This window comes from Capra hircus, chromosome 4 (genome assembly GCF_001704415.2).
Source record: "Capra hircus breed San Clemente chromosome 4, ASM170441v1, whole genome shotgun sequence".
NCBI classification, from domain to species: domain Eukaryota; kingdom Metazoa; phylum Chordata; class Mammalia; order Artiodactyla; family Bovidae; genus Capra; species Capra hircus.
The window spans coordinates 50,199,807-50,343,985 of record NC_030811.1 but is presented as its reverse complement, the minus strand read 5'-3'; the positions used below and the strand labels follow the sequence as shown (position 1 = coordinate 50,343,985).

The 144,179-nt window shown below is 42.0% G+C and overlaps 1 long non-coding RNA gene and 1 other non-coding gene across 3 annotated transcripts; both read left to right on the top strand.

Annotated features, from left to right (window-relative positions):
- On the top strand, positions 34,459–125,770 carry LOC108635844. Of its 2 annotated transcripts, none has more exons than XR_001917964.1 (3): positions 34,459–34,564; positions 54,250–54,378; positions 125,696–125,770. It is a non-coding gene; the product is annotated as an uncharacterized LOC108635844 (long non-coding RNA). The 2 variants fall into 2 exon arrangements; XR_001917965.1 differs by lacking the exon at positions 125,696–125,770 and adding an exon at positions 61,985–62,027.
- On the top strand, positions 74,193–74,277 carry MIR148A (microRNA 148a). Its single transcript, NR_129597.1, has one exon. It is a non-coding gene; the product is annotated as a microRNA 148a (primary transcript).

Genomic DNA, 144,179 nt, shown 5'->3' with positions numbered 1-144,179 from the left:
AATGCAAAGACACACACCAGCCGTTAACTTGGATTTTCTTTTGTGGTTGTTGTGGGAGCAGAGCTGAAAAGAAGTCTATTCATTTCCTTATAAACTACTTTTGTGTTGATTGATTTGCTTCCATGAGCATGTTATATAGCAAAAAATAATTATGGAAAGGCTTAATTTTAAATTATAATAGAAGCATAATATATGGATTGAGAGAAAAATGCGACATGAATCTTCTTGTTGCTTGTAAATTCTTGCTTACAAGTAGTTTTTATTCTAACAGCTTGTGGATGTCAAGTTCACAAGTATAAATCTAAAGTGCATACTTTGGCTGATAGGATAAGCCATGCAAATTTAGAAGGCTTTGATCTAAAGAGAGTGAGAAAAAACTGGGAAGGGTTATGATTTGGGGCAATTAAGGTGGGGCCATGTATTATTAAAGGGGTGAAGTGATATAGTAGCCTTGTGGGCTGTCAGTGCCTGCTAGGGCCAATCGTGTAGCTTTCATGTTGGGAGAAAGCTTGTCTGATTGGTTCCAAGGTCCAACAGATGAGCTGCACAATTTACAGACATAGTTTCTGAAACTACAGCACTTACTGTGAGAGACAAGGCAAGGAAAAAATGTGGAGAGGACTTGGGGGAGGGGCTGAATGAGTGTTTACACCCTGATATATACTGTGAGGAGACATGGAGAGTGTTTTATAGAAACGAAATCTTTATTCTGAAGTACAGCATTCAAGCTCCTCTTCTCACCTCACTACCTTACAATGCCGATTTTAAGGGTTATCTGCTGGCAACAAGCAGAATCCTGGGGCTTCCCTGGTAGATCAGCTGGTAAAGAATCCGCATGTAATGCAGGAGACCCTGGTTTGATTCCTGGGTTGGGGAGATTCCCTGGAGAAGGGATAAGCTACCCACTCCAGTATTCTTGGGCTTCCCTGGTGGCTCAATTGGTAAAGAATCCACCTGCAATGTAGGCGACCCGGGTTCGACCCCTGGGTTGGGAAGACCCCCTGGAGGAGGGCATAGCAACCCTCTCTAGTATTCTTGCCTGGAGAATCCCCATGGACAGAGGAGCCTGATGAGCTACAGTCCATGGGATTGCAGAGTTGAACATGACTGAGCAACTAAGCACAAACACACAAGCAGAAGCTCATTCAAATGGTCTCAGGTGAAAATGTTATGCCCGAGTCGCAAAATCTCCCAATGACCACCAGGGAGCCGATATCTGATGCAAAAGCAAGAGAGTTTTTATTACCAAGCTCGAGCTGGGGCTCCCACCGTTACCAACGCAGCGGCTAAGGAGAGGAGCCCCGAACTCTGGGTTACATTGCTTATATAGGGTATTCTCGTGCGAAAAATTCGAAAAACGGGAGTTTCCGGGTTGGGAGACGTCTAATTGGTTACCTTCTGTGGAAGGGTTAGGTGTTGGGTTCTGACTGGTTTTCTTATTTCCATGGTAAATCATTACTTCCAAGGTAAATCACAAGTTCTTGAACTTGAAGTCAGGAGGTTTAACCTAAGGGCCGATTGCCTCGCACACAGTGGGGTAAGTTTAAGCAACATCCAAAGTCTAAGTCTGTTTGCCCGGTACCTTTGCAAAATGGAGCTCTTTTACAAGATGGAGTAGCTTAGGCTCTTCAAAAAGAGGATCCATTATAAAAATATAGGGCAATCTCATCAAACCCAGTTGTAGGAAGTGCATGTGGGCCTCCTGCTGCTGCTGCTGCTAAGTTGATTCAGTCGTGGCCGACTCTGTGCAACCCCATAGACGGCAGCCCACCAGGCTCCTCTGTCCCTGGGATTCTCCAGGCAAGAACACTGGAGTGGGTTGCCATTTCTTTCTCCAATGCATAAAAGTGAAAAGTGAAAGTGAAGTCACTCAGTCATGTCCAACTCTTCGTGACTCCATGGACTGTAGCCTACCAGTCTCCTCCATCCATGGGATTTTCCAGGCAAGAGTACCTGGATGGGTTGTCATTGGCTTCTCCTGTGGGCCTCCTAGGCACTGAAAAATGGTCAGACAACTGCTCTTTCACTTGTCTGCATGTGGGCCAGCCTGGTATCTTTCATATCTGCTCTCAGACCTAGTTTAGATATAATCTCTGATATGTAACATATCCAGAGATCTCAATTAAAAATGAATTATTTCTTCCTTTGGGGCCTCCACAATTTGTATTTACACTTCATACACCCCACATGTGTGTCTCTGTGCATTTACTTCACTCACCTTCCCACAAATGGGGGCACACCCCACTTATCCCTGTACCCTCCCAAAACCTTCCCAGCAGTGGCAGGGGGGTTCATAGATATTTCCTGAATTCAGGCGCCCTATGGTTTATTGAATCATGAATGCTTGGATTTATTTCCTCATTAGCATCACCATAAAATGATGGAAAAGATTTTACCATTCTCTCTTACATTCAGAGAAGTCAACTCTTCCGTAATTTTTTCCTCATGGAAGCATGAAAAGATACAAGGACAACCATGTATTTGCACTTTTGTTTTCCAGAGAAAATGAGAAGTACCCCCCAAAAGGTAGTTTTCCCATGAGTTCTCAGTAAATCAAAATTATTTAAAAAATAGCATCCTTATGCCCAATCAGGTTTGTTAGGGTTAGGTCTAAAGTTGCCCAAAGCTTCACTTGGGCAGCATAAACAACAGTAATTACTTCTTCAGTGTCTATAGTCTATTTTTTGTTGGTTGGTTTGGTTTTTGGTACTACCTGAGTGATAAAAGTGCCATGTCAGCTCAGATGAGCTACTGTCCTTATTAGTCACCCTTGGCAAATATCTATAATCCCTGACTTTCTTTTTCTCTCACACCCCATGTTCAACCCATCAGGATATCCTACCTTTGAAATACCTGGGGAACCTGGCCATTTCTTGTTCCTTTCACTGTGAGCACACACCCTTTTACCAAGATCACTGCAATACCCTCTTCATGCGTCTCCTGGGACTACCCATTCTATTCTGGAAACAGTGGCAACACAGACCTCTGAAAACACAATTCAGATCTTGCTACTCCTTTGCCTACAATCCCATTTCACTAGAAGAAAACCCAAATCCTTCTCTAGACTGATGTGTGTCCTGAACAATCCCTCCACTTGTTTCCCTGACCAGAGGCCAGAGGTCGGAAATCAAGGTGTTAGTAGGACCATGACGGTGGCGCAGACATTCTTGGCTGTGGCAGCACCACTTTGGTCTCCACCTCCATTTTCATGCGGCTATCTTCCCTCTGTGTCTGTGTATCTCTGCATGGTGTGCTCCTGGAGTGTCTGTGTCCAGACTTCCCTCTTCTTGTGAACGCACCAGTCATTGCATCAGTGTGCTTCCTAGTGACCTCATCTTAACTTGATTACATAGCAAAGACCCTGTTTCCAAATAGGTCACAACAGATATTCTTTTTTGGTGGTGGTGGTGGTGGTGGGGCAGTTGCAGAAGAGAGGATGACACAATTCAACCTGTAACAAACATCAGGCGGCTTCCACTCCTATCAGTTATCTTCTTGGACCACTCCGTCAACTTCTTCAAGGCTTTGCTTAAACATCATCTTCTCCTAAGATTATCTTTCAGTGGAGCCTCTTCTGATGACCTCTTTTAATACTCCAATCTGCCCCAGCGCCCTGCACCAACTTCCAATATCTTTTAAGCTGTTCTTTTCTCCTCCCATCACGCATATTATCTTTTAACACACTAGGTCCTTTGCCTGTTGATGATGCCCACAGTCAGCTGTCTGTCCCAACACTACCACTCCCCTAACCTTGAGGAGTGGAGGAGGTCATCTCTGGCTATTATCCACTCATACATTTCATCTCCTATCACCATGCCTGGCACACAGACACTCAATATATATTTGTAGAACTAACTGATTGTTTCTGTATTTTTAGAAGGAAAATGTATATCTGTATTTCTGGAAATTCACTATCTTCTAACAGTTCAGTTCATTTCAGTAACTCAGTCATGTCTGACTCTTTGCAACCCCTTGTACTGTAACATGCCAGGCTTCCCTGTCCATCACCAACTTCCAGAACTTGCTCAAACTCATGTCCATCAAGTCAGATGGACAAGCAGAGATGTCATCCAACTATTTCATCCTCTGACGGTCCCCTTCTCTTCCTGTCTTCAATCTCTCCCAGCATCAGCTTTTTTCCCAATGAGTCAGTTCTTTACATCAGGTGGCAAAGTATTACATTTTCAGCTTCCGCATCAGTCCTTCCAATGAACATTCAGGACTGATTTCCTTTAGGATGGACTGGTTGGATCTCCTTGCAGTCCAAGGGATTCTTAAGAGTCTTCTCCAACACCACAGTTCAAAAGCATCAATTCTTCGGCACTCAACTTTCTTTATAGTCCAACTCTCACATTCATATATGACTACTGGTAAAACCATAGGTTTGATTAGATGGACCTTTGTTGGCAAAGTAATGTCTCTGCTTTTAAATATGCTGTCTAGATTTAATATGCTGTCACAACTTTTCTTCCAAGGAGCTAACGTCTTTTAATTTCATCCCTGCAGTCACTGTCCACAGTGATTTTGGAGCCCAAGAAAATACAGTCTCTCACTGTTTCCATTATTGCCATGAAGTGATGGGACCAGATGCCATGGTCTTAGTTTTCTGAATGTTGAGTTTTTCTAACAGTATTGTCTATTTTTTAAAAAAAGTTAAATTTTGGGTTGATGCCATACTGAAACACAGTATGTGATTAAGACTTATGTGAAACTTTTCTTAGGCCTCTTTTCCATACATATATTATTTGTTCTGGGTGCTTTAAGAAATGGCAATCCACATCCTTACATTTCTCAATCCCACACTTAGGACAAAATATATAACAGTTTTGGGTTGTGGTTTCAATTAGCATAGCAAACCCAGTACATATTTTCTCCCTGGCATCTAGATTGAAGAGGCTGTTTTCACTTTCTAGCCTAGTTTTTTATTTCTGCTTTCTCTTTTTCTCACTAAAAACATCTATGGTATCCGCAATGTATTGGTAGGTTAAAAAAGCAAGTCATCAACTTATCGGCAAAGCAGAAATAGAGTTACAGAGGTAGAGAACAAACTTATGGTTACAAATAGGAAAGTGGGGCACGGGATGAACTGGGAGATTGGGACTGAGATATATACCCCAGTATGTATAAAACAGATAATTGATGAGAACCTACTGTTTAGCACAGGGAACTCTACCCAGTGAGCTATGGTGGCCCAAGAGGGAAGAAAACCTAAGAAAGAGTGGAAGTATGTATGCAAATAACTGACTCACTTTACTGTACGTAGAAACAGAACACTGTAAAGCAACTATATTCCAATAAAACTTAAAAAAAAAAGCAAGCCATCAAGCAGAATCTACATCATTATTCTATTTTTGCAGGTTGAAAACAATATAGGTATAGATCACATATGTTTCATATGAAAAGGAAAGAGTTTGAAACAATGCACACCAAATCTAGGATAGGGAGAGGCTTTATACATTTTTATATTGTTTGGGTTTTTTAAAAAAATAAACAGGTATTGTTGTGGTAGTAAAAAGATTAAGAGACAAATAAAAATTGAAAAAGCCTTCCTCAACAGAGTGAATTTTTAAAGGCAGAAGGAACAAGGCTGCTGGATAGTGAACACAGCATATTCTTCCATGAGGAAACCTAAAGAAGAAACTTTGTGCTTTTCTATTTACTGCCCTGGACGCCAAACATGAATGTAAATACAGATCTCAGCCACGTTTTTAAAATGTGTACTGAAAGACCAGAAGGAGATATATTGGGTTGGCCACCCCAATAAATACAGCCCAATAAATGACCACTCCAATAAATGACCAACTGTGGTCATCCTGGTGTGGTGGGATTTCAGTTGATTTTTTATTGAATATTTTGCTTTTATTTTTTTTGCTCTATTAAAAACAGGTATCCAGGCAGATGATGTTGACCAGGGACAGGAATGTCTTGGTGTCTTTCCTCTCCTTGCTGAAGGAAACCCTCTCCATGTGGAGATGAGGGTCTGTGTTCATGAGCCCCTGCATATTGCATTCCCCCCTGCGCATTCCTTCCAAGAGGGGCAGCCTCTTTAAGGCTCAGGCTCAAGCCCCCACTTTAGAGGTATGGAAGTTCAGCAAATTCAGGGCTGGTGAGGGGCTTCAGAGCCCAGAGAGGATTTGGGAAAGGGACTACACTGAGGAATCCACCCCGCGTTGTGCTGGGTTTACAATCCCATCTCCCTACCCAAGGAGTCAAGTAGAAAGGGATCATGAGGGCTGGCTGGACCAAAGTGATTCTTGAAGTGGCAGGGCCCAAACTCTAGAAGTGTCCATTGTCCAGCTTCTCCGATTCCAGGTAGGCAGTACACTTGGCATGCTGGTTAACTGCCAGAGTCCAGAGCGTAGTGTCTCTGGCAGAATGAATGCTGGGTTTGATATGGAGGTTGCCAGAGCTGAATGTGAGATAGGGGTTCTCAAAAGCTGGCATGCCTTGTGACCACCTGAAGAACTTCCTCGGTTCCACCCACAGTCAGTTCACACTGATGAATTAAAATTCTTACTCTGAGGCAAGTCAAGGAAAATTTAAACATACAAAGTTCTCTCTGCTCTTTGGCTTCCTCTTCCTCCTCTATTGAGCATTGTGTACCTGCATTAAGCACCGAGCAAGCCTCCCACTGGCAAAAATGCCTGCTCAACTATGAAGAACATTCTTCTACCACCACCAAGACAACTCCTCAAAGACAACATTCCTTTTTATTCTAATAAGGGGTCACGCTGACCCATCACTTGGTACTTGCAGATCTGGATTGTGTGGACTAACATTTAAGGTACAGCCCTCTGCCTCAAAAATGTATGTAACTGTGCTTGGACCTCAAATGAGTGGAACAGTTCTTGGAGCTTTCTGAGAGGCTCTTCCTAGGTTATAATCCTCAATTTGACGGGAATAAAATTTCTCATTTCTGTCTGAGGTTGGTTAATTTTCACCGGCAGTATTCTGGGCCTGGGAAGTAGAATTTGAATAAATATTCCTATGATGTTTTTCAACACCAGCTCTCTGATAGGATCCTCCTATTCTGCACAAACTATGTGTCCTTTGCGTCAGGCTCCACAGGTTTAAGGAATCAGTCTCACAAGATGCTCTCACTTCAGATGTCAGTTGCCAGGCCAGGTCCCCAGGCGACCCATACTTTCCTATGAGTTGGCTTCAAATTCAATGGTTCCCATACCAACCCCCTCCCCTGGCCCCCATTTCAACTGAAATGACTCATCTAACTCAGGAAAGCTCTGTACTTACAATTATAGTCGTCCCTCAGCATCCTCAGGGGACTGGTTTTAGGAGACCCCATGGGTACCAAAATCCACCAACGAGCAGGCCCCAGATGTAAAATGGTGCCAGGCCTGTGAATACAGTAAATCTTCCAAACATGCGGGGGGTTTGCATCTGCAGATTCAACCAATCACTGACCCTCAGTTAGCAGCTACTCAAATCTCCTGATTTGAAACCTGTGGTTATAGAGGGTTGACTCCACTGCTTAATTATAAATGATACAACTCAGGATAAGACAAATGTATTATGAATGTTACAACTCTATAGGGTAAGTAGGAAGTTGGGGGCACAGAGAGTCTGTGGCATCTCTGGGTGTGCCACCCTGTCAGCCCATGAATGTGTTCACAAATTTGGAACCTCCCTGAACCTCATTATTCAAGAGTTGTTATCCAGGCATTGGTAGTGGGCACCATTGATTACATCCTTTGCTGTGATTGAACTTGATCTCCAACCCCTCTCTCCTCCAGGAGGTGGCACTGCAGGTTCCAGCCCTTTAAATACATATTTGGTTTTCCTGTTGTGGCCAGCCCCTCCCCGGAAACATAGGGCCCAGCGAGAGTCACCTTGCTCTCAGTGGGCCTTTGACTGTGTTGGAGGACACAGTCAGGAGGACACATATAAGTTAAATGTTGAAACAAAAGCTTTGACATTTTTGCCAGTGGGAGGCTTGCTCAGTGCTTAATGCAGGTACACAGTGCACAGTAGAGGAGGAAGAGGAAGCCGAAGAGCAGAGACCATACGCTCAAGAATGGTTCAAAAGGGGTCTGTTATGAATATCAAACGCGCTTCTATCACTCAGAAAATTCCAAGAGTTTTAGGATCTCTGTGCCAAGAACCAGGGACAAAAAGCAATGTATTTGTGATTCCTATGCAGGTGATTCTCACACACTGAGAACCACTGTGTAGGAAGATATTGATAACACTTGAAAAATCTAAGTATCAGCACCATATTTGGCAAGAAGAGAATTTTTTAGATGTAGGTGTCTCCCTGCCTTATTAGCATCCTTCCCTCCTCTTCACTGAAGTTGTAGCCCATATCTCAGTCCCCATCGAGCTCCCCCTTCTTGGTGCTCCACGGTGCAGTCCCGATTTGCAGAATTCTCTTTGGCCTGTTACACATTTGAAATGCTCCTTAATTCTTGTGTGTGTCTGCCTGTCTCATCTCCCCAGCTGTGTATGGACATTGCCTTACTCTTTATTGAGCCCTGATGTGAGATTTCTTATCCTTAGAGTATGTTGCTAACTCAAAGGAAGCTCTCAATAAATGCTTAATGGGAATAAGTGAAAGTATTTTCACTTATTTTTAATAGTAGGCCCTAATTTTTAATAGTAGGAAGGTGCAAGTGGCTTATGTACAATTTGGACAACATAAATTTTTGCCAATTACCTGAGTGACTCAAACATTATGATTAAATTTCTTACCTTGAAGCAGGTAATTAGTAATGAATGTCTAAGCAAAACTTGTACTTGGCAATGACCACAATGAAATACTAGGAAACCAACTTAAGGTACAGTAAGTATGATGACCAGTGGATTGATCACTAGACTTGAAATCAGAGAACATAGGGTCACAGTCTTCATCTGTTCATTGCCGACTGTGAGTCTTGGGGCAAGTTGCTTGCTTGAGAGTTTCATTCACTTATTCATTATTTCAGCCTTCCATCATTGAGAGCCTATCGTCTGATGGGCAATGTACTAATAGACAGGCATCTTCCCATTTTATAATTTTGTACTTGAAGAAAAATCACAGAAGTCTGTCCTCCTTGGCAATTGCATCTTTCAGCCTCCAGACCTCCTTCCCAGGGTTCCTGAGCTCTAAACCCTCATTGTCGTTCAGTCACAGTCATGTCTAACTCTTTGCGACCCCCAGGACTGCACCACGCCAGGGTTTCCTGTCCTTCACCATCTCCTGGAGTTAGCTCAAACTTATGTCCTTTGAGTCGGTGATACCATCCAACAATCTCTTCCTCTGTTTTCCCCTTCTCCTCCTTCCTTCAATCTTTCCTAGCAGCAGGGTCTTTTCTAATCAGTCGGCTCTTAGCATCAGGTGGCCAAAGTATTGGCGCTTCAGCTTCAGCATCAGTCCTTCCAATGAATATTCAGGACTGATTTCCTTTAGGATTGAAGTTTTGATCTCCTTGCAATCCAAGGGACTCTCAAGAGTCTTCTCCAACATCACAATTCAAAAAAGTGTCAATTCTTTGGTGCTCATGGTCCAGCTCTCACATCCATGCATGACTACTAGGAAAACAATAGCTTTGACTATATGGACATTTGTCGGCAAAGTAATGTCTCTGCTTTTTAATATATTGTCTAGGTTTGCCATAGCTTTTCTTCCAAGGAGCAAGTGTCTTTTAATTTCTGCCTGCAGTCACTGTCCACAGTGATTTTTGAGCACAAGAAAATAAAGTCTTTCACTGTTTCTGTTGTTTTTCCATCTATTTGCCATGAAGTGATGGGACCAGACACCATGATCTTCGTTTTTTGAATGCTGAGTTTTAAGCCAGCTTTTTCACTCTCTTCTTTCACTTTCATCAAGAGGCTCTTTAGTTCCTCTTTACTTTGGGCTGTAAGGGTGGTGTCATCTGCCTATCTGAGATTGTTGATATTTCTTCCAGCAATCTTGATTCCAGCTTGCGTTTCATTCAGCCCAACACTTCTCATGATGTACTCTGCATATAAGTTAAATAAGCAGGGTGACAGTATACAGCCTTTCCCAATTTTGAACCAGTCCATTGTTTCATGTCCAGTTTTGACTGCTGTTTCTTGACCTTCATACAGGTTTCTCAGGAGGCAGGTAAGATGGTATGGTATTCTCTTAAAGAATTTTCCACAGTTTGTTGTGATCCACACAGTCAAAGGCTTTAGCATAGACAGTGAAGCAGAAGTAGATGTTTTTCTGGAACTCTCTTGCCTTTTCTATGATCCAATGGATGTTGGCAATTTGATCTCTGGTTCCTCTGCCTTTTCTAAATCTAGCTTGTACATGTGGAAGTTCTCAGTTCACACAATGTTGAAGCCTAGCTTGAAGGATTTTGAGCGTGACCTTGCTAGCATGCGGAATGAGTGTAACTGTGTGGTAGGTAGTTTGAACATCCTTTGGCATTGCCCTTCTTTGGGACTGGAATGAAAACTGACCTTTTCCAGTCCTGCGACCACTGCTGAGTTTTCCACATTTGCTGGCATATTGAGTGCAGCACTTTCGCAGCATCATCTTTTAGGATTTGAAATAGCTCAGCTGGAATTCCATCACCTCCACTAGCTTTGTTCATAGAGATGCTTCCTAAGGTCTGCTTGACTTCATCTCCAGGATGTCTGGCTCTAGATGAGTGATAACACCATTGTGGTTATCCTGGTCTTTAAGATATTTTTTGTATAGTTCTTCTGTGTATTGTTGCCACCTCTTCTTAATCTCTTCTGCTTCTGTTAGGTCCATTTTTGAACCCTGAAACACAGTTATTATTATCCTCCATGGCCTCTGAGGCCTTAGATTCTATAAAAAAAGACTCAAAGTTGAATAAGATTTTAGCATCAGAAAGAACATGAGAGATGGTCTAATTCACTTGAATTCAAATGAGGACGGCGGCCAGGATCCCAAATCAGTAATGGGAGGAGAGATGTCCAGGAAAGTTTCCAGTGCTGTGGGTCTCTCTAATGCTGGCTTCTCCTCACTGCTTTTGTGTAGACGGTGTGGAAGGCAGGGCCACAGGGAGCAGTGTCAGATCCAGGATGTTTGCAGAGGCTAGCAGCTCTGAAGTTCCCATCCAGACACTGAGGATTCCAGTGGAATCGAACATGGTCCCTGCTTGCGCACGGTCCAAAATCAGAATTCCCATTTTTCCATCGGGCTAACCAATGTCAACCAATCAAACTCTGGGCCCTTGTGGGGGAGGGAAGGGACCAAGAAAGCAGGGGAGGAAGATGTGTTTGTCAGGAAAAAACCCTTGAATGTTCTTGAACCGGATGTAAGTTCTGAGATTCCCAGCAAAAACAAAGGGTTTCTCTTCAACTCTGACCACTGGTAAGGTTAGAAGACCAGAGATGAAAAAAACTCAGAGTTAAACTACAGCCTGGTGAAATGAAATAAAGACACAGTGTTTAACTCACTTCTAAATGTATGAGCATTTGTTGTTATGTTAAAAAAACAGATCCTGTGGGAACTGTAGTTACGTGGGGCTGGTTTGGATGGACTGTACCACTTCCCCCAACCTCAGGACAAAACCAGCCAACAACAACAAGAATCCTACAGCTGGAATGCATTCTGGATTTCTAATCTGAATATTTACCCATGATTGCACTTTTTTTTTTTTCCTCACAGTGTTCCCATATCCATAAGCATACATTTGAAATCAGGATCCCAAATCCCTTAAGTAAAACATATTTCATGAGTCACACTTTTTATCCAATTCAAGCTTAGCGACTTGAAGGAAAACAACAACAACAACAACAACAAAACCACTGACTACAATCTGAATTCACAGGCAAAGCACTCAATTAGGGTTGACTTGTCAAAGTCTTATGAACAAGAAGGTGCTTTCTTTTGCGTATGGGCTGGCATAGCTCTGATGACGCCAGTGTGCTTTCTGTTGGACTTAGGAAGGAATCAAGCGACCTTTCTGTCATGTTGTTGTTAGCAGCAGATTTGCCCTCCAGGTTATGTTGGACATAAGCTGACACTAAAAGTAATTTTGCTTTCCCAGGGCCACCCAGGTCACCCAGGGGAGGGGACATATGGCACAACTTGAGGAAACACCACCGTCCAGTGGAGACCCACCACATCAGTCTCTGGATGGGCCTGACGCCTAGCAGAACTCTATAGCTTTTGGAAAAGCACATTTCCTGCTCGGAACTGAATTTTGCCTCGGGCTTGTCCTGTTGCTCAGAAATAAGACACTCTATCTGCAGCAGGCGCTGGAGAGATCTCTGCTGTGCATTTGCTTCAGGGCTTTCTCTCATCTATCTGTGCCTGGACAAACACAAAACTGCAGTTCTTGTCTTCCCGCCCATCTGGAGTGGGGACACATCCTGCTACATTGGCAAGACATCAACCAGAGTTTATAGGAGAGTGAACAACAAGAATGAGCTCTTCTCCAAGTCTGGAGAAAAATCCCTCCCAGCATTTGAGGTCTGCTGCAAACCAGAGAGCAAATGCCTTATCGGTAGGTAAGGGAGCCGTCCTACCATTCTTTTTAAAATGAATGAATGAATTAATTTGGCTGCACCCTGCGGCATGTGGGATCCTAGTTCCTTAACCAGGGATCGAGCCCCTGCTCCCTGCAGTGGAAGTGCAAAGTCTCAACCCCTGGACTTCCCACTATTCTTAGAGCATCGCCCTCTCAGTCCAAATGTCACCTACACTTTAGAATCCAGACAAAGCCATGGCAAAGAGATGAGAAGAAGGTAGGCGAGCAGGTCCTCCTTAGTGGCCAAAGTAGAGGGATTTTTTAAAATGCTTTATCTTATTGAAGCATTGTTGATTTACAGTGTTATGTTAGTTTCTGCTGTACAGCAGAGTGTTTCAGATATACATATATATATATATGGAAAACCATTTTCCATAATGGTTTGTCACAGACTATTGAATACAGTTCCCTGTGCCATACAGCAGGACCTTGTTGTTTATCCATTCTCTATGTAGCAGTATGCATCTGCTAATCCCAAACTCCCAATCCATCCCTCCCCCACACCACTTCTGACAACAAAATGGTAGGATTTTAAAGAATCCTGATGGTGTTACAATCTGGCATTTAGAGGTTGCCTGCCACTGAAAGGGCATATCTAGATATTCAGTGAAGTGAGGGTTACCAGACTTTGAAAATCTTCAGTGCAGGGTGGAAAGGTAATGTAGGAGCTGCAGGGGTGTGGGGCTTGGAGCGCACATGTGGGTCCTGCCTTATGACACTCCTGGTCAGTTCAAAGTAACAGCAGTAGCAACAGTGACATGCAAGCAGTTTCCTATGTGGCCCAGACTCTCAGTCCAGACATCTGTGCTTACATACCCCTGAAACTGGTACAGTTGGGGGTAGGCAGAGAAAATCTGTTCCTGGAGGATCTTGAAGGATTCATGTCTTAAAACACCACTATTCCTATGTTTTGCTATTTAGCAGCCATCAAGCAGCCACAGATGCTGCTCACTACCATGAGGTATAACTGAATGGGTAACCAATGTAACGAATGTCACCTGAGCATCTACTATGTGCCAGGCTGCAAACTAAGTGTGAGGATTCATTGACTCTTTCCAATGAGCTTGTGCAGTAGGCACTCTTACAAACCCAACCTTGCAGATGAGGAGACCAGTGCTCAGGGAGGTGAGGTGGCTTGCCCGAGGTCATGCAGCATTGCATGCTGGGCATTTCTGGCATGTAGGCAGCACTGTGGGAATGGGTCCACACGTCCACGGCCGCCCCATAACTCAGTTTGCAGAGAGAGGTTCTGATGGTCTGCCCAGTAGGGAAGGTTGATCAGCATTTCAGAGCTGCTGGATAGTGGATCTTCGAAGGCAGGGTCCAGGCATGTAGAGTATGCTTAATAAATATTGATCAAATGATGGACTGCTTTTCCATCATGTGAGACCTCACCTAAACTCCCTCCCTGGAAATGGGAGTTTATTGGCTGGCCTTTTGGGAGTCATAGGAAGCTCTCTGGAACCTGCATTGATAAGGTGATGTCCTTGACGATGGCTGGGCAGAGCCAGGTTAGCTTAGAAGGGTTGAGTTCCCAAACGCCTGCTCAATAGCCAGCTTCACCTGAGCAGGAAGTTGGGTCAAGAAATGGAGCAGAGATCCTGAGAAGATCCTGAAAAGCCAGGATTATCCCTCCTTCTCCACTAAAGCCAAGAAGAAGAGGACTATAGGCCCTTTAACTCCCGAGAAGTGGTCAAATCAAATCAGTTCTGACTAATCTAAGAGTGAGAAATCATTGAGCATGAAAACAGGTGGGAAATTTAAAGTGTTTCCCGTGTATTCTCCATGCTCAGCTTTGTAGGTTGTAGGTGATCTATGTAAGCAAGAACCAAGTGGACTTTTCTTTCAAAACTAATATGTTCCCATTACCAGGCAATGCCCCTTTTTAACAGTCAGTATTTTAACACAAGGGCACCCCAGTTTCACAAAAGAATTGAGCTTTGAAATTAATAAAATGTTCTGTAACTATAGTACAGCAAGAGGAAATTGCTTCAAGAAACAAGAAAATGCAAAGAAACACTTGCAGTGACTTCTTTGGCAAAAAATACAATACAAATGCAAAATACTTCCCATGTGGTTTAGTGAGATTATACTTTAGGCATGTAGTTACAGCAATCTGTTAGAACAAAGTGAATTTCTCCAGATTAACACAGTTTCCTGGGAACCAAGGCATGGTGTATGAGGGCAGGGATCATTTGGGGAAGGCTCAGACACAGCCCACATATCCCAGTGGGAAGATTCTAGGTCAGTGAATACAAAGCAGATTGCTTCCACAGTAGGGCGAAGGGACTGGGGTTTCAATAATGCAGGTGTTACAGCTTTACGCGCCACGTGGTCTGGGTGGTGGGGTGCTGTTTTTCATAACTGGGTGGTTCTGCGTGACTGATTCTTCATTTTGTTGCTATTTGTGCCATGCATGACAATGTGTTGGGTCTTCCCTAGCACTGGTTTTCCTGGTGCTGACTCATCATGAAGAATTTGCTTTGGTTGACTCTGACTGACCCCATCTATTATTTTTGGAACAACATTGGGCAGGCACTACACTAGGGGAGAAACGACCATTCTGCCTTTAGCTGCCATCCTTTCTCTCCTGGATAGTTGCAGTCACTTAGCCTGGTCTGCTATGGGCTATTCTTCTAAGAGAGATGCTCTGCCTCCTCTACTTTTGACCTGGCAGGGACTCCCTATGCCACTCAAAGGCCTGCAAAGTCCTGCATAACACACCTTCTCTAACTTTCCGTGCTCTGATTTGTCTCCAGTTATGCCCTGGGCCCCGAGCTCCTTCCACTCCGGCCACACTTGCCTCCTTGCTGGAGTGCCCCAGGCCCATTCCTTCTTCCTGCATATCCACGTGGCTTGCTTACTGTGATGATCCTGTTTAATACAAACTGCCCTACTCCTCCCACACTCCCTGATCTCCCTTCCGTTCCTTTACTGAAGACACTTATGACCCTCCAAGACATGATATAATTTGTTAATTGTTTGTCTTGCACTGAAGATGCCAGCTCTATGGACAGCAGGGATCTTTGTTTTATTCATGATGTGTCCCAGTCATCTAAAACAGTACTTGGAACATAGCAGGTACTCAATAAATATTTGCCATCTGAATAAATAAGTACATAAATAAGTAAATAACACATACACACACACATCCTCCCGTCACCACTCATACATGAATTGTTTGTTTTCGCCAGCTGCAATGCTGATTGCATTTCTAAGAACCGGAATCATTGCTGGATCCACATTTTACAGTCAGTGATTGCACAGTTCCATCATCAGGATGCTCACCAAGAGCGGAGTCCAGCTGAGGTTGCAGATGAAAGGGAACAGTACAAGCATGGTCCCCAAACCCTTAACAGTGTTAAATCTAAGGTGAACATGCAAAAGAGATATGGATAACCCAGGAATAGCATTCACTATCTAATTGCCAGGGAAGTAATGGCATCTTACACACACCAGAGGTACCCATCTAGCAAATAGCTTTTAAGTCCTAGCTTCTGCTGTAATATATCCTGACTCTTCCTGCCACTGCCTAAACTCCATCCCAATTGAGTGAATGACTATTATCCAGATTAAGGACACAAAGGAGGGGCCTTGATGTGCTTTAGTGGCTAGTTTTGCCTTCATCACATCACGTGTTGGAAAGTGATGTAGCCTGGTGGCTAAGAGCGTGGGTTCTTAGGACATACAGCCTGGCTTCTCATCCTGCCCCATCACTTACAAATTATGGGGCTTGCGACCCCAAGGAGTGCTTGCCAAATTCCCGCAGGTTTTCTCAGGCAGGAAATCAGCCTTCCTTATATGAGGTAATAATCTCTATCAAGTGCTCAGAGCAGTGCCTTCCTGCAGTGACCATGCCCCCACTCCAGTCCAAGTTCATGGTCATTGCTATTGTTATGAAGGAATCCACTGTTACAACGTTTTTGCCTGAACTTCAAGTTCCCCATTAACTTGCCCTCCCTCACAACCTTATTTCCCAGTGTCAGCTCTTCATTTTGCCTGAATCATCTCTTTAACCCCTCTTGGCTTAGACTCTCCTTGTTTTACTCATGTGCACCTTTTCTTCTTTGCTCTTACTTCTTACACCAACTCAGCCCTAGATTTTTCTTCTTCTTTGTTCTCTTGATCCTTCCAAACTGAACCCATATCCCGATATAAGCTCCTGCCTGGTTCCTCCCACTCCCTCTCATCTCTCCTCTTTTAAAGTTTTTTTTTGTTTGTTTGTTTTTTATGTCGACCATTTTTAAAGACTTTATTGAATTTGTTACAATATTGTTTCTGTTTTATATTTTCATTTTTTGGTCCCAAGATACCTGGGTTCTTAGTTTCCTGACCAGGGATCAAACCTGCAACCCCTGCATTGGAAGGAGAAATCTTAACCACCGGACTTCTCGGGAAGTCCTGCATCTCTCCCTTTTCTGAGAGCTTGGGGAACTTATCTCTTGGCATACATGTCAGTGCTATTGACTGGAAGCCAGCCGTACATGTTCTTGCCTCTTTCAAGGACCTCCTGAGAAAGAACATTGGTCGTGCAATTGTCGACTTTTGCTGAGCCTTTATCTCCATTTTTGTTTTCCCAGGTGCAGCCTGGCCTTGGAAAATAAATAGCTCTATTTAGCTCAAGGGTGGAGGAGAGGGTTTCATTCATTCAGTCAACAAATATTTATGGAGCACAAACTAAATGCTTGCTATAGAATATATCATTCTTTCCCCACAGGAGTTCATGTCTTCTGGAGATGACACTGAAATGTATAAGTACTGAGAGGCTGTTGTGGCCTGGCTTATCTGCATGAATGTGGCCTTGGAGGCAGCCTCACTGGGGTTGCCTCTAACCTGTGCAGGTAACCTGCTCAGGTTAACCTTAGAGACTCAGTTTCCTCACCTGCAACAATGGAACAATAGTGCACACTTCCACAGTTATTACTTTCTCTTTTTCTGTATTTTTTATTGGCCTCCACTCTGCAGGGTAGCCCAGGGGTGGGTGGCTGGGGTGGGGTGGCTGGCTCCTTACACTTGCTGATGGCTGATGGCGGTACCTTAGTTTCCTCATGCTGTGGGGTCTCAGCATGAAACCACTGCCCCTGGGATGGATACTCAGTTTTAGGGTCTCTTCCCCTCCTCTTCCTCTCTAAGCCGATGCTTTGGTTTGGTGTAGCAGTTCTTAATCTGCAGTGATTTCTGCCTCCCAGGGGACATTTGACTATGTCTGCAGACACAGTTGATGATCACAACAACAGTGGGGGAGCTGCTGGCATCCAGAGGGTAGAGGCCAGGCAAGCTGCTGCATATCCTACAATGACAGGACAGCCTTCCTCAATAAGGAATCATCTGGCCCCAGTGTTCACAGTGTTGAGGTGAGGAAGCCTGTCCAGTGGGTAGTGTACAGGTTGGTGTGACATGGTCCCCATACTGCTTTTGTGGGTCAGTGGTCTGCCAGCCCCCTGCACTCCTGAGCTCTCTTCTCTGACTTTCTCTATCTGGCAGACTTCTCTAAATGTCAACTTTGACCTCTAATTGACCTCTCTGGTGGGGTCAACTCACCCCTCAGCACCTCAGCTTGTTGGCAGTCCTGTTCTCTCCACTCCGCACAGCACACAGGAACCAAGGCAGGGGCAGGAATACTGACTCAGGACACTTCTCTGCTTTGCGGGGCTCCCATTGGACTCTGCGGTGCTCCCCTCTGCTGGCACAGAGATGTCCAGTCCTGGGAGTCACTTCCTGAAGTCCTTCTGAAAAGCAGGGTTATGAAGGCTTCAAACTGCCACCATCCCACCCCTCCAGGGAAAGCCTGCTCCACCCAGGGCCAGAATTTCTGTTCCGAGTGGGAGGAGGGGCGGGACCCAGGACTATGGCTGTTTCGCTTCCCCTATTCTTTCAGAACTGGAAGCCTTTCTTTTACTTACCCATCCTTCCCGGCTAACCCACCCCTCTGGGCTGTATTCTTGTCTTTCCCAGAGGGCATTTTCTCTCCCTCTTTTCTGGAGCTTGGTAATGTCTGCAGGGAACATGACTGTGGGGTGGAATAAAAACCCACACCATCAATATGTTTGACATATTGTTCATGTTATATAGCATCCGTGGCCTATGTTCTTTCAAGCATCTAGTCCTAGACCATCCCTGGCCCTCCCTGAGTGTCAGCTTTCCTCTTGCCATGGGAACGGAGTCAAGAAAGTGAGTGACAGGACAGCGTCTCCTCGACACTCACCCAGGAACAAGTCATTCCTGAGTTTCTCCTGAAACTCATGCTTCATTTCCCTGACTTTGGAAGGTGCCCTCTGATGAGGTCGCTTGGCTTGTTTCTAGACTTTGAGCAGAGGTAGGGCAGGTCAACACCTGTGCTCTATTTGCCTGGTTTATCTTTCTTTTCTTTTCTTTTTTTATAATGGGAAAAGCTGCAGCTTTTCATTCTTAATAAAGAGTATTAACTGCGGTCACCTCATGACAGGTGTTGAGACTTTGATCATGTGTTTTATTTAACAACCCCCTCTGCTTTATGGATGCTGATCTATTGGGAAACACATTCTAATATCTCAATTTCACTAATCTTACTGTGAACTCCAGAAATATTAAAATAAGAAAAGATATGCATATACATACCTATCTTAAGAAAACACTGTTTCATTACATTATACATTCTTTTTTCAGGAATTATGACTTGGGAAAATTATTTTTAATCATATAAAAGGCAAAATGCAATTGAGTTGTCAAGTATAAAAGGAAAATATTTTCTTTCCATAAATCATTTTCAAAAAACCTTAGGACTTTATATTCTTTTAAATTGTTTTTTAATTTAAAACTCCCACTTATATCACTTTATCTTTATGGAGGTGATTTTAAAAATGCATAACAGTGTTCATTTTATTATAAATTATAATTGTATGAACATCAGAATTTCAAAGTTGCAAACTTGTGTTCATGTTTATATATCAACGTACTGAAGTGCCAGCAGATGTTCTGTGATCAATAAGGCACAATTTATGTACATTATCCTGACGTGTCCTTGGCTGGAAATGTTGGTTGGCAATATCCAAATTATGGCTGAATATGAATGATGATAATCAACAAGAAGGGTACCATCAATATGGCTATTGTGGCAAGTTGTATTTCAGCAGGCAAGTAAAGTAGGTATTGATTTGAGCTAAGTTGGTAAGCCTAACGATGATTTTAAATAGACTGGTGGGTCCAGTTTGAAGTGTAATGGTGCTAAAATTAGCCTTTGTGTTTCTCACACAAAGTTTGCTCCTAGAGTACACTTAGACCCAATAAAAGGTCTGAAATGTCTTGTCTGCATTTGCAGCTAGCAAGCAAAATATGCGAGACTTTTCTTCAGGTGCCTAGTAATCTCACCAAGGATAGAGATCAATGCAATGTATTAAATATCTTGAATTTGGGCTGCTATTTCATCTTAAGCCAATGGTTCTCAGCCTTGACTGGTATTAGAATCACCTGGAAAATTAACAAATTATACAACAAAAATTGGACAGGCCAATCAAATCATCTCTCTGGAGGTGTGTCCTGGGCATCAATATTAAAAAATATGTATGCTAAGTATTTTTAATATGCATCTCACTATTACAAATTATGCCCTAGGTGAAGTACACCTGACTTGCAGTGTTGTTAAGTAAAGCTTTAAGTAATGTGCAATCAAATTAGTTTCTGTTATAGTTTTATTTTAGCTAATATACAAGTAGCATTGATTATCCAAGTATACTAATACATGAGTCACATTTAAAAAAATGTGTAAGGTCAAAGGAGGTTGTAACTTAGCACTTCCTTGTGTTTCCAAAGCATTCATAACAACAGGTGAGTCTGACTATGGCCATCTGGAAATCTGCGAATTAATCAATCCATGGAGATGATGAGAATCTATCTGATTCTCAGCAGACACTTTTTTCTTTACTCCGTGTGAAAGTGAAAGTGAAGTCGCTCAGTCGTGTCCGACTCTTTGCGACCCCATGGACTGTAGACTACCAGGCTCCTCTGTCCGTGGGATTCTCCAGGCAAGAGTACTGGAGTGGGTTGCCATTTCTTTCTCCATACTCCGTGTGAGGGTGGAGTGATTTCTGAGAGATTCTCTGAAAAAGTTGAAAGAACTCTTGCTCATGAGTCTAACGAATCAGGTTCTGAGTCAGTCCTGCTGCTGCCTGGTTGCCACCCAGGGCTGTGGTCTGTCGACTCCCAGCATTGCTTAAAACAGCTAGAAATGCAGTCTTGGGGCCCATGCAGACCTATTGAGTCTGACTTCTGCACTGACACAAGATCCCTAGGGATCTTGAACAAGTCAGTGGATCCCTCTGAGCCTTAGTTCCCATATCTTAGTAATGGGGGATCCTAATATCTCCTCCCCACAGAGTATTTGAGAACAAATGCATGATGTATAAGCATTTTCATAAACTATTTATCGTGGTAAAATATACATGATGTAAAATAGATCACTTTAACCATTTGCAGTGTGTAGTTCAGTGGCATTAAGTGTATTCACATTGTTACCACTATTCACTTCTAGAACTTTTTCATCATCCCAAACTGAAACACAGTGGCAAAAACTCTGCAGACAATAATTCCCCATTTACTCTTTACTCTTCCTTGCAGTCCCTGGCAACCAATGTTTTTCTGTCTGTTTGAGATAGATTGAAGGGGACAACAGAGGATGAGATGGTTGGATGGCAACACCACCTCGATGGATATGAGTTTGAGCAAGCTCCGGGAGTTGCTGATGGACAGGGAAGCCTGGGGTGCCTCAGTCTGTGGGATCGCAAAGCGTTGGACATGACTGAGTGATTGAACTGACTGATGCAATAGATTGCTCTAGGTACTCATATAAGTAGAAGCATACAGTGTTTGTCCCTTTGTGACTGGTTTATTTCATTCAGTATAACATTCCTAACATTCATTTGTGTTGTAGCATGTGTAAGAATTTCATTCCTTTTCAAAGCTGAATAATATTCCATTATATATATATACACCACATTTTGTTTATCTATTTATCTGCTGATGGACATTTGAGTTCCTTCACCCTTTTGGCTATTATAAATAATACTGCTATGAACATGAGTACATAGTTATCTCTTTGAGTTCCTGCTTTCAGTTCTTTTGGGTATATGCTTGGAAGTGGAGGCTTCTCAGGTGGCTCAGTGGTAAAGAATATGCAGGAGATGCAGGTACGATTTCTGGGTTGGGGAGATCCTCTGGAGGAAGAAGTGGCAACCCACTCCAGTATTCTTGCCTGGAAAATCCCATGGACAGAGGAGGCTGAAGGGCTACGGTCCAGGGGGTCACAAAGAGTCGGACATGACTGAGCATGCATGCGATAGAAGTGGAATTGCTGGATCATTCTATGAATCTGTTTATTTCATTTCTATTTAATTTCATAGAAATTCTATGTTTATTTTGCGGGGAACTGCCATACTGTTTTCCAAAGTAGCTGTACTATTTTACATTCCCACCAGCAGAGTCCACAGGATTTCAATTTCTCCCTATTTTCACCAACACTGTTTTATTTTCTGTTAAAGTATAATAGCCACCCTAATGAGTGTGAAATGGTGTCTCATTGTGGTTTTTAGTTGCCTTTCCCTAATTAGTAGGTCTTCCTGGTGGCTCAGTGGTAAAGAATCTGTTTGCCAATGCAGAAGATGCAGGAGACATTGGCTCAATCCCTTCGTTGGGAAGATCCCCTGGAAAAGGAAATGGCAACCCACTCTGGTTTTCTTGCCTGAAGAATCCCATGGACAGCTGAGCCTGGCAGGCTACAGTCCATAGGGTCGCAGAGAGTTGGATACAACTGAACACGCACACACACACACACACACAATGATTAGTTATGTTGAGTATCTTTTCATGTGCTTATTGACTATGAAGTATCTTGTATTATATAGCTCTTGCAATTTTGAGATGATTACATTGAGATTTGAAAGTACTGACTACATTGTTCAAGAAACTTTACAGATTTTCTTCAACTGTTTTTGGACTAAATTAGCCAGGTTGTCTTTTGGAGCATGCATGACCTGTAAATACTATCTGAGAGTTAAATTGTGAAGTCTGAAAATACTACAGCATTTGTCCTGTTTCCTCATCCATTTGTTGTTGTTGCTCAGTTGCAAAGTTGTGTCTGACTTTTTGAGACCCCATGGACAGCAGCACGCCAGGCCTCCCTGTCTCTCACCATTTCCTGGAGTTTACCCAAGTTCACGTCCATTGAATCGGTGATGCCATCCAACCGTATTATTCTCTATTACCCTCTTCTCCTTCTGCCTCCAATCTTCTCCAGCATCAGGGTCTTTTCCAATGAGTCAGCTGTGAAGGAAATAACTCTACCTTGTAGAAATGTTTTGAGGATTAAGTGAAATGATACACGTAAAGTGATTAGTGAGGATACAAGAAGCTTCTTGTTATTTGCTCTTACCATATGGAGTAAGTGGATCATTACTCATGGTTCAGAGAAGACGAGGGACTGAAGTTGGGTGATGTAGAAGGCACAGGATGCCGAGAGACAGAGGAAGGAGAAGAGAGTATTTTGAGGCCATGAGTCCTGCAATGAACTGTGTATGGCTTAGTTGGTGAATTTGTTCACAGAAGTGGGGAGTAGAGGTAAGACTGGGAGGGTTAGTTGGAACTGGACAGCAGGGGTGTGTATGGAGGGTGAGTCCACCAAGAAGTGTGGGCTCTTGAAGGCAGTGGGGAACCACTGAAGGGTCTATGTTGGGAGTGACTGATCAAAGCTGCCTGTTTATTGTTCACTCAGGCAGGCATGACTCTCAAACCACAGTAGCAGCACCCATACCTGAGGCTTTGATCTTGAACATTACTGCTATTTACCTTTTGGGGAGTACCTTGGATGTTTACAATGTGCCATGTAATCAGTTGCATTGGTTAAGAGATAAGATTATCTTAAGGCAAGGGAGGACTGGACTTGGCTTTGGAAAGCTCAGGGACTAAAGGAAATGGCGCTGAAGGTTCAGCTGGTGTTTCCCTCTGCAAATCTATGAGGCATGGTCTCAACAATATTTTTAGTATGTAGAACATTATGCCAAGGTTTTCCCCAAAGGGATAAACTTGCCTTCAAGAAGGTTACAGTCTTACCCAGGATGGAGAAAGAAAGCTGCATTAATGCAGTATGGAATATTTTCAAATATACTATACAATACTCATGGAAAGCGTTGGGACTGTGAATGAGGGATGTGGTATGAGAGAGGCTGTTCTCAATTCCACTACAGTTTAGCAGAATCATTAAAGAATGACTGTGTTTCTAACTAATTGCCTGGCTTTCTTTTGTTTTCAATTAAAATAATATAAAAGTTACTAATGAAGTTCTGTTACTTCAAGTGCAGCATGTCAAAATAGGTGGGAGAACAATAAACAAGCATGTAAAGTATTTGTGTTTCCATCGACAGAACTAATCATTTCAAGTTTCTGCCTTAAAGAATGGGCTATTAGAGGTCCTTGGTAAACAAAAATTTCATCTGGTTTCTAAATATATGTTTGCATTTTATAAATTGTACTTTTCTTACCAAGAAAACTATTTTATTTTAAAATATGATATGATTTTATAACTAAGGTGTTAGAAATGGTTATATTAACCAAATAAATTAGTTTAATTAAAGTGCCAGCGGGATAATGAACAAATTCCTCCACCTTGCTCTGGAGAACTCTGAAGTCTTCAATTTTATAGGACATTCCACAAACAATTTATACATGCCAAAGGAAGTGATTTAACTCAAGGATCATTTATACAAAAGCCACTCTTTGGGTATGAAACTTAAACTCGAATAGATATCACTCAAGATTCAGAAAAACAGAAACCACGTTAGGTGTTTCAAGTAGGGAAGGATTTAATAGAAGGAATTAGAGCTTCTAAGAAGAGGTTGAAAGGCTGATGTTGCAAATGAAGTCAGAAGAGGTGAAGTGAAGTCGCTCAGTCGTGTCCGACTCTTTGTGACCCCATGGACTGTAGCCTACCAGGCTCTTGGTAAACAAAAATTTCGTTTGGTTTCTAAATTATATGTTTGAATTTTATAAATTGTACTTTTTTTTTTTACCAAGAAAAATAGTTTATTTTATTTTAAAATGTGGTATGATTTTATAACTAAGGTGTTAGAAATGGTTATATTAACCAAATAAATTAGTTTACTTAAAGTACCAGCAGGATAATGAACAAATCCCTCCACATTGCTGTGGAGAACTCTGAAGTCTTCAGTTTTATAGGACATTCCAGAAACAATTATATATATGCCAAAGGAAGTGATTTAATTCAAGGATCATTTATACAAAAGGCACTCTTTGGATATGAAACTTAAACTCGAATAGCTACAGCTTTGCCACTGCAGTCTTACCATGAGAAGCTGCTGTTACTACTCAGATCAGGAAACTACATGAACCTACTGCCTATGGTTACAGCTGGTCATAGCCATCCTGTGGCACCCAGGCTGATAACTAGAAGGGAAAACTTAGAAGTTGCTGCGAAACTTCACATCTGCTAATCCTTGAACTTCCATGTCTTACAGAATGTTATACATTTCATTGTCAGAATGTATTTCTTTTTGAGAACCATGAAAGAAATGAAGTCTGAGGCATCTGATTACCAGCCTTTCAGTCCTGGGATATGGGGGAGAGCATGTAAGCGGGAGGGTGAATGCTGGTTGTCAATAATAAAGCAAAGAGATGTGGATACTATTTATAGATGAGGAAATTGATGCATGGGAGTTCGTAACGTGCTGAAAGCCACCGAGTGTGAGATTCAAAACCAGGTCTATCTGATTTCAGAACCAGAGATTTTTGGCATTTATACTGGCAAATATCGTGTCACAGATAGCTCCAAAACCGAATCTGCTTCCTTGCTTTCTTGGCTTTAAATCCTCATCAGCTCACATTTTTTTAGGCTATAATTCAAAACAGGCCATTACAAAGGGATTATTTGGCAATTTACTTGGTGGTTTTCCAAATTTGCTAACCTTTTTAACTCCTTCCAGAAAATGTGATTTGGGTAGCTTTTGGAATTAGGGTAAGCTCCCTAGATATGAAGCGTTGATTTGGTTATAATTTAGGGAGTAGGGTAAAGAATTATTTGTGCCACAACTCTTAAATCCAGACTTAAAGCCAATTTATACCACAAACAATATGTATGAAATCCCTAAAGCATGTCCTGTTTAACTTATTCTTTAAGTTTCTTATCAGTCTTGGCTTAAGATGAAGTTATAAGCCAAGGAACAAAATTGGCATTTACTGATTATTACTCTCACCCCCAACAAAAGCTGAAATAGAAGGATGTACGTTTGGTATAACTCACGTATTCATTCCTTGCCACGCATTAATTACTGTGTACCTTGCTGGGCTCCTTTATTCACCAACAGACATTCATTGCGCTGTTTATTCCCCATTTGCCTACTGCACCCTTTTCTCCCCACGTCACACAGATCCACTGCATGAATACTGATTACATGCAGGTTTCCGGGGGTGGTTGTCTCAACTTGCATAGATCCAGATTTTTCTAGTTCTTATTGCTAGGTAATCATTTGTTACTCATTTGATGGGACAATGAACAGCAGTGGCGATTCTGGAGATTATACATGTAAACATTGCAACACAGACAAACACCAGGAGAAGGATTATGGTCAGAGTTTGTAGCACACTTCTGTGTCAGGATCCAGGAATGCCAAAATTCAACCAAGGGAATAGATTCTTCCCTTGACCAGAAGTCCTCAGAACCAGATATGGGGGTATTACCCAAATAACTTACTTTTACTTTTTGTTTGTTGATCTGTTTGCTTTCTGGGTCTTCTTGAGGAACAGCAAAGAGCTCAGAGGCTTCCATGGGAAAGTAAAGATAACACTTTCCTACTACACAGCTCCTTTTCCCCCTTGAGGGGATAGTATCATATCTAAAGTGCTGCTTGATGGATGAGAGGAGACAACCCAGTTGGAAAGAAATGTTTTGCTGGCTTGGGTGGGAAATAGAAGGGGCTGTAGTTTGGCCTGGAAACACAAGCTGGATTTGATTTAGAAACTCTTTTCATCATGGGTGGTTCAGAGGTTCTAAAGTAAGCTGAAAATTTTCTTTCCTTTCAGTTTAATATTTGCTCCTTTAGTCCTAATGCTTTTAATCTGCTGTATGGTTAGATGGTTCCTTTTTTTTAAGGCATCTTATACTTACCTTTAATATGGCCATCCCAATAGTAAGGTGATAACGTTTTATTATACTTATTTGCTTACTGGTCTGTCTTCTACCTGGACTGTGAGGTCTCAAGGGCAAAAAGTGTATCTTAGTCATTGGTTATCTGAAGTATTTAGCCTGAAATGTAATATGTCTTAGTAAGGCAGTGAGTTATGACCACTGGTGTTCTTCTATAAGGTAACCCAGGCATTAGCTGGGGCCCCAGGGCAGACTCAAGTTCTTGGCCTGTGTCCACCATGAAGAAACAATTCGGAATCTTTATTGATTCCCCAAAATAAAGCCATTAGGCAAAAGTAGGAAATGAATGTTTTCTTGAGGATGATTACTTTCACTGGTGGGGAGGATTCACCGCATACCTCTCACTCTCTTTAATAACTTTATATAGACAGAATCACAGAATATATACTCTTTATAAGGCCTTTCTTTCTATATATGCTTAGTTATTTTGAGATTTCTTTATGTCATTGCTTGACTTAAAGTTCATTCCTTTTCATCGCTGAGTAGTATTCCATTGCATGGATATAGCAGAATTTGTTTATGCAGGCTCTTGTTAATGACAGAAAGTTGTTTATAATATTCTTTATGGTCCTTTTAATATCTATAGACAGTATTGTGATGTTCACTTCTCACATTCTTGATATTGATAATCTTCTCTCTTTTGGTTCTGACCAGTATGGACAATAGGTTTATAAATTTTATTGATCTTCTCAAAGAACCTTTTGGTTTCATTGATTTTCTCTCTTGTCTCTCTGTTTTCTGTTGGGCAAAATAATTTTTTATAGGCAGAGATTAGGGAATGAGTGAAAAATATGCTAATGGTTTATGATAGATTCTGATCTTGATTCTAATTTTTCTCTTTTGCTTATTTTGTGCTTAATGCATAGTACATACTCAGTTAAGTGGTGGACCCCTTCTCATTTTTAAATTTTCCTCTTAATTTTTAAGGCATTGACTCAATATGTACAACACATCCCACTCTCCATTCTACGTTTAGTGTTTTGATTGAATAGAATCATGCCCTCATTAGCATATTTTATTTCTCACGATTATATGATTACTTGAACTAATCTCAATCAAGTTATTTGCCACAATATCCTCTGACTTTCCCATTTTTAAGATGAGGGCACTGGGATGTCTTTTAGTGTTTTCCAAACTGTATGTTATGATCCATTAATAGGTCATGAAACAAATAAGGTAGGTCACAGTCATTTTTAAATAATGAGATAGAATAGAATAAAAATATCAGACAGCTTCACCCATAGTAAGGGTAAGTACTGTCTTGTGAAAGTATTTATGGTGGGTCAGAAGAAACAAGTTTACAAAACACTGGATTAGATCATCTCTAAGGACCATTCCTTTGATTCTCTAATTCCTGTAATTGACGTGTTTCACTTTATCATTGTACAGCATAAATTTGTCTAAATAAAAACGTAACAATGACCTACATGTAAATAAAAAAGATAAATTGTCCTGTGGTTTGGAAGGTTCTGTTTGTGAAAAATTAAAGTGCTTCATCAAACTGGTTCTTCTAGCTTTTCACCACAGAACTTGGATTTTTAAATATTTGGTGTGTTAAAACCATAGAAACCTTTGTGAACATGAGTAATTTTCTTTAAAAAATTTGAAAATTTTAAACATGCTTACTTTCTTTTGAATTTTCTTCTCATTGTTCATGTGTATATATACATCTTATTTTTTTTGATTGCTGTTTTTAGCATTTAATGTACAGAACCTATAAAAAGGATCTGTATATTATAGTGAATATAAAATGTACTTAGTGCTCTCTATATTTTAAACTACAAGTTAGATAGTTTTGTCTTATTTTTTTCTTTTTCAACTTCTTTTCCATTATAGTTTATTACAAGATATTGAATATAGTTCCCTGTGCTACACAATAGGATCTTGTTATTTATGTTTTTTTAAAGCATATATTTATGTTCATGGTCACATTTTCTTATAAAGATTTCTACATAGCAAAAATCAACCCACTTTAGGATTGTTACAGCTATCTATATAGTATTGAACTGTATTAATATGTAAAAAGCTTAATTTAAAACAACATAGTAATTTACACCATTAGGAATTTCTGTATTGATTAACTGTGACAAAAAAGGTGAGCGTTTTCTTTGGTTAGGCACTGTGCTAATTTTAAAAACTGGCGATTTATGATGTTAGCTGAGCTCAGTGTTTAGAAGAGCAGGGATCGATGCCCCTACCCTCAGAGACAGTTGAATGGTTTCTGTCAAGCTAGGATACAGGCAGTGACAGGGCAAGGAGGGATGTTCAGGTGACGGCTGTGGCCAGAACTAGGTCTGGAGGGGACAAGTCTCTAAGAACCACAGAGTGTCAGAGATAGAATTCATCTTGAGTATCTCCTAACCAAATCCAACACCCAGTTTTCAGATAGGAAACAGGTTCAGGTGGTGACTTTCCCTGTTACCCTGTGCAGGTAACAAAACTTGAATCTTTTGATTACACAATCTTAGCTTGAAGCTTTAGGATAGGAAAACCGATCAGACCCTGGGAGTACAGAAGAGGCGGAGAATACAGAAAGGATGCAATTAAGAGAGTTCAGACATAGGTCAGGGACTGGACCATTTTTCATGGTCAGAGAGAGAGAGGAGGTTGGGAATACAGAGATCCCTCAACCCAGAAAGTAAGAATAGTAGATGTAAGATAACCATCAGTGAGCTCAGCGCTTAGGCGAAATATCTGGGGACTAGTAGCTCCTGCTGTACCGAAAGGAGTTGCGGTCATGGCATGAACATCCCCAAGTATGCAGGAAAAGGTGACTCCTTCTGCTGTATGATTCTGACACAGAGACAAAAGCAAAGAAAGTTCAAGGTGGGGAGCAGGGAGCACAGTTCTTTCAAAAAAATTAAACACCCTATTAAGTTGGAATTTCAGATAAACCACAGATAACTTTTTATGTGTATCCCATGTATTATCATAATATAATTTTATATAATATATATGGGATAAAGTAAAAATTATTTGTGGTTTATCTTAAATTCAAACTTAACTGGGTACGTTGTGTTTTTGTTTCCTAAATCTTGCAACTCTACTCTCACAGAGTAGCAAGAAATATGATCGCTCTCTGGGGTGATAAAGGCTCAAAAATCATGTTTTGGCACCGTGTAGCTCTCTCCAGTATTCTGATACCCTATATGCCTGCACATACCAAATATACAAACCTCTGCTGGGCTTTTATTTCCCTATTTGAACAAATAGCTGGTAGTTTTACAAAGGACGTCATTACTAACACGGTCTTGAGGCTGACTGTTCTGCGTTTTATACATCTCTGTTAGTTTCCAGAGGAGTGAAAGTTTACAAACCAGTTATAGAGCTTGCAGGTGGGGAAGCTTGTTCCTAGCGTGGAGAGGCCCGGCAATGATCAAAACTTTGCAGGACACTTCCTGCTCCAGCAAGGAGCAGCTGCTGCAGCAGTTCAAGATGGAAAGCTGGCTTGCAGTTGGTACTCAATCAGTATAAAAACATGCATTTTAAAAAGGAAGGAAAGTAGTTTGCTCCAAGATATTTCTAGGCTCTATTAAAGTTAGCTCTAATTATTTTAAGGAAAACTGATATGAAAAAATCTAAACTTGGAAAGGAAGCCCAAGAGTTGCTGGGCCTTCAGGAAATGCATACCAGAATGCTTCTTGCAACACTGTTTATGATGATAAAAAAAAAAAAGACAAGGGAAGAACAGAATGTCTATCTAAATGTGTCTATCTAAACTGCATGGTTGAGAAAATCATTAGATATTCACTCTGTGGACTATTTGGTAACTATGGCTGTTATTGGGCTTCCCCAGTTGGAGATGCAATGGCAACCCACTCCAGCACTCTTGCCTGGAAAATCCCATGGACGGAGGAGCCTGGTAGGCTGCAGTCCATGGGGTCGTTAAGAGTCGGACACGACTGTGTGACTTCACTTTCATGCATTGGAGAAAGAAATGGCAACCCACTCCAGTGTTCTTGCCTGGAGAATCCCAGGGACGGGGGCGCCTGGTGGGCTGCCGTCTATGGGGTCACACAGAGTTGGACACGACTGAAACGACTTAGCAGCAGCAGTGGCTCAGTGGTAAAGAATCGGCCTACAATGCAGGTGCTGTGGGAGGAGATGCAGTTCAATCCTGGGTTGGGAAAATCCCTGGAGGAGGGCATGGCAACCCACTTCAGTGTGCTTGCCTAGAGAATCCCATGGATAGAGGAGCCTGGCGGGCTATAGTTCATGGGGTCTCAAAGAGTTGGACGCAATTGAAGCCACTTAGCACACACATGGCTGTTATTAAACATAAGGAGATAGAATCATGAGTCCTAAACTGGAGGGATGATCTACTATATAGGTAAGTGAGAAAAAAAAATGTCTACAATAGAATTTGTTTCAATAAAAAAGAGTGAAAGCAAGGACTAAAACTCCACCAGGCCTCAGTAAGTATATATGTATATTTGTACATATTTTTATGAGTAGAGTGTGGAAATGTCCACATCAAACTGTATTAAATACTTGGGATGAAATGGGAGCTGAGGAGAAGATTATTAATCCTTTGGTTGAACCTCTCTGTATTCTCTGGCTTATTACAACACATACGTATTACCTCTGAAAGTTAAAAAAATAATATCAATAAAATACTAAAAATTATATGACAGGTAGATAAAAAAGATTTACTCATGGGCTCCTTTCGACAGTGGACTCTTCACCAAATTCCTTCTTTTTCATTTCTTCATACACATATAAAATATAGATCAATTCACAAAATTTCAGTTGACAAACAATTATTCTAGGAATGGACTTCTGTTTTGAGGTGTATCTATACTTTTATCTAAGGAATTTAACCAGAAGTAGATTTGGCCTTACTGGGGAAAATTCTAGATTTTATGAAAAAACTAAGATGAGTTAATGGTAACAAACTGAGATTTACCAAGAATCCTAGTACAAAAGCTCTGGCTCAGTTATCTGTGAAGCTGCCCAGATGCTCTGCATATCTTTATTGCAGTGAAGAACCAGCACATGTAAAGCCTTATTTTTAGGGCTATGTCCATTCCTTGTTTGTACCATCTTGCAAGCAGCCAGCCTCTGAAGGTCCCTTTTCTCAATATTGAATAATAATTTGGTATTTTGCAGGTTAACCTATCACATACCACTGTTCTAGAAAGTTCTACATACTCAGATCCAAAGCCAAAAAAGTATCAGATGCTTTTTTATATCTTTGTATATTTTATGTATTTACATTAAAAATTTTTTATTTTTTCCCTGTTCTTCAACTATCACAGATTTTTTTGGACTAAGATGCATAAGTACAAATAAATATGAAACATATAACAATGTTGTTAATGCGGAAAGGGCAGATGTTCAATAAGGCTGATAGGTAAATAAAATAAGGGTTATCACCTTTGTAGCTTCCTCAGTTCCCTACTCAGAGAAGGCAATGGCACCCCACTCCAGTACTCTTGCCTGGAAAATTCCATGGACGGAGGAGCCTGGTAGGCTGCAGTCCATGGGGTCGCTAAGAGTCGGACATGACTGAAGCAACTTAGCAGCAGTACCAGCAGTTCCCCACTGAACTGAAGTATTGAATTGGTTTTCAGCTAACAGATGATTATAGAGACTAGGAGAATTTTGCTTCTAACTTATTGAAGATCATTAAATTCGTCAGACACCTGCCCCATCCATACAATTGGATGGGGGGATGTGAATGCCAAAACCAAAAGTTACTGTGAAGACAATGAAATAACAGGTATGAATTGTTTTGAGGTTCTTGGAAACAGCTGCTTCCGCTGCTGCTGCTAAGTCACTTCAGTCGTGTCCGACTCTGTGCGACCCCACAGACAGCAGCCCACCAGGCCCTGCCATCCCTGGGATTCTCCAGGCAAGAACACTGGAGTGGGTTGCCATTTCCTTCTCCAATGCATGAAAGTGAAAAGCGAAAGTGAAGTCTTTCAGTCGTGTCCGACTCTTAGCAACCTCATGGACTCAAGCCTACCAGGCTCCTCCATCCATGGAATTTTCCAGGCAAGAGTACTGGAGTGGGGTGCCATTGCCTTCTCCGTGGAAACAGCTAGATTGGTCCAAAGAACATTTGTTAATCAGCTGCTCTCTTAGTCTCAAAACCCAGTCAAAACAAAACACCCAGAGGTATGTATTTAACAATATTCTATTTTGCATTAATTAAAGGTAGTTTTTGATTATATGAGATTTGTTAAGACACAATAGGACTCTGGGCTCCCTCCAGATGAAGCGCTTATGGCTTTAGGAATGAACTCAATGCAAGGCAGCCCTTTAAACAATACAAAGCACAGCATCTTACGCTTTGCTTTCCTTCAACACCTGAAGGGACTTGACCCAGGATTTGACCTGAAGGGACCTGTTGCAGGTGCAAAGATGTCTCCTGTTCATGGTGGCCCTTTTCAGCCGAGGGTCTTTCCACAACTTCCTGAAGGCCATGCTACTGGACCACTTTTCAGCAGATCTGTATTATGTCTAATATTTTGAAGCCATGAGAAACAAATTATTCTTTGGACTGGAACTTTTGGAGGAAATTAAAATATATGCAACTTTTAAATGACTTTACACATCTGAAATCATTTTATGAGCACAAGAGAATAATCCAGGAATCTGTATAATTTGGCTTCCCCATAAAGTTTGGTGAAGAAGGAAATGGCAACCCACTCCAGTGTTCTTGCCTGGAGAATCCCAGGGATGGTGGAGCCTGGCGGGCTGCCGTCTATGGGATTGCACAGAGTCGGACACGACTGAAGTGACTTAGCAGCAGCAGCAGCAGCAGCGGCAGCAGCAGCAGCAGCGGCAGCAGCATAAAGTTTGGTACTTTTGAGACTGAAAGAGCTGAAATATTTTTGTGAGAAATGTGAGCTTTTCTTCTAATCACAAAATTTAAGAAAACATTTAATTTATTGTTATTATTTCATTTTTACCAAAAAAAAAATCACCTTCAAGATTCCTTTCTTATGTGAGAAGAGAAAGGAGTCAAGCAAGGACTGCCCTCCTTTCACAGAGGGCCTGCTGGGGTCCCTGGGACAACGTGAAACAAGCCATGCCTGCCCATGGCTGTATCTGTTCCCTAACTGCTGCCTACTGCTATGCGTTCTGTTCTGCACCCTTCAGGATGGGAGGAACAGGTGGTGAATCCATTACCAAAACCATCCTGCTATTAGCCAAATAGTACACACACAAAGTCCAGAAGAAGGAACAAAACAAATCAGGTCTATTCTAACCCATAAAGGTCTACAAGGCAGAGATTTGAGAAGGTCTTCTTTGCTTTGTTCAGTTCACACAAGCTCCTCAGTGGGTCTGGCATAGGGCTGCCAGATATAATACAGGACACCCAGTTACATTTGAATTTCAGATAAACAAGGAATGCAGGGAGTATTTGAGACATATACAAACATAGTATTGCATACATTCCATGATTATCTGAAATTCAAGTGTAACTGTACGCTCTGTATTTGTACTTGCAAAATCTGGCCACCCTAATCTCAGGCCTTATTCCTGGATTCTTGAGGTCCCCCTGACCCCAGATTCCTTCATTCGCTCACTCATTCATTCCGCAAACACTTCTGGAGCATTTACTATGTGCCAGGCTCTGTTCTTGGCTCCAGAGAAAGAGTGCCAAATAAGATAGGCAGTCCTTGCCCTGTCCTAGAACATTTGGTCTTGTTGTAAAACAGACCAAAAAAAAAAAAAAAAAAAAAAGATTTTAAGCAAGGAAGAAAATAAAGAATCAACAAGATAACTTCAAATGGTGATAAGTGATATAAAATAATGAAGAAGAGTGAGGTTGGCCCTCGTGAGCAGAGAAGGCCACCTGGAAGTGCACTATCTGTGGCTTGAAGGATGAAGAGACAGCCACGGCTGGAGCTGAAGGGAGAGCAATCCACTCAGAGGGAACAGCAAGTGGAAAAGCCTGTAGGTGAGACATGATTGGATTTACAAATGACAGGAAGGAGGCGAATGTGGCTGGATTGAGCAAGTGGTAACAGAAAAGGCTGGGAAGGAACTGCAGTGGGGTGGGGGCAGAACACAGAGCACTGTTGGTGCTGGGGAAATGGGTGCTGATTTATGGTTTTCAAAGATCACTCCGGCTGCTCCATGGAAAATGTATTTTAAGGAGGAACGTGTAGGAGCTGGGAGACCATTTAGGAGACTGTCCCTACGGGGTGATGATGGTGCATTGGACTAGGGAGAAGAGGCTGATGGATTGGAATACGTTGAAGAATCAAGACGAGTTGCTGGGGTATAGTGTGGAGAGTGGGGCAACACAGAGGATCCAGGATGATTCCTGGAAGTTTCTTGAAGGGAAAACCATTTCTTTCTCCTCCTTTCCTCCTCCCCTTAATTCTTCCCATTCTTCCCTCGTTCACTGGCTTTGTTTGTCCCTGCCTGGCTCAGCCCTCCTGATCTTGCTCTTCTGCTGGCTTCCAGGCCAGATTCTCATTGCTTGAGGTCCATACCTGGCTTCTGTTGCTAGTTGGGTCTGGGGCAGGGGGACAAGGAGGTGTTGAATGCTGAGGTCAGGGAAGAAAAAGAGGGAAGGGTCTTTCACCACAGTTGACCTTCCTTTGGACTCATCCTTGGGTGTTGTAAATGTATTGGGTCTTTTTTCCCTTCAACTGTTGTAACTTCATTTATCAATCTAGGCTCCAGAAAGGGGCAAAAGATGCAAGGTTGTCCTGTTTCATATTTTTCCAAAGAATAACTTCCCCAGGTGGTGCTAGTGGTAAAGAACCTGCTTGCCAATGCAGGCAACTGAAGAGACATGAGTTCAATCCCTTGGTGGGAAAGATCCCCTGGAGGAGGGCATGGCAACCCACTTCAGTATTCTTGACTGGAGAATCCCATGGACAGCGGAGCTTGGTGGGCTCCAGTCCATAGGGTTGCCAAGAGATGGATACAACTAAAGCCACTTAAAGTGAAAATGTGAGTCCCTCAGTCAGATTGTAGCCCTCCAGATTCTTCTGTCCATGAGGTTTTCCAGGCAAGAATACTGGAGTGGGTTGCCATTCTCTTCTCCAGAGATCTTCACAACCCAGGAATTGAACCCAAGTCTCCTACATTGCAGGCAGATTCTTTATGATTTGAGCCACCAGGGAAACCTCTTAGCACACACACAAAGAATAGCTACATTTCAAGTAAAAATTTCAGGCAAGAGTGAGAAAAGGCTCTCATCTTTGATAGTGGCTGGCTCTCACCTTTGAGAGTGGCTGACTCTCACGCCTTGAACCCTAAGCTTGTTCTGCTTGAATTGTGACTCCAGCCAAGAAATTTCTTTGTCATTCCTAAGTTCAGGAAGAGTGGTAAATATGATAAAAAATGGTAAATATCTCAGAGAAATAATGTATGGAGGAAGGAAATGAGGGGGCAAGAAGGAAGGAAAGAAGAAGGAGAAAGGAAAGAAGGGAGGGACAGAGAAGGAGTGGAAAAAAAGAGCAAGAGCAAGTTTTCCCACAATAATATCTGAGCAAAAATTTACTGCTTTATTTTCTTAATCTAATGGTGACCAAACCTCACCAACACAGACATAAAGCAGAACTAGTCTGAGAGCCAGTACTGATTCATATCTGGGATAGAGGAGGCAATGACTTAGGAGGAAAAAAACCAGATGAGAGCAAAACCCAAACCACTCTAAGTTGGGTTTAATGGTGACTCTGTAGCAGCTGGTGTTGAGAGCCCCCAGAGGGTGGGGCTGCCTGTGTCTCCGACCTTTGCAGCCCTGTGTTTCACAGATGACAGACGCAGCCAGCGTTCACTCCTGTACAAGGGAAAAAGGAAGGAGCCAAGCCCTCCTCTCCGGGCCCCATTACCTCATGTTTAAGGGAAGGGGTTGGACCGAATAAGCTCAAAGGTCCCTTTCAGCTTCAATACCATGTTCCCTCACCTTTTCTGTTTTCTCACTCCTGCTTCACTCTCACACATTTCTCTGTAGCCAACACTGTTCTAAAAACTTTCTTTTCCTTACCTCTCTTACAAGCTTCAGGCATTGACCAGAGTTCCAGCAGTTTCTGACTTCTGATGTTGGCAGCTTATTATATTTAGACCTTGAGGGAGGATAGGTAAATAAAACAGTTGCTTGGTGGGTCAGAGTCATGTACACTAAAATCTTCATATTAGTATATAATCAAGTACCAGAGAAAAGATCTGTGAAATTTAGATTTGGAACACTAGTTCCAAAAATGCAGCAGACTGTGATTATCACATCAAGCCTCCTTCTCTGTGAAGCCACATAAAGCTGCTTTCAAAGACAATGGCTACCAAGTTGTGCATGGTTTGGAGACTGGCAGCTGGCCAGGGAATGGCTCCCTCCCCACAACTTATAGAACCCAGTGTAACTGCATATGTGTTACTACAGAAATGGGTCAATCTTCTATTGCTGGGCAAGGCCCACTTCTTATTTACATCTTGAAAAATAAAGAAAAAGAAAAGTAGAGTATCAATCAGGGAAACTAATATTTTACCAAGCCATTTCAGCCACTGAGGATTTTTGTTTTTCCAGAGACATGAAAGATGATAGTATTTGGAGATAGATCAGAAAAGAATTATCCAAATATTTCTCAAGTGTCCCCCTTATTTTTCAGATTATAAATGAAGTAGAGGGATGACATAAACAGGGATAACAGCCTTCTGATACTGTCATCAGTAGATGAACCAGTTAAAACGCTTTTGTCTACAGGGAATGGAAAATTCATTTATATTCGGCTTTAACAATTTATTTATTTAACACAAAAATAATTTTAATGTAAAAATTCTGTGGGTTCAGAAGCTCAATTGTGTCATCAGTGATATAGTTTTCTATCTTTCTACTCTTATTTTCTTAAGCCAACTATCCTCAAGGTCCCAAATGGCTGCCATTGTGCCAGGCAGTGCCCTGTGATGACAGTATTGATGCCAGAAAAAGGAATGTCTCTTTCTGTCTTAGCTTCCATCTGAAGAGAGAGGAAAAAACCCTCCAAGAAGCCTCACCACTGAGCCCTCCCCCACCATTTTCACTGGTCATAATGGTGTTATAGGCATACACCTTCCTGGATCCTTTACTAAGTAAGGGAATGAGAATACCATGATTGGCCTAGGCCTGTGCTGTCTAGTAGAGATATGTAAGCCACACATATAATTTTAAATTTTCTAGCATTCACATTAAAAAGGAAACAAGTGACATTAGTTCTAATAATATATTTTATTGACACCAATGTATCTAAAATATTATCTCAACATATAACTAATACAAGAAATGAATCGTGTTTCATTTTATACTCTTTTTTTAATATTGATTTTTTGTAATCTAGTGTATATTTTACACTCACTGCATATCTCAATTTGGATTGGCCGCATTTTGAGGGAGCAAGAGCCATATATGGACAGTGAGGGTCTAGATTGAACAAGATTAATTGTCAGCATTCTAGAAAGGAGTTTAACCTCCCCTGACATCATGGTCCCTCAGAGGAGGAGTTCTTTTCCTTCGTCGTCCTTGCTGTACCTCTTCCCATGATCCCTTGTTTGGAGAAAGTTGCTCCCACCTACTCAGTCACCAAGAGAAACATGGAATTCATTCGTCATTCTGGGCTCTTGTCCTTCCCTTATTCCTTTGACAAAACCACTCAGTAAATTCTGGCAATTCTGCCTCATACACATCTCTTGAGCATACCTTCTCTTCTCCATCTCCCCTGCTGTGGCCATGATTCAGAACCTGCTACCAGAATCCCGCCTGCATCAGATCGCGACATTGACTTCTGTAAGGCTCCTCAGTGGTCCTCCAAGCTTTTAGGACACAGTTCAGACCCTGTAGTGTAGCACATATCGGCACACGTGGCCCCATCCTCACAAGTTCTCTCCACTCTGGCCATGGAGTGCTGGGCTTCCTGGAATGTCTTTGATCTGTTGTGGTGCTTTCATCCTGTTTTTGCATGGGACTCCCTGTCTTTGGATCACCTTCACCCTCTCCCTTCTCCTTCCTCCCGTCCTCTTCCAGGGTCCTCTTCTTGGGAGCCCTCTCTACCTGGGTAGGATAAAGCACCATAAGGCCACGCTCATCCTCTGCTCTAGCACACATCAAACTGAACTGTGCTCTCTGTATCCTTTCTCCATTAGACAGCGAGCTCCTTGAGGGCAGTGGATGTGCTTTGATTTCTGCAACCCTACTGCACAGCACATGATTCAACAGGTGTGGAGGCAGGGAATGGCAAAGGAAAGCCTCTACACCTATTGAATGGCTGGATGGATGAATAGAAATTCTATTCTCCTCTCAGTCTTTCCTCACCCATGATTGGAGAGCAGCCCTTTCCAGCTTCCTCTTTGCCTTTGGGAATTGTATCAGTTTCCAAAGGATGCCATATTATTTGTTTATATAATTTTGTATTTTATTTGTTTATATAATATAAACAAGACAATATAAATGTATTGTCTTCCAGTACTAGAGGCTGGAAGTCAAACTGTCGGCATGGTTGGTTCTTCCTGTGGGCTGTGAGGAACAATGTGTTCCATGCCTCTTTCCTCACTTCTGGTAGCCTCAGGCACCACCGCTTGCTTGTAGATGGTGACCTTCTCCCAGTGTCTTCATATCATCTTCCCACTGTAGAGGTCTGTGGTTCCCAAACTTCCTTTCTTATAAGTTCAGTTCAGTTCAGTTGCTCAGTCGTGTCCAGCTCTTTGCGACCCCATGGACTGCAGCATGCCAGGTTTCCCTGTCCATCACCAGCTCCCATAACTTGCTCAAACTCATGTCCATAGAGTCAGTGATACCATCCAACTGTCTCACCCTCTGTCGTCCCCTTCTCCTTCTGCCTTCAATCTTTCCCAGCATCAGGGTCTTTTCCAATGAGTAAGTTCTTATAAGGACAGCAGGCAAATCGGATTAGGGCCTTGTATTAGCTTGATCATCTGCAAAGACCTTATTTGTAAATAAAGTCACATTCACAGGGACTGGAGGTTAGGATTTCAACATCTTTTGGCAGGACAAAATTTAACCTATAATGAGATTCACAGGTGAAGGCAAGTGTATTTATTTTCAATTGTTGTGCAACAGATTATCACAAATTTAGCGATTTAAAACCATTCATACTTATTATCTCTCAGGTTTCATTGGCCAGGAGTCCAGGCACAGTTTAGCTGGTCTCCCTGCTTGTTCTCAGAAGGCTCTACTGAAAGTGGTGGCAGAATGCATTCTCATTTGGATGACTCAGGGAAACAATCTGCTGCAAGCTCATTCAGGTTGTTGGCACAATTCACTTACTTGTGGCTGCAGGACTGAGGGCCCTGACTTCTTACTGGCTGTCAGCTGCAGGCTGCCTGCAGTTCCCAGTGGGGAAGTTTGCTGCTTCAAGGCTGGCAGGAGAGTCTCTCTTTGACTCCAGATGGAGTTACTAGCTTTCTTAGGCTCTCTTTCTTACTCTTTCTCCTTCTCTCTCCAATCATGAGAGGGACATTTCTATTGCCCTCTTCTGTTGGTCATAAGCAAGTCACAGGTTCCTCCCATTCTGAAGAGAAGGGGATTATACAGGGTAGTGACTAATTGGGGTCACGTTAACGTATGTCTGCCATAACTGGTATAATTGTTTCTTAGTCTCCCCAGCTTGCCCATAGCAGTTTTACTCTATTTCAGTCTTTCAGGTTCTAGAAAATCTAAGGAATCAGGAGAGGAAGAGGAGTCATGTTCAAGAGAATCTAGTGGCCCCAAAGGAGAACATAATGTAAAAAATTAAGCTTTTGTTGAATTGATTTTAATTTAATATTAAATGATATAAAATATTTAAATGCATTCAAATTATATTACTAAAGAGCATTATTTGATACTGAAATAACAATACAGACATATAGTTATATGGACAGCAAGGAGATCCAACCAGTCAATCCTAAAGGAACTCAACCCTGAATATTCATTGGAAGGACTGATACTGAAGCTGAAGCTCTAATACTTTGGCCACCTGATGTGGAGAGCTGACTCATTGGAAAAGACCCTGATGCTGGGAAAGATTGAAGGCAGGAGGAGAAGGGAGTGACAGAGGATGAGATGGTTGGATGGCATCACTGACTCAATGGACATGAGTTTGAGCATACTCTGGGAGATGGTGAAGGACAGGAAAGCCTGGTGTGCTGGAGTCCATGGGGGTCACAAAGAGTTGGACATGACTTAGCAACTGAACAACAACAAATACAGACATAATAATGATAACAGCTGATATTGAGGGCTGACCATGTGCCAAGCACCATTCCAACACAATTTAGCACATGATACTCAATTCATCCTCACAATTGACCTATTATTCCCATTTTACAGATGATGATACTGACATATAAAGGGGCCAATGAAAAGCCCTAAAGTCACGTTACAGTAACAACTAATAGATGTTAGGTTCAAATATCTGACCCCTAAAGTCTGCTTGATGGCACAGCCCACATTGCTATCTATTAAGCTTGACTTGGATGGTGTTTCTCAAAGCAGGTGATGTGAATCAGCCAATATTTGCCTTTGTGATTCCCATTCTCAGTCTTATGACTGATCTAGTCTTCATGAATGATTAACTCATTCAGTCAAACTATGGAAAAAAGTACAAACATCTTACAAGGCAAAAGGGCCTTGTTTGTACTGAGATATTTCTCCACTGGTCTTAGAGAGATTCAAATGTTTCTTCTACAGTGGGACATCTTTAGTTTTAACAATCCAACCTCAATTCTCCTGGCTTGTTTTGCCTCTGTCCACTCAAATTGGGAAATATTTAAGAGTATTGTCAGTCATACCACTTAGGAGTCTAAATGTTTGTGAACAGATAAGAATATTTTATTTCATTTATGAAAATGAAGATAAGCAAAAATTGGAAGGCATAATTTCCAGAAGAATGTTTGTGACACTGGAATTTTGGGGACCACTTTGTATTTGTGATGTGTATGTAATGATCACATAGGTGGCTGAAGATTCATTGATATCCAGAGGATAAACCACAAGAAAAGCAACCAGGAACAACACCATGCTGTCTGACTTTCCCCAGATCCTTGTATCTTACCTGGAAATTTGTGCTTTGACTCAGATCCTAGCTCTGAGTGTGAAATCTCACAACAAAAGGAATTAATCATTAAAGTTCTATGGGAAATTCTGGTCTTTTAAAAATCACTTGCATACCATTTCTTTGGGTGACATTTTCTTATTGACAAAGCTTAAGTCATGGGTCTGTTAACTTTTTACACATTGTGGCTACAGTGATATAATTCAGGATCTTCTTAAGGATGTGAAAATTTTTTTGCTATCTAGTGACTAAGGACTTTCTATTTTCAATCTGATGAGGTGTCATTTGGGGTGCTATGAACTTTACATACCCATTTATACATCCGCTGATGATTAAAATTAGGAGCTAGATAACTTATTTAACAAGAAGAAAAAATAAAATTATTATGGTGTTTATGCAACATCAAAAAACCTACTTCTTGATGCTGAAAGACACAAGTGTAATCATCAGGCATTTGGCAATGTCTAAAACTTAATTTCATTGTTGTCTTCATCTCCCAATCAAAATGGTATTACCTTTCCTTTCTCCTTCTCAGCCCATTCAGCATTTAGAAGAGAAAGGAAGTAGTTTTCAGCTTTTAGCTGCCATTTTCTTGGATAGTCCAAGTGCATGTGGTCCTGAGCATGCTCACCTAAAATCTGTTTGTCTCTACCCCTCACTTCCACTCCATATTTTTTTTTCTCTTTATGTACTTTAAGCAGTTTACCATAAACATAACTGAATCTTTGTAAATTTGGAGGATAAGACACAAGAAAAAATGTAGAGGAATTAATCAAAACACAAGGATGATTTTTTTTCCCTCTTCTGAATGTCAGCTTTGAAAAACTCTTACTGCTAAAGGCCAGAATAAATGTTAATGATTCAAAACAAAGAAGAAGGTTGCACCTGTAGCTGTACTGTGAAAAAACACTTGTTAGCTTGAGTGATATCCTTGAATTGTTACAGTTTTCTTCTCTAAAAATGCAAGTATCTTTTCTTTTTCTGTTAATTTTTTTACAATACATTTATCTCATTTATTTTTGGTTGTGCTGGGTCTTCGTTGCTGCACACGGGCTTTCTCTCTAGTTGTGGCTATCAGGGGCTGCTCCTCATTGCAGTGAACATGCTTCTCATTGCTGCGGCTTCTCTTGCGGAACACAGGCTCTAGGCACATGGGCTGCAGTAACTGCGGCACTCAGGCTCAACAGCTGTGGCTTGAGGGCTCTGGAGTACAGGGTCAGTAGTTACGAGGCGTGGGTTCAGTTGCTCCATGGCGTGTGGAATCTTCCCAGGCCAGGAACTGAATATGTGTCCCCTGCATAGGTTACTAGTCCCAGAACTTCTGATTTAGTAGGTCTGTAGAGGGACTTGAGACTCTGAATTTCTAATAATACAGAATGGTAAAGCTCCAGATGATACAAAAGAACATAAAGGAGAAGGTTATGAGTCACTTAGAATACTCCCTAGAGACAAACCTTGCTAGCTTCGGTTTGATATGTGCTCTTTGATATACTCCTGGGGCAGACACTGCCAGGTATACCTGGTCTGTCCCCTTTACCGCATTCAAAACCACAAAAACGTCCAACTGAAAATCAAACTGCATAGGCTCCCTTGCAGCTAGTCACGTCACAACAGTTATGAATACAATTTTGGCCACTAAAATCTAAGTAGAAGTGTACGTGGCAAGGGCCTTCTGGAAACACTATCATCTTCTTAATTAAAAAAAAAAAGGTTCATCTGGCCTGTGTCTTTTGTACTTTGCCTTTTCTTTCTTCATGTTGCCTGGAGCTTAGATGTGAAGTCTGGAAGGACAGCTGTCATCTTGTGACCTTACGTGGAAGGTGGTTTTCTGGGGAGATAGAAGGTGGTTGATTCTTTGAGCAGCTGCACCAGCTCTGTACGGCCTACTCTTTACACATGAGAAAAATACTTTCCATATCATTTCATCAATACCTTCTACATTTGTTTCATGTCTAAGTAGTTTTCCACTGTTTGGATTTACTATAATTGAATTTTTAAAAGCAATCCTTCACTGACAGACATTCAAGTCCTAATTTTTCCTTGTACCTATGAAAAAGAGCACAATTCCTGAGGTTTGTTCTCAGAAGAGGAAGACTTGGTCATCTTCTCCCCACTCTGCTCACAAGGATGGTCTCAGTTGTGTTCCCCTCCCTGTCCCAGGAAGATCAACTACAGAAGCAGGGAAATATGCGCCTGTTGTATATGGTCCTGCATTTCTGGCTTGAATGAGGAAATCCCAATGATTGATTATATCTAAAAATTGTTATATACCTGAGTTAGGGAGATGGGGGGGTAGGGAAAAATGATAAAATCTGGGTCATTTTAAGCAACAGTGTATATGGCCCTCATAAGTTCAGTCCAAACAAGTTTAGTCCCTTTTCACAATCTGGTACAAACTGGTGAGAAAGATAGGCCTTCTGGCAACATATGATCTTATCTCTCACAGGAGCAAATACTTGTACAATGAGACATACATCCATCCCCCAAACTAACTTTCAGAGATAATTTAGTCTAAACCAATATACAAAGGAATTGAAATTTTAAAACTCTCCAATAAAATATTAATTAAAATGAATCCAGTTTCCCTCAGTAAACACACTACTTAATCAAACTGCATTCAAAGGTAATGACAATCTCATGGACTGTTGTTTTAAAACAACAGGTGGGTTTTGCTTTCCGTTTGGATAAAGGGATCATTTTGGTAATTTTTGCCCAAACAAAGGAAGCAGGCTACAAAGGCAAATTGATATTTTCTTCAGAGAAAAGTTTTGTCAGCAATTAAATAGATAAAAAGAAATTTCTTCAGTTTCAAAACATTTTAAGCCCCACTGGACATCTCAGTAAATTTATAATCTTTCCTTTTTTGCTGAGGCTTCTATGAATTCAAAACAAACTTATATCCCACTATTGAATAATCATATGACTCTTTATGACAGAAGGTTCTGTAGACTAGCCTTTAGCTACATGTAAGAAAATAAGAATCACAAGCTGGAATCAAGATTGCCAGGAGAAATATCAATAACCTCAGATATGCAGATTACACCACCCTTATGGCAGAAAGTGAAGAGGAACTAAAAAGCCTCTTGATGAAAGTGAAGGAGGAGAGTGAAAAAGTTGGCTTAAAGCTCAACATTCAGAAAACTAAGATCATGGCATCTGGTCCCATCACTTCACGGCAAATAGATGGGGAAACAGTGGAAACAGTGTCAGACTTGATTTTTGGGGGCTCCAAAATCACTGCAGATGGTGATTGCAGCCATGAAATTAAAAGACGCTTACTCCTTGGAAGGAAAGTTATGACCAACCTAGATAGCATATTCAAAAGCAGAGATATTATTTTGCCAACAAAGGTCCGCCTAGTCAAGGCTATGGTTTTTCCAGTAGTCATGTATGGATGTGAGAGTTGGACTGTGAAGAAAGCTGAGCGCCGAAGAATTGCTGCTTTTGGTGGTGTTGGAGAAGACTCTTGAGAGTCCCTTAGACTGCAAGGAGATCCAACCAGTCCATTCTAAAGGAGATCAGCCCTGCGTGTTCTTTGGAAAGAAAGATGCTAAAGCTGAAACTCCAATACTTTGGCCACCTCATGCGAAGAGTTGACTCATTGGAAAAGACTCTGATGCTGGGAGGGATTAGGGGCAGGAGGAGAAGGGGACGACAGAGGATGAGATGGCTGGATGGCATCAGCGACTCGATGGACGTGAGTTTGAGTGAACTCTGGGAATTGGTGATGGACAGAGAGGCCTGGCTTGTGATTCATGGGGTCACAAAGAGTCGGACATAACTGAGCGACTGAACTGAACTAAACTGAAGGAAATATTTTGAAATTTTCAAATGGGCAAAAGCATGGCTGGATATCCTTTCAAAGGAACATTTAAATCTCTGGGATTATCTGATTTTATAGGAATGTATACCCCTGTTTATCTTTGACTAGGCTTATTTTATAACTCCTTAAAAATTTATAGAAAACTGATAGGAATGTAAATAATTCTTGTCCATAAAAATACAGATAGCTTGAAGAATGTATTTAATTGATTTTTGCTTTAAGGATAGATTAATTTTGAAAATTCATTTCAAATGTTTTTATTGCATTTATAATTTGTAGTTCTTTGATTTCTCCTTTGAACCAGCTGTAATATCTTACTGATTCCCTCGTAACTTATTTTTGACATGTGTTCATTTTATATTTTTATGAGCATTATGACTTTACCATTTTTGGAAAATAATTTTTTAAGCTCAAATGGAACCTTTATTTTTATTTCATTTCAAAAATAAAATGTACTTTCAAATTATAAAAGTAATACACCACTTACTTATAAAAAATTGAATACAGAAAAGAATATTGAAAGAAATTAGAATCATTTGGAATCATACTATCCACATATAACCATGATTAACAGTTGAATTGTTTTCCTCTATACTTCCTTTCTTTTTTTTTTTCCCCTTACGTGTCAGTTTTTTTTTTAATTTTAGTGATGAATTTATTTATTTTTATTTTTTTTTTAATTTTAAAATCTTTAATTCTTACATGCGTTGCCAAACATGAACCCCCCTCCCACCTCCCTCCCCATAACATCTCTCTGGGTCATCCCCATGCACCAGCCCCAAGCATGCTGTATCCTGCGTCAGACATAGACTGGCGATTCGATTCTTACATGATAGTATACATGTTAGAATGCCATTCCTATACTTCCTTTCTTAAAAGTGAAAGTGAAAGTTGCTCAGTCTTGTCCGATTCTTTGCAACCCCATGGACTGTATGTAGCTCACCAGGCTTCTCTGTCCGTGGAATTCTCCAGGCAAGAATACTGGAGTGGGTAGCCATTGCCTTCTCCAGGGGGTCTTCCCGACCCAGGGATTAAACGTGGGTCTTCTGCATTGCAGGCAGAATCTTTACCATCTGAGCCACCAGAGAAGCCCTCCTTTTTTTAAGGGCTTTTTAAAATTAACTTTTAAAAATTAGTTTTTTATCTATGTAACATAAATTAGAGGAGAAGGCAATGGCACCCCACTCCAGTACTCTTGCCTGGAAAATCCTATGGACGGAGGAGCCTGGTAGGCTGCAGTCCATGGGGTCGCTAAGAGCTGGACACGACTGAGCGACTTCACTTTCACCTTTCACTTTCATGCACTGGAGAAGGACATGGCAACCCACTCCAGTGTTCTTGCCTGGAGAATCCCAGGGACGGGGGAGCCTGGTGGGCTGCTGTCTCTGGGGTCGCGCAGAATCAGACACAACTAAAGTGACTTAGCAGCAGCAGCAACATAAATTAACTTAAAAAGTCAAATAGTGCTAAATGAAACACTACAAATTTCCTGTTCCATCTCTCCCCAGCCCACCAGTACCACTTCTCAGAGGAAATCACCTTCAGCTCTTTTGGCTGCATCCTCAGGTGTTTGTCTCCATTTTAAGAAATAATATCCTCTGCCCTCTGTCTCTTTAATTTTCAGTTTTATATATTAACTGTTGACTTTAACATCTTGGTCAATGAGACCTGAGTTCTCTTTCTCTCCACTCTATTTTTATCCCTTCCCTTCTCCCTATCTCCCTTAATCAGTTATATCACAATTTTTAGTTAAGAAAATAAAAAGTTGGCATTTATATAGTTTTACCTATACAAATCTTATTTGCTTCTATGACTACTACCCTGACCCCTTTCTTGTACATCCTTTGTTTGTACTGGAATTGGAAACTGCCTATTTTTTTAATCAGCCTGATTTTCTGTGTTTTTACATTCCACTCGCTCCCATCAATGTATAATTAATCAGTAGTCAATCTAAGAAAGAAATGGAAAACTTCATTTGCACCAACCTGAGGATTATAATCTGGGAGATAGTCTTTCAGAAATCTCTGAGGACTGTTCTGCCTGTTAGAGGTCAAGGCACAGTTATATAAGTTTTTGAGACAAATGATTATATATCAGCGTAACATATTGACAGTTTACATAGTCCAACAAAGCAGGTAGTGGGTTAGTGTGACCCATTACAGGACTGAGAAAGGAATGTTATCTGCTAAGGAGTTACGTTGCTGGCGCCAGGAGAAAATTTTGTGTGTGTGTGTGTGTGTGTGTGTGTGTGTGTGTGTGTGCATTCCTCTGACTTCTAAGGGGATCCAGTTAATGTGCAACACAAAAGAGGGTTAGAGGCTCAAATGGACAAAGAGAGAACTTTATGTTTAAAAACTTTCTTTTCCTGCCTAAAAATTTTTTATTTCATCAACTACACCCCCCAATGCTCTGTCTCTGCTGCATGCCTATCAATAATATTTTCTGTATACTCAATTATATCAATTAATCTTTCCCCCTGGGGTCTATCTTTTAGAGCTCATATATAAGGATTCTTTTTTAAAGCATTATCTCTTTTTTAGAGATGGAGAACAGAAGCAAAAGAGGTCGAGTAACTTACCCAAGGTCATATAACTAATAAGTTGGGTTACAAGCCCAGAGTTTATGCTCTTAACTACTCTCTGCTACACTATGTTACTATGTCATTCTCTTTCCAATACTTTCTATGTGGGTATTCTCTTTCCAATACTTTCTACTGTCTTTGTGGGAACATCTAGGTCTTCTCTTTTGTTCTCAGCTCTAGCAATGAAGAGCCTTGTTTGTATTACATTTGTCATGTTGGGTTTTCAGTGGGTCATTACTACGTGGAGACATGTTTCTTTCAGTTCCAGAAAAATTTCATTCATTATTATTAGCACTTTTCTTATTGCTATTTGATAATTTTCTTTCCCCCATCTCTCTTGCTACTATTTGGCAACTTCTATTATGCAGATGTTAGAATTCCCAAATTGATCTTTTATTTTTTTCATCTCTTTATTTTCTTATTTCTTCTTTCCCATTTTTAAACTCTTTTGTTTTACTTTATTTTGTTATCTTTATCTTCTAATGTTCTGAACGAGTTTTAATTTGCTACCATACTCTTAATTGCCAAGAGGCCTTCCTTATTCTCCAATTATTCTCTTTATATCAAATTCTGTCCTTCCATATCTCTCAAAGGATATTAATTACTGATTTTTAAAAATGTTTTTTTGGTTCCTTTTATGTTCCTCTGTTTCCTCTTTGTACCTTTGTTTGTTCATTTAATGTCCAGCTTTCATAGGCATTTCTGGACATTCCTTCTAGTATCCTATTGTCCTTTTGTATTTAAGACTGAGATGCTTAAAGCTCACTTAACATTCCATAAATGGGCAAGAATTGGTGACTGGTAGGCATCACTATAGGATAACCAGGTGTGGAAACAGTCTTTTGTTGGGGAACCTTAAATATCATTATCACAAGATATTCCCCTGATGCCATTTGGGTCTTCAAGTGTGGAATCTTCCAGCCTCCTGTTTTTGTATTTGTATTTCCAGTTGCAGGTTTTCTAAGATCTGGGTAGGGGATGAGGGCTGAGACCCTTCCACGGGGTCTATGGGCTCTCATTTAAGACCCCTGGTTTTAGCTCTTTGCCTTCTCCCTGTCCCAGCCCTTTTATAAGCCTGGTGTCCTCTGAATTGGGCTTTTCCATTTCCAATTCTCCAAAAATAAATCTCCTGGTACTTTTAGGAGACTATTTGGGAAACATGGTCATCTGGCTGTGTGGTCTGTCTGTGTCCAGACTGTAGACCAACATCTGTGTCGAGCTTCTTGCCTGACCTCTGCCTCCCCTGGCATCTGGAGTCTCCCAGTACAGGGTCTCTGGAATGCCACAGAGTGATAAAATGCCTCACATTTTATTGGCCTTGGGTGGTAACTTCATTCTTTTCTGCCAGGTCAGTTTCATCTCTTCTTTCTGCTATCTACTCTCTGTCTCCTATCGTCTTCCTGTCCTGTCGTCTTTCCTGGAGCTTCTTTCTGCACACGGATTACTAATTTTTTATTTTCACTTAATTAATTTAGCAAAGTTTTAGGAGGGTGAATAGATAACTGTATGTGTTCTGCCTGCTGGGAATTCCCTTGTGCTTTCCTCATTTCCCTTTTTTGTTAAGGGTTGAATTGTATCCCCTCAAAATTCATATGTTGAAGTCTTGACCCTCAGTACCTCAGAATGTGATCTTATTTTTAAATAAGGTCATTGCAGATATAATCAGTTACTGCTGCTGCTGCTAAGTAGCTTCAGTCGTGTCTGACTCTGTGCGACCCCATAGACAGCAGCCCACCAGGCTCCCCCGTCCCTGGGATTCTCCAGGCAAGAACACTGGAGTGGGTTGCCATTTCTTTCTCCAATGCATGAAAGTGAAAAGTGAAAGTGAAGTCTCTCAGTCATGTCCGACTCTTGGCGACCCCATGGACTGCAGCCCACCAGGGTCCTCTGTCCATGGGATTTTCCAGGCAAGAGTACTGGAGTGGGGTGCCATTGCCTTCTCCGATAATCAGTTAAGATGAGGTTATATTAGAGTAGGGTGGGTCCCCAATCCAATATAGTTGGTGTCCTTTATAAAAAAGGGGAAATGTGGAAACAGACACCAGCAGGATGCTGTGTGAAGATGGAGTTACACTGTTGAAAGCAAAGAGGCCACCAAAAATAAGGAGAGAAGCCTGAAACAGACACTTACCTGGCTCCTTCAGGAGAAGCTAACCTTGCCCAAACCTGATCTCACACTTCTAGCCTCCAGAACTGAGAGACAAGAAATTTCTGTTATTGAAGTTACCCAGCTGGTGGTGCTTTGTTATGGCAGTCCCCAGAAACTAAAACACTTTAAATATCCTATTTGATGTACCTTTGATGTATATTTGATGTATCTTCTTGGTCACCTCAAATCTTTTGTGGAAGGTGGGGAATAAATCAATAAAAGGAAGACTGAGGCTTTGATTATATCCAGCAGCAGCTTCTGTGACTGGCTGGGGAGCCTGCCGGGTAGGAGGTCAACTGTTCCTTAGCTTAGCACAGTTCCAGGAACTTAGTTTGTGTTCAATACATTTTAATTGTTGTTGTTGGTAGTATTGTTGTTTTAATTAGATGTATTTGGTACACTTCTAATTTTAATTCTTTCTTTCTTTCTAAATTTAATTTAGAAAATTGTTATAACTTCTCTGAAGGGATTATTTCATTCAATGAATCTCTGTGACAAACAGGCTCTGGGCTAGATTCCTGCCAATGGGAAAGGAAAGGCCACAAACATAAATCAGGTGTGGTTCTTTCTCTTAACGGCCTAATAAGTCACACTGACTTCTCATTGGTTTTGTTAAGGGCCTCTGCCTCATCCTGCGCCAAGTGAGAAGTTTTGGGGAGGTGATACAAGACAGAAAGCGATTGCATGTTGCCATTTTTTCTGCTAAAGCATCCCTCAAAAGGAAAGGGTCTGGGACGCTTAGACATAGTCACACTAAAAATCCCAACATTTAAGCTGCTGTACAGTACCTAAAACTACAGTAGTTGGGACATTTCTACAGGCAATAATAGAGGCACAGGCTTTTCGGGGCAAAGGTTAGGAGCCGCCTTATGCAGTTTGACTGCAATGGTAACCATCCTGGCCCGACTCTGTGGGTCTCCCCTGTGGGAGGCAGCTCCCACCCTTCTCCGAGCTGTAGAATTAGCCAGGCAGAATTTAGGTGGCAGGAACGTATCGTGTACCGGTTGCACTCCAGTCCTTTGCTGGGCAGCTGTGGCTACTTGCATAGGCCTGTGCTGTTTATGACTCAGCATATTTGCTTTAAAGAACCATCTCATTTTCTGACTCCAGCTGCCCACACTGGTCTGGCTGCCGCTGGGGTTTTCCAGCAGCCCAGCACGCTGCCACATCACTGCAGTGTCTGCCGTCATCCTCTGCGGTTCTTCTGTTCTCCCAGTGTACCCAGAGTGCACCTCGGCCCATTCATTCATTTAACCACTGTGCAGTGAGCACCTATTTTGTGCCAGACACTGTTCAGGGCCCTGGAACTATGAACACCAATGAGGTGCAGTTCCTTCAGGAGTAGCTTGCAGCCTGCGAGGGTGGGGAGGGAAAGGAGGTTTGTGGGCGGGGTGAGGGTGGCAAGAGTGAAGACTGGCAGATGATTTATTGTGCAGATTCTTACCCGTTGGTGTTGGTCTCTACTACCTCTTTCCTCCATTTAAAAACCAGATCCTTTGTGGACCCTGCCGCCTGAGAGCTTCTTTTTGTCTCTCCATTCACTGTCAGACTTTACTATGTGATGGCACCGAGTCAGTACACAATATGGCTTCTAGCCTAGACTAGGGCCATACTGGTAAGACCATGAGTCACTCACCTGCTCCTCTCCCCCACCAAGGAAGCCAGTTCCTTTCCCCGGGTTTCACTTACCTTTCCATTGCAGGTATGTGGTGTTTGACCAAACCTGTTTGACCAAACACCTGTTTGTCTCCATAGATGGTGCCTGCTCTGCCCTGGAAGTCTTGGTTTCATCCTGATTTTCCTTCTTTCTAAACAAGAACCCAACCACTTCCAGCCAGACCAGTATGGTCTCTTCCCTCTCATGATCATTCATTCGGCTCTCATGGTTTTTCTTGTAACATCCTCCATATTGGTGTTTGGTGGTGTAATTTTTGTTCTATCATAATTTGCCTTTTTATATAGATCATGCACGGTCCTTGTTCTCAGACCTAATAATATTCACCACTCCGTCTTGTGGAATCTGCTAAGACTGGGATTAGAGTTTTTCTTTTTCTTCTTAGTTAATTGGCTAATGTGCCAGCCCCGACGTGTGAGCCCACAGATCAACTCTTTGCCCATTCCTGCTCTGCATCACAGGAGGCTGAATTTCCCAGGATCCTGTGTCGGCTGGCTTCGGTCTGGGTTTGGTCAATGGGAACTGGATGGTGGGAGAAAGGGAAAAGCCATGGTATTTCTCCTGTCCTTCCCTGTATCCACAGGTTCTTCTCGGACGGCGCCTATGGCAGCGCCTTCATGGCTCCAGTCCCCAGTGGACAGGCCCATTGTAGTTCCAGCTTCCACAGGGTGATCTGGCTTCTGGATTCTGGCAATACCACCTTTTCTTTGTGACCCTCCATTCCAGGGATGGTAGTAACTTCCTGCTGATGCTAATTTCTGAATTACCTCAACACCTCCTAGTAGTTACCCTGTGTTTTCGTCTCTCAAGAAACCAAAATACTCAGAATGCTGTTTCTTGGTTGGCCCATAGCTGATAGAGCCATTCCTTCCTCTTTCTTTGCCACCCTTCCTTCCTTCCCTTTTGGAAGTGGTAGAAATCATTAGAAGATTTTTTTTGTTTAATCTTGTGCCACAGATTTTCTTTCCAAGGCCAACTACTACTCTTCAAATCCTCCATCCTTGTTTGTCTCTCCCAACACCATCAGCAAAACATGAAGGAAATAGATGTCTATGAGCTGTTCTGGGAACCTGTCATTTTTATATTGCCTAGATAAGCACTTATACTTGACACTCTATAATCCAAATATACAAGTGAAATTTTTGGACATGATCCATTTGTAAATGATCAACTTGCTGGGATAACAACAAGCCAAGTCTGCTTTTTGGAGAACTATTGATGATTAAAACTGGAAAGATTGTAGTCCTCTTCCTGGCTGGGTTCATTTCACCTGAGATTGACATTAAAGGAAGTATATTGTTCACAGTACGGATACAGGCTCTTCACTGCATCTGTCTGTTGGGGATGAACTAGAGCATGAAAGTCAATGCAAAGGCAATATTATTTCTTCAAAGGTAACTATCCTTTTGGAAATGGTACTTAATTTTTTTTAATGTCACTGAATTGCTACTGTTATCAGTAGCAAAGCCGACTTATAGAACCTCCTCTCTGTCATGATAGCATTCCTGCGAAATGCCACCTCCTTGATTATATTGAATTGTGGTGAGTTACATTGCATCACTCAAAGAAGAGGTAAGAAAAGAAACAAACATCGTATATACCATCCTTCTATTCAGGTACAAGAGTTGGTATTCTGTTTTCTTCTGAGTACTGATTATTCCCCATCTCATGGCAATTTCTATGCCTGTCTTTGTAAAGAAATAAAGCAACATAATGAGAAGGAAATGATAACTTGTAAATGTTGATCCCTTCATAGACATTAGGATGGATTATATTCTGACATATTTGTCATAAATACGGATATGGAAGACTGCCCATTGCAAAAGTCATCCATGTGTTTGCCAAAACAAATGTAAGCACTGTTTAACATTCTGTCCTTAGAAAGTACAGAAACATACCAATTTTTAAAAATTGAGTTTTAAAGATTATAATCAAACACTCTGATTTATTCTGCCTATCCTGCCAAAAGGGAATCATTTCTTACACAGTTGTCTAGCATTTAGGGCTTGGAAGAGACATGACATTTACTGTGCTGTGCTGAAGTAAGACCAAGGGGAGAGGATATAATGTTGGCTATGGGTTTTATAAAAGAAATTGCATAACTTGAAAAGTGAACCAGAAACCAGCACACCCAGGTAATTTCATAATGATCACAGTAGGAATTTGGGGATAATTTTGCATAGATAACTTTCATACCTAATTTTCAGTGCTTCTGCACATGTGGTCCATATGTTTACCCCAAAGCTTTTTTGCCTTCAGCTGGAACATGCTCAGAAGGGATTTGTGACATTTTCACATTCACAAGCTAAAAGGATCTATATCTCTTCCTCAGTGTCCCTTTACTTCTGTGTCATTTTCTGTTCTGTTGCCATTTCACAGGAGCAGGTTGAAAGGTGCCCTTAAGGTGATCTTCATGGCTCACAGTCAAGTGCAGAAAGCCAATGTAAAGACAGAGGCCAATTGTTGGAAAAGGTCACTGCTGCTTTCATCAGCTGAACCAGGGAACAGGTACCGTATCAATGAAAAAAAAAAAAAAAAAACCCATGGGCAAAACGAGCCCACTGCATCCTCAGTGCCATATTCTGGGCAGGCTGCAGACCAATCTTGCTTCTAATGAGAGATACTATTTGCTTTGGCTGGAGCAGGCTTTTTTTTTTTTTTTTTAAGAAAAACAGGATAAAAATAGGTGGAACAGGAAGGCACACATGCCTTATTGAAGGAAAGTATGCTGGTTGCTGAAATTTAGGGCTTCATTTTTAAAGACTAACATCTTAATGGAGATAATACTCTTAGAGAGGCAATGAAGTCAGAGTTAACTGCAGTTCCTATGCATGCCGCCCTTAAGGGTGGACCGTCCAGGAGTGATGGGCTGTGAGGTTGCTGAGCTTTGCTAAGGCTGTTCTAGACTTGTGCTGTTAGTAGATGGCTCTAGATCCTAGCTGCAGTGCCCACTCTTATTCATATCTGCATAGAGTGCCCTAGTGTAACTGAGATCACAAAGATGCCCACTGTTACTTTTTTGATCAAGCAATCTTCACTAAAGATCTCTGGAAGGACTTGTTGCTTAGGTTTTTTTCTGTTGGATTATAGATGTCACTGACAGGAAGTGTACATGAGCCAGAAAATTGGAGCCAAGCAGCAGATGTAATTTAAAACATTTGTAAAACAAACAGATCCACTGTATACATATATATATATGTATGTATGTGTGTGTGTGTGTGTTTAAATATGTAGAAAAACTTAGTCCTCTAGATAGCTGGAGTTTGCAACTGAAATGTTCTGTGTGTGAGATTGAGTGACTTGAATTTTCTAGTGTTAAAAAAGAAAACGTACATATTTTGTAACAGCACAGAGCCCTCACAGTATTAGCATAGCACTTGCTCATTGTTTTTTAAGAAAAGTGTTTATCATTAATAATTAGCTAGGTTAGATAATTTTAATTACTTAACCTTTCTTGACTTCCATTTCCTGTTCTACAACATGAGGGGATTAAAGTAGATCAGTGATTCTCAAATTGTTGGCCCCAGCCCACTAGTGAACCATGAAATCAACCTAGTGGGTTATGATGAGCATTTAAAAAAAATTGAAGAGCATAGAAAATATCAGGGTGCATTATATGTCACATGACTAAATTGTTTCCAGAAGCTTTTCATATAAATTTATGTTCATATAGTTATGTGTATACAGCATTGCAAGGAGAACCTTTTTCTTACTCTGAGGTGAAGTCAAAGAAGTTTGAAAACACTGAGATAGATTAGTGAAGTGAAGTGAAAGTCGCTCAGTCGTGTCTGACTCTTTGTGACCCCATGAACTTTACAGTCCATGGAATTCTCCACGCCAGAATACTGGAGTGGGTAGCCTTTCCCTTCTCCAAGGGGTCTTCCCAACCCAGGGATCGAACCCAGGTCTCCCACATTGCAGGCAGATTCTTTACCAGCTGAGCCACAAGGGAAGCCTAGATTATCTCTAGGATTAAAACCTAAAATTCCCCCAAAGAGGCATTCCTGGTCATACTAGGATGCATACCAGTATATGTCAAAGCACCTTGAGCTTGGCTGAGAAAATGGGACTGAAAGAGCTCTGTATCCCTCTCTTTGTTCAGAATGAGCCTTTAGCCTGCCTAGAAGAGGGCTCTCCAGAGAGACTACATATTGGTGGCATCACCATTATTGGACAAGATCAGGGAGAAAAACAACCATTGGTCTAATGCCTCCAGACTGTGTTGTGGGGATACTGTTGAGATCCCAGTAACAAATGCCTCTAGCCCTTCTCATGCCTCTTTTCCTTCCCTCTCCCCTTTTGGAAGAGTGTGCAGGAGGGAGAACAGATCAAGGGTATTTTTAGATGGTCTCAGGCACAAGAGGAAAGCACTGTTCCATTTTCCTCTCTCATTCTTATGGAATGCCCAAGATAGAAGACCAGCTCTAAAACAGTGAGAGGTCACTGAATAGCTGACAACCTGCAGAGCACACAGTTGAAAATCGTGTCTTTTCTCTAAAAAAATCTTTCTCACACAAAATGTTGACCAGGTTCTGTTTATTCTGGAAGAGATTCAGTCTTTACAGGAAAACTCTCACTATTGTTAACAAGATACATCTTGCAGTTGAACTAAGCAATGAAACATGCTGTTGTTGACAGATCACTCTCCTATTTCGTGGTAGAAGTATGGATCCAGGAGGAGGGAAGATGAGTGTCCTTTCTGCCCTAATTTGTCCCTGGAACTTTATAAAAATACATAGTTGGCGTTATCCTATCTTTCTCTGACTTCTCCAGAGACGGGGTGTCTTTTTCTAATTCATACGAGGGTGTGTTATGGGCTAGCAGTGATCCTGGATGTGAATTATTGATCTCAAAGCACTCTGATAGGTGCTCTAGGGAGATGTGTGAAAGTGTTACTGAAACATAAAGGAGAAAGCAACCGAGTGGTGCCTGGTAATTCAGAAGAAAGTTGGAATTCCAGGCAGGAGTAGCAGAACACTGGAACAGCTGCTCTGCATCGTGTGAAAGGCTTCCTCCACTGCTTGGAGTGTTGATGTCATTGAATCTCACAATCAAAATCCCATCAGTGGTTAGAAATAAGCCTGAGGATCAGTATCAGCTCCAATAGCAACTTATATTTAATAAGCAAAATTGAATCCAGAGCAGAGTTATCCCTGCTGTGTGTGTGTGTATGTGTGTGTGCTCAGTCGCATCCAACTCTGCAATCCCATGGACTGTAGCCCGCCAGGCTCCTGCCTGTGGAGTTTTCCAGGCAAGAATACTGGAGTGGGTTGTCATGGTCTCCTCCAGGGGATCTTCTCAACCTGCATTTCTTATGTTTCCTGCGTTGGAAGAGGGGATTCTTTACCACTGCGCCACCTGGGAAGCCTTGGTTATATAAGTTGGTAAATTTGAATGGAGCTGCATTTGTAATGCACTCAGCAACATTTGATTTAACAAGAGATTCCTTGATCCTGAGTGAATCAAACACTTTCCTGTGACATTGACAATAGATGGAGAAATAAAATGATAAGAGATGAACCATTCTGGAAGCTTAAATGAGGATGTAACATATTCTTCTCCCTTTCCCTTCTCTTTAATTTTTATTTAAAGAAACAAGCTTTCTGGCTAGTTCTGAACCTTTTATAAAGTACCATATGATGGCAGGCTACAGTTCATGCGATCAGAAAGACTCTGAGCAACTAACACATGCACCTATGATTCTGTAGCCAGTAGCTTAAAGAATATTGTTTTATAAGGCATATGTACTATTCATATGATCTTTGGTGAAGGTGCCTCTTCTCTAGAAAGATAATTAAATTACTTTAAGTGGTATATCAGATTGTTGGTGGTTGAAGCATTCAAAGAAAGAAAAGCTCAAAATTCATTGATGATAGGTCTCTGAAGTCTAGGTTCTAAATAAAAATGTTTCACATGTTTTTCTAAAAATTATTTCTTTAAAAAAAATCCTACAAAGAATGTCAGGTTGCAGTATATATCTGAAAGCAAAAGTCATTTTTCCCCCTACTGAAGGATTGGTCTAGAATGTCCTTGACAGTTTAAACATCCATTGAGTAATTCTATAACCATTTGCCAGATATTCATCACACTGTTAAATGAAAAAGTATTTAAAAAGTTATTTTATGTAAGTTTGTTCTTCACTCTCTTCGTTTACATCATCCAATCTAGGCACATTTATTCATTCATTCAACAAATATTTATAGATTGCCTTTAACATGTGTGTGTTGCCTCTGGGGATAGAGTGGTAAAAGACAAGTCCCCACCCTCAGGCCACTTACAGTTTTGGGAGAGTAGGGAGGAAAAACATTGAGTAAACATATATTAGATGGTAGAAGGAGGATAAGAGGGGTGAGGAGCCTGAGTGCAGAGGTGGGTGTGTTATTTCATAGAGTTCCAGGCATTCTTCCAAAAGGGTGGCTATATCATTATTTTATCACTAAAGAAGAAAAGCTCTTTGGAGCAGAGAGAAACAGGGGGAGGAAAGTTAGAAAGGCCAGGAAAAGGGCACTTGTCCAGACCTCTCCACCCCATTGGAAATCTGAACAGGAAATGAGGTGTCCAGTAGCCTGAAAATCAGGAGAGAGACTTCTAAAAGACCTTAGAATTGGCCTCTCTTTTATGAGTCTGTGCCCTGTGGCTTTCATGAGTCCTTAGGGTTTCTGATGTCTCCCAGAAAGAAGGGCTTGCAGATAAACAGTCTCTCTCTCATGTTAGAGCAAGATGAGCTGAATTTAGGGGAGAGAACAAAACGTGAGTAAGCAACTGGGGTGCCTGGTAGCGGCTGCCATGCTTTGTATGACTGCAAACAACTGCAGGCAAGACTCTGCAAGATACCCCAGCTCAGATAAATGATCCCCCAAATCTCTCTTCCCTTAAAAGAAAACTCCTGAGAACCTGGAGAAAAAGAACAATTGTACTAAGAATGTAATACTATGTCCATGGGACACAAAACTAACAGATTTAAAGAGAGGTTGAACGACTTCCCTGGTGGTCTAGTGGTTAAGAATCCACTTTCCAATGCAGGGCATGTGGTTCAATCCCTGGCTGAGGAACTAAGATCCCACATGCCCCAGGGCCAGCTAAGTCCTCCTCCCCAAGGAAGATCCCGTGGGTGCTCAGTCACTTCAGTCGCATCTGATTCTTTGCAGCCCCAAGGACTGTAGGCTGCCAGGCTCCTCTGTCCATGGAATTCTCCAGGCAAGAATACTAGAGTGGATTGCTATTTACCCCTCCAGGGGATCTTCCTGACCCAGTGATTGAACTCACTTTTCTTATGTCTCCCGCACTGGCAGGCAGGTTCTTTACCACTAGTGACCTATGTAGCCAAATAAACAAATACTAAAAAAATTAACAGAGGTTGAGGGCAATTGTATGTGTACATTGGTGGGGGACAATAGTGGGAGTTTGATCTTCATAAGTGAAGTCCGACTCTTTGTGACCCCATAGACTGTAGCCCTCCGTCCGTGGGATTCTCCAGGCAAGAACACTGGAGTGGGTTGCCATTTCCTTCTCCAGGAGATCTTCCCAATCTAGGGATCGAACTCGGGTCTCCCGCATTGCAGGCAAACGCTTTACCATCTTCATAAGGTGCTATTAAAGGGGCTTATATTAAGAAGCATATGATACATTCCACTTTATAAGATCACCATCTGAGGGGTAAAATCCATACTGATTTATGAAGTTTAAAGATTAGAAGCTGAGTTTTCAAGTGATGCTAGAAAAGTTAAATCGTTTGAGATTTGTAACAAAATTTCCCAGGGATTCATAAATGCAAGATGCCATTTGATCAAAATTGTTTGAATTTAGGGGGAACACTTGCCCTTCAATTTGGCTCTACCTTCAAACCTTGGGCAGGAATATTCTTTGTGTGCAAATCAAAAGTTAAGTGATTCACAATCTAGTCCAGACTTTCTACTTCCTCTAGCTTGGAAATAATTATCTCCATTGAGTAGTTAGTTCAGAGTATTTTGAAAGGACTCTTAAGGAAAATTCTTTCCCACACAGGTCTGCTTCAGGAGAGTCAGCAAGCAACAAGTAGGTCTGAGCTGCTTTCAGAAATAAATCGTCTCTTACAATGTTCTGTTCAATTAAACTAAGCAAACATATGGAATAAGACAGACTTGCTGGGCAGGATTTTGAGCTGGATTTCAATCTACTTTAAGTTCCCCCTGTCCTTGAATTGTGATTCTTGTGTGCATGTCAACTCCTGGCTGGAAGTTTGGGGTGACTGCAAAACCTGGGCTGCGTGCTGCACACTTTACTCATTCCGTCTGAGCCACTTGTTCACTGATGTTAGGTGAGCTGCACAGATAATGATGACCCTTGGGGGCTTAACTTTGATGCTTGACCCTCTGTGGTAGCAGCCACGGTCAGTGGGAGGGTTCCCAGCTGGGCGGATCTCTTTGGATTTATGAGGGACTCTGACATCAACTCATCTTTTTCCTTTATTGATGACATCATTTCTAATGTCACACATGCTGCTGCTTAGTCGCTTCAATCGCGTCTGACTATGTGACCCTGTGAACTGCAGCCTGACAGGCTCCTTTGTCCATGGGATCTTCTAGGCAAGAGCACTAGGGTGGGTTGCTATGCCCTCCTCCAGGGGATCTTCCCAATCCAGGGATCGAACCCAAGTCTCCTGCATTGCAGGCAGATTCTTTATCACTGAGCTACTAGGGAAGCCCAATGTGACATATGCTTAATTATAACCAAGAAGTTAGGAAATTTTAATAATGTGAAATATACCTAACTATTAAAATTTCCTAACTTCTTGGTTGAAGATAGCTAAAAATGACCTCTTCTTACACATAAAGAATCCTCTATGAAACACTATATCTGACATCAACTACTGGACAAAATTTATCCAATTTTCTTGTTTCTCTTTTTCCCCTTTCATTTCTGATCTACTGTATTGAGCTTTCTGTCAAGTTTATAAACCTGATTTGAATGAAATTTGTGCTTCTGATTTGGCCTCAGGATCAAATTGCCTGGATAATATTTCTTCTATAAATAACTATAGACAGGACTTTAAGTTTCTCTTTCTCTCTATATATACATATTCTACAATAGCTAACATATGTATATTACATATGCATATATATAATATTTATATATATATATTCAACAATAGTCCCTAAATATTTTCTAATACTTCCTTTAATTCCTTTAACAGCAGTGCCCTTGAATTTTAGCGTTAGTCAATCTCTGTATATAATAGAATGTGCCTTAAAATAGATTGAAACCATAATTAGTTGCCATTTTTTTAGGCCAAAAGGAGTCAAATAGCAAAAATTTGATATGGTAAAACCTGGTATAATATCCACACATCCCACAAATATCCAAGTGCCTATGGTGTGCCTTTGGCCAGTTGCCATGGGAGGTGGAAAGTGAGAATGAGTGGCTCCTCCTTGGAGCCTCTAGTCTATACAGCACAACTTGAGTACTAGGTAGAAAGCAATTCATTCTTTAGAAGAGTAGCACCTTGGTTTGGAGGAGTGGCCCAGGCTTTCAAGGGCAATTCCCTACATTTTCATCGCAGTAACTAGAGAAGTCCGCAGAATCCACGACAAATCCCTCTTCTCAAGAACCTTTGGTGCCCTAAAGCCTTCTATGTCAAGTTCAGAGCCCGTAGTCAAGCAATCAAAGTACCTTGCTGTTGTTCAGTCGCTAAGTCGTGCCCAAATCTTTGTGACCCCATGGACTATAGCATGCCAGTCTCCTCTCTCCTCCAGTATCTCCCACAGTTTGCTCAAATTCATGTCCATTAAGTCGGTGAGGCTATCTAACCATCTTATCTTCTGCTGTCCCCTTCTCCTTTTTCCTTCAATCTTTCCCAGCAAAAGGATCTTTCAAAGTGAGTCGGCTGTTTGCATCAGGTGGCCAAAGTATTGGAGCTTCAGCTTCAGCTTCAGCATCAGTTGTTCCAACAAATATTCAGGGTTGACTTCCTGGAGGATTGACTGATTTGATCTACTTGCTGTCCAAGGGACTCTCAAGAGTCTTCTCTAGCACCATAACTCAAAAGCATCAATTCTTTGATGCTCATTCTTCTTTAGGGTTCAACTCTTAAAGTACCTACCTGACATTTTTCCCTTCCCCTTATGTTTGTATCAAGGGCTTCCCTGGTTGCTCAGCTGGTAAAGAATCTGCCTGCCATGTGGGAGACCTGAGTTCAATTCTTGGGTTGCAAAGATCCCCTAGAGAAGGGAACAGCTGCCTGGCCATTCTGGCCTGGAGAATTCCATGGACAGAGGAGCCTGGAGGGCTGCAGTCCATAAGGTCCCACAGAGTTTTGGACAAGACTGAAGCAACTTAGCATGCACGTAGAGCCTGATGCAGAGTAAGCACTCATTAAACATTTATTATCACAATTTCTGCATGTCCAAATCTCACTTATCATTTTTTTCCTTTCTAAAATTTTATTTATTAAACTACAGCTGATTCACAATATTGTGTTATTTTCAGGCATACAGCTTCAGATTCTTTCTCTTAATAGGTTATTATAAGATATTGAATATAGTTCCCTGTGCTGTACAGGGAGCTGCAGAACCTTGTTGTTTATTTTATATATAGTGTTTATCTATTAATCCCTTACTCTTAATTTATCCCTCCCTCCCCGTTCCCCTTTGGTAACCAGAAATTTCCTACATCTGTGATTCTGTTTCTGTTTTGTAAGCAAGTTGGTTTGTATCATCTTCTTTTTTTAGATTCTACATATAAGTGCTCTCATAAGATACTTATCTTTCTTTGCTTGATTTCCTTCAGCTGGTATGATAATCTCTAGGTCTGTCCATGTTGCTGAAAATGGTAATATTTCATTCTTTTTTATGGCTGTCACCCATCTTTTAAGGCTCCAGGCAGGGCCACCTTCTCCCAGGCCCTCCTCTAGTGTCCCTAGTTGCAATTTCCCTTTCCTGTCTCTAGTTTCCCACAGCACATCTGTAACTGTTGCATGGTGTTTTTACTTCTCATTAGCATCTATGTCTTATCTCCTCTACTAATTTGTGAAGTTTGAAGATGCGAGCTGCAGGGCTGCAATGCAGTGGAGAACTACTACAGACTCCATGGGTGAGGAGCACGGTTCTTGACAAAACTGCCCTCCTTCAGGTTCAGACACCAGCTGCGCTGCAGGAGGTCCCCAGGCCACTACACTTCTGACCAACTGGCTACAAATTCAGGATTTCCCACAACTCTCTCAAGTTTGCTAATTACTAGAAGGACTCACAAAACTCAGGAAAGCTCTATACTTCTGATTACAATTTTATTATAAAGGTTATATAAATTTTATTATAAAGGGTATAAGCCAGCCAAACGAAGAGACACAGAAGGCAAGGGGCTCGAGCACAGAGCTTCCATGTCCTCTCAGCGTGGACTTGGGACACGTCATCCTCTGGATACTTTGATGTGTTCACCAACCAGGAAGCTCACTGGAATTTTGAGTACCCCAAATTTTTATTGGGGTCTCATTATTGAGGCACGATTGATTAAATCATTGGTCACATGACTGAATTCAATCCCCAGCCCCCTTCCTTCCTGGAGATCAGGTTGATAACACCTGGATCAAAGCCCTAACCCTGAAATCACATGCTTCATCTCTCCATCATGACCCCACCCTCCGATGAATGATCTCCTTATCAAAATCTCAGGTGTTGTCCAGGGGCCCACCATGAAGAAAAAAGGCACTTTTATCATTTGGAAAACTCCAAGAGTTTTTAATTCCCCTCTCAGAAACCCAGGACAAAGACCAAATTCCTTATTATGGAAAAACAGATATTTCTGATTGGCTTTAAATCCCCTCCCAAGTCTCCTACAATGCACTGCACATAATAAACACTCATATTTATTAAAAGAATGGGCAAAGGTGTGCTTTTGGAAGATAAGTTTATATAGGATAGATTATACAGACCAGTTAAAGCTACAGTTGCTAACTGACTTGATGTTATTTCACTGACCCTTTCAATACTCTGTTGATAGTGAGACTGAAAAAATAGAAACTTTACAAAAGTTAACCCTTCTATTGCTCTCTTTAATCCCCCCAATTATAAAGTCCTTCAGTAATTCTCCATATCTTGAATTTTTCCAAAAGCACCCTTCACTAGGAAGTTAAAGGTAGTCTTAAGTGGAAAGAACTCTGGCCTCTTCAGTTACGTTAAGTCACTCAGTCATGTCTAACTCTTTGCAACCCCATGAACTGCAGCACGCAAGGCTTCCCTGTCCATCACCAACTCCCGGAGTCCACCCAAACCCATGTCCATTAAGTCGGTGATGCTATCCAACCATCTCATCCTCTGTCGTCCCCTTCTCCTCTTGCCCTCAATCTTTCCCAACGTCAGAGTCTTTTCAAATGAGTCAGTTCTTTGGCCAAAGTATTGGAGTTTCAGCTTCAACATCAGTCCTACCAATGAACACCCAGGACTGATCTCCTTTAGGATGGACTGGTTGGATCTCCTTGGAGTCCAAGGGACTCTCAAGAGTCTTCTCCAACACCACAGTTCGAAAGCATCAATTCTTCGGTGCTCAGCTTTCTTCACAGTCCAACTCTCACATCCATACATGACCACTGGAAAAACCATAGCCTTAACTGGACGGACTTTTGTTGGCAAAGTAATGTCTCTGCTTTTGAATATGCTATCTAGGTTGGTCATAACTTTCCTTCTAAGAGTAAGTATCTTTTAATTTCATGGCTGCAATCACCATCTGCAGTGAAATTGGAGCCAAAAAAAAAATAAAGTCAGCCACTGTTTCCACTGTTTCCCCATCTATTTGCCATGAAGTGATGGGACCAGATGCCATGATCTTAGTTTTCTGAATGTTGAGCTTTAAGTCAACTTTTTCACTCTTCTCTTTCACTTTTATCAAGAGGCTCTTTAGTTCTTCTTCACTTTCTGCCATAAAGGTGGTGTTATCTGCATATCTGAGGTTATTGATATTTCTCCCGGCAATCTTGATTCCAGTTTGTGCTTCCTCCAACCCAGCATTTCTCATGATGTACTCTGCATATAAGTTAAATAAGCAGGGTGACAATATACAGCCTTGACATACTCCTTTTCCTATTTGGGACCAGTTTGTTGTTCCATGTCCAGTTCTAACTGTTGCTTCCTGACCTGCATACAGGTTTCTCAAGAGGCAGGTCAGGTGGTCTGGTATTCCCACCTCTTTCAGAATTTTCCACAGTTTATTGTGATCCACACAGTCAAAGGCTTTGGCCTAGTCAATAAAGCAGAAATGGATGTTTTTCTGGAACTCTCTTGCTTTTTCCATGATCCAGTGAATGTTGGCAATTTATTCTCTGGTTCCTCTGCCTTTTCTAAAACTAGCTTGAACATCTGGAATTTCAAGGTTCACGTCCTGCTGAAGCCTGGCTTGGAGAATTTTAAGCATTACTTTACTAGCGTGTGAGATGAGTGCAATCGCATGGTAGTTTGACCATTCTTTGGCATTGCCTTTCTTTGGGATTGGAATGAAAACTGACCTTTTCCAGTCCTGTGACCACTGCTGAGTTTCCCAAATTTGCTGGCATACTGAGTGCAGCACTTTCACAGCATCTTTCAGGATTTGAAATAGCTTAACTAGAATTCCATCACCTCCACTAGCTTTGTTACTAGTGATGCTTTTTAAGGCCCACTTGACTTCACATTCCAGGATGTCTGGCTCTAGGTGAATGATTTTTAAAACTAGCTTGCAATAAGTTTGCAAAGAAAGACTGTACTCTATATTGCCATTAATAATACTCTTTTAAGGCCTTTGAGATTACTTATCACAATGATCCATTCACAGTATCTGTACCCCATGATATTAGGGATTTGCTTTAAGATAATCCTGGAAGGGAAGGCATTACAAATGAAACAAGAATGTTCATGAGCTAATAAATGTTGAAATTGCTGATGGATTTCATTAAGCATTTTATGTAATTTTTGTGTTTATTTTATAGAATATATTTACGTTATAGTTTTTTTTTTCTGCTGTATATTTTTCACGATAAAAAGTTTTAAAAATTTGTCTCCAAAACTGAGGATCTCACACAAAGTGGTAAGTAACAGGGGCCATTCTACTTTAGGTAGCGAGTCTTACAAACCAGTACTTCACCCAACTGATGTGTTTATAGTATCCAGCATCCAAAAGGTGAGTTTTGGAAGACAGGTGTCACTGCTGCCTCAAAGACTGCCCTCATCCATCCTCCTCCATGCATCTGGCACTAACTTCAGTTGGCAAGCCCTATGCAAGCTAATCCTCTCACTGGAAACGTTGATGTTTACTCAGGTACCCCTGAGTTCTGATAATCACCTGCAAATTCCTCACTGAGAGTCAAGGAAATAGAAAAGCAAATCAACAAAGCTGGTTTATTCTTTGGGAGATGATAGGATCAAGATGGAAGTCAAAAATAACATGAATGCCAGGGTTGTTGCTGAGTGTGAGCCCATGTCCCTCTGGACCATGACTAGATGGATAAATCTTCTGAAATAACACAAAATAAGTCAGGGAAACAGGAATGTGATTCTTCAGCTTTGAAATATACACTGTAATGAATTGGAAGAGTAACAGATTCACCTAGGCTGGGCTGGCTATTTATGAACCTTGTGTCTCAGACCCAAAGAAGGAGCCTCCAAAATGGCTAGCTTTGGGGCACACAGAAGACAGGCTGCAAGAGACTTCTGGAGGTACTTTTTCTGTAGGTATAACACCCTCTGCGGTTATGGGTCTCAGAGAGTATGAGGTTCATTTAGAGCATACACTGGAAACAACAGTTGCACAAGCCCAGGGTGTTATGAAGTCTGCTTAACTAGCAGGATCACAAATAGCAAGTTAACCATAAAGACTTTACTTCCATGAATTTGAAAGGAATCAGAGTGATTAGCATCAACTACAGGAAGCATCCTAGATCAGAATACAGAAGTCCTAAACAGTATTCTTTAAAAAAAAAATCATTCTAATTTAATGTTTATAAACACAAAAAATATAACTCACACAAATGCAAGTTATGATGCATAATTAAATAAACACTTAGGAGCCTACTGTCCAGTTAAGGAACTAGAACATTACTAGTTACATCCCTCCCTCCTTCTCTCCACACTGCATCAATAACTACTATCCTGAATTTTCTATTTACCATTTCCTTCTTTTTAATTACTCATTTTGAACCCTTACAAAATATACATTGGTTTTGCTTGGGTTTGGGCTTCCTAAAATGACATCATTATATTTGTAGTCTCTCAGGACTTGATTCCCTCCCCCACCCACTTAGAACTGTGTTTCTAAGCTTGATCCATGGCCATGTGAAGAGTTGTTTGTTCATTTTCTCTGCTGTATAATAATCCATTGTGTGAGAAGAGCACAGTTTATCCACTTGCTGTGGGCTGTTTTCAGTGTTTCAATGTCATGAGCAGTGCTGCTATGACCATTCTCATGTGTGCCTCCCAGGGTACATGGATGAGAGTTTTTCTGGGTGGAAAGGCTGGACATCAGGACATCCATGTTCAATTTTACATGATAAACGGAATGTCATTACAATACAAGGGAATGTCAAATTGCTTTCCAAAGTAGTTGTCTTCATTTCAACTCCCAGCAGCACTGAGCAAGCATTACCATTCATTTACATCATCTCCAATCACTTACGCTGTTGGACTTCTGGATTTTTGCCAACCTAGTGGGTATAAAATATCTCACTGAAGGTTTAAATTGCATTTACCTGTTACTAGTGAGAGTTGGACTGCGAAGCAGGCTGAGCGCTGAAGAACTGATGCTTTTGAACTGTGGGGTTGGAGAAGACTCTTGAGAGTCCCTTGGGCTGCAAGGAGATCCAACCAGTCCATTTTAAAGGAGGTCAGTCCTGGGTGTTCTTTGAAAGGACTGATGCTAAAGCTGAAACTCCAGTACTTTAGCCACCTCATGCGAAGAGTTGACTCATTGGAAAAGACTCTGATGCTGGGAGGGATTGGGGCCAGGAGGAAGAGGGGACGACAGAGGATAAGATGGCTGGATGGCATCACCAACTCGATGGATGTGAGTTTGAGTGAACTCCGGGAGTTGGTGATGGACAGGGAGGCCTGGCGTGCTGCGATTCACGGGGTCGCAGAGTCGGACACAACTGAGCAACTGAACTGAACTGAACCGAAATGAAGTTCAGCATCTTTACCTATGCTTATTTACCATTCGTTTTTCTTCTGAGAATGCCTGCTTATGCTCTTTACCCCTTCTTTTATCCATATAAGGCTATCTTTTTTCCTTACTGATTTTTAACATTTTTAATATATTAAGCAGTGTTCACTATGATTTATCAACTTGTTGATGTTTAAAATCTCAGATGTATGGCATTTAGAACTGGAAGGACCTTGCAAAGTATATAGTAAATCTCCTTCAGATTACCAGTGAGAAAAACTGAACTATAGAGAGGTAAGACAGCTTGTTCAATATCACAATTTGTGTTCAATTAAGTTGTGTTCCCATTTTACTATGACAGCCTCCTTTATTTGTCTCATTTTTATTTCAGAGAAGGCACTGGCAATCTACTCCAGTACTCTTGCCTGGAAAATCTCATGGACGGAGGAGTCTGGTAGGCTGCAGTCCACGGGGTCACTAAGAGTCGGATAAGACTGAGCGACTTCACTTTCCCTTTTCCCTTTCATGCATTGAAGAAGGAAATGGCAACCCACTCCAGTGTTCTTGCCTGGAGAACCCCAGGGACAGGGGAGCCTTATGGGCTGCCGTCTATGGGGTCGCACAGAGTCGGACACGACTGAAGCGACTTAGCAGAAGCAGCAGCATTTTTATTTAAACAATTTAAAAGTGCTCAAGTAATACTTGGCCATGGAAGAAAAGGGGAAAACACATATGAGCAAAAACAAAGAAAGTAAAAATCAATTTAATCCCACCTTCTAGATGCACCTCCTGTATACATTCTGCATTTCCTTTCCAGATAATAATGTAATAGATAATTATTATAGATTGCTGACTATGGGATAATTAGTATGGAGTGCTTACTGTGTGCCAAGCACTATTCTAATCATTTTACATGTGTTTGTTGATGGTTTTGATCTTCTTCACAACCTCATGATGCAGATTATTACCATTATCCTGAAGGTGGTAGGCAGAAGAATAGCCCTTCATAGATGCCCACATCCTAATCCCAGAAGCCTGTGAATATGTTATGTTTCATGTCCAAGGAGAATTAAGGTAGTAGACGGAATTGAGGTTGCTAATGAGCTGACCTTGAAATAGGGAAATTATCTTAGAATATCCAGATGAGCTCAACATAATCACAAGGGTTCTTAAATGTAGAAGAGGGAGACAGAAAAGTCAGTGTGGAAGTGATATAATCTGAGATTCCACCAGCCATTGCTGGCTTTCAAGAATAAGGACTGAAACGACTTAGTAGCAGCCATGAGCCAAGAAATACATACAGCTTCTAGAAGCTAGAAAAGACAAAAAGACAAATTCTCCCTTAGAGTCTCCAGAAAGGGCTGCTACCCTGTTGACACCTTGATTTTAGCCCTATGTGGTAGAATAATGGTTCCAAAGACATCCTGTCCTAATCTCTGGAACCTAAGAATGTGTTACCTTACCTGGCAACAGCGACTTTTCAGATGTGATTAAGAATCTCAAGACAGATTATTCTGGATTATCCAGGTATTATCACAAAGATCGTTTTAAAAAGGGGACAGGAGAATGAAAGTCCACCCAGACTGCAGAGATTGGTGTGCTGTGCTTTGAAGACGGAGGGTAGGGCCATGATATAAGGAATGCAGGCAGCCTCTAGAAAAGGCAAGCAAACATTCTCCCCTTGAGCCTACATAGGGGAGATTTTGGCCCAGTGAAAGCTAGTTTGGGCTATCTCTAGGGCTGTAAAATGATATTGATATATCTGTGTTGTCTTAAGCCACAAAGTTTGTGGTAATTTATTACAGCAGCAATAGAAAACCAATGTATTTAGTTTACAGCTGACCACAGCCATACAGCTAGTTAGAGGCAGACTGTGCTTAGTCATTCAGTTGGGTCTGACTCTTTTTATCCCTTTGGACTGTAGCCTTCCAGGTTCCTCTGTCCATGGGATTCTCCAGGCAAGAATATTGGAATGGGTTGCCATGCCCTTCTCCAGGGGATCTTCCCCATCTAGGGATTAGATCCCTGCACTGCAGTCAGATCCTTTACCCAATGAGCCACTGGGGAGCCCAGTTAGTAGTAGATCGAGATCTGAACTCAGGCCAGCTGGCTCCAGAGCCCATCTCCTTTACCGTGATGAGATATACATAGATAGAGATTTAAATAGTACATACATTTCAATGCAAATCTTTGACATTATTTTAATATCCACTTAGTACCATCATACTAAATAGTTGTGTTCCACTGAATAATTACAACGTTACTGAAAACCCCAAATGAAATGTTTAGCCAACCCAATACCGTATTTTATCTAATACATGTCCCTATTATTGGATACTTACATTGTTTCTAATGTTTCAGTGCTCTAAAACTGACAGTGATAAACATCTTTCCAGTGATAGCAATAATTTCTTTAGGAAAAACTCTTAGAAATGCTAGTTCAAAAGAAGTGCATAAAAAAAAGGCCAAATTACTCTCATAAGATTACACTGGAATAGAATTTAAAAGAAGTAAAATACCCAATTAGAGCAAGACTTTCTGTTTCTGCAGCACTTCTGATATTAGTCTATTTTTCTTATCCATGGTATACACTACATTTTATTTTTGTTTTTGAAGGTTTTAACTATAATCTTTTTTTTCCAGTAGAATCATAGGTGTTAGAGCTAGAGAATGTGTAGAGGTCATTTAGTGTAACCCTTTAATTTGTAGGTAGAGTCCCTGAGGCTCAGAGAGGTGAGGGAATTAGAAAGGCTGCCCCAGCGGAGCACACCTGGCCAGAACCCACTGGCCTGACTCTAAGCCCAGCATCTTTCCACATTTGCTGCAAATGTCATGAGGATGGCCCCTAAATTGGTAGTTATTATTTTTTTCTTTAAATCATGCCAGAAATCTCTTGTCCTCATTAATCAAAAGCGTATGTTAAGGACTGTAGATTAATAATGAATAATGATCCATATATCCAGTTCATCCAAAGATGAACTCTAGTCTTTTCCTGAAGAGAGCCTGTTTTTCTTTTCTCATTGTGAAATTTGGTAGGATAGAGGCAGGCGATAACAGCCTCCTTCCCAATATCTTATGTAGCAGTTCTTAGAATGGATAATCTGAGGTTTCCATCCCACTTTTGCCTAAGAATGTATAACTTTCTAACTTTGGTTCACATGTCACCCAACAGCACCAAGGTTACTCTGTCCTGGAATCTGATGTACACAGAGGTATGCAAACTCCTTCCTTCCCTCTGAAGCAAACAATGAAATAGGAAAACACACTGCCATTTTCTGACTGACCTCAATCGCTGAGGGTGGACCCCGCACGTTACATCAGCAGCCAGGCTCCATTACACTGCCCTGCGCTGTGCTCGAGCTACTGAAATATTGATTTTTACAGAGCCGGCGCATACACTGAAAAATCAATATTCCAGTGCACACAACTGAACAGGCAGCAGAGCCAGGACCAACTCCGAGGCCCAGCAAGCGCTGCCGGCAGGCCTTGGCCAAGGAGGGGTCGGGGGTGCTGGACGAGACAATGCCAAGGGAGAGGCCCCTGCAAAGCCGGGAAGGGTCAGATAAACCCAGAGTGCAGAGGAAAGAGAAAGGAGAGTGGAAAAGCTCCTTGAGGATAAAACAGTTGGAAGGAGCAATGATTTATCTTTCCATAGGGGGAAATGGGGAGAAGGAGAGAGTAAATTAAGAAGAGAGGATGGGAAGAATTTTACAGGTAAGAATCTTCCCATGAAAATGTATTTTTGCTTTTCTGTATCAGACTTTTGATCGACAAAGGATTAAGATGATACAGATATTTTATTACATGAAGGAAAAAATAATTAGGCCAATTTTGAGAAACGTTTTTTGTTTTTTTTTTTTAATGCAGCCCCTGTTCTTTTTCTTGGTGAGTAGAAGCTGGCAGATCTTACAATAACCATCAGAGTCAGCATTTATAATATGGGCTTTACCTTTGCATTGCTGCTACTTTCTTTTCCTTGGGGAAGGGGGAGGGAAGGAAGAGGTCTTGGTCATGTGGCCATTCATCGATTCCCTTTCTTTCTAAAGAGCACCATCCTTGGCATGCTTGGGGAACCACGTTAGGCATTGATTGCTTTTACATGCCTCGTGACTTCTCACGGAATTCTGAGCTCCCGAAGTCACACCTCCATCCAGATGTAGGGAGGAGAACGCGTCCCTGGGTTCCACTCTCGGCTGCCCAGTACTCAGCAGAGGGCGGGGTGGAGATGGACCGGCCTGTCGGTTAGTCCTTGTAGACTCGTTTGCTTGTTTTTTAAATCAGGACTTTTAGTATTTTGGTCTCTTTTTATGGGGGTGGGAAGAGGCAGAAGGCAATTAATTAAAAGGGGGGTACTTTTAACCCTGACGAATTCTTGCTTTTGCTTCTGTCCCAGAATTCTCTGACTGGGAGTCTCGCTGTTAGTTCTCTCAACTCCCTGCCAAAGGAGGAAACTGCCCTCCTCGAGGTTTCCATTTTGTTCTCAGCCCTGCAGGCAGCTGGCTGTCTCCCCTTCCCTGGTCTAGGAGACCCGCGGCCCAACCGGGCTCGGCTCGGGTCTGGTGGAAGGGACTCGGGAGGAAGCGGGCAGTGAAGGGTATCTTACAAAAGCTGGGGTTCCTGAGGCCCAGCGGGGCTAGCGGGGGACAAGGTCCAGCAGACTCACTAGAAGCAGAAAAAGCAGGGGGGCCGGGGTGGGATGGGGTGGCAGAGGGGCGTGGCGGGACTCCGAGCCAGGTGGCTACCTGGAGCACCCCGCCCCTCCCGGTCCCTCCCCCGGCCCGGCAGGCGAGCCGCAACCCCGCCCCCACCCCCGCCCCGCCCCGCGCGCCCCCGCCTACTCCCGCCTCCGTCCCGCCCCCAGCTCGGCGCGGCCGCTGTATTTGCATGAGGAGGTGGCTCCGGGGCCTGCCCGGGGCGCACGTGACCCCGGGGAGGCGGAGGGAACCTGCTGACTTGACACGAGCCGCTGTGCGGCTCCCCTTGGCGCGGAATAGCGAGAGCAGCCGTGACCTCCGACCCCGCCCGCCGGCAGCCAATAAGAGCGCAGGTCGTCTCCAAACCCAAAATTTCCACGTCGGCAAAAGTCAAGATGGAAGGGAGCTGAGCGGAGCGCGAGGGGGGGAGCCCGCCCGGGAATGCCTGGCTGCTGCTGCTGGAGGGGCAGGCTGGGGAGCCTGTGGCGGGCGCAGGAGGGGCCACGCGGGAGGGCGCCCCGGCCCTGGGAGGCCGGAGCCCGACCACCCGCCCCCAGTCCCCGGCGCTTCGGGGCATCCCGCACTTCGTCAGCCGCCTGTGCACCCCACTGCCCCTCCGACCCTGGTTCTAGGGGGTTGTAGGGTAGGGGACGGTGGCGAGCGGTTGGGGGGGAAGTGGGGGAAGACACTTTCCAGACCTGTTGCACGGGTGCAACAGCTGTTCAGGTGCGGTATGTAGGGGGAGGGGGGTGTCGGGGTTGGGAGGGCGCTTGGCCGCCGGGGGTGCAGGGCGGGGGGCTCAGAACAGGGGCTGGTGTGTGCTAGGGGGAAGCACAGGGGATCCGCGGGAAGCTCGCTGACTACTGGGGCAGAGAGAATCCCAAAGAGTGGGTGGGTGGAGCGGAGGGGAGAGGACTGCATAGACGCGAGTTGTGGAGCTGGGCGCGGGCAGTGGGAAGACCGGGAATTGAGTGGTGGGAATGGAGGGGGGATGGGGGGCCGCTGTGGAGGCCCCGCGCTCCCTTGCTTCCCTGGGCCGTCCCATCCGCGGGGCATTTACCGAGCCTGTATTCGTCCCTCTTCCCCCTGCTTTAACTCTTCCAGCTCCGAGAATTCGTCTTCGGGCAGCCCCCTCCCCCACCAGCTTTCCAGAAGGGAAGGTAAAAAGTTGCCACGAGTTAGGTGGAGTGAGTTAGCAGCTTGCAAAAGTTTAAATAGCAGGACCGAGGAGAAGGTGGGGTTCGCCCGGGAGTAGGTTCTAATCTGAGATGGGTTGGAAGGCGGGGGAGGGTGTGTGATTGCAGCAGCCCGCTTGCTGTGACATTGCGACCAGAATTTGTCGAACCGGGCTGTTGAAACACCATTTTTGTTGGGCATTTGCTCCTGCTGACTGCGGCAGTAACTTTCCATAATTAATGACCCGTTCCATTATCGGTCGCATCCTGAGCTAAATTGCTTTTAACGAGTTGTTCTTTGTTTTAGCTGGGGGTTGGTGGGGGAGCACACCTGCAGAAAGAAACTTCTGGAGGAGGACAGTTTGGTCTTTTGAGGCAAAGTTCTGAGACACTCCGACTCTGAATATGATAGAAGTCAGTGCACTACAGAACTTTGTCTCTAGGGACTCTGGTCGTCGTCGCCTCCGCCGCCACCGTCACCACCCGCTGCGAGGGCGTCGGCGGACTCAGGACCGGGTAGTCCCGGTGGCCACGTCGCAGCGCCTTTCCCTTGGGGGGAGGGGCGAGGCCAGAAGGGGTCCAAGCACTGTTTGGGGAAAGTGGTCAACATCCTTGAAGCCGGTGGCTTAAACCGAAATCCCAATCTCCCTTCCTTCATTTTGCCCTGGTGGACTCCTGACTGCAGAGATTTTGGTCTAAAAAAAGAAAGAAAGGGGAAAGAAAAAAAAAAAAAAAGGTTTGGGCTTTTCAAGGTTATTTAAAAGGTGCTCAAAAGACCGACTTCACTTATTGAGCTAGGAGAGGAGAGCCACAGGTTTATTAATGGGTGTGTGGGTGTGCAGTGCCTTACAGGAATTTAAACTCTCTACCCTTGAAGAAGAAAATGTATTTGTACAAAAGCCATGGATAATGGTCCTTTTACTCAAGTGACCTGCTAGATAAATGAGATCCTGCAAGGACTGAGTTTGGCGATCCAGTCTCAATTCTGTTTCTGATTTAGGTCCAATTCACTTTTATATTAAAAAAATAGGTTTTATTAATGGAAAGGAAGCGCTTTTTTCAAGAAAATTTTGAAAGGCAGCTGGGTGGGAGGCAGATGGGGGTAATATTTACTGTTTGGGGCTGTAGAGATACTTTTCTCTGGAGACACTGCTCCTCATTGCTGGAATGTAGGTTTTGGTTGGGGAGTTCCTATCAATAGCCTGCTCTGTGCAGTGGGCCAGTGACTGGCACCCGTTTATAGTCCTGTTCCATTGACACTGCCCTATTTTGATTTTATGAGCTTTTGGCTGGAGAGCTGATTGATCCAAAGAATTACAAAAACTTTGTGTTAACAAAGGCATTTATCCAACAAATATGCTTGAAGTGTTTGCTGGGTGCCAGGCTCAGGGCACAGGGTGGTGAGTAAAAAGGAAACAGTTCATGTGCCATGTTGCTGACAGTCAAGTGAAGGAATGACTCAATTTTGATGTAATTTTTAGGATTTTTCAGAAGCCGTGGGGGTGGGGGTGGGGGAGCGTTGGTTGCTTGTTTGTGTCTGGGAGAGGTCCTTGATTTTGTAAAAGCCACCATTTCCATCCAGAGAGGGTGATAATGGAGGGAGGATCAATGGAGGGCAGGGAGGGGAGAAGTATTCAGTTGCTTGATAGCAGAGCTTAATGGTAAGACTTAGTTGCTTTTCACAGGAATGATGTGTCCTCATCCTAAGACATCCTGGATTCTCTTTTATGTGGCTATTATCCATTTGCCTGCCTTTCCATCATCAGTGACTGTTTTGCTTCAGTTCTTCAATCCTTTACCCCAAAGATGGCTGGATTATATCTGTGCAGTAAAATGAACTATTTCAAACTCATGTACTTGTATTCATTTGAGATATAAGATGTGCTTGCTTGTAAAAAGGATTCTTCCTCCTGACATTTGTATCCGAATATGTCCATGAGATATTCTAAAAGAACTAAAACAACAACAAAACTTAAACCAGCCTTGCAAGAGAATGAAGGTGACTCTTTGAGGGTGGGGCTGTGGAGTGGTTGACTGGGAGAGCAGTCATCCAGGCAAAGAGATGACATCAGGGTCTCATCTCCAAAGAAGATTAAGGTTTGGGGTCCTCTGATGGGATCATGTCTGCTTTCACTGTATGCTTTAATGATTTGCTTAGAAATCTTTTGCTTTGTCTCCTACCTGTGACTGCTGGTAAGTTAAAGGACTAAGTAGAGGGAGCTGTGGTGTACTCTGGTGCTGAGGATGATGGGTGTGGAGCCAGGAAAATTGGCAAGCTGAGGGTGCTTATGGTAAACTTATTTTCTCATTGACCTTGGTCATTCAGCAGCCTGTGTCGTCATCTCCTGAGTATCAGGTGTTACTCTAGAGGCTAAGGATTGGGGAGTGAACAAATAAGCCAGAATCCCAGGTTGGAGGTTATTTTTGTGCCAGAAGTGGACAATAAAAATATCAAAGGGAAATCATGCCAGGAAGGGGAGAACGGGAAGTGCTGGGGAGGCAGAATGCTATTGGAAGTGGAATCGTCAGGCTGAAGGGCACCATCACCAGCAGCTTACATGGACCAGCCCTCTCATCTTTATTTTCAACATTTCAAGTGAATAAGGTGCAATGGAAACTATATATTATTAAACATGGGTAGCTTTTCACTTTTTAAAAAGAACCTTTTAATTTTCAAATACAAAAGTTGGAAATAGAAAGGTGCTAGAAAATTCTTCCCATGAGAAACTGAGGAAACGTCACTGATTCCTCACCTGAATTTAATGTCCAACCCCACCTTCTAGGAGCAGAATGCTAGGTAACCTAGCATTTCTAAGAAAGCTGATTCCAAAGAACTCCCAAGTGCTCCCCCAACATTCTTCAGATAGTGGAGAGGAGGATTGGGGGGTGGACACGTTTTGGGGGATTCCCAAGAGCCAGAGGAGTCCACCATCTAGGCCCCGTGTGATTTCAGGAATGACTCTTCCACTAAACTTCTCATGTTACTTAAATTTTTCTTATTCATGCGGGGAGTACATACAGGTCGCTCTGATGACATAATTGCTACAGATACAGAGGAACCTTCGAAAAACTAAAGCTGTGGGCAGGTAAAGAAAAAGAACTCATTGTGCACCCTGCTGCACGTGACCTCTCAGGAATAAAAACCTGTGTTGCTTTGGTCACCTTGGCGGAACCAGATGGAAGGAGGACGGTGTGTCTTCAGCTGACCCCTGGCGACATTAGACACAAGGTCTCGTGATTCTGACCTGTGACTTTATTAACTGGTGCTAGGAGAGCTAGCAGTGACTTCACCACAGCAAAAAGCTACTCTTAAATGACTTGTCTGCTTTGCTCCTCAGACATGCCTCTTTACCGTTTAATAGGGAAAAACCAACCAAACAAAAAAACTAGTAGTTAAGTAGTACTTTATTTATGCTAAGTGCTATTAGGAACATTCTCACTTGTTAAGTCATTTACTGTAAGGTCAGTTCTGTTAATGCCAGTTCCATCTTACGGAAACTGAGCCTTTAAAAGGTTAAATAACGTCCACAGCACAAAGCCGGTCAGTGGCTAAAGCAAGGCACGGGCCCAGGCAGTCTAGCTCAGAGTCTATAATCTTAACAGCTGTGCTGTACTGGGTGTCATTCAGTTGTCTAGTTGGTTACAGCGAAGGATAAAGCCTGAGAGGTTCAAAGTTAAAAGCATTGAATACAATCAGGGCTTATACCCCAATGCAAATCTCCGTCTGTCTTCAGCATGTGAGGTTGGTTCCCAGGGCCCTGTGGTAGCACTACGTTAAGCATTGTTTTACTATTTTGAATCCACTGGTCACTTTTGCCACTGGGCAGAATTGAATCTTGAAAAGGGAGAACAGAAGTTTAGTCAAAGTGTCCTGGTTGATAGAGTACAAAGAAAGCAATAGAAATAGATTATTAATGTACTTATTGAATAACTTTGCATTCCTTCCATGAGTCAGCCCCTGGATGTGAGCAGTTACAGTGTAGTGTGAGATGATCAGAGTGCTGGGAACTACTGATCACTCAACGTAGAATGTCCGGGAAAGCCTCCAGAACAGGTGATAACTGAGCTGAGTGGTGTATAGGATAAGTAGGAGGTAGCTGAATGGAGGGAAGGGCGTTCTAGTTCAAGGGAACAGCAAGTACAGATTTGTGAAAATGTGTAGCAGTATGATGTGTTTAGGAATCTGCAAGTCTTTATGTGTGGCAGGCTAAGTCATGTGCAAGTGACAGGAAATGAGGCTAAGGAGATGGGTGGGCGGGGTTGGGGGGGGTTGGGTGGGGGAGACCATGATGGGCCTTATGTGGTATATTTAAATTTTTGAACTTGATCCTGAAATGGAGTAACTAAAGGATCTTAAACCTGATGAGCTCGCTTTTTTAGATGTATTCTGGCAGCAAAGGAAAATGTGAGTTGTTTAGAGGTGGATGAGCCAGTTTCTAAGCTATTAGAGTAAAGCAGGGAACAGAGCAAGAGCCAGTGGGATGCACAGGAGGGGTGTGGACAGACTGAGCAGGAAGGCCAGCTGACCAAGGGCAACCTTCCAAGGCAGCCTGCTCCTAGGCCCTTACATACATTTTGTTGGTCATACTCAGGGAATGAAATTGGCACTAAACTGCACTGTGTATGATATTTCGAAATATTAAACTTGCTTGGCTATCATCTCAAGTAAATTCTGAAAGTGTAATATTAGAAACATCTCCTTAACCCTTTATGGTATATTGGAAATTTTACCCTAGTTCATCAAATCTGAGAAGTCAACAATTTCAAGATGTACCTTCATTTATGTGTCACTAAGAAAAAGTGCTTCCAATTAAACTATGACACAGTGCTTAGGTGTCACTTAGATTTTCAAGGAAATTTTAAAGATCTCTTTTAGATTAATTAAGATATAGATTAAAAAAAAAAAAACCCAGAACCCCAGCCAGAAACAAAAATCACCCTCAAAAGCCCAGCCAGAAACAAAGAGCACCCTCAAAAGTTGGGGGACTGTTGAGAGTTTGATGAGAAGAATACTAAACAAAGGGTGTAGGCAGGGCTGGGGGAAACGAGTAGGAAAGAGTTAGATGCCCTGGAGTTGGTTGGCATGGAAAGCAGGGACCACTTCTAGGCCGCAAAGGGTGAAGGACAGATCCTGGAGAGAGCCAAGCTCGTAGAACAGCAGTCCCCAATCTTTGGGGTACCAGGAACCAGTTTCATGGAAGATAATTTTTTTCATGAACCTGAATGGTGATGGTGGGGGGAGGATGGTTTTGGGATGATTCAAGCACATTAATTTATTGTGCATTTTGTTTCTGTTATTTCATCAGCTCCACCTCAGATCATCAGGCATTAGATCCCAGAAGCTGGGGACCCTTGCTGCAGAAATCAGCTGTCCCATAGCATAGGATCTGGGGCCTTTAGTGGAGGAATGCAATTATGACCAACCCACAGCCCAGTAAAGAGGGAGCCAGGGGGGTAGATGCGTGTGTGCCTGCTAAGTTGCTTCAGTCATGTCCGACTTTTTTGCAACCCTATGGACTGTAGCCTGCCAGGCTTCTCTCTCCATGGCATTCTCCAGGCAGCAATACTGGAGTGGGTTGCCATTTCCTCCTCCAGGGGAATCTTCCCGACCCAGGGATTGAACCCACATCTTTTACGTCTCCTGCATTGGCAGTCAGGTTCTTTACCACTAGAGTCATCTGGGAAGCCCAAGGGAGTAAAAACTTGGAACCAAGCGTCCATAGAGTTCAGCCTTCCACGAGTAGGAAGGGGTGGAGGGTGCATCTGCAGGCTCAAATAGAGAACTCCCAAAACAAAGTGTCGTCTCCTATCCTGTGCAGATATAACAAGGAAAACTAGCAGAGAGAGAAATTGCTGAAAGTCTTCCTAGAGCCTCATATTCAGCATCCTCAATGGCTGATCTTTTCAAAAGTCTCATCCTCTGTGCCAGTAAGAGCACAGGTCAAGATGCAGTGTTTCCTAGAAGGGTACCCCACTGTTGTCTCTGCATCCAAGCCAGCGATACCTTTTGTGTAAGGTTGATGCTGGGCCTTTAAATTTTTTTTGATTTAAATAACATTAAATTTACCATTTCAACCATTTGTAAGCATACACTTCAGTGGTGTTAAATACATTCACACTGTTGTGCCCCATCAGCATCATCCATCTCTAGAACTTTTCGTCACCCCAGACTGAAACTCTCTACCCATCAAACAATAACTTCCCGTGATGCTGGGCTTTTCCTGGCCTTACCAGAAGGGACCTACAGAAGATTTTCAGATTGAATTTGTGCAAAGGTAGAAAATGTCAATGAGAGGATACCTGCTGCCTGGCTGGCAGTACTTACGAGGTGTTATCCGTTGTAAGATGCATCATAATTTCAGAGATAAAAATGTGAAAAAATACATTACTTAGAATCAATGAGATATGATCAATCTGTCTAGAGTATCACTCACAGTTCGTGTTCCATGAATGGGTTTCAAGTGGGCCAAATATTGTTCTCTGCCCTCAGGGAGGCCAGGCAGCTGGAGCCCTTAGACTGAAAACTGTTGGCTTTGAACAGTTTTATCCATTTACTCCAGTGTGCCCTAAAATATTATCATTTACTATACGTAGTGTGATATAAGAAAGTCTAGGAAGCACAGTTCTGGAAGTTTCCCATCTTTAGTCTGGCCAGATTTCTGATTTTATATTTATTACAAAGGTGGTGCTAGTGGTAAAGAATCCACCCGCTGATGCAGGAGACATAAGAGACCCAGCCAGGTTCCATCCCTGGGTTGGGAAGATCCCCTGGAAGAGGGGATGGCAACCCATTCCAGCATCCTCGCTTGGAGAACCCCACGGACAGAGGAGCCTAATGGGCTACTGTCCACGGGGTCACAAAGAGTCAGGCACAACTGAAGTGACCGAGCACACACACAGTATCATCTGTGTGCATCAGAAGGTGGGGGACACTGAGGGATGCCCTGCTTAAATACACTCGGACCAATGCAGCAATAAAGCTCCCGTTCTAGAGAATGGAAAGAAAAAGTGAAGTCACTCAGTCGTGTCTGACTCTTTGTGACCCCATAGACTGTAGCCCACCAGGCTCCTCCGTCCATGGGATTCTTCAGGTAGGAATACTGGAGTGGGTTGCCATTTCCTTCTCCAGGGACTTCCTAACCCGGGGACTGAACCCAGGTGTCCCGCATTGCAGGCAGACGCTTTGCAATCTGAGCTGACAGGGAAGCTCCTAGAGAATGGAAGATGTATCCAAACCACTAAGGTCCTTTTCATGTTTATGCTACGAAAAGGTTAAACAGAGATTAGAGTACTTATCAGAATAAAACCCCTTTCATACCCTTTCAACCAGCAATCCCATTTGCATTGGTTAAAATAGTTTGGGTTCTAAGTATTACAAACCCAAACTCAACTGACTGAAATACTTAGCTCACTTGACAAGAAGCCCAGAAGGAGGGAGACTTCAGGGGTGGTTAATTCAGCAGCTCAACAGCGCATTAAGGATTTGGGTTTTTCCATCTTTTCCCTCTGCCATTCCAGTTCCTTTGCCTCATTCTCAGACTAGGTCCTCTCATGGCTGTGTGAAGGCTGCATCAACTCTGGATGTGACAGGACAAGGTCCCAGAGCCCCTTGTTTTCTCAAAGGCCCAGACACTTCACACTGTTTCCCATTGCACCCAATCGAGTTGGATGCTCAGCCATTAACCAATGACTGCCAATGGAAGTAGAACCATGTGACTGGCCTAGACCAAACAGGACTTCATTCTGACTCATGAGGAGTTAAGGTGGACCCTGATCTGAGTCTATTCAGTTAGTAAAGAAAAGATGGAGGAGGGTGTGTCTTTTGGGTAGGCAAACAGAAAAGTCTCTTGAACCATTTTTAAGGAGCAGTCTAACAAAGCAGCAACTCCATGCTGAGTGAACACTTGTTGCAATATTATTTTTAAAGGCAAAAATTTAGAATTAAAATGTCCATCAGTGGAGAACTGATAAATTGCCATACAGTGAAATAGCTACTAGGAGAGGGTAAGGTATGGTATTAGGTTGGCAAAGATGTTCATACAGATTTTCTATAATATTTTATGGGAAAACCCAAATGAAATTTTTGGCCAGCCCAATAGCTATGCATGCAATCAACATGGATGAATGAATGAGATTTAGGTTTCAGCAAAGAAAACACTATAGAATAATAGAGGAGGTTGATGATCCTATTTTGATCCTTCTAGGTACACTTATGTATTATATATATATATACTCAGAATAGACATAATTTGTATGTTCTGCTCTGAAGGGGATTAAGATGGGGAAGGCAGTGGTGGTGGAAAGAGAAAATTTCACTTAATAGATTATACACTTTTGTTTTTTTAACTTTTTTAACTATAATACTTCTGTGATAAAAACTTTAATTTGCCACATGGAAAGAAGGCAAATAGAATATGACTGTGACAATAGTATACTGCTAGTAATGAGATAATGCTCTCCCACATTATAGTCACATGTATAAATAAATTAATCCCTACTTAGTAACTTTTTTGAAGTCTCATGCCCACACTGGATGGGCCTAATCTTCGGTAGTTAATAGTGTAGCCTTTTGAGCTGGCCTGTCCAACACAGTAGCAACGAATCGCACCACGTGGCTGTTTAAATTTAGATGAATTAAAGTGAAAGAAAATAAATTCAATTCCTTAGTCATACCAGCCACATTCCAAGTGCTCAGTCATCTCATTTGGCTGGTGGCTGCCATGTTGAACAACTTAGATTATAGAACATTTCAATCATGGCACGAAGGTCTATCAGACTGTGCTGCTTAAGTGAAGGCTTAGCCTCTTAGTAGCTTTGTGGCTCTGGGAAAGTGTTTTTAACATCCTTGTTCCTTAGCTTTCTAGTCATTAAAACAGGGAGGATAAGAGTACTTACCTTATAGGACTGATGAACAGATTAAAATTCTTAGTGCTTGCTACGTGGTAAATCATCAATGTTTATTCATTCTTATGAGAATTGTTATTAGAAACATTTCCACCCACAGTGATTGAACACTTACTGAGTGTTGGGTACTGTCCTTACACCGTCATTTTATGGATAAAACTGTGGTTTGACAAATGAAGTAAAGCAAGCCTGTCTACCCCAAAGAGGCAGAGCAGAGTCTGAGCCAGGTCATGGACCAAGACTTGTGCTCCTTGGTGTATAATCTGTAAGTGACTTTTTTTTAAGGGGATGGGAGAACTGAGTAGTCACTGTCTCCCCTATCCCCCTGCTGCTTCTGCCCTCCTTCTCCCTTTCTGAAGGGAGCTAACTGATTCAAAAGGACTACAGATTTTAGATTTCTGGTTAGCTTTTCTTCTTTTTTGACGGCAGAAGGATTGGAGGTAAGAGGACAATGAAATTTATTAGCAGCTCCGTGCCCATATTCTGTGGCATGTGATTACTGTTTCTTCTTGTGGGTTTTCCAAAATTCGAATGGTCCTTTTAAAAAGAAACCACTTTGTGACCAAATTAGAGAAGGGGCGATCTCACTTGAGGATGAAACAGGAAGAGACAATTATCTTCAAGAGCTCCTAATCAAAGTTTAAAATCATCATCATATGTCGCTGCTTAAAAGTTTAGTTTCACATCCCTTGCTTGGGGGTAGGAAATCTATAGGAAAGGACAGGGATTATGCAGACATTTACTATGGGCCTCCATAGGCTCACAAGAAGAGGCTGCTGCTGCTGCTAAGTCACTTCAGTCATGCCCAACTCTGTGCAACCCCATAGATGGCAGCCCACTAGGCTCTGCCATCCCTGGGATTCTCCAGGCAGGAACACTGGAGTGGGTTGCCATTTCCTTCCGAAATGCATGAAAGTGAAAAGTGAAAGTGAAGTCTCAGTCGTGTCCGACCCTCAGCGACCCCATGGACTGCAGCCTACCAGGCTCCTCTGTCCGTGGGATTTTCCAGGCAAGAGTACTGGAGTGGGGGTGCCATTGCCTTCTCTGACAAGAAGAGGTTAGAGGTATCATTTTTTCAATGATTTGGGAGGGGCCTTGTGTCCGTCACAACTTCTTGGGCTAGACCTGGGTTCACCTTCACTGAAAATGGCACCCTTAATTAGAGGATCTTTAGAACTGTTTTCCTAATTATGCAGCGTGCTGTCAGAAAATGTGTTCCATCTCAGTGGTGAAGATAAACCCCTGTTGCTGCTGCTGCTGCTAAGTTGCTTCAGTCATGTCCGACTCTGTAAACCCCTGTAGCAGCACAGAAAAATAACTAGTATTTGCAGATAAGGTCTTGCTTTTAATTTCATTTCTTAAGTTACAATTCCAGTTGGCTGCTGTTTCCCTGTGAGTCAACATTTATCTTGAAGTTATTACCATGAGCTGAAGTGCTATGGAAAATACGCCTTCAGTTTTTTTCAGTCTTCATAAGCTGTGTGTGTGTGTCTGTGTGTGTGTGTATGTTAGGGGAGAGGAAAGACAACTAATGCAGTTTTGAAAAGCCATTGAGAACTGGTTTTGTAAGGGTGTCACAGTGTTGTCTGGGGATGAGAAAAAAGGAAGAGGATGGTCAATCAAGCCTAGCTGGGGCTGTTAAACCATCTGATGTTAACAGTTGATCAGGATTTATCTGTGCCTTGTGAAAACTGAAAATTGAATTCAGATCATCTTTCTGGCTTCCAAATAGTGATTTCAAATTGAAATCACTCTTTGGCATGTCACTGTACAATAAATTGTGAATAATTTACCTTGAAAAACTAAATTTGAGTAGAAAAACACAAAATAGTAGAAAACTTTTACTCCCTTATATCATTCCTTCCTCCACAATGCAACACAAGAGATTTCATTTTGTTTCTGAAATATGATTTACTTAAAATAAATTTTAGCACAATTCCTAGAACATGGGCCATACTGGTTTTGACTCTAAGCTCCATGAGAGCGAGATCATTTGTACTTGACTTGTTGCTACATCCCAACATTTGTCAGATGGTTGGATGGCATCACTGACTCAATGGACATGAGCTTGAACAAGCTCTGGGAGTTGGTGATGAACAGGGAAGCCTGACGTGCTGCTGTCCATGGGGTCGCAAAGAGTTGGACATGACTGAGCGACTAAACTGACTGACTGACACATAGTGGCCATTTCATAAAGACCTGAATGTGTAAGTGAGTTTGGGGGTCTTAACCTTATGTGTGTTTTAGTATCTTTGAGAGTTAATGTAATTTCAATCTATCTTCACTGATGTGGGTTCTTTAGATGTTTAATATGATGATAAGTGAGATTACCACATTCTTCCATATATTTGCTTTCCAGGGTTTTCTTTTTTGGACTTAGTTAAAGCATACATTTCTCTTCCAACATTTCTTTTTAGGTTGATCCTGGATTGGAAAGTTTCCAGCCTGGAATGATTATAATCGAAAGAAACCTTTCTCCGTATTCTTCTTAATGCCAACATGCCCACTTCTCTCTTTTAAAACATTAGCATGATATCTTTGATTAATGTTATGAAGCCCAGAGATCTTCAGAATGGGTCTTCAGAGATCTTCAGTGACTCCATGCATTTCTACATGCTGTGTTTGAGACTTCATGGGCTGTTGTAGTATGGGCTTGTAAGTGTAAGAGAAAGAAGACAAGGCGAGAGAGACACAGGGACCACACATCATGGGGAGCCTAATATTCAATGCCAGGATATTGGACTTTATGCCAAAAGCCATCAGGAGCCTCTGAAGGGCTATACACAGGAAGAGACGTGGTGAACATGTGGAAAAATAGCTCCTGCTGCAGAGAGAAGTATGATTTGGAATAGGTTTGCGGGTGTTGAGCAGGGGATGTGGGCAGTAAATCTGGAGAATGGTAGACCAGATAGGAGGTTATGGTAGTAGTAACTTTAAAAAAAATTACTGAAGTATAGTTTGCTGTACAGCAAAATGATTGTTACACATGAATATACCTTATTTTTCATGTTCTTTTCCATTATAGTTTATCACAGGATATTGAATATAGCTTCCTGTACTGTACAATAGAATCTTGTTCTTTATCCATTCTATGTATAATAGCTTACATCTGCTAATCCCACACTCCCAATCCATCCCTCCTCCATCCCCCTCCTCCTTGGCAATCACAAGTCTGTTCTCTCTGTATGTGAGTCTGTCTCTGTTTCACAGATAAGTTCATGTTGTATCTTAGATTCCACATGCAAGTGATATTATATGATATTTGTCTGTTTCTGTCTGACTTACTTCACTTAGTATGATCATCTCTCGGTCCATCCATGTTGCTGCCAACGGCATTATTTCATTCTCTTTTTATGGCTGAAAAGTATTTCACTGTATGCATGTCCCACTATTTTTTCCATTCAGCTGCTGATGGGCACTTAGATTGCTTCCCTGTCTTGGCTGTTGTAAATAGTGCTGTAGTGAACATTGGGGTGCATGTGTCTTTTCAAATTATAGTTTTCTCTGGATATATGCCCAGAAGTGGGATTGCTGGATCATATGGCAACTCTATTTTTAGATTTTTGAAGAACCTCCATACTGTTTTCCACAGTGGCTGCACCAATTTACATTTTCATATAGTAGTAACTCATGTGAAATTGCTTAAGAGAGATTTAGGATGTGAGAGAAGCCAAACTTAGTTTTGGCCTAAATGAAAATGAAGCTTAAGCTGACATTCAGATTTCTGGCTTGAAAAGTTTCTAGACTACTACTTTTGGAGGTGTTGGTTGTGGTATAATAGAGAAGGGAACTTGGAAGGATAGGTAGTAGAAATTCAATACAGAATGCTGGTATGGGAACTGTTAGTTCTCTCCCAAGTCCAGTCTTCTCTTCTTTTGGAGCAACAGAGACTTTGATTTTTAGTTGAACTAAATAATTACATTTTCAGGGTTTGTTTTTGTGTGTGTCTGTGTGTGTCTAGGCATGGCCATGTGACTAAGTTCTGGGCAACAAGGATAAAACTGGTAAATGTCATGTGATAAATCTGGGAATCATCTTTGAAACACAGCTGATATATGCCTCTTACTCAGTCTCTAAGTCATGTCTGACTCTTTGTGACTCAATGGACTATATGTAGCCCACCAGGCTTTTCTGTCCATGGGATTTTCCAGGTAAGAATACTGGAGTGGTTTGCCATTTCCTTCTCCATAAATACCTTTTACTTTCTTATTTTTTGTTCCCTCCTTCATCATGCTGCCTGAAACATGGTTCTGTCATCTTCTAACATTGGAGCCAAAAGAGGATCTTGAGAGAGCTTAGTCTGAGCTCAAATGAGCCTGGATCCCTGAGGACTCAGTGGAAAACAGTGTCATAGCCACCCTGGACTGCCTGCTTCTAGATTTCACTTACATGAAAAAGACAAAGCTTTTACATTGTTTAGGCTGTTGTTAAGTTGATTATAAGCCACAAAGAGCAAAACCTAACCCTAATGAATTCACAACATATTTACGGAATTGATACATACTCTATTTTGAGAACTTCCATGCATTATCAGTTCAAGTGAGTGGTTTTATGGTTATTCATTGAAAAGTCTTAGACAAGTAAGATTTCATTTCTTTACTTCAACTTTCATTTCTTTGAAACTCTCAGAAAGAATCTTCCTGAGTTCAGGAGAAATGAGGGGTGAAATACATGTTTAGACCTTAACTCTCACTTCCTGTTTAGTTCCAGAGAATTACAGTTGATATGTCTATTAGTCATGTCTTTTTATTCTGCATTTTTGGTGCTTTGACATCTCAGAGCCTTGCTGACCCTGGAGAGACTGCCCTTTCCGGGGCCAGGTAATGCCCAGTGAGAGCAAGCACCTCACCTGTGAGCCTGCCTTTCATATGCAGACCAACCAGTTCAGAACCCACATCCCAACCACTGCCTCTGGTGGTTCTTACTCATTGAGCCATCACTCCTCTGACCTCATCACCCCAGATCCAGATACCTAGAGACAGCCCCTCACCCTGGAGACCCCTGAAATTATTCAAACTTGCCAATACTAAACCTGCTTACCTTACCTTGTCCACCTTCCTGCAGAAATCACGATAAATGCTCTCGCCCACGCTTTTCCCTCTCTCTGCTTCCTACTGACCTTTGTGTGCATGTGGGGGCCAAGGAGAAGTCTTTGTTGATGCTAATACATGGGTTACAGAGAAATAAATGGAGTGATGGTTTTTAGGGGAATAGAAGAGGAGAATCTCAGTCTCTCTCTACCTGCCTCTAACTCTCAGCTGCTGCCTTCTTATTGGCCACGTTGGATGATGAGGGCTTGGTGGGAATGCTATGTTTTCTTGGGTCCTTGGGGGCCTCTGCCTTCCTGGTCAGTGGTACAGGTGCCATCTTGGAAGTACCACCCTCAGGAGGAGCAGGGGCCTTGGCTTTCGTCCCCTCTGTGGCCCCCTGGGCAGCGACCTCTTTAGACACTTTGTTCTCCATCTTCTTCTTGTCTGAGGAAGTAGCACCGTTCTTGCCCTTAACTTTCCCACATAGCCTTGTGTGGCATGTTATGTCACCTGTTTTTAAGGATCTATAAATATAAAAAACTTCTTCCTTTATGACAGTCTTTTCTGTATCTGCCTGCCTTACCATACTTGATTAATACAAATCCCAAGTGCCCGTAAAACAATGTTTGCCTCAATTTACCTAGCTGAAAGATCAGTGTACAGTTCTTCAGCAGGACACACTGAAATGCTTTGGAAAGAGAAAAATGCAAGCGGGAGAGGACTCAATAAAATGATGTATATTCATTCATTCATATTCATAATGTTTGCTTTACCAAAATGATGATTCAGTCCAGCTGAGAATTTGTGTTTTAGATTTGGTGCATAATAGTTATTAATAAAGGAATGTTATTGAATCCTTAGAATAAGTACATAGTCTTCTAGGTGCTTACTGTTTTTTTCTCTGAATGTTTGTTCTGTTAATTCATGTTTATGTAGCACTTATAAACTGCATGGTATATTTTTACACAGGTGAACTATATGCTTAATAAGGAATATAGTCCCTTGGGAGCCTGTAGTTAAGAAAACTATGTTATTTGGAATTCATGTAATATAAGTAGTTATAACTAAGATTGCCTTTCATTTAAAAGGAAAGAAATTCTCTTCTTGAGGACCACAATGGAGCATGTTAAAATCCAGAGTGAGTCATCCCCACTCATGGTGCTGGAGGCCTGAGCCATCACCTTCCTTCTTAATCCCAATTGCACTGCCAAAGCAGTCATGCATTGAGAACCGCAGTTTGTTAGCTGCAGCTGAAGAATAAATCACTCCTGGGGACCCTGCAGTTCAAGTATATATATATTTCAAGCAAACCCAGGATATGAAAATCTGTATTTACACAACAGATAGATTAAGGATAATAATTCACTTTCCAAAGGATTTACTGCTGCAGGCCCTATGAACTAACTCTCTCTATATAAAGTGTGATTTGATTTTCAAAAGATCCCTTTTATAGGCAATTTTGGAGGAAGAGTCTGTTCTATAAATGAAGATGGTCAGGGGAGATAGGAATTACAGGCTAGCTATGTAATGGGGCAGTTTGTTTTTTAGTTCCTTTGTGAGTTTCTGGTTTGTCAACCTCAGAGTTGTGACATTCTTTAGAACGTGTCATGGTGTACAGAGATGGAGGCCTGATTGCAAGCAATTAAAAGATTAATCAAATATATAAAGGTCTAGCATTCTTTAAGGTAGTTGAATGCTAACTGTCTTTGCAAGGGTCTAGATAACTCTGGGCTTCCCTGGTGGCTCAGTGGTAAAGAGTGTGCCTGCCAACGCAGGAGATGTGGGTTCAGTCCCTGTGTTTGGGAAGATCCCCTGGAGAAGGAAATGGCAACCCACTCAAGTATTCTTTCCTGGGAAGTCCCATGGACAGAAGAGCCTGGCAGGCTATAGTCTGTGTGTGCATGTGTGCATGCTAAGTCATTTCAGTCGTAACTGACTCTGTGTAATCCTATGGACTGTAGCCCACCAGGGTCCTCTGTCCATGAGATTCTCCAGGCAAGAATACTGGAGTGGGTTGCTGTGCCTTTCTCCAGGGAATCTTCCCGACCCAGGGATCAAACCCACATCTCTTGCATCTCATGCATTGGCAGGCAGATTACCACTAGTGCCACCTGGGACGCCCAGGCTATAGCCCATGGAATTGCAAGAGAATCGGACACGACAAAGTGACTAAACAACAGCAACAAATAACTCTGCCTTCAGTAGAGCAGTTTATAGCTTTCTGAGCTTTCTGTATATAATATCTCATTATCTCATTTGCTCTCCATAGCAATGCCATGGGGTAGAAGCCATGGTGATATTTTCATCACCATTTCACTGATCAGAGTCCCAAATTGGATGGATCGGAAGAGGTCGAGCTGGGTGTAGAACACAGATCCTAGTCTATGGCATGTCCCATGACCACAGGAGTACCCACTCTAACTGTGGTTGGTTTTAGAGTGAGCCAGTGGCCCCTAATTTATCTTTTCAACTCCTTGAATTTCATAAACTTTCATCATCTCTGCAAGAAAACTAGCCCTCCTTACTACTTCATTGGTGTGTCTTAATCAGCTCTGAAATGCAGACTTAGTGATTTCTGGATTGTATTTGTGACTGGAGATATTGATAGTGGAAAATATTTACTCCTGAAGCTCTAGGGGAAAGTAACATGAGTTGCACTGCTTTCCTGCCAAACACGCATTTGGTTCTTTAAAGTAAAGAGAAATGTTGAGAGATTCCTGTATTTATTTGTGGTGATGATTGCTTATATAAAATGAGAATTTGAAAACTACTTGGATAATGATCCAAGTTTTTAGAGAAATTATATTAATAGTGTTCTCTTTAGTAGTACATTGCAAATACTTTCAGGAGAATGGAAAATTCAATGCAAGCATTATAAGAGTAATTCTGTAATAAAACTTACGTTCAAAAGAAAGGCTTTTGAAACATCAGATACAATTGTGGTCCAATAAATGCACCAGTTAGGATAGGCACTTTGGCAAGATCAACCTTGCCTAGAGTAAGACCTTCGGGAAGAACCATCTTCGAACCCTTGACTCAAAAGGAAATTCTCCCCAGAGTAATGGATAGGTACTGATTTCAATTCAGTTTGACTCAAGAACAGATAACATCAATTATCCACTGGTAGCAAGAATCTTCTGACGTTGCTCTGAAGTTGCACATCTAACAAAATATGGTCCACTGGAGAAGGGAATGACAAACTACTTCAGTATTCTTGCCTTGAGAACACCATGAACAGTATGAAAAGACAAAAAGATAGGACACTGAAAGGTGAACTCCTCAGGCTGGTAGGTGCCCAATATGCTATTGGAGAGCAGTGGAGAAATAACTCCAGAAATAATGAAGAGACAGAGCCAAAGCAAAAACAACACCCAGTTGTGGATATGACTGGTGATGGAAGTAAAGTTCAATGCTGTAAAGAGCAATATTGCATAGGAACCTGGAATGTTAGGTCCATGAATCAAGGCAAATTGGAAGTGTTCAAACAGGAGATGGCAAGAGTGAACATTGACGTTATAGGAATCAGCGAACTAAAATGGACTGGAATGGGTGAATTTAACTCAGATGACCATTATATCTACTACAGTGGGCAAGTATCCCTTAGGAGAAATGGAGTAGCCATCATAGTCAACAAGAATCTGAAATGCAGTACTTGGATGCAGTCTCAAAAACAGCAGAATGATCTCTGTTCATTTCCAAGGCAAAACATTCAATATCATGGTAATCCAAGTCTATGCCCCAACCAGTAACACTGAAGAAGCTGAAGTTGAAAAGTTCTATGAAGACCTACAAGACCTTCTAGAACTATCACCCCCAAAATATATCCTTTTCATTATAGGAGACTGGAATGCAAAAATAGGAAGTCAAGAAACACCTAGGGTAACAGGCAAATTTGGCCTTAGAGTACAGAATGAAGCAGGGCAAAGGCTAATAGAGTTTTGCCAAGAGAATGCACTGGTCATAGCAAACACCCTCTTCCAACAACACAAGAGAAGACTCTACACATGGACATCACCAGATGGTTAACATCAAAATCAGATTGATTATATTCTTTGCAGCCAAAGATGGAGAAGCTCTATACAGTCAGCAAAAACAAGACCGGGAGCTGACTGTGGCTCAGATCATGAACTCTTTATTGCCAAATTCAGACTTAAATCGAAGAAAGTAGGGAAAACCACTAAACCTTCAGGTATGACCTAAATCAAATCCCTTATGATTATACAGTGGAAGTGAGAAATAGATTTAAGGGACTAGATCTGATTGATAGAGTGCCTGATGAACTATGGATGGAGGTTCATGACATTGTACAGGAGACAGGAATCAAGACCATCCCCAAGAAAAAGAAATGCAAAAAAGCAAAATGGCTGTCTGAGGAAGTCTTAAATAGATGTGAAAAGAAGAGAAGTGAAAAGCAAAGGAGAAAAGGAAAGATATACTCATTTGAATGCAAAGTTCCAAAGAATAGCAAGGAGAGATAAGAAAGCCTTCCTTGGTGATCAGTACAAAGAAATGGAGGAAAACAACAGAATGGGAAAGACTAGAGATCTCTTCAAGAAAATTAGAGATACCAAGGAACATTTCATACAAAGATGGGCTCAATAAAGGACAGAAATGGTATGGACCTAACAGAGCAGAAGATATTAAGAAGAGGTGGCAAGAATAAACAAAAGAACTGTACAAAAAAGATCTTCATGACCCAGATAATCACGATAGTGTGATCACTCACCTAGAGCCAGACATCCTGGAATGTGAAGTCAAGTGGGCCTTAGGAAGCATCACTATGAACAAAGCTAGTGGAGTTGCAGGAATTCCAATTGAGCTATTTCAAATCCTTAAAGAGGATGCTGTGAAAGTGCTACACTCAATATGCCAGCAAATTTGGGAAACTCAGCAGTGGCCACAGGACTGGAAAAGGTCAGTTTTCATTCCAATCCCTAAGAAAGGCAATGCCAAAGAATGCTCAAACTACCACACAATTTGCACTCATCTCACATGCTAGTAAAGTAATGCTCAAAATTCTCCAAGCCAGGCTTCAACAATATGTGAACTGTGAGCTACCAGATGTTCAAGCTGGTTTTAGAAAAGGCAGAGGAACCAGAGATCAAATTGCCAACATCTGCTGGATCATGGAAAAAGCACGAGAGTTCCAGAAAAACATCTATTTCTGCTTTATGACAATGCCAAAGCCTTTGACCGTGTGGATCACAATAAACTGTGAAAAATTCTGAAAGAGATGGGAATACCAGACCACCAGACCTGCCTCTTGAGAAACCTGTATGCAGGTCAGGAAGCAACAGTTAGAACTGGACATGGAACAACAGACTGATTCTAAATAAGCACAGGAGTACGTCAAGGCTGTATATTGTCATCCTGCTAATGTAACTTCTATGCAGAAACGTTGGGCTGGAGGAAGCACAAGCTGGAATCAAGATTGCCGGGAGAAATATCAATAACCTCAGATATGCAGATGACACCACTCTTATGGCAGAAAGTGAAGAACTATAGAGCTTCTTGGTGAAAGTGAAAGAGGAGAGTAAAAAAGTTGACTTAAAGTTCAACATTCAGAAAACTAAGATCATGGCATCTGGTTCCATCATTTCATGGCAAATAGATGGGTAAACAGTGGCAGACTTTATTTTGGGGGGCTCCAAAATCACTGCAGATGGTGACTGCAGCCATGAAATTAAAAGACACCTATTTACTCTTTGGAAGGAAAGTTATGGCCAACCTAGACAGCATATTAAAAAGCAGAGACATTACTTTGCCAACCAAGGTCCATCTAGTTAAGGCTATGGTTTTTCCAGTAGTCATGTATGGATGTGAGAATTGGACTATAAAGAAAGCTGAGTGCCAAAGAATTGATGCTTTTGAACTGTGGTGTTGGAGAAGACTCTTGAGTGTCTCTTGGACAGCAAGGAGATGCAACCAGTCCATCCTAAAGGAAATCAGTCCTGAATATTCATTGGAAGGACTGATGCTGAAGCTGAGGCTCCAATACTTTGGCCAACTGATGTGAAGAACTGACTCATTGGAAAAGACCCTGATGCTGGGAAAGATTGAAGGCAGGAGGAGAAGGGAACAACAGAGGATGAGATGGTTGGATGGCATCACTGACTCAATAGACATGAGTGTGAGTAAACTCCGTAGCTGGTGATGGACAGGGAGGCCTTGTGTGCTGCAGACCATGGGGTTGCAAAGAGTCAGACATGACTGAGTGACTGAACTGAACTGATGCCACATTTTCCTTATCTTGAACAGGAATAAAGATGCCCAATTTGCTGAATTGTTGTGAGTAGTACATGTGGCAAATATGTTAGGTGTTATTGTAAACTTGGCACATAGAAGGTACTAAATAATGTAAGTTTGTAAAAGCTAGAATTAAGCTTCATCATGAGGAAATTCAGCCTTGGTCTATCTAAATACTCTCACTTTAAGCCATAAATTCCCGAAAGCTGACAATGACAAAGGTTTTATTTGCCATATATTAGACATAGTTCAGCCAAACCATGCAAAAAACTGTTCCCTCAGATAGGGATGTGAAACTGGTTGTATCTAATACCCTACCCTAATCTGTTGGTATATCTGCCTGAGAACTGTGGAAAGGGTTCTGAGAGCATGTGTAGCCTCAGAGGAACAGAGGGCCATCATTGATTAGTCATTCCTGTCATGGAGTTGGGAGTAGGGGTGGTGGCATGTGTGCAGGCAATTTGTATGCCTGGCCTAAGTTACTTTTCCTTGTATCTTTGCCCAAAGAGACGAATACCTAGTTCTACCACTGCTGAACTGCGTAAAAGACTTCCAGGGGTAAACTTTCATTCTATTGGAAAGGCAGAGAGCAGGAAGCCTATCTCCCTGGCTTCATGCCTCCACACTCCGTGCCATCCCCCTAGCGATTCAGTCACACTGCAGTGTCTCCATTTTCCAGTATGGACTCTGCCCTCTCACAACTACATGCCTTGGCACTTGGTGTTTCTACTTCTAAGAATCCTATTCCCTATCTTTTGCCATATGGCAAATTCTACTTGTCTTTCAGGATCTAGTTCAACTGTAGGTGCTTATTGTGAGGAAGCTGGATAGATTCATTTCCTGATTTTTGTTGTATCCTTGATGCCCAGCTCATAACTGTCCCTGGATTCGTGTTGATTGTACGTGGATACAAAGAGGAAGATACTGATGTGCTAGAGGTCAGGAATTTTCCTGAGAAAATAATCTAGGTTTGGTGACTGTATTGTTTCTGTCCAGAGTTTGTATAAACATGTTGTTTCACTTCAGTCGCTCAGTCGTGTCCGACTCTTTGCGACTCCATGAATCGCATCATGCCAGCCCTCCCTGTCCATCACCAACTCCCAGAGTTCACTCAGACTCACATCCATCGAGTTAGTGATGCCATCCAGCCATCTCATCCTCTGTTGTCCCCTACTTCTCCTGCGCCCAATCCCTCCCAGAATCAGAGTCTTTTCCAGTGAGTCAATTCTTCGCATGAGGTGGCCAAAGTTCTGGAGTTTCAGCTTTAGCATCAGTCCTTCCAGTGAACACCCAGGACTGATCTCCTTTAGGATGGACTGGTTGGATCTCCTTGCAGTCCAAGGGACTCTCAAGAGTCTTCTCCAATACCACAGTTCAAAAGCATCAATTCTTCGGCACTCAGCCTTCTTCACAGTCCAACTCTCACATCCATACATGACCACAGGAAAAACCATAGCCTTGACTAGACGGACCTTAGTCGGCAAAGTAATGTCTCTGCTTTTGAATATGCTATCTAGGTTGGTCATAACTTTGCTTCCAAGGAGTAAGTGTATTTTAATTTCGTGGCTGCAATCACCATCTGCAGTGATTTTTGGAGCCCCAAAAAATAAAGTCTGACACTGTTTCCACTGTTTCCCCATCTATTTCCCATGAAGTGATGGGACCAGATGCCATGATCTTCATTTTCTGAATGTTGAGCTTTAAGCCAACTTTTTCACTCTCCACTTTCACTTTCATCAAGAGGCTTTTTAGTTCCTCTTCACTTTCTGCCATAAGGGTAGTGTCATCTGCATATCTGAGGTCATTGATATTTCTCCCGGCAATCTTGATTCCAGCTTGTGTTTCTTCCAGCCCAGTGTTTCTCATGATGTACTCTGCATAGAAGTTAAATAAGCCGGGTGACAATATACAGCCTTGACATACTCCTTTTCCTATTTGGAACCAGTCATTGTTCCATGTCCAGTTCTAACTGTTGCTTCCTGACCTGCATACAAATTTCTCAAGAGGCAGGTTAGGTGGTCTGGTATTCCCATCTCTTTCGGAATTTTCCACAGTTTCTTGTGATCCACACAGTCAAAGGCTTTGGCATAGTCAATAGAGCAGAAGTAGATGTTTTTCTGGAACTCTCTTGCTTTTTCCATGATCCAGCGGATGTTGGCAATTTGATCTCTGGTTCCTCTGCCTTTTCTAAAACCAGCTTGAACATCTGGAAGTTCACAGTTCACGTATTGCTGAAGCCTGGCTTGGGGAATTTTGAGCATTACTTTACTGGCATGTGAGATGAGTGCAACTGTGTGGTAGTCTGAACATTCTTTGGCATTGCCTTTCTTTGGGATTGTAATGAAAACTGACCTTTTCCAGTCCTGTGGCCACTGCTGAGTTTTCCAAATTTGCTGGCATATTGAGTGTAGCACTTTCACAGCATCATCTTACAGGATTTGAAATAGCTCCACTGGAATTCCATCACCTCCACTAGCTTTGTTCGTAGTGATGCTTTCTAAGGCCCACTTGACTTCACATTCATTCCAGGATGTCTGGCTCTGGATGAGTGATCACACCATCATGATTATCTGGGTCATGAAGCTCTTTTTTGTACAGTTCTTCTGTGTATCCTTGCCACCTCTTCTTAATATCTTCTGCTTCTGTTAGGTCCATACCATTTCCATCTTTTTATGAAATGTGCCCTTGGTATCTCTAATTTTCTTGAAGAGATCTCTAGTCTTTTCCATTCTGTTGTTTTCCTCTATTTCTTTGCATTGGTCGCTGAAGAAGGCTTTCTTATCTCTTCTTGCTATTCTTTGGAACTCTGCATTCAGATGCTTATATCTTTCCTTTTCTTTTTTGCTTTTCACTTCTCTTCTTTTCACAGCTATTTGTAAGGCCTCCCCAGACAGCCATTTTGCTTTTTTGCATTTCTTTTCCATGGGAACGGTCTTGATCCCTGTCTCCTGTACAATGTCACGAACCTCATTCCATAGTTCATCAGGCACTCTGTCTATCAGATCTAGTCCCTTAAGTCTATTTCTCACTTCCATGTATAATCATAAGGGATTTGATTTAGGTCATACCTGAATGGTCTAGTGGTTTCCCCTACTTTCTTCAATTTAAGTCTGAATTTGGCAATAAGGAGTTCATGATCTGAGCCACAGTCAGCTCCTGGTCTTATTTTTGTTGACTCTATAGAGCTTCTCCATCTTTGGCTGCAAAGAATATAATCAATCTGATTTCGGTGTTGACCATCTGGTGATGTCCATGTGTAGAATCTTCTCTTGTGTTGTTGGAAGAGGGTGTTTGCTATGACTAGTGCGTTTTCTTCGCAAAACTCTATTAGTCTTTGCCCTGCTTCATTCCGCATTCCAAGGCCAAATTTGCCTGTTACTCCAGGTGTTTCTTGACTTCCTACTTTTGCATTCCAGTCCCCTATAATGAAAAGGACATATTTTTGGGGTGTTAGTTCTAAAAGGTCTTGTAGAACCATTCAACTTCAACTTCTTCAGTGTTACTGGTTGGAGTATAGACTTGGATTACCATGATACTGAATGCTTTGCCTTAAAAACGAACAGAGATCATTTTGTCGTTTTTGAGATTGCATCCAAGTACTGTATTTCGGACTCACTTGTTGACCATGATGGCTACTCCATTTCTTCTGAGGGATTCCTGCCTGCAGTAGTAGATATAATGGTCATCTGAATTAAATTCACCCATTCCAGTCCATTTTAGTTAGCTGATTCCTAGAATGTCAATGTTCACTCTTGCCATCTCTTGTTTGACCACTTCCAATTTGCCTTGATTCATGGACCTGACATTCCAGGTTCCTATACAATATTGCTCTTTATAGCATTGGACCTTGCTTCTATCACCAGTCGCATCCACAGCTGGGTATTGTTTTTGCTTTGGCTCCATCCCTTCATTCTTTCTGGAGTTATTTCTCCACTGATCTCCAGTAGCATATTGGGCACCTACTGACCTAAGGAGTTCCTCTTTCAGTATCCTATCATTTTGCCTTTTCATACTGTTCATGGTGTTCTCAAGGCAAGAATACTGAAGTGGTTTGCCATTCCCTTCTCCAGTGGACCACATGTTGTTTGGGTCCCTTCAAATTTGAAAGGAGTGCTAACTCTGATTAAGGGTTAAGATAAAAATCTAAGCAAAAATATCTTAAATGGACGTATCAAATTATGATAATTGAGTCTTATAAGAACTAAGACTAGAAAGACTTGAAGTTTAAAAAAATATATGATAAAATGTGAAGATTTAAGTAAGTGAAAGTCGCTTAGTAGTGTCTGATTCATTGTGACCCCACGGACTGTAGTCCCTGGAATTCTCCAGGCAAGAATACTGAGGTAGGTAGACTTTCCCGTTTCCAGGGGATCTTCCCAACCAGGGGTCCTACCCAGGTCTCCCGCATTGCAGGCGGATTCTTTACCAGCTGAACCATAAGGGAAGCGATAAAATACACCTAACATAAAATTTACCATCTTAGCTATTTTTAAGTGTACAGTTCAGAGGCATTTACATTGTTGTTCCACTATTACCACTACCCATCTTCAGAAACCTTTTTATCTTGCAAAACTGAAACTCTGTACCCATTAAACAGTAACCCTCCATTCCCCTACAGCTAGCCCCTGGGAACCACCAGTTCAGATAAGTGGAATTGTATGGTAATTGTCTCTTTGTGATTGGCTTATTTTACTTAGCATAATGTCCTCAAGGTTCATCTATATTGTAGCATGTATCAGTTTCCTTTTGAAGGTGAATAATATTCCATTATATGTTTATTTCATGTTTTATTTATCTGTCCCATGGACACTTGGGTTACCTCTACTCCTTGGCTATTCCTATGAACATGGGCGTTCAAATACCTCTTCAAATCCCTATTTTTGATTCTTTGAATACATACCCAGAAATGGAATTGCTAGATCAAATGGTAATTTTATTTTTAATTTTTTTGAGGAACTATCATACAATTTTTCATAGCATCTGCATCATTTTACTTTCTCACTAACCGTGTAAGGGTTCCAATTTCTCCACATCTTTGCCAACAGTTGATATCTTCTGGTTTCTTTTAATAATAGCTATCCTAGTGTGATGTGGGTGTGAGGTGGTATCTCATTGTGGTTTTGATTTTCATTTCCCTAGTGATTAGTGGTGTTGAACTCTTTTCACTTTCTTATCCACTATTTGTGTATATTCTTTGGAGAAATGTCTGTTCAAGTTGTTTACCCATTTTTAAAATTGGGTTGTTCGCCTTTTGCTGTTGATTTGTAGGAATTCTTTATGTGGTCTGGATAGTAATTCCTAATCAACATATATCACTTTCAAATATTTTCTCCCATTCTGTGCACTGCCTTTTCACACCATTGATTGTGTCCTTTGATGTACAGAAGTTTAAAATTTTGATGTAGCCCCAATTTATCTATTTTTATTGTTGTTTCCTGTGCTTTTGGTGTCATATCCAAGAAATTATCACCAAATCCAATGTCATAAAATGTTTCCCCCATATTTTCTTATAAAAATGTTTGATCCATTTTGAATTAGCTTTTGTATATGGTATAAAATAAGTGCCCAACTTTATTCTTTTGCATGTGAATATCCAGTTTTCCTGACACCGTTTGTAGAAAAGAATGCCCTATCTCCATTGAACTGTCTTGGTATCCTTATGGAAAATCAGTTGACCATAAATGTTAGATTTCATTTCTGGGATCTTTGTTTTATTCTGTTGACGTATATGTCTGTCTCTATGCAGGTACCAAAATTTTTTGAGTACTATAGCTTTGCAGTAAGTTTTGAAATCAAGTTTTTTCAATATTGTTTTGACTATACAGGGTCCTTGAAATTCCATATAAATCTTAGGAGGGATTTTTCTAATTCTATTGGGATTTTGATAGTGATTGAATTGAATCTGTAACTATCTTTGGATAATGTTGAATCTTAACAATATTGGGTTTTCCAAATCATGACATAGTATCTTTCTATTTATTGGTATCTTCAATTACTTTCAGTAATGTTTTATAATTTTCAGCATATGTCTTTACCTCCTTGATTATATTTATTCCTAAGTATTTTATTCTTTTGGATGCCACTGTAAATGAAATTGTTTTCTTGATTTCCCTTTCCAATTGTTCTGTCAGTGTTTAGAAACAACTAATTTTTGAATGTTGATTTCATATCCTGTAATTTTTTGGAACTTACTAATTAGTTATAACATGTTTCCAGTTCCAAATTTTTCTTTGTTGGGAGGTTTTCTTTATTATTACAGACTCAATTTCCTTAGTAATTATATGTCTGTTCAGATTTTCTATTTCTTCATGACTCGGTCTTGGTAGCTTTTCTGTTTCTAGGAATCTGTCCATTTCATCTAGGTTATCTAATTTGTTGGTCTACAGATGTTTAAAGTACTATCTTATAATCCTTTTTATTTCTAAAAAATCAGTTGTATTGTCCCTTGTTTAATTTCTGATTTTAGTTGAGTCATTTCTTTTATTCTTAGTCAACTTGGCTGAAAGTTTGTCAGTTTTGTTGAATTTTTGAAGAAGGAACTCTTGATTTGATTGACTTTTCTATCGTTTTTCTAGTTTTTATTTTGTTTATCTTTGCTCTAATCTTTTTTATTTTCTTCCTTCTGCTAGTTTAGGGTTTAATTTATTCTTCTCCTAGTTCCTTTTGGTGTAAATTTAGGTTGTTGATTTGAGATCTTTTGTCTTTTTAATGTAAGTGTTTTGAACATATTTAAATAACACTATCTATATGTATTAATATTTATTCTGGTAATTTTGCAGCAAAAATTAGTGAGCAGTTGGCAATATTTCACTCCAGATGAGATACCCTCATTAAACACTTTCCCACTCCTTATATTTCAGTTTCAGAGTTCCACACGGCTTTGGCATCTAAGATTTTGGAGGGACTCTTCCTGTCTATATAACCCCATCAAGTTTGACAGTAATAGTTTTATTTTTTGTATTGTGGATTATTTGGCTCTTTTATTAGGATAGGAGTTTTTTTCTTTAAAAGATTTTTAAAATGTGGACCTTTTAAAAAGTTTTTGTTAAATTTACAAAGATGGTTACAATATGGCTTATTTAGGTTCTGATTTTTTGGCTTCAAGGCATGTGGGATCTTAGCTGCTTGACCAGGGATTGAACCCATACCTCCTGCCTTGGAAGGTGAAATCTTAACTGCTGGGCTGCCAGGGAAGTGCCTCAACTTTATTTTAGACCTAAGTAATTTTGTACAAAAAAGATCTTCACGACCAAGATAATCACGATGGTGTGATCACTCACCTAGAACCAGACATTCTGGAATGTGAAGTCAAGTGGGCCTTAGAACACATCATTATGAACAAAGCTAGTGGAGGTGATGGAATTCTAGTTGAGCTATTTCAAATCCTGAAAGATAATGCTGTGAAAGTGCTGCCCTCAGTATGTCAGCAAATTTGGGAAACTCAACAGTGGCCACAGGACTGGAAAAGGTCAGTTTTTATTCCAATCCCAAAGAAAAGCAATGCCAAAGAATGCTTAAACTACCACACAATTGCACTCATCTCACATGATAGTAAAGTAATGCTAAAAATTCTCCAAGCCAGGCTTCAGCAATACGTGAACTGTGAACTTCCAGATGTTCAAGCTGGTTTTAGAAAAGGCAGAGGAACCAGAGATCAAATTGCCAACATCCGCTGGATCATGGAAAAAGCAAGAGAGTTCCAGAAAAACATCTACTTCTGCTCTATTGACTATGTCAAAGCCTTTGACTGTGTGGATCACAAGAAACTGTGGAAAATTCTGAAAGAGATGGGAATACCAGACCACCTAACCTGCCTCTTGAGAAATTTGTATGCAGGTCAGGAAGCAACAGTTAGAACTGGACATGGAACAACAGACTGGTTCCGAATAGGAAAAGGAGTATGTCAAGGCTGTATATTGTCACCCAGCTTATTTAACTTCTATGCAGAGTACATCATGAGAAATGCTGAGCTGGAAGAAACACAAGCTGGAATCAAGATTGCTGGGAGAAATATCAATAACCTCAGATATGCAGATGACACCATCCTTATGGCAGAAAAGAGGAACTAAAAAGCTTCTTGACAAAAGTGAAAGAGGAGAGTGAAGAAGTTGGCTTAAAGCTCAACATTCAGAAAATGAAGATCATGGCATCTGGTCCCATCACTTCATGGGAAATAGATAGGGAAACAGTGAAAACAGTGCCAGACTTTATTTTTTTGGGCTCCAAAATCACTGCAGATGGTGACTGCAGCCATGAAATTAAAATACACTTACTCCTTGGAAGGGAAGTTATGACCAACCTAGATAGCATATTCAAAAGCAGAGACATTATTTTGCCAACAAAGGTCCATCTAGTCAACACTATGGTAGTCTTTTTCCAGTAGTCGTGTATGGATGTGAGAGCTGAACTGTGAAGAAAGTTGAGCACCGAAGAATTGATGCTTTTGAACTGTGGTGTTGGAGAAGACTTTTGAGAGTCCCTTGGACTGCAAGGAGATCCAACCAGTCCATTCTAAAGGAGATCAGTCCTGGGTGTTCACTGGAAGGACTGATGCTAAAGCTGAAACTCCAGTACTTTGGCCACCTCATGCAAAGAGTTGACTCACTGGAAAAGGCTCTGATGCTGGAAGGGATTGGGGGCAGGAGGAGAAGGGGACGACAGAGGATGAGATGGTTGGATGGCATCACTGACTCGATGGACGTGAGTTTGAGTGAACTCTGGGAGTTGGTGATGGACAGGGAGGCCTGTCATGCTGCAATTCATGGGGTTGCAAAGAGTCGGACACGACTGAGCGACTGAACTGAACTGAACTGAATTTTATTTTATTGTGATTATATCTATATTTAACAATGGACTCATTTTGTTTGAAACAGTGCTTAGAGGAAATGAGTCTACTTTGCTTCTAAAATATTTAATATGAAGTGCTACCTTAACTTCAATAAGAATAGATCAATTGGAGTAGTATTTAAACAAGAGTAAAAATAGTAACTCTTCAGGGAAATAGATGGATTAGGGTTTTATTGGCTCTCCAAATTTATAACCTGGAGAAGAAATGTGTTTGGCTTGTATGCACTTGCTTGGAATGGCAAGTAAATCCATCACACCAAGGGTTGGGACACTCTTTTGTGGTTTGAATACTGATGGGAGGGTATATATATTGGCATGTTTTTGCTGCACGTAACAGAAAGGGGGACTCATATGGACTTCAATAATAGAGAAATGTCTCTCTTCCTATTACTAGAAGTTCAGAGGCAGTCAGGCTCTGAAGCAGCAAAACTCAGGTATATGATCTAGGACCCAAGGATCCAGCCCGGATCACCTCATGGTCATACAAGGCTGCCAGTAACCAGGAGGGGTGATACATTTTCTTACTCAAAGCTTGGAATATTCCCCATTCTGCGCATCCCAGTCTAAAACATGGGATTAAAGTCCTCCTATATGGTCCATTATGGTAGTGGTTACCATATGTGACTATTAAACACCCGAAATATGGAGAAGGAAATGGCAACCCACTCCAGGATTCTTGCCTGGAAAAGTCCGTGGACAGAGGAGCCAGGCGGGCTGCAGTCCATGGGGTCACATGACTGAGCACACGTGTGTGAGGGTGGAGGGAGGGAGGTTGGTAGCAATAAACTGTAGAACTAAAAATAAAGAAATACCTGAAATATGACTATTCCAATGGACACGTGCTGTAAGTGTAGAAAGCACACTCAACTTTGAAGACTTCATATGAAGTAAAAGAATGTAAAATATCTCGATAATTGTTGTGCTGATTATATGTCTGAATGATGATACTTTGGATATGTATAAGGGATATGTAAATATATTTTAGAAGTTAATTATTTCACCTGTTTCTTTTTACAATGTGCCTACTAGAAAACACCGTTATGTTTGTGGCTTGCTTTATGTTTCTGTCGGACAGCACTGCTCTAGTCGACGGGACCAGCTTTGGACACAATTTGGGCTGACAGGAATGCCATGTACCAAGTGGCCGAGGGAGTGAGTAGCTATTGAGAAGAGTCGATCATAAAGTCCCCCACAAAAGGAGAGGAATGGGGGACACCTGTGTGTCTCTGTGCTCTGAAAATGACTTTTCAGTTCACATCCCTGTGTGTTCTGGGATTTGAAACAATGCCAGCCCTTCCAAAGCCACTCCTCATTTCCTTCTTTCATGCCTGTTTTCAAGTCTACATGAAGCCATTCCCCGATCTGGTTGCAGAGAGGACAAGATGAATTAAAGAGTGATGGGAATAAGAGGGCAGAGTGAGCATGCTGGCTGTAGTAGGTTGGCTGCACAAATAGCTAAAGTTCCATCACAGGTGAAGACACTTCGGAAAGGCCCTGTTGAAACTGCTTTGCATAAGCTAGTCATTTCCCTACTTCATATGATGGAACATTCTAACAGATACTCCTTTTCTGCTGGCTGTGTTGGCCTGCATGAAAAAGCACATAGAAGGACTTGGTTAATAGCAAGGGGGGTGTTGGCGGGTTCTTTCCTGGCACCCTGCCTGGGAGAGGGAAGAAGCTGGGGGTGGAGGTGCTGTGCTGATCCCCTGTTCTGATTGCTTACCACCGTTGCCATCTTGATGCTTTCTGCTGATTTTCTACTCTCTTAGCCCTATACAGACTGACCACTTTTATCCACCACGTTCTTTACCATGGAGTTTCACCAGATGCTCTTTGGCTTCCTCTCCACATAAAACCTAATGTGTGTTACTCACCATCACACCGTCTCTACCAGACTTTTTTCCAAAGCGTCATCCGGGCCGCGTGCCTCAGAATCATCTGAGGAGCTAGTTTAAAGGCAGCTCATCAGGACTTGCTGGCAGTCCAGTGGTTAAGACTGTGCTGCCAAGGCAGGGGACGCAGTTTTGATCCCTGGTCAGGGAACTAAGATCCCACAAGCCACGGGGTAGCTAAAAGATGAAAATAAATAAAGAGTTTGTTTGTAGGTCAGATGTTTACAAATGGAATTGAAAAAGAAAAATGTAATTCATCGAAGCTACTGGATTAGAATCTCTGGTGAGGTAGAATTTCTAAGTCTCCCCAGGTGAATCCCACCCTTGCCAAAGTCCAAGAACTTCAGAGACTCTTATGGAGAGAGCGAATGCAAGCAGGTGGGGAAGAGATTGTTTTCCAGTGTGGATCCTGGTGAGGGTTCAGTCCTCAGTTGGGGAAATGGGCCTTTCTGGATTTCTGTAAGGAAAGCAGGACCAGCGTCTGGTGGACCGAAGGGTGATGGTGGTGTCAAGATGAAGAAATACGGCCAAGAAAGTGTGCTCTCTTCGGGGGCATGGCAGCCGAGGCCAGGAAGTGACTCGTCCCTCCAGTGGCTCAAGGCCTCTCAGAAGGAGGCCACACCCTGGGGAACCCAGGTGTGTTTGCTTCTGAGAAAAGGCACAGTCACTGGGGATTTTCAGAGACAACTGTGGAAGTGGGGGAGGAGGTGAAGTCCTTCAGCTGGGCAGATGAGGCTTCACATGGTTTCTGGGCTTGGTAAAAATAGTAACCTGCAGTTACGCTAGTGAGGCTGGAGGACAGTTCAGTCACCGTCAAAAAATTTTGCAAAATAGCAGGAAAGCGTCACGCATAATGCATCTCCCCAGGATTCTGTAGCTTCAGTCTACCCAGTTGGAGCCCGATTTGTGTGGGAGATGTGAGTAGAGACATTCATGCTTGTTTTCCCAGCTCTGACCGGATCTCTGTGCCCCTCGCTTCACTATATATTCAGGGACTCAACCTTTTGCCTTGAAGGCAGGGCCAGAGCTCCTCAAATCTGGCAGAGCCGCTGGAGTTGCCCCAAGCAGGGAGTGTCCTGGCATTTCCTGCATCCCAGCAGATGCCAGAGAAGCACCAGGCATCTGAATCAACTGCCCATCCTGGGGCCAACATAGACATCAACACTGTACTTCTCCGCTGCGCCTTTGGAGGGTATGGTTGTGTTTTTGGAAGAGACCCAGAAGAACTGGGATTCCTAGGCCACATTGTGAGACTTCCACCATTCCCAGAGAGCTCAGGAGCTGCTCCTTGGGTTGGAGGTGAACAAAGAGGGCAGCTGCCTGGCAACTTCCCTTCCATGCATCTCCTCTGCATCAGAGGCTTCAATCTTCAGGCTTCTCCCCTGTAATTCCTCCACCCAAGAGGCCTTTGAAATTGCCGCAGTACCACCCAGTACACTGGAACTTCGGACTTTCTGGCTTCCAGAAAGTGGAGGCAGCTGGAAAACCAAGTCTACAGGCAGGAAGGGGAAGGGGTCCCTATACGTGGAGGGAAGGTGGTTGTGGGGTAGGAAGCACCCTGAGATCTGGAATTTTGGGTGCCCCAGTTGAAAAAGCATTTCTCTCTGGTCCAGACAGTCAACTCTCTCTGGCTGCACACATTTTGGCCTTTGACAACATGAATGTTAGTTATAGTCCTACCTGTTTTCTATTGATCTTACCTGTGAATAACACTTTTTATTATATTGAAAATTAAATTGCTAGAGAACACCTTGGTATCCTCTAGATATAAAATGCAGGAGCCACTTCAGTTTGGACCTTTCGGGCCATTGGGGTCACCAATATATGCAGGCTGCCTCTGATGGAAGGAATGGAGCTGGAGTGTGTAAGAGCTGTTACTGTTCCCACAGAGCATGTCCATTCCTTTCTGACAGTATTTGAGGCTATAGGCTCTATTTCTCTCTAAAGAAAGAAACCAGTATACAATAAAAATCTTGTGACGTTAGACTAGGTGAAACTGAAGGCACTGATTTTTCTTTAGTCTAGGACACCCATTTCAATAACTGAAGGAATTGAGAATGTTTAGCATTCTGAGACCATGTGAAGCTGAGTTTAAGTGAAAGATGACTCCTGGTTCTTTCAGTCTTGCTTTAAAAATAAACTGTATAATTAAACAGCTATAGATACTTCTCTTGTGGGGAGGAAAACAGCAGTCAAGTTATTTTTGCAATCGTGCCAACAGGGCAGTAGGTTTCCTAACCCTTTGGCAAAATAGAGAATCAATACTAATCAGAAAAAATGCTAACAAAAGGGAAAAACCTCATGGGAGCCTCAGGCGATAAAAGATTTAAAATGTGAGTAAAACATCACAGGTCAGCATTAAAATAGACAGTGCATTTCTTTGCCGAGGCAAAGTATCCAGCTAATAACTAGAGGTGTAAAATGGACTTAACCACACTGAGGGGTCCTAGAATATCTATTTCACTTCCCCCTCACTTCCATACAGAAAGAAGCCTTCACAGGGAGCCAGTCACTCCACAAGCAGTCATTTGGGGTCAGATGTTTCTCCCTGAAGGCAAAAATCTCTGGGAATATAAAATTCGTCCATGCTTAATTTCTCAATTTTGATAGCAAAGAGACCAGACTTGCTTTCAAAGAGGAAAACTGATTACCTGTTGGTTAGTTTTGCAAATCAATAAGATGCTTTAAAATACTTACTGGGAAAATGATGAAGAAAAAGTGGTCCATTATATAGACAGGCTGAATTCTGACTAAAAGCAAATTGAAGTCATCTCCACTTAGAAGGGTTTTATGCTCAGTTGGTGAAGAATCCGTCTGCAATGCGGGAGATCCTGGTTCAGTTCCTGAGTTGGGAATATCTACTGGAGGAGGGATAGGCTACCGACTCCAGTATTCTTGGGCTTCCCTTGTGGTTTAGGTGGTAAAGAATCTGCTGACAAGCGGGAGACCCGGGTAGGCTCTCTGGGTTGGGCAGATCCCCTGGAGAAGGGAAAGACTATCAACTCCAGTATTCTGGCCTAGAGAATTTCATGGACTGCACAGTTCACGGGGTCACAAAGAGTCAGACATGACTGAGCAATTTTCACCATGGACTTATTAGAGAGGAACTCTCAGTTCAGTTCAGTCACTCAGTCGGTCTAACTCTTTGAGACCCCATGGACTGAAGCATGCAAGGCCTTCCAGCCCATCGCAAACTCTCAGTTTACTCAAACTCATGTCCATTGAGTCGGTGATGCCATCCAACTATCTCATGCTTTGTCGTCCCCTTCTCCTGCCTTCAATCTTTCCTAGCATCAGGGTCTTTTCAAATGAGTCAGCTCTTCACATCAGGCAGCCAAAGTATTGGAGTTTCAGCTTCAGCATCAGTCCTTCCAATGAATATTCAGGACTGATTTCCTTTAGGATGGACTGGTTGGATCTCCTTGCAGTCCAAGGGACTCTCAAGAGTTCTCCAACACCACAGTTCAAAAGCATCAATTATTTGGCATTCAGCTTTCTTTATAGTCCAACTCTCACATCCATACATGACTACTGGAAAAACCAGTAGCTTTGACTAGATGGACCTTGGTTGGCAAAGTAATGTCTCTGCTTTTCAATATGCTGTCTAGGTTGGTCATAACTTTCCTTCCAAGGAGCAAGCATCTTTTAATTTCATGGCTGCAATCACCATCTGCAGTGATTTTGGAGCCCAAAAAATAAAGTCTGACACTGTTTCCGCTGTTTCCCCATCTATTTGCCATGAAGTGATGGGACCAGATGCCATGATCTTCGTTTTCTGAATGTTGAGCTTTAAGCCAACTTTTTCACTCCCCTCTTTCACTTTCATCAAGAAGCTCTTTAGTTCTTCACTTTCTGCCGTAAGAGTGGTGTCATCTGCATATCTGAGGTTATTGATATTTCTCCCGGCAATCTTGATTCCAGCTTGTGTTTCTTCCAGCCCAGCATTTCTCATGATGTACTCTGCATATAAGTTAAATAAGCAGGGTGACAATATACAGCTTTGACATTCTCCTTTTCCTATTTGGAACCAGTCTGTTGTTCCATGTCCAGTTCTGTTTCTTCCTGACCTGCATACAGATTTCTCAAGAGGCAGGTCTGGTGGTCTGGTATTTCCCTCTCTTTAAGAATTTTCCAGAGTTTGTTGTGGTCCATACAGTCAAAGGCTTTGGCATAGTCAATAAAGAAGAAGTAGATGTTTTTCTGGAACTTTCGTGCTTTTTTGATGATCCAACAAATGTTGGCAATTTGATCTCTGGTTTCTCTGCCTTTTCTAAAACCAGCTTGAACATCTGGTAGCTCACAGTTCACACATTGTTGAAGCCTGGCTTGGAGAATTTTGAGCATTACTTACTAGAGTGTGAGATGAGTGCGAATTGTGTGGTAGTTTGAGCATTCTTTGGCATTGCCTTTCTTAGGGATTGGAATGAAAACTGACCTTTTCCAGTCCTGTGGCCACTGCTGAGTTGTCCAAATTTGCTGGCATATTGAGTGCCACACTTTCACAGCATCATCTTTAAGGATTTGAAATAGCTCAATTGGAATTCCATCAGCTCCACTATCTTTGTTCATAGTGATGCTTCCTCAGGCCAACTTGACTTCACATTCCAGGATGTCTGGCTCTAGGTGAGTGATCGCACCATTGTGATTATCTGGGTCATGAAGATCTTTTTTGCACAGTTCTTTTGTTTATTCTTGCCACCATCTTCTGCTTCTGTTAGGTCCATACCATTTCTGTCCTTTATTGAGCCCATCTTTGTATGAAATGTTCCTTAGTATCTCTAATTTGCTTGAAGAGATGTCTAGTCTTTCCCATTCTGTTGTTTTCCTCTATTTCTTTGTACTGATCACCAAGGAAGGCTTTCTTATCTCTCCTTGCTATTCTTTGGAACTCTGCATTCAAATGGGAATATCTTTCCTTTTCTTCTTTGCTTTTCACTTCTCTTCTTTTCACAGCTATTTAAGGCCTCCTTAGACAGCCATTTTACTTTTTTGCATTTCTTTTTCTTGGGGATGGTCTTGATTCCTGTCTCCTATATAATGTCATGAACTTCCATCCATAGGTCGTCAGGCACTCTGTCTATCAATCAGATCTAGTCCCTTAAGTCTATTTCTCACTTCCATGTATAATCATAAGGGATTTGATTTACGTTATACCTGAATGGTGTAGTGGTTTTCCCTACTTTCTTCAATTTAAGTCTGAATTTGGCAATAAAGAGTTCATGATCTGAGCCACAGTCAGCTCCCGGTCTTGTTTTTGCTGACTGTATAGAGCTTCTCCATCTTTGGCTGCAAAGAATATAATCAATCTGATTTTGATGTTAACCATCTGGTGATGTCCATGTGTAGAGTCTTCTCTTGTATTGTTGGAAGAGGGTGTTTGCTATGACCAGTGCATTCTCTTGGCAAAACTCTATTAGCCTTTGCCCTGCTTCATTCTATACTCCAAGGCCAAGAGGTCACCTTTAAATTTCCCCCATAGTTTAAAGTGAAATCACTCAGTTATGTCCAACTCTTTGTGACTCTATGGACTGTAGCCTACCAGGGTCCTCCATCCATCGGATTTTCCAGGCCAGAATACTGGAGTGGGTTGTTATTTCCTTCTCCAGGAGATCTTCCTGACCCAGGGATTGAACCGGGGTCTCCTGCATTGTAGGCAGACACTTTACCATCTGAGCCACCTGGAAAGTCCCCTCCATAGTTTGGCCCCAGGTAAATAACAGAGAGGGAACACAACCTTACCCATCAACAGAAAATTAGATTAAAGATTTATTGAATTTGGCCCCGCCCATCAGAACAAGACCTAATTTTTCCCCTCAGTCAGTCTTTAAGCTTCCATAAGCCTCTTACCCTTCTCCATCAGAGGGCAGATAGGCTGAAAATGACAATCACAGGAAATTAACCAATCTGATGTCATTGACCACAGCCTTGTCTAACAGTGAAACTATGAGCCATGCTGTGTAGGGTCACCCAAGATGGACGGGTCATTTTGGAGAGTTCTGACAAAACACGGTCCACTGGAGAAGGGAATGGCAAACCATTTCAGTATTCTTCCCTTGAGAGCCCCATGAACAGTATGAAAAGGCAAAAAGATAGGACACTGAAAGATGAACTCCTGAGGCCAGTAGGTGCCCAATATGCTACTGGAGAGCAGTCGAGAAATAACTCCAGAAAGAATGAAGAGATGGAGCCAAAGGAAAAACAACACCCAGCTGCGATGTGACTGATGATGGAAGCAAGGTCCGATGCTGTGAAGAGTATAGGAACCTGGAATGTTAGGTCCATGAATCAAGGCAAATTGGAAGTGGTCAAGCAGAAGATGGCAAGAGTGAACATCGACTTTTTAGGAATCAGTGAACTAAAATGGACTGGAATGGGTGAATTTAACTCAGATGACAATTATATCTACTACACTGGGCAAGAATCCCTTAGGAGAAATGGAGTAGCCATCGTAGTCAACAAGAGTCTGAAATGCAGTACTTGGATTCAGTCTCAAAAACAGCAGAATGATCTCTGTTCGTTTCCAAGGCAAAGCATTCAATATCACGGTAATCCAAGTCTATGCCCCAAACAGTAATGCTGAAGAAGCTGAAGTTAAATGGTTCTTTGAACACCTACAAGACCTTCTAGAAAAAACACCCAAAAAAGATGTCCTTTTCCTTACAGGGGACAGGAATGCAAAAGTAGGAAGTCAAGAAACACCTGGAGAGAGGCACTCTCAGTAGTTAGTAGTTATTCAGGGTCATCAGTGCTTACTGAGTGCTCTCACCGGGAATTTCTATATTTCAAAACCAAATCCTTACACAAAACAAAACAAAACAAAAAACACTGCTATGGAATCTAGCTATTATCAAGGGAGTGCATTTGCCAAATATAAATCAATTCTTTTTTTTTTTCCTGATATCATGGAGAGTGGATCTGTATCTTCACCATTTGGAAGAATGCAGTCCACTTCCAGAGACAATCTATCTGGGCTGCCCAGGTGACCTGATCTTATGTACCCTAAAGCTCCTACATCAGTGCCTGAAGATCTCCATGATAAGGCTGGCCATGACAAATTAAATATTTTAATAACTAGAGTCTAAGCTTGCACCCAGATTTCATAGTATTTTAGAGTTTAAAATATTATTATTATTATTATTTTAGAATTTAGAATTTTTTAAAAGTGTATTGCAGAACCCAACTTACATCTTTGTGTTAGAATGATCTGCATTTTAAATTCATTTAAAATGAATGTGAGTTTATCACAGGGGCATGATAACAACAGCTAGTTCTTATTCCTGTTTCTCAATTAACCATGTGGCTTTTCTTAATAATATCTTGGCATTCATATAATAATGGTTAATACTTAATAATTATTGAGCACACACAAATGTGCTAGGCACTATGCTAGGCCCTTTATTTACATGGGTTTTTGCGATCAATTCTCATAGCATCCCTATGAGGTACAAGATGTTATTACAGCCACTTTGGAGATACAGAAACTGAGGGTTGGTGAACTTGGCCAAGGTCACCCACCTCTACTACCAAAATGAGGCCAAGGCAGTTTGGTAGGAAAGTGGGCCCTTACCAAGCACTGCGCGTGGTTTCCCTGAGTTCAGACAGTGTGGACTGTGCCCATACTCACATGCATACCACCTCATTACTCAGCTACTATTTCTGCTCCAGAACTGCCAATATTTTCAGTCCTTATGAATTTTCGTTCAATTTTCTTCCTTTTAGTTTTGCCTATTCCATTTATTTCCTGTTTCCAGAATTGTTTGTCTTACACAATAGGTAGTTATCTAGAAATGCTTGTTTTCTCAGTGTTAAATGCCACGAACATTGTTCAATTTGTTGTTTTTGCTGTTCTGGCTGGTCTAGCTTCAGTAATATAGCTTTTCAATTTAGAGGAAGCCTGCAGAGGAAATAACTCAGTATCTCTTATTTACATACTGGTGTGTGGGACCCACAAATTATAAAGGTGGCATCTGATAATGCAGTGCCTATACTGCCCTTTTCTTTATTCTTTCTAAAATGGTGACACAAATCACTATCCTAAGTTGATATTTTCCTGGACCAATCTGATATTTGCTGAAAGATCTAAAATGAAAGTTTCTTTCTTTTTGAAAAATTACAGCTATTCTTCCTTCGGATGAAGTTGTTATACAGTTGATCTCCAATTGGGAACATTCTAATTAAGAAACATAGGAGAACTTGATGGTGCAAGATATATTTGTGAACAATGAAGTAAAAATATTAATATTTCATGTTCATTATAGTAATATTTATAATAGCTTAAAATTGAGAATAACGTAAATGCGCCAAAACAAGTGATTGGTTAAATAAATTATGTCATCCATATTTTAGAATATCATACTGCCCCCCAAAATATTTTAGAACACATTTTAAAGGTATAGGAGAAAACTTTATAATAGATTATTAAGTGACAAAAGCAAATGATGAAGTCGTATGAGTTATTCCTTAGTCCAAGAGTCATTTAGATGTCTATTTTTACTTTTCCAAAAATAAGCTTTTTATTTTCGTTGTTGAGCTTACTATTTGATAATTTCTGTATTATTGTGGACAGACAACACTGTCTCTATGATATCAGTTCTTGGAAATTTGTTGAAATTTTCTTCTTATTTGGTACAGGCCTCGGGGCAGCCAATTTTTATACTCGTATATTGGCTGGATTTTCTTTTCACATGACAACTCAAAATTAATTTCCATACACAAAACTGGGCTTGGTACTCCAATCTTTCTCAGATATCTCCCAAATCAAACTGTACCTGATACTGATATTTGTGTTCGAGCCTTGTCTGGATTTTGGAAATAAAAGACACATTTTTGACCAGTTCTAGAATGCAAGTCAGAGCCTATGGGATTAACCATTTTCTTTTCTCAGTTTGACATTTTATAATATAAGTGTTAACCTACAAAAGATGATATATTTATTGGTTGATGTTGGCTATAGATCAGGGTTTCTCATCTTCAACACCATTGACATTTCGAGCTGGAGAACTTTTTGTTGAGGGGGCATGCAGTCTTGTGCATTGTAGAATGTCCAGCAGCATCCTTAGCCTCTACCCTCTAGATGCCAGTACAAAGACTCCCTCCTCAGCTGTGACAATTAAAACTGTCCCCTAGGGGGCAAAATCACCCCCAACTGAGAATTATTATTATAGAGAAATGGCAAGTTCCCTTTTAAAACTAGTGACTAAGGGTGGGTTTCACTGAGTCAATCAGCACTGTATTGTAGTAAGTCAATGTATTGAGTCTTTAATGTATACAAGGCATGGTGCTTTTTACAGAAGCAGTTTTATTTAGGCATATAGAAAGTAAGCTAAGGTCTGCCTTACTCTCATGAAGCCATCTGTGGAGCATGACCACTTTGTAATACCAGGTTTCACTCTGTACTATGAAGGCAATCACTCTGTCTTCTTAGAGCCCTTGGAAGAATGTGTGCACAGAGCGTCAAAGCCTGCTGGGACATACTGTCACTTGGCAAATTGCAACTTTAACTATTATTATTATTCAAGCTGACTTCATGCAGGTAGACCATCAACTGGCTTGAAGAGTCTGCCCCTTCAGCTCACAATACATACTACACCCACACATCTTTCTGAATTGTTTTTACCAGAACAATCTTAGCATCCATGAGCAAACAAACAAGCAAACAAATGCATTAAAGAAAATCATGTGAAGCAACTGAGTATCCGGCCAATAGTTAAAGTTCATGTTCCAAAGCCCCTCTGTGCATCGGAAGAACCATGGTCTCTGCAACAGCGTATGACCCATGTGCTATTTATGTCTTGGGTGGCACATCGCTGCTACTGCTGGAGGAATGAATGGCTGTTTGGAGATTTCTTTTGCCTGGTTCATTATCTGTTTTAAACTATCAGGGCTCCATCTGAGTGGGCCAACAGGAAGCCTGCTTTTGATTTAACAGTGCTCTGAACAAGCTCCTTCTATGGCTTTCCAAGAATTAATTACAGAGCTTAGTAAAGGCGCCGGCTGCAAAGTCCCACAGATGCCTTTATGAGCAATTACAGCAGCCACACTGATGCCAGTAGAATAAGAATTTCCTTGGAGGACTGCTTGGAAAGAGAGGACTGGCTTGTGGAAATATGAGCACACAGAGTTCCCCATCTGTAGTTTACAGGGGAATTTAAAAAGTCACAAAGCGAGAAGAGATTGGTTGATGGTGCACAACATCTGTGTTATTGGGCACTTGTAGAAATAGGCTTGTGTAATTTGACCAGAAAAAAAAAGAGAGAGAGATCATTTGATATGGTGAGATTGGAGCACTGTAGAGGGAAACACCTTAGTGCTCACCAGGGAAGGGTGCAAAGCCGAAGTCTGGGATCTAATTGCGTGTCCGTGCAGCACAGAGTCATTCAAACTGGTGGGCTTGCAACTCTGGGCATGAAGCAAATCCATACGGTGGCTCTTAACCAACTGTAGCAGTCGAGTGAGTTCTGGGAGCACATTTGCTTTAGGAGGGCAGATTGAATACTGCTGGACTCCTTGCTCAGATGTTTCCATTGTTTGTATTGGCAGCATGATTGTATTAACAAGATGCAGAGGTGAATCCAGTGGGAAACTCATTGAGAGAAGGGGGTTCCTTTGCTGAGCAAAGGATTGTACAAACCTTCCTGGGGCAGGTGCCCGCTGTCTCCTGAAGGCAGGCTCACTGCTCCCATGCAGGTGGATGGAGCTAAAATGGCTTTCCATAGCTACTTAGTGAATGCATAAGAGATGAATGACTCAGAACTGCTCACTTCACAAGCCATTCTCTTACACCATTAGGAAGAAATTAGAGTAGTGGGAGAAACTATTCAGCCTCTTATTCTTGTTGGTAACAAGGGTAGATTTCAGAAGGGCAGACGTTTTAATATAAATATCCAGCTGTGCAATAGTCTCATGGACTTAAATTAGGGGTCCTACTCACCAGGGACCTGTATGTCCCCTCTCTCCTTGTGTCCTGGGCTGTTGGATGCTAAGAGTGAAACTTCATCTCCCAGTAATTGAAGAATGTGGCCTCTGGGTCTCTATGCACTTGTGGGTTTTGCCTGGTGCCAGTGTTTTCATGTACACAAGGAAGTTCCACATTTACTCCTTGCCCACACATTTGTGAGCTTTTTGTAGAGGCATGGGGCTCCTGGCCAAAATCTGTTACCATAATTGAGAAAAATAAATTTAAAAATTAAATTTGCTCCTATAATTTTGTTTTTCTGTGGGGAACCGTCTAAATCATTATCAAACAATCCTTTTGCTCTTAATCATTTCTCCCTGTCCTTAAACATTTGGGGAAATGAAATTCTCCATTTGGATGAATAGGTCATTCTCACCAGCCTTTACCAGACAGCATAAGCCCCTTAGTGGTCTTGTCCAATCTTGCAGTTTTTGTAGACTGTAACTTCCAAATTTGCATTTCCAGCCCAGCCTGTTCTCCCAAGACAGGTTCATGTCTCTAAGACAACCACACCCAACTCCTGAATTCACTGATGCAAATCTGTGCCACTTGGTCTCCCATGACATCAGGAGATGGCCAGTTCAGCCTTCCAGCAGCTCAGGTTAAATACTTTGTCATCAGGGACTTCCTTGGTGGCCCCATGGTTAAGAATCTGCCTGCCAATTCAGGACACACAAGTTCAGTCCCTGGTCTGGGAAGATCCTACATGTCCCAGGACAGCTAAGACTGCAAGCTGAAACTACTGAAGCCCAAAACTAGAGAAAGCCTGCACACAGCAATGAAGACCCATCACAGCCAAAAAAATAATTAACAAAAAAACTTTGTCATTCATAAAAAGGAATGAAGTATTTCCATTTGCAGCAACATGGACAGACCTAGAGATTATCATACTGAATGAAGTCAGACAGAGAAAGACAAATATTATATAATATCACTCCCATGTGGATTCTGAAAAATAATGCAGATTAATCTATATACAAAATAGAAACAGACTCACAGACACAGAAAGCAAATTTATGGTCACCAAAGGCAAAAGAAGGTAGGGAGGGATAAATTAGAAGCAGGGGTTAGTAGATACTACTATATATAAGGTAGATAAGCAATAAGGATTTATTACATAGCACAGGGAACTATAGTTGATATCTTATAACCTATAATGGAAAAGAATCCTAAAAAAGAATAAAAATACATATACATAAGAATATATACATATGGGCTTCCCTGGTGGCTCACACAGTAAAGAATCTGCCTGCAGTGCAGGAGACCTGGGCTCTGTCCCTCGGTTGGGAAGATCCCATGGAGAAGGGAATGGCTACTCACTCCTGTATTCTTGCCTGGAGAGGTCCATGGACAGAGGTGCCTGGTGAGCTACAGGCCATGGGGTCGAAAAGAGTTAGTTGGACATGACTGAGCGCTTTTACACACACACACGTATATCACTGAATCACTTTGCTGTCCACCTGAAACTAACACAATATTGTAAATCAATTATACTTCAATTAAAAAAAAAAGGCAAACAAAAAACTTTGGCATCAATCTGGACTCTTTCCTTTTGCTCACCTACCCCGCCCTACACCATCTAATCTGCTTGGAAAATCTGTGACTCCTTCTTCAAAAATCTATCCGCAATCCAACCATTTCTCCCACCTCCTCTGCTACCACTCGAGACTAGGTTACTTTTGTCTCTTAACTAGTTACTTCAGTTAGTGAAGATTCTGGGCCAAGTTCCAATGTGTGTGTGTCAGGGAGGGGGCGGTGTGTGGGAGGGGTGATGAGTTTCTCCACAGATTCCACAGGAACTCTGCTTCATCAGTTATGTGTCCTACAATTCATTTCAATTCTGACACTATCTACCCAGAGATAGTATCAGATTCCACAGGTTAAGGGCTCAGTCCTGCAAGACGGTCCCCCTCCCCCTTCAGAGGCCAGCCTCAAGTTCTGGTTGTCACTCGTGCTTCTGATCAACCTAAAGATGGGAAGTTTCAGTGATGCTCTCCTTTGTTTGATTAACTTGTTAGAGCAGCCCACAAAACTCAGGGAAACATTGTACTTAACCAGACTGCTTGTTTATTATAAAAGGATAGAACTTAGGAATAGTCTGGAGAAGAAAATGGTAACCCGCTCCAGTATTCTTGCCTAGAGAATCCTGTGGACAGAGGAGCCTGGTGGGCTGCCGTCTATGGGGTCGCACAGAGTCGGACACGACTGAAGCAACTTAGCATGCATGCATGCTTTGGAGAAGGAAATGGCAACCCACTCCAGTATTCTTGCCTGGAGAATCCCAGGGACAGAGGAGCCTGGTGGGCTGCCATCTATGGGGTCGCACAGAGTAGGACAAGACTGAAGCGACTTAGCAGCAGCAGCAGGAATAGTCAGATGGAAGAGATGCACGGGGCAAGGTATCAGGAAAGGGCAAGGAGCCTCCATGTCTTCTCTGGGTGCACCACCAAAGCTGCATGTGTGTAACAGTCCAGAAGCAAGACAAAGCCTGTCCTTTTGGACATTTATGGAAGCTTCATAGTGAAGTCATGTAGTATAGATGTGATTGATGAAATTGTTGGCCATCAGTGATTGCATCAGCCTCTAGTTACTCTCCCATCCCTAACACCTGGTTGGTTCCTCTGTGACCAACCCCCATCCTTAGGTGACCTAGGGACTCACCAAAAGCCACCTCATTTACATAACAAAGGGCATCTGTTTTGCTTTCTTCACTTAAGAAATTTCAAGGATTTTAGGAACGCTGTGCCAGGAAGAGGTCGAAAAACAAATATGTATTTCTTATTATGAATCACAAGATCACACTTGGATATTTAGCATCTCCTAACTGGTCTCCTAGGCAATGGCACCCCACTCCAGTAACCTTGCCTGGAGAATCCCATGGACAGAGGAGCCTGGTAGGCTACAGTCTATGGGGTCGCTGAGGGTTGGACATAACTGAGTGACTTCACTTTCACTTTTCACTTTCATGCATTGGAGAAGGAAATGGCAACCCACTCCATTATTCTTGCCTGGAGAATCCCAGAGACCGAGAAGCCTGGTGGGCTGCTGTCTATGGGGTCGCACAGAGTCGGATACGACTGATGCAACTTAGCAGCAGCAGCAGCAACCTCTACCCTTGCCCCTGAGGTTCTTCTCAACACAGCGGTCAGGGCGCTTCTTTTAAAACCGAATCTCATCATATCACTCCTCAGCCTGCAACCCTCAGAAGTGTCCCATCTCACCAAGAGTAAAGCCAGGTCCTTCCAGGGGACTACGAGGCTGTGTAAGATCACTATGCCCCCACCCCTTTTTCTCTCTGTGGTCTTTCCTTTTCTCTCTCTTGCTTACTCTGCTTTAGCAACACTGGCTTGCTTACAGCTCCTGGCCATGACCTTGCACCGACTGTTGACCTTGCTGGAACATTCTCACCCCAGAAATCCACAAAGCTAACTGACTCATGTTCAATCAAGCTCAGATATTCTCTATGAGGCCTGCTGTGGGCATCCTCTTTAGAACTACCATCTACCCCACTGCCCCTCTGAATTCCAAACTCCTCTTCTCCTTCAGTATTTATGTTTTCCTCTAACCCACATCACTCTCCAATATAATATATAGTTTCTTTATTCATTGTGGTCCTTGTTCATTGCCTGTTTCTCCCAATTAGGATCTAATCTCTGTCAGGACAGATATTTTTGACTATTTTGTTTAGTGATACATTTCAACTGCCTAGAAGTTTCTTTGTACAAATATTTGTACAAGGAAACACCTTCCTTCATCATATGTAAAAATGTACAAGGTATATAGAAATAGGCAAAGGATTCAATTATTGAAAGGGAACGACTATACAAATTAATGGTTTGGCTCAATTTCACTTTTTTCCTCTTCACCTATGATGTACAATAGAAGAGTCAAATCCATCAAATTTTAGGTTCATTAGGCTGGAAACTGCTTATGTAGGTAGGGACCAATCAATCCAGTTTGGCACTCTGTTCTAACCCTGATCCTGAGCTCTGCGCTTGGTAGGTACTCCACATTATGAGCTGAATGAACAACGAATGAATTTAGGGCTTGGACTTTCCATCCACACAAAGGTCTATGATGGACTGCTATTCTGGGTCATTCAAACAAACTATTTACCTATATTTTTAAGCTAAGAAATAAATTCACTAATGTGAGGTTTTTTTTTTTTTTTTTTTAATGAAGGATGGGGTAGGGTAGGGGGATGTTGTGGTGGAAGAAGTAGATTTGGGAGTTGGAAATCCTGGGTACAGTTTCTGGTCCCAACACACTGTGAACAGTTATACTTATTCAGGGTACTATATGACTTTGTATGTGCTATTTCATTTGTCCAAATATCTGTTTCCTTTTCTAAAAAGTGTGGGAAATGACTGCAAAATCTGGAGAGATTTTTCTAAACATTCTGAAAAAGAAGCAGCAGTAACTTTTGTTCAGTTTCCTTCCTTCTTTCATTCTTCCTATTCCCTTCCTCAGCAGCTAAAGAATGAGACTCTAAGGAAAAATAATTATTAATGCTAGCGCAGCTGGACCAGGTTTGAATCCAGGATCTGCTTCCTAACAGCTGTATGACTTGGGGGTAAATAATTTAACTCTGCTGAGCATCATTTCCTCATCTGAAAAATAGGATAAATACTTCCTGCCCTACAGGATTGTATCATATGGATCATAGGAGATGATGTCCACTGCACTGGACACAATCTGGCACAAAGGAAGCATTAGGCAGATGGTAGCTATGGGAAAGGACGCATGGGAAGGAAAGCGGGCATGTGTGCCCTTTGAGAAGTGGAGTAACTCAGAGGTGGGGGCCTCCCCGTGAATAGCGTGTGAGGGATTTGCACACTGACCTGCACTGCAGGGTTTCTCAAACTCATTTTATGACATTCATAGAAGATGGCAAAAGTGTTCTATAACCACATTTTTGTAAAAAACAAACCAAAAAAAAAAAAAAACCCACAAAAACATGCCACTGCTTTTCGGTTCTTAATAGTTATGGAGAAGAATGTGGTCTCTCTGTGATGGGTGGATACATTTGACAGAAGGCTTTCTTTCCTGCTGTAGAGAACAAAATGTCCATCTGTATTGGAAAGACTCTGACTTGGGCTCAGTAATATGAGGATATAACTTCTTTTTTAAAAAAATTAGTTTAAAATTTAAAATTTTTATTTATATATTTATATTTGGCTGTGCGGGGTCTTTGTTGCTATGAGAGCTATTCTCTAGTTGCAAAGAGTGGGGGTTACTTTCTAGTTGCTCCGAAACATATGGGATCTTCTGGGATCAGGGATTGAATGTGTGTCTCCTGCATTGGCAGGTGGATTCTTTACCACTGAGCCATCAGGGAGGTCCTCTTTTTTTTTTTTAAGTTCATTTTTTAAAAAAAGTATATTTATTTATTTATCTGGGCTTCCCTGATGGCTCAGTGGTAAAGACTCCACCTGCCAAGCAGGAGATGAGGTTCAATCCCTGGGTTGGGAAGATCTCCTGGAGAAGAAAATGGCAACTGACTCCAGTATTCTTGCCTGGGAAATCCCATGGACAGAGGAGCCTGGAGGGCTGCAAATCCATGGGGTCACAAAAGAATTGGATATGACTGGGTGACTAAACAATAACAACAATTTATTTAATTTATTTTTGATTGCACCGATTCTTTACTGCTACACTCGAGCTTTCTCTACTTGTGGTGAGCTGGGGCTACTTCCTAGTTTCGGTGAATGGGCTTTTCACTGAAATGGCTTCTTATGGAGTACAGGCTCTAGGGTGTGTAGGCTTTATAGGTTGCAGCACACGGGCTTAGATGCATGAGACATACGGAATCCTCTGGGACCAGGGATCAACCCCATGTCCCCTGGGCTGGCAGGTGGATTCTTAGCCACTGTACCACCAGGGAAGTCCTGATTTTCTTTTTTTTTGAGTATTTTTCAAATATATATTTTAGTATCTTAATTTATTTTCATTTATTTATTTCGCTGCACTAGTCTGAGTTGTGGCATGTGGGATCTAGTTTCCCAACCAGGAATCAAATGGGGCTCCCTGCACTGGGACCTCAGAGTCTTAGTCACTGGACCACCAGGGAAGTCCCAAAGCTATGGTTTTCTAAGCAAATTAGTTTTTAAAAAGAAAGAAAGATAAAAGGGGGAAAAAGCCCAACTGAGTGTTTTTTCTCCAAAGCAGAATTCACAAGCAAAACTGATGGCCTGAAGGCTATATCATTCATATCCTTTCTCTTTGTGTAGGCATTCATTAGCCTCTATTGGATCCAAATCCTGATGTGTTTAATTAGATTTAATTTTTGGAAATGGAGGAGAAATAATTAAATTATCTGGGCTCCAGAAAAACAAAAGATCCTTATTTTAGCCATCCATCAGGCCTTGACATCTAGTATATTACAAGCTATAATTCAAATGAAAATATTTCACCTAAAAGTATAGTGCCACTGTCCATGATATCATTAAAGGAAATCATTAAGCATTTATGCAGCACTTTGTGCCGGAAAAGTGCTTTACAGTTATTTTTATTGCTCACCAAAACCCTCTGAGGAAGGTCCTTCTCTACTTAAACCAAAGCAGAGAGAAGAGATTAAATTACTTAGGGTTTGAGAGAGAAAAAATGACTAAATGACTGTATCAGAATGAGACCTCTGAGTGCCAAAGTCAGCTGTTTTATTGAATCCACTGACCCATTCCCTTAGGGGTTTATTCATGTATAAAGCATTATCTGATTTGGGGTTGACTGTTTTTTCTTTGATACCTAGATCATTGAGGCTGTAGCCCTAGTGCAAGTATTACTCCATGTAATCACTTCCTTTCATCATGAGCATCTCTGAAGAGCGCTAATGTTATGTTCCTAAAGAAATTTAATTAAAAAGAAAAAAAAACCAGTGTATTTTAAAAGATAGGCTTTATTATGCTCTGGCATCAAGTGAACCCTGGACTCTCTGTGACTTAGCCCTCATACTAACATTTGCCTTCCAGGTTGGAGGGTACACCTCCATCGAGTGACTCAGGGATCCAGGCTCCTTCCATCGCAGTGCCTGGTTTCCAGGGTTACTGAAGCAGGAAGAAGGCAAATGTGCGGGACTCTTGAGTACTTTTGACTGTTCCTAAGTACTCTGGACCAAAGCAATACACGGTCCACCAGCCCTTCTGCTCGTAGTCTTTTGGTCAGAGATAGTCACATGGCCCCTGGACTAACAGCAGCAGAGGCTGGAAATGTCAGGGACCACAGGGACTGTTTGCGCACTAGTGCTTCTTTGGCAGACTGGTTTTGGTTGGATTTTAAGTCTTTCTTTTGAACTCTGCATTCAAAATGTTTGTGATACAATTAATTCAATGTTTGCCCAAAGTCAGTGACATGACACTCCTTGTGATACTTCTTTTATGGCGTCACATTGTCTAATGCTTTATCCTTTTCAAAGTCCTTTTCCATGTTTCATTTCATTTCATTGCAGTAGAATTTCTGACAGTTAAGGGAACTGCTGGACTTCCTTTTCATTTTCTTGGGTTCCATAGCTTTGGTACCCAGGAAGCAAGATCTATAATCGGAAGGAGGATATAATCTGTTAGCTCACCTTCTGGAACTGGTCTAGCACACAGGATTATCAGCAAAAGTAGTCTTACATAACTGGAACTGAATCTTGGTAGACTGTTATACTGTGTGTTTTGTTTCCTGTTAGAGATGTGAGTGACATCTGGCCTGTGTTTGTGGAAGCTGTTTGGAGGAATGGGAGGTGGGATGGGATGGAGTGACTGAGCCTGGGAGCCAGAGTAAAGCTATACTGTTCCCCAGGCAGACCAAGCCAGGGGTTGGAAGTTATTCACAGTCTTACCTAATATCTTCGTTTCAGTAGTTATGAAAAAAAACCTTCTGAGGTGATTCTGAATTTAAAAGATCATGAAAATGAAAATGAAGTGTGAAATGGCATGAACACAGTTACACAAGTAATTGAAAGTTCTGAATTGTGGAATATTTCCTTTGGTAGTGCTGAGGGCAAATACGGAGAAGGAAATGGTAACCCAGTGTGCTTGCCTGGAGAATTCCGTGGACAGAGGAGCTTGGCGAGCTACAGTCCATGGGGTCGTGGGCAAACTTAGATTTCAACTTTTGCTCCTAATATATTTTCTTAAAACATTATTGCCAGTAGAGTGGATAGAGTCCATGGACTAGTTTATGAAGAAAGCCAATAATGAATATGTTTATAGACTGACTGGTCTGACTTTAACATCTAGGTCCTTCAACTAACGCTGACAACTTTGACCTGATTTGAGGAGTCAATTATATTTGGCTGGGTTGCTGAGCTCTTTCTCAGAACCTCTTCTCCAGGCAGTTGCCAACTGCTCTTTTTGTAACTGTGTTGTAAAATCTGAGGAAAGTTGTCTTGGGTCATTGCCCAGGACCTAATGCCCCAATTGTAGACGTACATGGTTGCAAATCTTTATATTCCATTAGAGCTGAAACCAGACATCACCCACATCCTCCCAAAGCTCTCAATAACTAGAAAGATTATTTGATGTCCTCGTTGCCTAATGGAATGCAAAGAATCTTATCTCTCTGTTAAGGTAACAATTCCCAAGTCCAGCATAGTCCTTCTGGATTCTTTTAAAACCAGTATTGTCTTTTATAACTTACACAAGATTTCAAGCTTGATGTGCTGAAAAGATTAGTATAGCTCCCTTACCTCTGTTCTGTCCACTGACTTGAATAATTTGGGTAGCTTTCTGTCTTGTACAATCACACGTTGCTTAACTAAGCCTCTGAAAACTGAAACGGTGTCTAGAAGTGTCACCAAAACATCATCAAATTTCACCTCTCCAAAATGTGAGCAGGATATTATTGTCCTCAGAACAGTAATATTTCTTTGGGACTCATAATGATTATACCAAAATGTAGCCTCTTCTTTAGATTTATTTAGAAGAAAACAGTAATGTTTAATCAGAAAAGAGATATATATTAAGCAAAAGAGATATATATTTAGCAAGGAGTGTGGGGTGGGGGTGACTCTTGAAGAGTCCAGTGAGGAAAAAAATGAAGAAAGAGCAAAATTGTCTACATAGCCTTTGCTGCTGGGCTTTGAGCTATTCTCATTCTGTCAGCACAATTAATGAAGGAAAAATAGTCCCCAGAAGAAATGTGGCTGGAGGCACTGACCTGCCCTCCATTCCCCTCATGCCAAGAGGGAAAAAGTCTAGAGAAAGTTTCCCCAGTGGAGTTACTGGGAAAGAGACTCCTTGGCCCTGGGTAAAACCTCCTTTCTTTATCAACCTCAGGGACAAGTAAATTCAGGGCTGAGAATATATACAGAGCTGCCAGTGCAGAGGAAGAATCTCTTTTCTCAAATAGTTTCCGGCATATCTGGGGAGGAAATATTTACACCCTAGAAATGATGAATGGACCTCACAAAGCAGGGGGTATCCTGGAGCTGGCTTTTGGGGTTTGCAGGTAAGAATAAGGGTAAGGTAAGGGTAAGCTTTCCCCCTGGGGCACCTGGGAAGGTCTTCAGGAGAAAGGCGATCCTGGGTAAACCTAAAAGGAAATACAGCTACAGCTGGATGGGGAGATGGAAAGAATATAGATGAAGGGTTGTGTGTTGGATTAATGGAAACAGCCTGATCAGAGGGAAGGCTTTCAACTGGGTTGCTGCAGTTAACACTGAAAAATTTCTTGAGTTTCTGCCACTTCCCTCTAAATGCCAATTACACCTGAATCCACTTTCCATAAAAGTGTTGACTGTTGGTTTAGTCTGCATAATCCAAGTCAGTCTTCAACTTTATTTCATGCATTTTACAGTAGGCTCATCTGAGATTTCAGACATCTCATAATTTTTGGGTGTATATGTGACTTCAGAAAGAGATGTGAGAAATTATGCTAACAAGAAAGTCATCTCTTATTTTCTTAAATGTCTTTTAAAAAAAAATATTGTTTTGATGTGGACCATTTTTAAAGTCTTTATGGAATTTGTTACAATATTGCTTCTGTTTCATGTTTCCGTTTTTAGGCTGCCAGGCATGTGGCAGACCAGGGATCAGACCAGCACCCTCTACATTGGAAGGAGAGTCTTAACCACTGGACTCCTAAGGATGTCCCACCTTCTCTTATTTTGAAAAAGGAAAACTTAAATCAATATTTCATCTTTTGTTTATAATGTACATACTCAAATCCTAATTTTTCTTAGGTACTAGTAGCAATGGGTAGGGCTTTTCTGGTGGTTTAGGTGGTAAACAATATGCCTACAATGCAGGATACCAGGGTTTGATCCCTGGGTTGGGAAGACCCCCTAGAGAAGGAAATGACAGCCCACTCCAGTATTCTTGCCTGAAGAATCCCATGGACAGAGGAGCCTCGCGGGCTACAGTCCATGGAGTTGAAAAGAGTTGGACATGACTAAGCGACTTTCGCTCACTCACTCGGCAATGGGTAAGCACCTGGCAGTAATAGGAAAGCCTTGTGTCTGTGCATGCTAAGTTGCTTCAGTCGTGTCCGACTCTGAGTGACCGTATGGACTGTAACCTGCCAGGCTTCTCTGTCCATGGGATTCTTCAGGCAAGAATACGGAGTGGGTTGCCATTTCCTCCTTTAGAAGGTCTTCCTAACCCAGGGATCGAACCCTTGTTCCTTATGTCTCCTGCATTGGTGGGCAAGTTCTTTAGCATTAGTGCCACCTGTGGCAAAGAGAAACCCTTACATTTTACATTTACAAAACATTTTCATATTTATTATCTCATGTGGGCAGTCATTACTGTTTCAATTTTTCATTCTTCCTGCTGAGGGTTTTCCACAGAGTTGCAGAGCTGACTAATGGAAGAGCCTACATTCAAGCCCAGGCCTCCTGATTCCCAGATTACAGCCCTCCCTATCCCTGGGCCACACCACCTGTTTCGACACCAGAAGTATCTCTTGTATTGACCAGGGTAGGAAAACAGCAGTTTTCCACGTGGATGAAAACACAGCTAACTAGAGCATCTCAGTCACTGCTGGTGGAAGCATAAATGGACAAGCATTGGAAAAAAGAGTTTGGTGAAATGTATTAACACTGCTCCTCTACATGTTTACCCAGTAATTTTACTTCTAGGAATCTATCCTAAGGAATTAATACTAAGGATATGTGACTAAAGATTTACATAAGAATGTTACTTATAATATCCACCAATAGGAGGTTAGTTAAGAGTATTATGATACATTCCAATGATGAAATGTTAGCAAAGTCATTAAAAACCTCATTTTAAAGATTATTGGCAGTAAATAAACATTGAGAAGATATTCATAATATAAGATGTAATGAAAAAAGTCAGCATCAAGATAGTGTAGCTACCAGAGGAAAAAAAAGAATTTATGGAAATGTTAACAATGCTTAACTGTGGGTAATGAAATTATAAATAATATTTTTAAATTTTTAGTCATTTCTCATGTTCCATATAGAGCATGTAGCAATTTTATAGTGAGGAAAAATTCTATTTAACTTTTTAAATATAGTAAAAACAGAGTAAACACTAACAACAAATAGTGGTTAGTGTTTGAAATCATCATTTTACCTACGCTAGTCTGTAAACTAGCTCATATAAAGAGAAAAACAAACAAATGGAGGGCTAATTTGTTACGTTACCAAGGAGAAGATGATACAAGATTTATGATATAAGATTTGCAATAGAGTGTGTGGTAAATACTTAAAGCTAGAAAGTTTTGGCTCCAAACAATTGACTCTCTTGCATGAGCTGAGCCAGTTCCACTAAATGTGCAGGAGCTGGGCTCTAGGAAGCCTTGCTACGAGAACTTCTTGAAAGTTCCTCTACCGAGTAGTCACGTGGTTTCTGCCTTCACTGACTTTGGCCCTGGCTTGTCCTGTGGGATCAGGAGAAGCAGACTCAGCCCTGAACAACATCCCCAGCAAGCAAAAGCCCAGAGATAATTTGGGACTTTCTAGAGGGGAAGAAAGAGAAGTACAGACCCAGAGGGAAAGCAGCCGAAGGACTCGGGGTTAACATTCCACTCTGGGAGGAGACTTTAGTCCTTGGAGGGCTTCCAGTCTGAACTTGGAGAATTCATCAACAGGAAAACAAATAGCTGGCGTGCTCTGTATTTACTTTGCCTTTCTCAAGGTTGCAACATAAATTTCCCAACTTTGCTAGCTGTTAAGGCTGAGGAGACATTTTGTGAGTTCAGGGCCTTTCTTCCAGGCTGTGTGACCCACGTGTGGAGCCCGGTTTGGGGACGATCTAGACCCCCTCAGGGTGCAGGGGAAGATGGTGTAGACACTGTTGGACTCTCGCGGCGCACACAGTGTTGGGGGTGTCAAGGAGCTGGAGAGCTTGAACTCTTCAAATGAGAGCTCCAGCTGGGCTGCTTGGGAAAAAAATCCAGTTATGCCACAGGAGTGAAAGCCCTGAGACTTTCTCACTGGGCGAATTTATGGCAGACCGGCCACGCAAACTACCCAGTGGTGTTTTAGTGGAGTGGTGTCTGAGGTGTGGTACAGCTGGATCAATTCCTGAAGCAGCCTTCTTCCACACCACAGGCATAATTGTGCTCTCACTCCCAGAATTTCCAATTAGCAGAGCAGCTGATGTTGAAAACCACCACATATAATCCAGAAAAAAACTGTCAACGTAACATTATAAAAATTGAATATGTGTCAGAAGTGGATTTAGATTCTTTAGGTTAATATTATTTTTGCTATTAGGTAATGAAGTGACATTAATTTACTTGTGCTGTGTGATTAGGTTAATTTACTCCAGAATAATCTTGCATTTTAAAAATTAAAAATGGTGGCTCTATCTTCTCATTATCAATCAAAGCAGCAGTAGCTCTATAGAAAGCTTCACCATTTTGTACTCAGTTGTGCGCTTATACGCAGTCAGACGAGCAGTAAAAATGACAAATGACCACACTTGGATAGATCTTCATGTTTAAGTACCTACAAATAACTGTCCATTTGTGAACGGTTAAACTTAATCAATTATTTTTCCTGTAGGCAAGATAACCTCTTTCATAAGTAAAAATCTACTATTTACTAGAAATAATATCAGAGCAGCTTAAATCTTACGTATAATAATGCCACCGTGTGTGAAAACCAAAATAGGCTCACACACAACACAAGAAAGCTTAAGAGTTCATCCTTTTTTTGACCTTCGAAAATATAAGTGCTCTCTCCATGGCTCTATAAATTGTTTAAATCCTTTAATGATTCAAATGTGCTGATAATGTTCCTGCACTCGCTGGAACTGTGGTGCTGTTAATATTTTGAAAATTACTTTAATTAACCTTATTTCATCTTGTAGTAGTTATAGAACACGTTTATATATTTTAAGTATGCATTAACTTGTTTCATCATTAACCTTGGATTTTACCCTTGGTAATTATGGTAATTCATAATTTGGGTTGCATCAGGTGCTAATGCATTAGAACAATACATATTATGGGTCCTGTCAATAGCTTGAATGGTCAGGATTCTTTCGTTTACAGCCTGGAAGAGTGGAAGCAGGGACAGGGGCCATGGTTCAGCAGATAATCCCAGGGATGGATTTATATGGCCAGTGATTTTGGTGGAGAAGGAGGGATTCTGAATGGCCAAGCCTGGGACAGACATTCCCCTGCTGTCCACGCCACCTCCTCCTGAGATCAGTGAAAGTGTAATAGACCAAGGGAAAGGAGGAAAATCAGGGGCCCTCCCCCAAACAGTGTTCATCATAATAGTTCACCAGATTTAGGTTAAAATGTAATGGTGTACTAGTAAGAGCATCTACTGTGTCCCTGCTCAGCTGACAGATTTCTCTCCTCTGTTCCTGTCTTTTCTGACACATCCAGAAATCTAGTACCACTGGCATAGGAGTCCTGGATTTTTGCATCTGCCCCCTAATTTGTCACAACTTTCAAAAACCCAGGTTTCATCCCTCACCGGTTCTTTTAGATATCCCAGCAGTATCCAATTCAAGACACCCTGCTGTGGGCCCCGTGGACACCATGAGCCACAGGGACGACAGGCTCCCTGCCCCCCCGGTGCAGAGCTCGGGAAGCAGGTAGGCAGCAGCAGGAGCGATTTGCGAGTGTTCACATCTCATTTCTGAAAGTGCCAAGCAAGGCCAGAAGAGGGCGAGATTCATCCCAGCATAGGGCCCCCAGCTGGAGTCACAAATGCAGCAAACAACACACTCCTTCCTGACTGCTCTGGTAGTCTGTGTGATTAAAACCCTCCCTCTGCAGACTTTCTCCGTGTTAACATTATCTTCATGTTGCACACATCGTATTCAGGGACAGAAAATGATGTCACAGGAACTATTGAAGATATTCTTACTATCTTAAGTATAATCTTTTATAGATGTCAAAGTGACACTATGTGAAGAACCATTTCTTTCAAAGAGCAGAATTCCTTTCTATTTATTCTGATGCTTGACCACTTTTGAGGTCTTGGTCTACGGTCAACTCTACTCCTGTGGAAGGTGTTTTTATTCCCATGCAGATCACAGAGGAGGCAGGAGTGGGACAGGGGAGGTTGTGACATCCAGGGGTGAGCTATTTGGAGACACTCTTTCCCTTGATGGTACATCTTGCATCTCATGTTGTGGTTGAGAGGGGTGCCCAGCAGGTGGAGGAAAGGTGTCGCGTGGGAAGGAAACTTGGGCAGATCAGAGTTTGAACTGAGTCTTTCCTGGTCCAGGCAGCTGTGATCCTGCATATAAGGATGGGTAGTGGGGGTGGGGGTGGGGGGTGGCAGGGACTGCAGTGGGTGAGGGAGGGCACCACAGAATTATGACTTTCTCTTCCCTGGGTTGGAAAGATCCTCTGGAGAAGGAAATGGCAACCTACTCGAGTATTCTTGCCTGGAAAATCCCATGGATGGAGGAGCCTGGCAGGCTACTGTCCATGAGGTGGCGAAGAGGTGGACATGACTGAGCAACTTCACTTCATTTCTCAGACCACAGAAAGACCATAAAGATCATTTGGTTCAATGCTTATCTTTTAGTGATGCCCAGGAAGGTTGTGACAAGTTTATGATCTGAGAACTAGAATAAGGGCCTAAGGTCCCTGGGTGGGTGAATGGAAGCCTTCAAGATGCCATCGTCTTTCCTTGTCTTATTATTATGTATTGAAAGCAAACTAACCCACAACCCCAAATTATAGTGGTTTAACACAGCAGAAGTTACATCTTGCTTGTTGAACCATTTAAAGTCTGTCTGGTGGGTACCTTTCATGCAGTGATTCAGCAATGCAAACATCTTTTGTTCTGTGGCTTCCTTCATCCCCAGGGCATTGAAATTAGTTGTTAGATTGAGACAGGTAGAAAGAGGGAGTGAAGGATTGCATGTGAGATGGGCAGGCCTGGAAGTGGGGTATCTCACTTCTTTCTATTCATATTCTGCTGGCTGGAAGCCACTTACAAGGCTGCCTTTCTGCAAAGGAGGTTGGGAAATGTAGTCCACCTGCGTGCCCAGGAAGGAGATGGGGTGGGTCTCCTTCCGCAGCACTGTCATTTTCAGGCTTTGTGAGGTTTTGGTTGAGTGGCAGAGGGTGTGTGATCTTTATAGTTGGATGGACTTGGGTTTGGATACTGGTTGGATGACCTTGGCAAAGAATCAATCTCTTTCAGCCTCAGTTTGTTTAGCTGGGAAATGGGGCCGGCTTGTGGGGTCACCATGAGAATTAAATGGTTGTAAAATGTCTATGTCACAGTATACTTTCACCTTGATTTTAAATACCACTGGGATGAGAAGGAGGGGAAAGGAGGAGAAAACAGACTGAGTTCCTGTGTCTTATTTCCATCAGCCCTGTATGCCTGAACTGCCAAGCAGGGCCCAGCTGACTCCAGAAAGCATGCTCCATCAGATGCCTAGAGTGGTGGCATGTTCTTCTGTCTCGTATTAAATTTCAACACAATTCATCCTAATCGACATAGGGTTTTGAAAGGAAAACAAAAACAATAACTCAGGAGCATCTATTTTATTTGATTAATAACAATTCAGTCATTTAGCATATAGTTCCTGCTTGAGATTTTAAGCCCTCATGCTCAGGCTGAAACCGACACATCTAGAGAGCAATGATTTAACTATTTTCTTTTGAAAAAAAATAAATTTCTGGCTAGCAGTGGAAAGATAAATGATATAAACAGCAGTTGTCACCTTTCACTTAGGGATTTTGATGCTCTAAGAGGAAATCTGGCTCTCAGTAGGAAACAGAACTGCTTTCTCACCTTGGATAAGACCCTGGGGGAAGGGACATGGCTCGTTTCCTGACATACCCAGGGCCTGGCACATTAAGGGCTTAATAAATATTTGTTGATATTGAATTAATAAATGAATGAAGACAGGTACACAAGTGATAACAATGAAAACAACCCATTTGCCTGACACACCAAGATTTGGGGCGGGGTGGGGGGGGGGGGCAGGGAACTCCCTCCATTGTAGTTTTGAACTCTGTGAATGGTTGCTTTAATTGTAAAGCTAATAATAAAACGTACAGACACACACCCACCCCACCCCCGCCACCACCACCCCCTACCCCACCCCCTCCCGCCGCCCCCAACACACACCCAGGGCGACTTTCAACAGGGAAATAAAGCCAAGAAGCCTGACTGTGTTACTTTTCATGGCACTGTCCTTTAAAATAACCTTCCAAGCCCGGGTTAGTTAAGATGAGTGGCAATGGCATATTGAAAGTAATAAATAAAACGACGTCCGGGGCTTAGAAGGTTAACGTTTTTTTTTCAAGAAATTATTTTCCCAAGCCCAAGGGTAAAATGGCGCCTGGAATTACCAAATGTGGTCCTGTAGTGCCCCCTGGTGCCCGTTCTATGGAATTGCCAGAGCCTGTAAGTGTGCCCCGCTTTAGTCATTAGCATGATTCTTGATTTATTTATAAGCTTGGGGCTTACTTAGAGGCAGAGTGGAAGACACAGGAGGAGGCTGGGAAAATCCTTTCTTTCAGTCCTTTTTCAAATGGGTTACCAACACAATGTCAAAATAATTAATACATTAACACTGGTATAATATTTAAAACTGAAGCCATGTGCTATCTTGAAAAAAAGCTCTTTCACCTCCAAAAAATTATTGGTTTTTAAATTTTATTTGTTAGAAGGCAGATTATTAAGCAGTTTCTTTTGCCCATTAAGAGGTTCTTTGTAAATCAGTTGGACAGAGGACAGTTTTTAATTTCAGAGATTAATTATCACATATAATAATTGAGCCATTTTTTATGTTTTTCTTGAGACCTATTCATTTAAATAAAAGACATACAGAGCTAGTCTATGAAACAAGAATGAAGATTTTGGATGAAATGTACAAGTACTTTGTCATTAAAAAGTGTGTTGAAATTTATTTCAATAAGGATATTCATATTCCCTGGAAAGGGAGACTAAATTATATGTATTTAGTAAGCAAAAATGGTGACAAGTAATTGTCAAGGATTTGAGGTTATTGGATATCTATGGGTGAATTTGGCTTAGCTCTAAATGTTGCAGCCAAGATTATGAAATGTGATGAAAGAAGGGCCTTTTCTTCTTCTATCCCCTCCATGATGACAAAAGTCAGCTTAATTCAGTTTGCAGATATTTAACTCTCAGTTCTAGGTGCCAGGTGCTTTACTGCACTTGACTGAGGCATAGTGGGGTCCCTGCCCTTCAGGAGCTCCAGGCCCAAGAGGGAGACATGCCAGGAATTCCCACCATTTCCAATCCATAGGATGGATGCTGGGCTAGAGAGGAAGCAAGCAGGCTGAGCCTCGAAGGATGGAGCAATCAGGGGACACTTCCCTGGTGGACATGACCTTGGGAGACAGGAATTAACCAGGGGGCAAAAGAGGGTCAAGGGTGTTATAAGAAAGAGGCCCTGGCCCAGAATTGCATTTCTGTCTAGTGAGGGTGTGTGAAGGGAAGAGGACCACGCCTTGAGAGCATCCCCAGCTTGTGCACTAAACAGAGGCCTGGGCTGCTCCGGAGGGTTTGGCAGGAGAGGGACATGAGGGTGAGTTGGAGGGGGCTGGAGATGGATCAATGGAGGGAGACAAAAGATTTTCAGTGCAACGATGGGTGTTGCGTCTCCAACTCTCTCGTGGCTTTGTCACTGGGGCTTACAGGGATCATTGCAATATGAGGAGGGAGCTGGGGGTAAAGAAAAAACCAAGAGCCTTGGAATTTGGTCCTCATTCAAACCCTGGCTTGGCCCCTGCCAACCTCTGGCGGGTTTCCTAACCTTTCTCAGCTTCAGTTTTTCTCACCAGTGATTGGGCATAATCATGCCTACTTTACAGAACTGGGGTGTAAATAGGAGAGGGGCTGACACATTGCAGGTGTCCTTTGTAAATGGTACTTAACTTTGATTAAAGTGAAAATGATTCACGAGTAAATGTTCCAAAGGAGCCTGGCCCCTGTGTGCTCTCACAGCATCCTGAAACCATCCACAGTGCCTGGCTATGTAATTATACAATGATACCATTAATGCCTGCTCCTTCTAGCATGTAAGCCCCATGAGGTCAAGGGCTGTATATATTTTGTCACCATGATTCAAGTGCACCACAGGTGCTAAAAATTGCCATCAGCCAAAATCCAGAACACTGACAACACCAAAAGCTGGCGGGATGTGGAGCTGCAGAAACGCTCATGCATTGCTGGTGGGAATGCCACATGGTACAGTCACTCTGGAAGACAGTTTGGTGACTTTTTATAAAACCAAACATACTCTTACTACATGATCCAGCAATGCACTCCTTAGTGTTTACCCAAAGAAGCTGAAACTTACATCCACACAAAAACCCACACACAGATGTTTATAGCAGCTTTATTCAAAATTGCCCAAGCTTGGAAACAACAAAGATTCCGTTCAGTTAAGTGAATGGATAAATAAATCATCCAGACAATGGAATATTACTCAGTGCTGAAAGGAAATGAGTTATCAGGCCATGAAAAGGCATGGATAACCTTAAATGAGTATCACTGGGTGAAAGAAGCTAATCTGAAAAGAATACATGCTGTATGATTCCACTTATATGATGCTCTGGAAAAGGCAAGACTGTGGCCGCGGTGAAAAGATCACTGGTTGCCGGGGGTTGGAGACTGGGGGATGTGAATATGTGGAGCACAGAGGAGTTTTAGGCAGTGAAACTGCTCTGTCTGATACTGCGATGGTGGAGACACGTCATTAGACATGTGTCCAAACCCACAGAATGTGCAATGCCAAGGGTGAGCCCTAACGTAAACTACGGAGTTAGAGTGATAGTGATATGTCAATGTCGGTTCATCAGTTGTAACTAAGGGACCATCCTGGTGCAGGGTGTTGATAGTGGAGGAGGCTCTCTGGGGACAGGGATATATGTGAAATCTCTGTACCTCCTCTTTATTTTGCTGTGAACCTAAAACTACTCTAGAACAATGAAGGAAGGACGGAAGACAATACCCGAGGACGGCTCTGCCAGCATCTCATCTTGCTAGGGTGACGACAGACGTGAAAACAGTAAAGGAACTCTCCATTGGGGGCAATATTCCCCACAACCCTCTGATTCTGGGACTGAGAACTTGTTTTGGAAAGAGCAGTTGAATTAGAGGTATTAGCATCCTCATTGTAGCCAGGTGCGAGGATGGAGCAGGGGCAGAAAGGGCTGGCTTCCAAGGCAAGACCTAGCTTCGAGTTCCAATCTCATCACCAACTTCTCCCAGCCTCCATCTGCTCATTCGTAGAGTAGGAGTAAGATGCTTTACTAGCAGAACCCTTCTGAAGATTAAACAAATAATCCATTACAGACCCTTAGCACACACTCACACCTGTTATTATTAATTATTGAATTTACTGACAACAAAAAATCTGTGGTTTTGGTTCACTCTCGTGTCATAGCAGTACCCACATTTATTCTCTGCAGTAGGGACAAGTTACGCTATATTCAGCTTTACATTTCAAAGAAATCTTAAAAACAATTAACTCCTCTTTCATCACTAAATTCACATCAAAATTTGTCACTCTACAGAAGAAAGTTGTATATAGTTGCATTGACCAATATTTATCATGTGCCCTTTTCAAGTTTCACATACATTTTTTGAATATATGTATGTTTATATCTATTTTCATGAAATAAAGAAATTGATGTGTTTTTCTGTCTATATAAAATATAAGTTCGTTTCTATACAAACATGAAAACAATGAGAGACTGGATGAGTTGGACTCACCCTGGGAGCCTGGTGGGCTGTCTTCCCTGGGGTCGCGTGGAGTTGGACACAACTGAAGCGACTTAGCAGCAGCAGTCACGCCATGCACTAAGTGCTTGATAAATATACCATCGCTATTATTATACTACTTATTTTTTTTTGCATGGGTCTCACCCTGCTCACACATTCTTCCCACAAGCAAGGGCCAAATGCCCTATGCAGGACTCTCGGCTAGACTGGGAAGATCCAGAAAAGAACAATGTCGCTGACCCCAAAAACTGAAGGCTCTAGAAGAGGAGACAAAGGAGCAAGCAGCGGCCATCTAGGGTGTGAAGTCCTATGGCAGGAATGTGCCCAGAAGGTTGTGGAAACTCTGAGAACAGTTTCACAAGCTCCAAGCGCTTATGTCGGGGTGAGCCCTGGTGGGGGTGCAGATGACCAAAAGGAGCTGGTAGAGAGGGCTTCCTGGAATGTTCAGGGTTTTGTCTGGAGGACAAAGTGGAGCTGGCCAGGCAGAGATGATCCACCTGGTTCTCTGCCATGTAACTGGGGATAAGCTTCTTCCATATCTGCCATTGAGGATGTCACAATGGGGATAGATTTTGAAAACGCATGCCTGCCTTAAAGACGGCATCCAATGCATCAGGAATGAAAACACATGTCCTGTTTTGCTCAAAGGATACCAAACTCCCATCACTGAAAAGTGCCACCATCCCACGGGGCATGCACCCTGTGTGAGGTGCCAGCCAGGGAGGTGTGATGTGTCCACTGCTTGCTCATCCCCCTGGGCCTGGCTCTCACCATCCAGAATCTAATTAGGATGGCATTTCCATCTACTTACAATTTGCTAACCAAACAGCCGAGACAAGCTCCCTCCCACCCGCCACCTACCCGGACATGAGATGAGATGGGAAGTGATGGGCCTTCCTCTCGCTGCCCACATGAACACTTGAGTTAATCTATATCTGGACCTTATGACTCAACAAATTATTTTGTGCATTTGCTTTATTGCAGACTAGTGGTTGTAATAAAATTAGTTCTATTCCACATTATTGGCTCATAATTAGAATTACATGAACAAAACAGATACAATCTCACCAAGTCTTCTATGGCTGAGCAATTGAACTGACTGCACAAATTCTTTTTCCTTACCTCCCTTGTTCCCGTTTCATTTCAGGTTGATTTCAGAGCCATTAAAAAAAAAAAAAGACTTAGACTTTTTTCAGCTGGATTTCCCTACAGCTTTTAGGTAGATTGACTATATAATTTAGCGTCCAAACTGGGACCACTGTGAAAGTGAAAGAGAAGCTATTAATATTTGAGTCGAGACAACAGCATCAGCCAGAACGGCCCCAGGCAGCTACCCAGTGTGGTTACCCTACTTTTGAGGGTGGACCACCCTCCCCAGCAGTCAGGGATTAGTCTTGTTGGTTGGCCTCGCTGCTTTTTCTGATTGTCTTTTTAAAAATGTTAATTTGGGGCAATCATCTTTGTAGATAAAACATTTCCCCTTGCTACATGGATAGTTACAGTGCAACTTCACAACAAATCTGAGAAATTAAGACGACAAGAAACAAAGTGATATTTGCATCCAGACAGGTGGATGCTGGGGACTTGCTTTGACATGACCACTTCAAAGGGTAAAGGGAAATCTGTGCTTGCTGTTATTTAAATTTTAAGTGTGTGACCTGGACCACAATATGAAAATACACTTACCTTCCCCTAAGGCATAGGGACCTTTGCACAAAGCTTAATGATCTCTCTCCATTCCACAGAAATCAGACTGCATAAATGAAAATAGCTCACCTTTTGGCTTGAAAATGGAATATGCATCAGTAAATATGAGAATGTATTTTTCTGGGAAATAACCCACACTTAGTAATATCTAGGTGGCATCCAGTGATGCTGACCTTGACTCTGGGTTGATTCAAGTGAAACTGGCTGTTTAGCATCCTTGTCATTAAAGTTGCCATCAGCCACCCATTTTCCACTCTTGGGCAGCCAAGGAATCGTTTTGCTTATTGAAATATCAGACTTTCTACTTTTGGTTTCTCCAGTGATACTGAAACATGTGAACCTGAGGCAGAAAAATAAAGTAACTTTGGTCCTTGAAGCAGCAGTGATTTGTCCAAGCACAAGAACTGCATGGCAGATATGCCCTGCTCACCACCCTACCTGTCACTAAGGTCTGTGAGAAGACCAACCGTGATAATAATACCTAGTATAATTGAGTGAAGTCGCTCAGTCGTGTCCGACTCTTTGCGACCCCGTGGACTGTAGCCTACCAGGCTTCTCCGTCCATGGGATTCTCCAGGCAAGAATACTGGAGTGGGTTGCCATTCCCTTCTCCAGGGGATCTTCCCGACCCAGGGACTGAACCTGGGTCTCCTGCATTGGAGGCAGACGCTTTAACCTCTGAGCCACCAGGGAAGCCCAAGTATAGGGACACATTTATTTTACTAATTAGCACACACACTGGTTATTTCCAGGCAATTCCTGAATGTCTCAGTGGTAAAGAATCCTCCTGGGAGATGTGGACTCAATCCCTAGGTTGGAAAGATCCCCCGGAGAAGGAAATGGCAATGCACTGTAGCATTCTAGCCTGGAAAATCCCACGAACAGAGGAGGCTGGCAGGCTGTAGTTCATGGGGTCACAAAGAGTCAGACACAACTTAGGGACTAAAGAGCAATGAACTGTAAAGTACCAGTACAGCATGAGTATTATTCTCACTTCATTGTATTCTGGATGGAGTTGAACTATTTTGGCAGTCACAGAATGAACTGTAGATTTGTATCCAAATCTGTAAATGATGAATTGTATTTTCACAAGTTCGTCCTTCACTAAAATGTAGCATACATGTTTCCCTAACTGTCAGAAGCAACCTACACTTAGCAAGGTGGGCAGTAGCCTCAAGTTAAAATGTATATAGAGTCATAAGGAGCTCTAGAGAATAGATGGCTGCCACAAGGAAAGAAAGGAAGGCGAAAAAAGAGAGAGAGAAAGGAAGGAAGACAGGCAGGCAGGAAAAGAAGGAATTCATGATGGTTTCAAAATAACAATTTGCAATTCATCCTAAGTAACCAGGGGCAACCACGCATATGACCATCCAAAGGAAAATCTTGTTAGAATGAAGTCATCTTTTCCCTCAAAACAAGACAATCGAAAGCAGCAGGTGAATTTGCATAGCACTATCACCTTGTAACATGTGGAAATTTGATTTCTCTGTATGGTGTGATGGTCATAGGCACCCGTGTGGACAGGGGCAGGGCAGCACCACAGAGGGACAGTGGGAGCCCACAAACTAGATGCCTCCTGCAAAGAATCGTTGACAAGACAAATCTTCATCAATATACAAACGGTTATCTTTATTAAGAATGCTGGGTCTCTTATCTCATGATAAACCTGTCTGTGTTTGTGTGTGTGGAGGGCAGATGCTGTTGAGTGAGTACATATTTGTGCGTGTGATGGTTTGAGATCTCGTCTGGTGTGATGAAAGGAAGAAACAGGGTGTGGGGACCTGTTCTTTGTTTATTTTGCAGATAAATCTCGTCTCTAATCTGGACGCAGAGCAACGTCTTGTGCAAAGGAAAAGAAACCCTTCCACCATCCTGATGACACCCGTATAAATCACAGCCTTTATTTCTCTGCTGTGAGGGGCATTGCAGATCGGAGCAACGTCGCAGACTCTCATTGGGTGATGCTTCATTACTTGGTGGAAAATCCCTAGAGCCAAAACATTATTTAAATGTGATATGAAAATAAACATGATTTATATGTGTGTCGTCTGCCGAGACGTTCTTGCCCGTTACTGCCCATGCTGTTATGCATCAGGAATAGGGCCTCGATTTATCGCCAGTTCAAGCTACACACATGCTCCACGACAAGATGTTGTCTCCATTCTCAAGTTCCAGGAAGGAGACGGTGTTTGCTGAGTGGTGGGTTTCAGATATTCAGAGGTGTCATTGACTTTTATGGGCCAAGGATGTATGTGCACATGTGCGTGCATGTGAACTTGTGTTGGGCCGAGTATGTGTGTGCACGTGTGAGTGCATGTGTGCTTGTGTTAGACTGAGGATGTGTGTGCATGTGTGTGTGTGCGGACTTGTGTTAGGCTGAGAATGTGAGTGCATGTGTGCTTGTGTTAGGCTGAGGATGTATGTGCATGTGTGTGTGTGGGCTTGTGTTAGGCTGAGGATGTGTGTGCACGTGTGTGCGTGTGGGCTTGTGTTGGACCCTGGACCACACTCATGAGAAGGATGCAGGGAACAGATACTTTGTACTCAGGTGCCTCAGTTTCTGATGGCAGCTGAATGGTGTTTCTGATGAAAAAGAGAAAGAAGAAAACACCATTTCCATTTCGGCCCAGGGCTGGGGCCCACATGTTTAGCTCAAAGTCAGCAGAAGTCTCTGAAAAGCAGATTTGAATTAATAAATGTCAGCAGGTCTTCAGCCCAAATGGAATTTGATTCACAGGAAGATGCGCAGTTGGGATGTTTCCATTACAAAGAGCTACAGGGAAAGGCTTGTCTTTGAGGGTGAGGACGATCCCCCAGGTGCCGACGTGGAGCTTTGATGATCACTGTCTTTCCCACTGGGCTATCATCAACACTCAGAAACTGTGGGGCCCTTTGTGAGCCCTACCACATGCCATGGGTGCCATTTCACTGCTCCAGAAGGGCAGGAGAGGTGTCCAAGCTGAGAGGAGACACCCCTGAATGAGCAGGTGACGGGCTCTGTACAAGACAAGACATCCCAAGCTGATCCTCACGACAGCCCTGCCTTCATGTCCATTTTGAAGATGAGGAAACTAAGGGCCACAGATGGAAAAAGTCCCAGAGCTCGGAACTCTATAGGCCTAGAGAATCCAGGTCTTCTCCTTCCAGGGCCTCTCTTCTCAGGACAGACTCTTAACTGGTAGTTTTACCAGTCTTGTCTCCAGCTCCCCATCCTCTGTTTTGCAAGATTAAGGGTTCTAAGTGATATCCAAAATGGTGAGAACCTACACCAAATCATTTTTAGACTGATGTGGGGAAGCAAATAAAGAAAATTACAAATATACTTAATTAGGATTTTATTTTCCCTTTACACTTATTTGACTGAGTTGTAATCTTGTTTCTTTTAAATCATGTCTTTCAAACTATGTTTATAGGCTTTTATTTTAAATAAGAGAGTGGGGAGGGGGCTAAATGGGTGAAGGGGGTCAAAAGTATAAACCAGTTATAAAATACAAGTCCTGGGGATGTAACATATAGTGTGTTGACTATAGTTAACAATAATGTATTGCATACTTGAAAGTTGCTAAGAGTAAATCTTTAAAGTTTTCATCACAAGGCAAAAAAATTTCATAACTCTGTGATTGATGTTAACTAGACTTACTGCTGATCATTTCACAATGTGCGCAAAGATCAGATCGTTATGCTGCACACCTGAAGCTAATATAATGTTATGCCATTATACCTCAATTAAAAATAAATGAATGAGTATTTTTAAAATAAAATTGAAAAAGAAAAAGACACAGTAACTCTGGAGGGTCTAAATAGGGAGACTTTTTATTTTTAAGAAAAGAAAAAACTTTTACTTTTGAAATAACCTGGGATCTACATTAAAGGTGCAAAAAATAGTAACAAGAATTATTGTAAATTCAGATTCTTCAAATGTTAATATGTTACCATGTTTCCTTTCTCTCTCCGTGTGTGTGTGTTTGTGTGTGTGTTAACACTTTTCTGAATGGTTTGGAAATTGTAGACATGCTGCCTTTTACTCCTGAATGTATTTCCTAGATTCATTTATACAACCACAGTGCAGATATTAAATCCAGGAAAGCGACATCGCTAACTTGCAGATCTTTTTCGAATTTCAGTACTTGTCCTACTAATGTCCTTTCTAGAAAAATGTCTTCACATACTTTGGGTTTGTGTTAGACCTGTGTTCCACTTGTGGGGACTTGTGTGAGTCTGCATAATTTTAGACTATTTACCTAAAAACTCAATATTGCCACACATACACACACATATATACATATTTTTCTATACAATTCTGTTTTTATGGTTGTAATGAAATATCCATACTAACAAATTAAAAATCTTTATATTCTAACTAAAAAAATCAAACTCTAGGTTTCTCCATGCATTTCCGTTGCGCGTGAGTCTCTTTACACATCGATTTGGACCCTCTCTGATGCTGCGCCTCTGCCTGTTCACAAGGTTTCCGAAAGTCTCAGCCATGACTTTGCCTCTGAATACAGAGTGGGTGAAACAAAGGTTTGAAGGGTGTTTGTTTGTTCGGTAAAGTGTGATGAGAAAGGGTAATGTGGTCTGTAAGTGGGTTTCTATGAAATAATTCCTGGTGAGGCTGTGACACTGGGGATGTCACTCCATACATCTGCTGAGAGCAGGGCATCTGGCTCCCGAGATCAAATGGTGAGTCCCGAGACCCAGGGACAGGCAAGTGTCAGAACGAAAAGACAACACGAACCCAGGATTTAGGGCTGCCCACGAGGAGGATTAGTGAGCCGCCTTTACGATGCCGGTGTTGACAGACAGGACTAGCCTCTATTTTATGTGCTATCCACTGAGCTCTATCAGGGTTCTCCTGTGGGCAGCAGTTGTTTCAGCCGACTCGATTCGTCCTGTAGTTTATCCAAATCAGTGTAATAATAAGCTAGGTTATAAGGCGTTTACTTTTCCATATATGCTCGAGTGAAGTCAACCTGTTATAAAACCAAGCAAATCAAGGCTTCTGTTTCTACTGCTGGTACCCGGTGCGGGTGTGAGAGTAATCAACCTGTCCCCTCCGAGACGTATCCCTCCAGAAAGTTTGTAAAAGCTCTTTATTCCTCGTAGGGAAATGATTTTAGTCTTAGGAAGGAAACACATGGCTTTCTTCTTACAGCTTCAAACTCAGTCTTGCCAGCTGCGTTTATTTCCCTCGGCGTGGCGCTAATGAAAGGAGACTTTGATGAGCTGTGTGAACCGCCATTCCAGAGGAAGGGCTGCAGAAAGACTTGCTAGAAGGTGCTCATTTGAGAGTATTTCTGCCTTATCTCTAACACACATCCCCGAGAAACATCACTGGCGTTGGGTGGAAAGCTCAGGGGGCCTGATTTACCTGCCAGAATGGCTTTCTATGAGTTGGAGTCTGCGGAGAAGTGATGAAGGGAAGTCAAACCAACTTTCACGTTCTGAAGGCTTGTGTCTCTCCTATTCCCTGCTGGGCCTGGAATACTTTAAAGCGAATTCCTGCTTTGGGGGGTTCAGTGTTGTTTTTTTTTTTTTAAAAGGTGTTAGCAATCTGTCTTACGTTCTCCCACCCCTGCTGGGATTTATGATCCAGTTTGTATTTTACTACATGGTCTTGGCAGGCTCCCCCTCGTTGAAATTCAAACCGAAGCAACCTGATGGGGGAACAGACATAAAAATATTAATTTGGTGGATATTAAAAAAAATCACGCTGGTTATAAATCAGGGGCTGTCCACTGGTTCCTTTCATCATCTAAATGGTCCTTCTAACCAGACCACAAATCTTATTGGGGAGGAGGTGGGGGCTTAGAAGGTGGGGGTTCCCTTCCTGAGGTTTTGGAGACAGCTTCCATCCAACACTTCCTCAAACCTGGCTTTGTTTTATTAAAGGTAATAAAAAGTGAGTACTTCTGGTACAGGCAGGCTAATTAGCTGGCCTCACAGAACAGACTGGGCTTAAAAGAAAGTTGGCTTGGTCTAAAAGAAATCAGTTGTGCAAATGCCTAAATTTTGATTAAAAATAAGGTTGGGAGACTCAGGAGGCATGTTTTGCTTCTCCAAGGCTGTGGTGGTGGAGGGTGGGTGAAGCGGGATTGGGGAGACAAGAATGGGAGGAAGCTGACCTGGGTGTGCGTTTCCATGACCCAGGCTGGGATGAGGATGGTGTACGTGTGTCTCCACTGACCTCTGCATCCCAGTCCTTGGATTCTAATCACGCGCTATATAGATGGGGGAGGGGGGAGGGTGGGGAGGGCAGTTACATTCCCGTGGGGTAGAATTAAGAAAAAGTGGCAGGGAATTTCTTTCCATAATGAGATTTTAATGTACTCTTCCATTTCCATCTTATGGCTGATCTTTATAGTTAAAAGACTCTTGATAGATACTTTAAAATTTTATGAAAACTCCAGGAATTGGTTTTTAAAAACTGTGGCTGATTAGAAGGCTAAATACTTCTATAAGAAGGTGCTAATACCAACTGAATGTATAATACAAGTCTTAATGCTGGTGCTGAGATCTCTTCAGAATACTTATCATGATATCAGAGTTTGTTTCAAAATTTGCAAGCATCAGGTGTCAATCAAAAGAAACCCTAATGAATGTTGAATTCTTGTCTATTGGTATA